At 36.3% G+C, this 144,179-nt stretch overlaps 4 protein-coding genes across 7 annotated transcripts; 2 read left to right on the top strand and 2 right to left on the bottom strand.

The window, feature by feature from the left end:
* Window positions 1-18,330: 18,330 nt before the first annotated feature.
* Window positions 18,331-20,431, bottom strand: LOC109010144 (scarecrow-like protein 32). The gene has a single exon (XM_018990864.2). The coding sequence runs from the start codon at window positions 20,085-20,087 to the stop codon at window positions 18,753-18,755; it is 1,335 nt and encodes a 444-aa protein (XP_018846409.1). The 5' UTR covers window positions 20,088-20,431; the 3' UTR covers window positions 18,331-18,752.
* A 19,007-nt stretch (window positions 20,432-39,438) lies between these two features.
* On the top strand, window positions 39,439-42,074 carry LOC109010145 (65-kDa microtubule-associated protein 8). Its single transcript, XM_035690109.1, has 7 exons — window positions 39,439-39,567; window positions 39,842-39,918; window positions 40,142-40,205; window positions 40,321-40,410; window positions 40,601-40,663; window positions 40,751-40,846; window positions 41,898-42,074. The coding sequence occupies exons 3-7, from the start codon at window positions 40,143-40,145 to the stop codon at window positions 42,072-42,074; spliced, it is 489 nt and encodes a 162-aa protein (XP_035546002.1). The 5' UTR covers window positions 39,439-39,567; window positions 39,842-39,918; window position 40,142.
* Window positions 42,075-67,844: 25,770 nt separating this feature from the next.
* On the bottom strand, window positions 67,845-133,846 carry LOC109010137. Of its 4 annotated transcripts, none has more exons than XM_035692764.1 (3): window positions 133,697-133,829; window positions 68,562-70,190; window positions 67,845-68,478 (listed from the first exon to the last, which is right to left on the bottom strand). In XM_035692764.1, the coding sequence occupies exons 2-3, from the start codon at window positions 70,174-70,176 to the stop codon at window positions 68,066-68,068; spliced, it is 2,028 nt and encodes a 675-aa protein (XP_035548657.1). In that variant the 5' UTR covers window positions 70,177-70,190; window positions 133,697-133,829; the 3' UTR covers window positions 67,845-68,065. The 4 variants fall into 4 exon arrangements, with proteins under 4 accessions (XP_035548657.1, XP_035548653.1, XP_035548648.1 ...); XM_035692760.1 differs by lacking the exon at window positions 133,697-133,829 and adding an exon at window positions 70,484-70,693; XM_035692755.1 differs by lacking the exons at window positions 67,845-68,478; window positions 68,562-70,190 and adding exons at window positions 131,150-131,640; window positions 131,727-133,439 and having other exon boundaries at window positions 133,697-133,846.
* Window positions 127,153-127,997, top strand: LOC109010154. The gene is made up of 2 exons (XM_018990876.2): window positions 127,153-127,500; window positions 127,772-127,997. Exons 1-2 carry the CDS (start codon window positions 127,154-127,156, stop codon window positions 127,827-127,829), a joined length of 405 nt encoding a protein of 134 aa, XP_018846421.1. The 5' UTR covers window position 127,153; the 3' UTR covers window positions 127,830-127,997.
* Window positions 133,847-144,179: the final 10,333 nt, after the last annotated feature.

Here is a 144,179-nt window from a genome sequence, read left to right as displayed (position 1 = left end):
CATACGCGGTTGATTACATCCCCTGCAACATTTGACCTCCACGCTCGCATCATACGCGGTCTAGTGCATCTCTCGTGACATTCGAGCTCCGCACTCGCATCATATGAGGTTGAGTACATCTCCCACAACATTCGAGCTCCACGCTTGCATCATACGCGATAGAGTACATCTCCCACAACATTCGCATGCTCGAATCATACTCAGTTGATACATCTCCCGCCGCATTCGAGCTCCGCACTCCCATCATATGCAGTCGAGTACATCTCCTGCGACATTCGAGCTCCGCACTTAAATCATACGCGGTTGGGTACATCTCTCAATGCATTCAACCAAAAAAACTTACATAATTTCTAGCCCACAAATGTGCTAAAAACTCACGAGGTTCTATGGAGGGATAATATTCACATAGCCCATAATTGGGCCCAGCCCACTAAGCAACCACTAGAGACAAAAGGAAGACAAGAGGGAGACTAAAGGGACATGAGAACTATAAGTGTCAGAGGGTCATAGGAAGAAGGGAAAAAGTTCATGCAATGGAGACCTGCCATCGCATGGCAGGCTGGCATGTGCAATAAGGGGTTAGACAACATATAAAAGCAGATGCCCATACAACATCAAAGTATGATTTTTTGGCTTCTCACACCGATTGAACTCTCCCTCAATCAAGTCATCTTCTTCTTCAACAGCCTCTCGAGGAAGACAGCGCCTCCAACAAGAAGACCTCTAACCTTCTCTATACAGTGAGATATGAGGAACCATGAGTGACTATAAATATATATATATATATTATTGTGGAGACTCCTCTCCCCAAACCCCCATGGATGTAGGCTTGTTGTCGAACCAAGTAAATCTTGGTTCACCGCCATAGATATACGAACTAACACCGTATGGCCGTACCAGATCATTGTTGGGGGCTTCAAATAATATCTATCGTAGCACTGTCAGCGTAGAGTTGCCCAGGCCCTCAAACACGACGTCAACAGATTAGCACCTTCATCACACGGTCCCAGTCCACCATAAATAGGATGGGCACTACCAGAGAGCCACTAATACATTTTTGGATCAGTTTTAAACAATGTACCTTGTGTTAATTTAAATAACGTTGGCTATCTAATCATGTGCGTTTTGGAAGTAGCATAAAGTGTAAAACACACACGCACACTCACTCTGTTCGTTTTACCGACGAGTGAGTGAATCCAATGTTACATGTGAAACATATGTTTATCTCTAGAAAACCCACCTGTATGGGCGAAGGCAATTGGTGGCCGAAAATGATAAAGTGGGCAACAAAATATAACCCAAAAATAAAAGACCAAATCTAGACAAGACGTGACCTCTGCTAGCCACTAGTGGCGATGGCTAGGGTTTCAATGTGTGTGTGTGTGTGTGTGAGTGTGTGTGTGTGAGAGAGAGAGAGAGAGAGAGATTGCGACGGGTGGCTGTAACACCCCATACTAGGAGGGTCAAGGAGTTAGTTCCTGTCACTTAAAATCACATTCCACAATACAGGGTTAACTCCAAAGTTTCGATCACATAAAACTCATTGATTCATCCAAAATATACGTTCCTCTACAAGAACATTAATGAACTACTCCAATATAATTAACCAAGAACACCACAAAGTCTTAATGAAAACATCAATATCCCAAAATAACACTTAAAAAAATGACTGGTTACTTGAATAAAGTCTCCTTATAGACTCTTGGAACATTTGGCACTTATTCCACTACGCTCAACAAATCTCGTCCATGCTTTCTATTCCTTATCCCTTACCGAAACACCCAAATCATCTGAAAAATAGTGGAGATAATTGGGTGAGTTATTAACAACTCAGTAAGTATCGAGCCTATACTAGTGTTTAAACATGAGCTAGTTACAAAATGCAGAAACATACAATTCTCAAAATATGGCAGTGGTATTTTTAGAAACTTTTCATTTCAATAATAATATATAACAAACCATAGACACAAGCATAACTGAAACATTATCAAAAACAGAAGTACAGGCCATATTTACCCTGTGGCAGGGTTGTACATTATCACCAAAATGATTGCACTCAGAACAGAGACTACTATTATATCCCATGGTGGGGCTGAAGCTCACTATTATGTCCCGTGACAATACCAGAGGCAACTATTATATCTCGTGGCAAGGCCATAAATTAGAGTAGAACAAAATCTTATGCCTCAGGACTTTCATATGCAATATCATTTCATAGCAGAGTACTGAACAGATATAGACCATATTCATATCATCATATATAAAACTCTCTGATTTTCATATTTGCTCATGACCAAATTTTTTTTTTCTTATTCAGATATAATGAGTTATGCAGAAAAAAATGACCGAGGTTGTTTTCAAATGTTTCATAACAAAAATATGCACATTTTTTATAAAATCAACCTCAATCCTTGTAGGCAAAGTCTAGCATAGGAATACCTAAATTAGAAAAATATTTCCTCAAACATTAATGTTCCACACAAGCACATAAACCTAACTAACAGAATTTCCACAAGCCTAACAATTGCATTGTACGAGCCCGTGAACAGTTAAGCTCATAAACAACCCACAAATCGTATCGAACAATCAACCAACCCCCACTTACTCCCAATATGTCAATCTAACATAAATAGCCCAATATCCCGACTTGTCCAAGAAAAACAACCCACAATCCCAACTTGTCCAACACAAATAGCCTATAATCACAACATGTCCAACACAAACAACCCACAACTTGCTACTCCTAACACATTGGAACACCAACCTAGATTTTTCGTCCATCCTTAGCTCACAACTTCACAAACATGGGCCTATCTGAACATCAACCAGACATAAAATCTCTTAATCTACAATTTCCTGCAAACAAATAGAGACAATCCCAACTTTCAGTAGGAACCAATTGTACAATGCACATAAATTACAGTGTGATTACAAGGCTAACACTCAAGGGTACCTTACCCAAAACTCATTGCGATGGATCTGTTGAATTCAAGAGTGAGGTGGTGTTGTCTAGAGACGTTTGAGGTGCTCATGGTGGCAGGGCAGTGTGTTGGCTTTGGCGGCCTTCGTTGGTCATCTAGGGAACTAATATCAAAATGGGGAGATCAACATACAATTAGAGAGAGAGAGAGAGAGAGAGAGAGAGAGAGAGAGAGAGATATTAATAAAGAGTTAGATAGAGATAGAGAGATATTAACAGAGACTTGAAGAGAGAGCAAAGAGAGAAAGAAACGGCAAGAGAGTGAAGGAGATAGAGTAACTTGCTGGTATTGAAAATCAGAGGTACTGACATTGGATGTTCCATGGTGAGCGAAGGTGTAGGGTAGAGAAAGAGGAGAGTGTTGCGCTAAGGACATAGAGACTTGGTGTAGTGAAGCTTCACAATGTTGGCGATCAGAATTGTGGAGAGCGACGCTGGATGAATTGAGATGAACGATATGGAGATGGGCACGATGGTGAGTGGCAATCATAGAGAAAAGAGGTAGCAACTAAGAAAGGGAAATGATAGAGGAAGAGTGGGGCGTTGAGGGAGGTTCATGCGAAAGGCCTTGGCTATGGGAAAAAAAGGGAAAAAGAAAAGAAAAGAAAAAAAAAATTAGGGTTTATGAGGGCTTGGGCTTGGGTGTTAAGGTGGGGAAAAACATGGGGTGAAACAAATTTTATACAAAAATCGGGTACCAGGTTTAAAACCTGGTACACGAGTGTCACACCCATACTTAGCCCAGGTAGGGGACTAGTTGGGTGATGCAGTTTTCAGCTTGGGTTGTACTTGGACTGAAAATCGCAATCGCCAATTACCCGAGTTTTGAATTGGGCGAGGATAAATATTCCCTTGAGTACTTTGGGAAAGAATCATCCTCACCTTTATTTTGACTCATACATCGATCAGAGATGGTCGATGCCACAAAATCCATTTTGGATTAGTACTTTCTCTTTTCTTTTGCTAGGATATGTTACATTAACATTTTTTTAGGTGTTCATGAACTTGAATAGACTAAGGTTCGTCTAAGCTTTCACCTCAATTATAGATCAACAAGGCAGTGGGATAGCCAATGGCCTGATCTTTAAAATTGGAGCTGATGGTGCTAGTGCTTCTTTTGAATATGTTCAAAGTCTCCCCATAAACTTGATTCATTTAAAACAACTTGAAAAGGCTAGCCTGTCCACCTTTCAACTTCAAGATCTTGTTGTGTCCTTTTTAGTTAAATCTTGTGTTTTCATTAAAGTTTGTAAAGATATAGTGCATATAGTAGCTTTTACAAGGCCAGCTTTTGGAGTTTTGTAACCACTATGGGCTTTGCATGTTTTATTTATGTTATTTTGTTGTTAAAAGGGAATGTTATCAATAAAATTGGAACTACCCTCTCCCTTTTAATAATAATAAAAAAAAACTAAGATTTTGATTTCTTTTTCTTTGTTTTTTTTTTTGGTATTTTTTTAAACAAGCAAATCTTGTAGAAGAAGACAAGTAGAGGAAGTTTTAGATTTAGAAAATTATAAAGAGAAGGATGCGATTAATTTATAGCTCTGCTAGGGCTTGTTACAGTTCATGATTTCTTGGCCCTTCCTATACAAGAGGCCCTCCAGTAACCCTGTTGTCGGCTGGATGGCTTCTTTTGGGGGTCAGTTAGGTGGAGAGGATGGGGGTGCTTTGATTCGTACGGTGGAGGGGGTGTATGGGTTAGATAGACGGTCCTTTGTGGAAGCTCTGAAGCGTCCCCACCCCAGCCTAAGTATCGGTTGCCTCTACGTAAACCGGAGATAATTCAAGGTAAGTTGGGTTTTGTATTCACAGATGTCGAAATGGAAAGGGTTGCGGACGACCTGAAATTTGTGCTGGCCTTGAAATTCACTTCGAGCTGGCCATCTATTGACGTATTGAGGTTGAAAATTATTAAAACCTGGGGTTTCTCAGAGGTTCCTATGGTGAGCTTCATGGATGATCACCATGTCTTGTTGCATCTGGCTCATGCGTGGGCAAGAGAAGGGAGAGTTGTGGCGGGTTGCTCCTTTCGGTTGTTCAATTGGACGGTGGATTTCGACACTACTAAGGAACAGTCTATTTCGCCACAATGGATTTTCCTGTAGGATCCTCCACTCCATCTCTATTGGGTGGAATGCCTCCAAAGCTTTGCTTCTAGATTTGGGAGATATTTGGGCACTGATAATGCTACTCTAGAGTGTCTTGTTCTGTTTGAATTTACGTCCTTAGACAGTGCACCTAGTGATAGAGGGCAGCAGGTGAGTATTGAATATGCGGCTCCTCTTAGGGTCATTGAGGAACGTGGTAAGGTTTCAAGGGGTTGTGAAGGGCGGATTGTGGTGGCTATAGTTGAAGATGGGGAAGTTGGCGATCACATTGTAACAGGCTAGTGGCCTTGGAGGAGCAGCTTGTGGATGGCTCGGCAATGAGTCCTTCAGCTCTTGCGCTAGGGGTAGATCGAGATAAGGAGGAGAGGAATAGATTTGAGGCCCTATCAGTTGGAAACAGATTTGAGGTCCTGTCGGATGGCATCGATAACTTGGAGTTGGATAAGGGAAAAAACTTTGATTCTGATCCTAGTACTCGCTTGGATGCACAGGGAGCCAAAACACTAAGAGAAGGTATGGTCCTAGGTCCCAAAGGGCGAAAGCCCTTCCCCAAAAATTAATTTATGATTAACAAGTTCTTGGTTTGGAATGTTCATGGCCTAGGGACCTCCAAAAGGAGGCTAAGGAAGTTAGTGCGAAAATATTGTATTTCGATTCTGAGTATTTCTAAACCGTTCCAGGCTGTAGATAAGTTGGGCGTTATCTCTTGACTTTCCTTTCGTTTATTCTAATGCTGATCTGGGAGGAAAGGTTTGGGTTTGTTGGAAAGATGGGATTGATATGGAGGTTGTGGGTGTTTCGAATCAGTGTGCCACTGCTCTGTTTTCTTATTCAAATGGGTCCATCCTTGCTTCTTTTGTCTATGCAAAGTGTGCTTAGATGGAAAGAAGGGCGTTAAGGAACCATCTGTGTGGCGTGTCTTGTGTAGGCATCCCTTGGGTCGTAATGTGTGACTTTAACATCATTCGATCGAATGATGAAAGGGTTTGGGGTAATCCGAGATTGAGATCCTCTATGGAGGAGTTTAATAATTGTATTCATTATTGTAGTTTAATTGATTGGAGAATGGAGGGGAAACAACTTTCTTGGTGCAATGGACAACTTGATCTGGCTCAGAGCTGGGCTAAACTTGATAAGGTGCTTGCTAATAATGGTCGTATCTAAATTTGGAGGTGCTATTGCTCGGTTTTTTAATAGAAGAACCTCGGACCATTCACTGATACTCTTGCAGCTGGTTAAGGAATTTAAGAGATACGACCCTGCACCGTTTTGATTTTAGAACATGTGGATAGCTCATGATGATTTTCTCTCTACGGTGACAAGGTCTTGGGGATGAGAGTATCGCTGCTGGGAGTGGCTTTCATACTCTTGCTAGAAAACTGCAAAGATTAAAGGTAGCTCTCTGAGTTTGGAATAAGGAGGTTTTTGGGTGAGCAAATGGACATATCCATGTTCTTGAGGAGAGAGTAGAGGTACTAGAGGACTCGCTACAACATGAATTCTCAACCTAAGTGGATGCGGACCTGGTTCATACTAAATTTGGATTTGACTTATGGATAAAAAGGGAAGAGATGAGATTGGCGCTGCAGGCAAAGAAGAAGTGGCTCAATGAAGGGGATCAGAATTCTAAGTTCTTCCATTCTGTCATTGCACAACGTCGAAAGCAAGCATGTGTTAAAAGGATGAGTCTTCGAAACATTTTTACTCTAGATTCCCATGAAATGGTTCATGAAGGGGCCGTAGCATACTTTGAGCAGCTCTTGTGTAATGTGCCGCCCAGAGAGGACCCTATTCGACCGACTGTGAGTGATATTGAGATTGGTTTTCTCAATGCAGTTCCACAAGAACAGGATGTGTATGATGTCTTGAAATCTATTGATGTTAACAACAGTCCTGGACCTGACGGTTTTGGATCCCTTTTTATACTTATTGTTGGAATCTTATCAAGAAGGATGTCATGGATGTTGTCCTCGATTTTTTTCAAGGTATGGAGATGCCTAGATTTTATACCTCGACTTTCATTGTGTTGATTCCCAAAGTTAAAGATCCCTCATAATTTGATAAATCCTAGCCTATTAGCTTGTGTAATGTTGTTTGCAAAGCTTTTTCAAAGATGCTTGTTAATAGACTCTCTCGAGTGATTGAGAGATTTATTTCCCCGGAGCAAGGTGTCTTTGTTAAAGGGAGGAGTATTTTTCAGAATATTTCTCTGATGCAGGAAATGATAAAAAACCTTCACAAAAAAGTGAGGGGAGGGAACGTGATGATAAAAATTTATATGAGCAAGGCATATGATAGAGTAAATTGGGATTTTTTGTTGGATGTGCTAAGAACTTTTGGTATTTCAGAGATTTGTTGCAAGCTGACTTTTAACTATATTGCTACTCCGTGGTTCTTAGTGATGATGAATGGGACCTTTAGAGGATTTTTTAAATCCAAAAGAGGTATTCGCCAAGGTGACCCTTTGTCGCCGTATTTGTTTATTATTATGGAGGAAGTCTTTTCCAGGTTGATCAGCTCTAAGGTTGGGGAAGGTAGAATTGAGTTGTATTCTCATCCAATTAATGCTCCGGTGGTTTTGCATTTATTATATGCGGATGATGTTGTAGTGTTTCCAAACGCTTCTAGAGGGTCAATTCGAGAATTGTTGAAGGTTATTACAGAATATGAGGCTTGGTCTGGGCAATGTGTTAGCTTTGATAAATCGGCCATTTATTTTTCAAAGCACGTGTCTCGATGCAGAGTTAGAGGAATTTTGGAAGATACTGGATTTTCCAAAGGAACTTTTCCATTTACCTACTTGGGTGTGCCTATGGTAGATGGACGTCTATGGGTATCCCATTTTGATCCCGTGGTAGAGAAAGTCTCTAAGAAACTGGCAGGCTGGAAGCTGTGAGTTCTATCCTAGGGAGGACGTCTAATTTTACTGAGGCATGTTTTGTTGAGCATGCCTATTCATTTGCATTCTATTTGTCATATGCCGAAAGCTATTTTGTCCAAGCTAAACAAATTGTTTTCCTCTTTCTTTCGGGGTGAGACACATAGTAAGGCGAATCAGAAATGGAAGTCTTGAAAGAGTTTATGCGCACCGGGTGAGGAAGGGGGTGGGTATAGGAGTTCAAGACTTGGCTGAGGTTCAAAGTGCTCTCTTTGTGAAGTTTGCTTGGCTGTTCCTTACCCAGAATTCTCTATGTGCAAGGTATTTCAGGGCTAAATGTGATAAACATGGGATTGTGGCTGAAGCTGGAAGGGCTTGTTCTGGGTCTATATTATGGAAGAAAGTGGCAGAAAAATTCCCAATGTTGGTCCATAATTCAAGGTGGAAGGTTAGACAGGGCAATATATCTTTTTGGTATGATAAATTCATGGAATGTGGACCGTTATGTGAAATGGTGGAAAGTATTAATGAACCGAATCTGCGTGTGAAGTATTTGGTGATTAATAATATTTGGGATGTTTACAAGATGAATCATTTAATTGGTGAGAACTTGACTAGAGAGGTTGTTAATTCTGTAGGCAGTTTGCAACAAGCTCAAGATACTATGATATGGTTGCCAGATAAAAATGGGTTGTTCTCCTCCAAGTCGACATGGGACATCATTTGAGTTAAATTCTAGAAATTGGACTGGTCTTGTTAGATTTGGAACAAGTGGATCCCAAAAAATGTTGCTATTTGTATCTTGAAAGCAGCTTTTAATTGTCTTCCAGTGGATGCCCAAATTAGAAAATGTGGTATCCCCTTGGTATCATGTTGTAATTGTTGTCATGGGCATGAGGAAGATCTGGAACATGTGATTAACAAGGGTGAGTTTGTGATGGAGGTGTGGAAGAGAGTATATGCAGAACTGGGCATTCATTTCACTGCTCTACAAGGGTGGAAGGAAATAGCTCAAGTGCTATTTAATTGAGCTTCTCGGCACTCCCAGATGGGGATACTGTATTCAGTGATCCCTGTTGTGGTTAGATGGCAATTCTGGAGGCTGTGCTGCAAGGCTAGAATGGAAGGTACTTCTGAATCATTTTCTTTGGTTGTTGGAAATATCGTGTATGGCTAAATCATATTGCAAATAACATGAATAAAGTCAAGCGGTTTTCATGTGTGGATAGAGTTTTGCTTTCCAAGTTGGGTGTAAAAATCGTGGAACCAAAAACTTGTAGTGCTTGAGTTGTGAAGTGGGTTAGACCTCCAAGGAGAAGATTAAAGCTTAACCTTGATGGTAGTAGCTTAGGGAACCCGAGACTTGGTGGTGGAGGGGAATTCTTCGTGACTGCAGTGGTAAACTGATTGTTTCTTATTCTAAGTCATTTGGTGTTTGTTCTAACAATGAAGTGAAGTTTCGCGTGGTATTGGAGGGCATTATTACGTGCAAGGAGTTGGGTTTATTTTCTATTGATATTGAATGTGATTCTTTGGTGGTGGTTAATTGGATACTAGATAAAGCTTGTACAGTTTGGTACCTTTGGGATTTTTGGGACAAGTTGATGATTTTACTTGAGGATTTTGATTACAATATTAGTCATTATTTTAGAGAAAGTAATCAAATTGGTTAGGGAGGCGCCTCAGTAAGGCTGTGAGGCTGTGAGGCCAGAGGGTTGTATAGGTTGGACTGGGCGGGTTTGGCTAACATTCATTTGTCTTGAAGTTTTTTGGCTCATAGGCTTTTTTTGTTCTTTTAATGGATGGGCTTTTTGTGCTTGGTTGGTTTGTATTTGGGTGGTCTTTTTTTGTACACTCCCAGATGCTTAGCTTGTAAATCACGGTTTTCCACCGCCATAAGTGAGGACTATTAATATACTTAGGACGGGGCCACTTCTTGGGGCTCCCAACTTAAAGATAACTAGAGGAAGGTAAGCTCTATTTAGTACATTACCATATGGCCATATGAGTCTTGTCCCTCAGCATTGTCATTCATGAAGACTCAACAATGCCCTGATCAGGCCATCATTAGAAATCCAAATCCTCAAAGAAGTAAAAAGTTCAAAATTTTCAGCTAAGTTACTTTTGAACATTTTATGCTCTTCTATTTACTTATTTATTGTTCTCTAATCAATTTTTTAGAACATGATACATGACCGATCTCTTGAATCCTTTTGTTGCTTTGCATGGAGATTCATACGTATGTCAAATATCATTATGTACTTAGAACCTTGGAGCGAGTTAAATTATGGACTCTATATTCTCGATAATGGTTTCATAGGATTTATTCGGCTATATATGTACTACACAACCCAAGCCCAAGAAGAGAGACCTAGCTCGCCCACTTGAATTTCAATGGTATAATTTCTATAGGCTTTAGGAACCTTATGAAAACTCCTTAAGTTTTCACAAATGGACCAATCGCGTAGGTTTTGGTCTATTAGCATAGATATTGTTGCCACTTACTATGGGGTCAAAAAATGCGATTTTATTTATTTTAGGTATTTAGAAATGTGAGAATGAGTTATGATCTATGCCATTGGACTCATTTGATTATTTAGAATTTTATAGCGCAATAAACTCATTTTCAGTTTTCGAATGAAAAACTTGTTTGAAAACGCGTTTTGATTATTTCGACACACTTCGGGGTTGAATTTCGGTAAACAATTTGAACTATTAGGTTAGTATATATATTTAAGATTTTACAATGCAAAGTTTATTTTCACTTTTTTCAAAGTGAATAGTAACCTCGATAGTAGCACCAAGTGCAGTATTGTTAGAATCACAGTGTAGAATGTCCAAATTAGGTTAGAGAAGTTTTGTTTGGACACTTAGAAAGATCTTAGCTACACTTGGTGAATAGTAATTGATACTTGGCACCAAGAGGAGCTATGAGATGGAATGTGAAAGAAATCAAAGTGTGAGATCATGCCACCTAAGCAAAACTCTGTTCCATCCAATCAGCCATATGCCAAACCAAAGAAGGTTTTAACTCTGGTGAAACCCTAAATACTAATAATTCAATTGAAACCTCAAAAACTTGGTTGAAACCAAAATCCTAAATCATTTCCCTAAACCCCAAACTTGACTCCAAACCCTAAATGGATCCAATTTGTAGCATTATGTTTAATCCCTTGATTAAATCACTTCCACTTGTCATTTTTATCCCTCAAATTCATGTTATGATATCATTATTCAACCATTTAGATCTTAAAAATTAGATTTGGGCTCGATAGCATCTCAAACCCTAACCAAATCCTCTTTAAATGCCAAAATGAAGCTCATTCAGTTAACGACCATTAGGCTCATGAATTTTGGCCACCTTGGCAAAGTTTTTTGATGAAGTTTCCACCCACCCAAGGCTCATCCAATGCTCAAGACAGCCCTCAAATAATCCTTGATGGGAAAGAAAAGGCCACCTCACCATAACCACCTACACGGCACCTCAAGGCAGCCCATACCATGGGAAATTTGACCATTATTTTGGCCAAGACTTCCATCAATCAAGTGTCACTTAAGACCTCCCTTCACCCTTCAGTCCGTGTAATAAGAGCGCAGACCATCCCCTTTCTCACTTCATCTCTTTTCTCACACATTTTCTAGAGAGGATCTTAGAAGCTCTATTGGAAAGTTTCTGAGCTTTTTTGCCTGTAGTTTTCCAAACCCTTGTAATTATTTTCTCACGATGATTCCTTATTAAAAGTTGCTCCTATTTGATTCTTAGATTTCATGGTCTTTTTTTTAGTCAAATGTTGTTTAAACCATGGAAAGGTCATTCTGGGCGATAAACTGGATAGTGTGATGTAGTCCGGAGTTTTTGACCAATCTAATGGACAAATCTTGGTCCGAAATTTTTATAGAGTGTTGATAACATGTTTATATGAATTTTTGTTAATGATTAGTTGCATGATAACAGCTTTTGATGATATATTTTCTCAAATATAGAAACTTAGAATCTGGAAGGAGTAAAACAGTTCTATTTTGTGAAAGCTTGGATCTTTTGTGGTTTAATCTTACTCCAATGATTTTGATATTTTTATTTGATGATCCTAAGCCTTTTAGCTACATGCTAGGATGCTGGTTTTAAGATTTTAGGTGTTTGTTCGTTAAGTTATGGTTTTTAGGTGATTGTTCGTTTAGGTGTTTGCAAGAGACTACTATTTGATGATTACGACTAGATCCATGTTTTGATTTATTTTTAGACATTAAATCTTAAATTTAATACTTGGATATGCTTTAGGACATATTTTTAAATCATATGATGTTGTTATTTTGTGGTTTCTATCATGGCATGTCTCGGATCAAGAGGATTGATCAAAACCAAAGTTGAGAAAATTTTATTTTGATGAAGTGTTGGAGCCGAGTGCTTCAAGTTGGATTTTTGTGACATTTTGTGATGTGTATTTGATGATTCAAAGAGTTTTAGTTATTAGGAGTGTGTTATGGACATGTTAGAAGAAGGTTTTCAATTTTTGGAGTTCTTGGTGATGTTTTAAAAAGACTCAAAACCTTAAGATTCAAGGGTTTGTGTTTTAGTTAAAAAGTTTGGATCTTTTTACTAAAAAGTTTTGTTGTTTTGTTAAGTGGATTTTTGTTGGTTGTGTTAAGCACACTTCTAAGTATAGGATGTGGAGATCTATGTTGCAATATTTTGGTTGAAGTATGAGTATTGAAGTTGGATAAAATTGCAACAAAAATCAAAGAGAAAAGGCCTAAGTGTGTTTCGGTCATAGTGTGTTTTTCATGGTTATAATTTTTTTTTAATTTCTATTTAGATATTTGAGCTTAGAACAAAATTTACATTAAAAATGTAAATTTTGATAATTTTTGAAGTTAGGATGTGAAATCCTTAAATTATGGGTAAAATGGACATTTTTCCACATGTGCATGGTAAAATGTTAATTTTACTCTAAGTTAACATTTTTCATGTTACTAAATTATTAGTGACAAAATTTCTAACATTTAGAATCTCTACCTACAGTTTTCGTGTTTCGTGCTTTTTATCGTAAATGCGACAATCACTGTATGTTAGCTTCTAACTTACTGTCATATTACTATGTATTTGTGATGGGTAAATGAACTACTATTTATGTACTTATGTTATCATGTGTACCATGTTATGCCATGTCACTACATGTATTACTATTACACATATTATATTCTATCATGAAATATTTATTTGTCACATAATATACTCTGTCACATAATGTTATCTGTTACATGATATGCCATATCACGTAATGTTATCTACTACACATAATGCCATGTCACATAATGTTTGTCTGTTGCACATTATGTCATATTACATATTGTTTGTCTGTTTCATGTTACGTCATGTCATACATCTCACGTACATGTCACATTACATTACGTCATGTCATCTATCATTTCATTTCATGTCACATTTTGTCTCGAGTTCAGAGTGTGTCTCACAATCATCATTTTCTTAGTTAGCTATGTCTGGGATACTCGTGACGTAATCACTACGATTGTCCGAGTATCTCCATTTATAATTCACGTAAGGTACTTCCGACGTAATCATTTTGATTATTATAATACCTTTACTTAAATGCTCTTGACATAATCATTCTGATTGTTAAAATATTACTAGGTACTCCTGATGTAATTATTTTGATTGTTAGGGTATCTCATTTAAAATACTCATGGCATAATCATTTTGATTGTCTGAGTATTTCTGACAAAATATGTTGGGCGAAATTATTCTAATTGTTCAATATTCTTGACGAAACAACTGGCGAAATCATTTTGATTGTCAGAATTCATTTCAGTTCATGGTCCAGTTCACGTTCATTTCATGTTTCAGCTCACGTTAAGTTCATGTTCAGTTTTAGTTCAAATTAGTTCATGTTCACGTTCAAGTTTAAGTTCATACTCAAGTTTAGTTTATGGAACAAGATTCAAAGTTCATGTATTTCATGTTCAAGCACATGTTATTCAGGCTCAAGTTCATGATCAAGTCAGTTCATGCTCAAGTTCACGTCATGTCAAGTTCAATTTCAGTTCAGTTCAAGTCATGTTAGTTCATGCTTATTTATGATTATGATTATGCATTCATGCCTTTACTGCCACGCATGGATTTGTATATTATATGTTAAGTTTCATGTTAACTTGCTGAGATTTGTACTTAAATCTCACTGTAGTAGTCTCAACTACCATCCCCTCAAATGGTAGGCAATGTGTCAGGATCAAGAGGTGCACTAGAGGTTGACCGACTAGAGACGTCGATTAGAAGACGATGACACGACGTGAAGCTCATAGCCTCAATGCTCCAATTTATCGTTAGTATTATGGCATCCTTGACTGAGTTGTATGAGCTATTCAATGGATTAGCCTTATAGTTGATTTAGTTCCCGCTTGTACTTGAGGTGCTCGGTCTTTCATTACTCTTGGAGCTTAGTCTCCAGTACTCTTAAGATTACAGACCTTTTAGACTTATGCTATAATCTTGAACGTCTATCATATTCAGCTTGTAAATTATGTTTCCATATTTTGGGATATATCTTATTGGTGCATAGAATTGCATAGGAAAAAAAAATTATCCGCTGTGAATATTGCATATTGTTAGATGCATATTACGTGCATTGCATCTTTAACTAACATGAACGGGAGAATGTAACCTTATATTGTATGTCTAGATGCTTCAGATGTCTGTCAAATCCCAAACAAAAATTTGGGAGTGTCACACTTGTTTTGGTATCAAAAACCAAAAGTGGATGCGAAACACATGGTTAATTTTGTCAGAAAGGGCCTTTCCTCCTTATTTCTTACTCTAGCTAGACACTCCTTCTCTCTTTCTCCCCCTACATCTTTTGCTCCCCACCTTAGCTCTGCCACCTGCTTCTCTTGGTTTTCGATGTCAGTAAGCATTCCCTCTCTCTCTCTCTTCCTCTCATGCTTCCTCTCTCTCTAGCTCTATGTCCATCTCCCTGTTCGGATATTAGTCCCCCCTTTCACATATTAGAAATGTAATCACAACAAGAAGTCAACACATAGGGAGCAGACCCTCCACATGACCTGTTGGCAGTGCATGAATGATAAAGTTAAAAAGTCCATGGTTCAAGGACCAATTGTTGGGTGTGCAGTTGGCATCATCACTAGGATCACAACTAGCAAACTATTTGTAATAAAGATAATATTCGTTCTTCTGTAGCATACCCAATGATTAAGCACCACCTTAAATAGCCATAATAGAGCGAGGGAATATTGATTATCAATGTGGGCTTCACTCAAACAGCTTATTAATCATACAAATGGTTTGCCTAAAACCCAAAACAGTCCCTGCTGAAGAACAAAGATGAAAAGTGCATGCATGCACGTGTCTTGAACCCAAAACTATACAACCACACATACTTATTACATCTTCTCTTATAAGATTCAATAATTCCTCTCATATGTGAAGATAAATATAACACCCACTTCTTCCAATCCTTAATTTAAAAACAAAAAACAAAAAAAAAACAAAAAAAAGAAAAGAAAAGAAAAACCACGTAGATGTTGATATGGGATCCATATTTAAGCCACCAGAGAAGAAGCTAGTAATTTTTTTGTATGATAAATATTTCCAACTTCTTCCAATCCTTAATAAAAAAGCCACATAGATGTTAATAACGTCTTCCAATCCTCAGTTTGTGCAATGTAGCTTATAAGATAATGGCCAAAGTGATGGCTAATAGATTGAAGGGTGTATTAAATGATATTATTTCCCCTAATCAAAGTGCCTTCATACCTGGGAGGTTAATCACTGACAACATTATTGTAGCATGAGGTCTTACAGACTATGAAAGTGAGGAAAGAAGGAAAAGTGGGGATTATGGTTATTAAGCTTGATATGTCAAAAGCTTATGATAGCATTGAATGGTCTTCTTTGCAAGCAGTTATGGAAAAAATGGGTTTCTGTAATAAGTGGATAGAGCTAACCATGAAGTGTGTGTCAATTGTTTTCCATTAAGTTCTTGTTAATGGGAAACCAGGTGGGAAAATAAAGCCCTCAAAAGGTTTGAGGTAAGAGGACCTTTTGTCTCCCTATTTGTTCATCCTATGTGCTGAGAGGATTAGTTCTTTGTTTAACAACTCAGATCTAAAGGGAGAGACAAGGGGAGTGACTGTTTCAAGAGGTGGGACTCAGGTAAACCATTTACTTTTGCTGATGATTGCATACTCTTTGGTAGAGCTAAGGTAGAGGAATGGGTTAAAATCCAAGGATTGCTATGGCAATATGAAAAAGCATCTGGTTAGTTTTTAAACAAGGAGAAAACAACTGTTTTTTTCAGCTCCAACTTAAGAGAGGAAGACAAGAGGATAATGGAGGGAGGTGGAGTAGTGATGAAAAGAAATTATGAGAAATATCTCGGGCTGCCTGCAGTTGTAGGGAATTCAAAGTACAATGCTTTTAGAGGCATAAAGGAGAGAGTGTGGAAAAAGATTAACAATTGGAAAACTCTTTTCTGTCTGCTGTAGGGAAAGAGGTTTTAATCAAAGCTATGCCCACCTACACAATGAGTGTGTTTCAACTTCGAAAGCAATTGTGTAAGGAGCTTAATGTTATGCTTGGTAGGTTTTGGTGGGGTAATCATTAAAAAAAGTATTTCAAATACAAGTCATTTCTAGAAGCAAGTTTGGGTCACAAACCCTCATATTTGTGGAAAAGTGTGTGGAATGTAGTGAGTCTTTTGAGGGAGGGACTGAGATGGAAGGTTGGGAATGGGGAAAAAATTAAAATTTGGGGTCAAAGATGGCTTGCAACACCCTCATCCTTTTCAATACAGTCTCTAGGTTCTATTTTGGATAATGAAGCAAGGGTATGTAAGCTGATGCAATGTAGAGAGGAGTGAAATGTACCACTGATTCGAAGAACTTCTAGTAAAGAGTTGGCTGATCAGATTTGCAATATACCATTAAGCAGCATGGAGGTGGATGATAAAATGATTTGGGGACCATAAAAAAAAGGGTTTGTTTTTCTGTCAGGAGTGCATACCATTTGGAGATTGAAAGGAAGCAGGCCAATAAAGGTGAGAATTCATGGGCATTAGGAGAGGGATAAAGGCTGGGAAAGCATATGGAAATTGAATGTTCTAGGGAAAGTTAAGCTTTTTCTTTGGAAAGCTATCAATGAGTTCCTAGCTACTAGGAAAAATCTTTTTTGAAGAAAATAACAGACAACCCTATTGCCCCATTTGTAAAAGAGATGAGGAGACAATTATGCATGTGGTTTGGCAATGCCCTGTAGCTTGTGATGTGTGGTCAAAGTCTTTGAGTATAATGCAGAAGATGAAGAGCAAAGAGTCTGATCTGCTAGCCCTATGGAAAAAGCTCATAGAAAAGCTGAATGAAGCAAAACTAGAGGAGGTAGCAGTTGTGATGAGGTCCTATGGTTGAGAAGAAATGAGAGCATTTTCGAAGCTGAGAAGAAATGAGAGCGCATTTTTGAAGACAAGTTCAAATCTCCAAGCCAAGTAATCAGAATTGCTAAACATGATCTAACAGAATATCAATAGGCACAACAGATTGATAAGGCAAGTTTGAGAATGAATGATGGGAGCTATAGGAGAACTATGAGGTGGGAAAAACTAAGATCAGGCTTTGTAAAAGCCAACTAGGATGCAACAGTAGATAAGAAGGAAAGGAAGGTGGGCATAGGGGTAGTAATTCAAGATGAAGATGGGGAAATGTTAGTTGCTGTGGAGGGACAGAAGTATGATGTTGATCAACCTATTGTTGCTAAAGCTCATGCTCTGTGGAAGGCACTAGACGTATGTAGAGATCTAAGGTTTGAAAAGGTATTGTTTGAGGGTGATGCTCAAGTGGTTGTCAAAGCTGTTAACAATGCAAGTGAAGATTTATCATTCTATGGAAGTTTTATTGAAGGCATGAAACAATTACTAAAGCATAGGATAGATTGGATGGTATAGTATACTCATAGAAAAAACAATGAGGAAGCACATACCTTAGCCAAGGAAAGTTTATCTTTACAGTCTGAATTGATTTGGATAGAAGATATACTTGATTGCATTCGAAGAATTGTAGAGAGAGAGAGTTATTGTAATGACTAATCAAAGTGATCAATGAAGATAGTTTTATTTAAAAAAAAAACCAGTTTTTAACATCAAGATCAGAACCCAAAAAATAACCAGCGCAAGGTTCTGAGTTCGCAAAACCAGATTGAACTCGCTTAATTGGATACTATGGAGAAGACAGAATCGAATTATAAAGTTCATCGAAATAGCTGCCCAATTTAGAAATTGTTGCATGTGTAGAATTAGGTTGCTGAAAACAACTGAATGTGATTATGAAAGGGCCATGGGTAGTAGGTTACTAATTTGATCTTCAATATTGGAAGAATTAGAACGTGCACATTTTCTGCTACGAAAAAAAAAAAGGGAACCTGCAGAAATGGGAAATTAAACAAAGTGATGGAGATTTTGTCTGATCTTACAACGACAATTAAATGTACTATTATCTCTTCGCCTTTCATGTGACCATTACTAGAGCTCCAGTACTACAAAATGAGTGTGAAAGGTTATTCTGATGATCAAAACGCTTGGTGATTTTTATTTTGTCTTATCCTCATTTTGCAGCCTTTTGCTGAAGAGATAAAAGCAACTTGTTTTGTCACTGTTCGGACCACGTCTGAAGAAAACCCCAATTCTCCCATCGATCCCAAGATACGTCCAATTCACCCCATTTGTGTGACAATTTTGAGACACTTTTTTAAGTCCACACCCTTTTAATCCTCCAAACCATTTGGGACCCAAGCAGTGGCAAAAACTGAGTTATGGCCCTTCCATGTGAGAACCAACATATCTTCTTCCTTCTTCATGCCCCATCCACTTGCATGTTCATCAAGCAAAGCCCTGACTTCCTTAACAGTCTCTTCGCAGAACGGAATGTTCAAATAACCGGCGTTCTTCCATCTCTGAGACAATTTAATTCCAGACTCTAACCTCTCTATTCTTTGAAACCCTTCAAAACTGATAATGTTTTCAATTTTATGGCCAATATCCGATTCATATTCTATCCTTTGGCTACTATCTTTCGGCAGAAAAGTCTCCAAGGCATCATAGGGTATCCATAGGTAATTAAAGCAAGTGGTAATTCTTGATGTCAGGCTTGATGCACTCAGATCTGAATCTTCATCTACCACCACTATAATTTGAGGGTTAAGACCTTTAACTAGATTAATGAAAGTGTCTCGCAATGAAGCACCGTGAGGACTCCCCTTTGGCTCATCAGACAAATAGCGCAGCCAGTGTTGGCAGTTTATTACCAGAGCTTCATCTTCTCTAAGATTTAGCATGGAAGGATTATTCAAGTGGCTCAAAATTGATTCGAAGTGAAAGCTAGCTGATTCTTTACACATAATTTCACCTAGTGCAGTTGAAGGTGAGTTGTCGAAGACATGGAATTCAAATGGAACATCCCTATACTTTGCGAAATTTCCCAAACGAAGGCCAACTTCTTCGGTTGATATATTAAGCAAGGGAGGGACTGGAGGCCTGCTAGAGGGAACTGTGATTCGAAGCGATGGAGGGCCTTCTGGCCTTTTGGCTAGTGCGTCTATGAGAGTAGGCCACTGCATACAATGTGTGATGCTAAAATCTAAGATGTGAACTCTTGGGAACCCTTGAATTGCCTTTAAAATGGCACTATTTGATGCACAAAATCCAAACCTGTGCCAAGGGATTAGATCAACGTACCCGGCAAGCTCGGTCACGGACATCAACCTTTTTGGAATCGTACTGCTTCCATCAAAATTCATCGTGGTGGGGTAAACCCTAGAGGCCCTTGAGATTAGTGCTCGCAAAAACCAAGAAGTGAGCCTCTGGTTAGGATCACCAACCGAAGAAGCGACATTATTTAGCACCCACATAACTTGCTGAGCCAAAGTAACATCGTTGGTCTCCAACGCACTCGCACAGTGAATCAAAAGCTTCTCTAAACATGCTCCGTCGAGGCTTCCGAGACACCCATTAAGCGCTCCTGAAAGAGGACTCTGATGGGTGTCGAAGAGAGTAGGGCTCTGTAGAGAAACAGACGTGTTTCCTTTGAGTTCAGCCTTCATGGCTTTGACAATTTATAAAGAAAAGGGACAGGAATTGAGAGAGGAATTTAGGAAAAAGCTAGGGTTTTGTTTCCAGGACGTGCATGGTGGTCTGGGAAGTTCAGGGAATAGAAAGCGGAATCATGCGCTCATCATCTCACAAGCGTCCCGCACATATTAATGGTGGATGGGATTGAAGAGATCTAGGAATTTGTCTAAATATTGCAGATGTTGGGAGATATTGGAAATCTATATCATGTATGTCTTCTCATGTGTGTTTGGGCGATGAGAAAAAGAGAGGTAAGTCCTAGTTTATCTTCTAGCTACTTGAACCATATATATACTGGAGAAAAGTCACTGTTGAATGATTAATATCAAGATGAGATGAAGCCAAAAATACAGTTAATGAACCTTGAGTTCGTACTAACTTTACAACAATTCCTGGAGTTATCAAATAAGTATATATTTTTTTTAGAAATATTTTTCTTTTTCGGAGGTTGTTGGAAGGGATGCAGTATCAATCTTTGACTAATACGAAGGGAAATTGCACTTTGCCGATTGCAAAATTCAAAGGATAATCCAACCTTTGGATTACAAACATTAATAATCATGTATGCATGTGAAAAAAAAAAAAAAAGTTAACGAAAACGTTAACCCAGCTGATCATCGAGTTTGATCTGCACGGATACCGACTCAAGACAGCTTGTTTTACAAATATACCTCATGTTTGTTACCTGTTAAATTATTATCATTAAGAATCCATCACTGGTTAATTTTGCAAGGATATAGTTCTTGATCTAAGCTAATTTGGCATATTGCTAATTACGTCTGAGCATCAAATTTACTATATTACTGATTCTGGCAACTTTATGGAACAGAGGATAATGAGTAGGCCAGGAAAGCTGTCTTAGCCGGCCATACTTTTGTCGAATTTGTGCACATGAAATGCTGTTTGAGACAAAACACAAACATTATTACTTCAAGTAATCCAGTCCTTTCATGGTGGCTACTCTTCATTCCCATATATCCTTCCACGTACGTGATTGGTCGCTTGTGCCATGTGCTGCCACAACAAAAGACAAACTAGACATCTTTCCCACAAGGACGGAATAGCTTATTTCACCAAAATGTGTTAAATAAAAGACCACAGAATATTTGCAAATTTCAAATCTTGTCTCCTTTCATCCCTATCTTCCAACTCAAACATTGGTTGGCGAATATAAAATGGAATATTGTCATGCAAGTTGCATCAGGATGGGAAAATAGAATAGGCTAGCTAGGGTACTATTATTGAATAAGTACTAGGGTTATAATATTATTTCACTTAATTGGCTTACGTACTAAGAATTGTGGTTGGTGGATGTGCATGAGTACTCTTTTTCTGAAATTCTTACAGGCCGGGCCATCTTGGCATGACAAATTGCATTAATCGACGCCTGCAAATTAATGGCGACAGGAAGAGATCGATATGGAGGTAAAGCTGGCAATGACCGATTGTAGTTTGAGGTCCGTTGCGTGGCGATTGGGGTTCTTTAGATGCATGGATGCATGGGTGTCAACTACTTGACCTAAAACTTCGTTAAAGTATGTCATTAATGATCGGGTTTTTTCCTAAAGCTAGCATTAATTTTTCAGAATATTAGGATTTCGTAGGTAGACTGATGATTTGCCAGGATGCTCGCCTCTTGTTATGCATGCATGTAATAAATATTAAGATTTAAATAAATTCAGAACTTTAATTAATTAAGAGATACAGTTCCAATAAAAAATGGATTTATATATACCCTCATATGTACTACATGCTATTAAAATAAGCTCTTTAATTAGAGTACTGATTATTAATTTTTCATTGAACTTAGTACTCATCAAGAAGGGACAAAAACAAATAAAGAAACGAAATTCATGGCAATTACGTAGATCGATCAATTCTTCTTGCAATGATTAATTAATCCCTAAGAAATTAAGAATATAACTAGAGGAAATAAAAGGTAATTATACCTTTAGAGCATTAGCATTGGCTTAGCCAAATGCCAATGTAGCCATAAATTTAGCTAATATCATCACTATTTGAGCCACATTGAATTAGTCAAACTAAATTCATCCATCATATATATGAGCTACAGTAAATCTATCCCACAAGTCATATATGACTGATACTGTAGCAGAATCAAACGTATTTTTTATTATAATTTCCTCAGACACCCTACTTCAACTGTTTCTTTCCCGCGCCTCCTTCACATTCTCTCCCTTGTGCTTTTTCTCTCCACCTCCTCCCTGTCGTTAGGTCAACCCCATTACCAGCTTCTCTCCATCGCCAGCTCCTCTCTGTCGCCAGTGAGATTTCTGTCATCTTCTCCATTCTCTCAAAATTTCTTCCTCCTGGGGCCAATTTGTTCTTCACATATTGAGGAAAATTTCTCCTCCAAGTCGCAAAATTTCTTCTCCACACCTTGTTCTTCACAGCTCGTTCTTGGTCATTTTCTTGTGATCGTGCCTCCATCACCGATGCAACTCCTCCATCCACTCACATTGGCAATGCTTGAACTCGCCATCATCCACACTACCATCTTTGTTTCACCATTTTGCCATTTTCATAAATTCATTCAGCTTTATTGCATCTTGGCTTCATTTATCTCCTCTTCTTTATACAAAGCTCTTCAATCAGTGCTACACCACTTCCAATCGCCACACAGAGCTCCTCTATCAAGGGTAAGAATTAAGACCTTATATCAATTCAGATTTATATTACTAGTTTGTGACTTTAAGTGAGATTTGGGTTGATTTCTCATATGCTTTTCTTTTGGGTTTTTGTTTTTTGGTTTGTGCTTATTTGAAGCTGGATAGATTTTAGAGATTTTAGCTAGGTTCTTTTTAATGGATTGATTTTAGGGCTGTTATTTACATATCTCGGTGTGAGGATGAAGAGGTGCAAAGAAAGGTTGGTGAAGCTTTGGAATATTTTTTTTTTTTTTTTATCTGAGGATGAGGCTAAATGAAAGCAACATACTGAAAAAGAAATAGTTGTAGAGAATGGAAAATGTTGTCCAGTTTTTGTTCCTGTAATCTCTTTTGAACCTTGTGAAGTTGTTGGTCCAAGTGAGCATGAGAGGAAGAGAAACTTCGGTATTATAAATTTGTGGTTCAAGTGCTGAAACTTTATTTTGTTGTTTGTTTGGTTATAATCGATTAAGATGCTGTTAAACTTGTTATATGTGTTGTTTGGCAAATATGTGTAGTTGTTGTTGTTTGGACATTTAGGCTCCGTTTTAAACTCAACTCAGTCTAATTTTAAGTTAAATCTAACATTCAAACACTCAACTCTTTTTCTTTCTTTCTTTCCTCCATTATTGTTAAAAACCCTCACTTCTGGCTAAGGAATACATTATACAATCCTTTGCTCCAACCAGCTTATTTCCAAAAGTCAGAAACACTATAGACCAATAAAACCCAAAAAAATGTGTAACTTATGACTAAACTCCCCTACAAAATCACCTCAAGGATCTGATGAAACCAAAACTTTAAACCTGTCTTAAGTATGGCAAACCAAATATGTCCATTCATAAAATTCCTTTAAGCTTCACTAAAAGCTCTTCAAGTGAGAACCAAGTTTTATTGTAGCCGCTACCACCCAGACAAGGCAATCAACTGCAACATTGGCTTCACTAAATACATGCTGAATCTCAAAATTAAGGACCAAAATTAGACTTTATATTTTCTCCCAAAAGTCCTTCAAATACCATAAGCTGCACCTACCCCCCCTCAACTAGGTTATAACCAATACCGAGTCCATCTCAACTACAACATTACTAAATCTCAGCTCCTTACACTTACGAAGGCCAAGCAATAAAGCCATCAATTCAGCTTTATTGTAAGATCCCATACCAGTACTAGTAGCAAAAGCAAATTGCAAAATTCCCTTCTCATTCCACATTACTCCACATGCACCTGACTCTCCTGGGTTCCTTATACTGCTGCCATCAACATTCAATTTAAACCAACTCAAGCTCGATTTTTTCCAAGTAACTGCAAGGAATTTCTTCTAACGAGGAGGCAAACCGGAACCTGCAACATAGTAAGCACAACAATAGCCCTCCGATCTAATCTAGAGGTAGCCTTCAATTTAATACCCACCAAACTTATCCAGTGTTTAACAGATCACCAAATAGAAGCAATGGACTCTCTTCGACCTTCCATACGAGCCAAACAACGCCAACACCACAAACTCCATGTAATGATAACTAGTATCAAACCAATTAAATTACCCACATGTGAAGTATTCTTTGTACGTCTGAACCACGCCTCCACCAACTCTCTCCATGATCTGTTAACAACATAAAGGATGCCCAAAATGTTAGAACACAACTTCCATATAGCAACTGTTGTTCTCCCCCCATAAAGCACACGGTTTAAATCCTCAAATGCCCCCTCCTCACAACACTCACATTTCGATACCAAAAAATACAAATTCTCCTTATACGATCATCTACACTTAGACTCTGTGAAAGAGCTCTCCACATAGTAACCAAAAATTTCTTTGGCAAAGCAGGATGCCATATCCACTTTGACCATTGTCGTTTTGGAGCTACTACACAGACCAAATTCCAAGCACTATGAGTTGTGAAATTTTCATCCGAATTACCCAGCCAAATCAATATATCTGAGCCTTCTTTAGTGCCTCCTATAGTAGACAAAATTATGTCAGTAAGCTCCCGACCCACAAGCTGTACTGAGAGGTCAATATCCCAACTGTTATGCACCATACACTGCTTAATACTGAACTTTGGACTTGCAACAATATCTTGTTGATCACAAAGTGGTCCTGACTCCAACCACTTATCCCTCCAAAAAGAGATATGTCGTTCTTTTACAAGCCATTTGGAGTGATTGAGCACTACAAGAACCGAATCCATGACCCCCCCTCCAAAACCGGTTTCCTTTCCTAGGATTAACAATGAAATATGTTATGCTTTCACACTCTTCTAGGGTTTCCCCATGTAGAGAATTTTTCCCTGTCATTGTACAAGTTTTTCATTGTGGAAGGTTCTTTGTGATGTACGAGAGGTAATGAGGGAGGAGAGTTTGGAAAAGATGTATAAGAAACTTTCTCTTAGAGAGAAGGAGAGTGAGGAGGTTCATGTTGAATTATATAAACTGCAAGATGCAATTCTCTATGGTGGTAAGTGTTTGTTGGTTAAGCTTCTCACAAAGCGTCATTACAATCGGGAGGCTTTTAAACAGACGATGAAGAAAGCATGGAGGCCAATCAAGAATATTAAGTTCAGAGAATTGAGCCCTGTGATTATGTTGATAGAGTTTGAAGATGAATGTGATAAGGATCGAGTTATTAGAGATGGTCCGTGGTCGTTTGATAAACAACTGGTGCTGATAAAGGAAGTCGAAGGCCATAAACAAGTCCATAAGATCCAGCTCACTAAGGCTTTGTTCTTGGTGCGTTTCCATGATTTGCCTTTGATTGCTCGAAATAAATATATTAGCCATCTGATTGGGAACAAGGTTGGTTTGGTTAAAGAAGTTGATATTGAAAGGGAGAAATGGTGTGGGAGGAGTTTATGCGCATATGGATCAATATTGATGTAACGAAACCTCTTTTATGAGGTAAGATGTTTAACTTGGGCTCTGGTGATCTTTTTGGATTAGGTTCTCCTATGAAAGACTATCCAATTTTTGTTATTGATGTGGTCTTTTAAATCATGGTCATTTGGATTGTGATCAATGGCAATGTGATCAAACCAACTTTGAACACAATGGTTTTCCATATGGCGGTTGGCTACGAGTAGGAAATCAAGAAACAAGACGATGGAATCGTTAGGACATGCAAAGTGAGAGTGAAGGCCGTAATCCGGTGACTATTCCGACGTCAGATGCTGATGCAGTTAACACTGCCAATGGTAATGGAGGAAATCACGGAGTCGATTCAGATGAGGTAATTATGAAAGTAGTTATGGAGAAGATTCAGGTTCCAAACGTAACAAAGGAATCTCTCCAAAACAAGCAGAAGTTGAATTCCATCAATATAGCAGCGTCTGCGAATGAAACAGGGGCTTCTTTTTCGTAGGAATTGATGGAGGCTGATGACAATGTGGACCTGCAAGACTTTTTTAGTTGAATTAGTGGAGGGGGAGAAGGGTCATAGTGCTGGGCCAAAAGAGTTAATTAGTCCAGGAGGAGGGCCCACGAAAGAGGCCTGATGTCTCAGAGGGGCATAAGTGGATATGTCTATCAAGAATCAACAAACAAAATCATCCCCTTTCAGAAAACCACCAATGGTCGAACTCTATTTGAAAATGAAAGGAGAAGATTGATAATGAAGAGGCTACAAGTAGATTGCTCAAGAGAAGGATCACGACAACGGCTCCAGAGAATGTTTCGGAGAAATCACAACAGTTCATATCTGCAGTGGCTGGCTCCCAGCACTGCCGAAAGCCATGAAATGCCTCAGTTGGAATGCTAGTGGGCTTGGAAACCCACAAGGCATTCGTACCCTTCGTGATCTAATAAAAAAGGAAGCTCCCAACATTCTGTTTCTTCAAGAAACACGACTGAAGGTACGTGAATTTGATGTCTGTAAATTTAAGCTTGGGTTGGAAATTGCTTGGCGGTGGATTGTGATGGTAGAAGTGGGGGAATTGCGATGTTATGGGGGAGGGATATGAATCTATCAATTTTGAGTTACTCAAAATTTCATATTGATGCGAGCATTATGGAGGAGGGGAGTAAAACAGTGAAGTATTTCATTACTAGTATTTATGAACTCCATAATTCTAACCTCAGATATCAAACCTGGGATTTAATTCGATCACTATGCAGAAGGGAGGATGAGGCGTGGATGGTTTTTGGGGATTTTAATGAAATTCTTTATCGGCATCAAAAAGTGGGGTGGGAGAGAAAGGTCTGAGAGACAAATGGTGGATTTTAAAAATGTGGTCAATGACTGTTTACTCAGAGACATTGGTTTTTGGGGTCCGAAATTCACTTGGTGTAATGGGAGGGAGGCAAATTCAAGTATTAGTGAACGTCTTGATAGATTTTTTAGTAATTCTCAATGGTGGAATTTGTTCTCACAAGCTAGAGTTGTACATGGTGGAGCTGCCTATTCTGACCATATCCCAATTTGGTTGGAATCAGAAGTAGTTCATATTGAGAGGAGATGGGAGAGACTTTTCAGATTCAAGGCCATGTGGATTGGTTAATTGTGATAAAATTGTTGAAGACACATGGAAAGAGGGCACTCGCAGAAATAACATGGAAGAGGTGATGTCAAGGATTTCTGATTGTGGAAAGAGGTTACAAGCTTGGAACAGAACTTATTTTGGGAATGTTCAGAGGAATTTGCAAAGAGCTATGAATCGTCTAAGACAGTTACAAGAAAGTGATCCTATGGGGGTTAGAAGAGAAGAACAAAAAGTTGTAAGGGAGGAAGTACATAAGTGGCTAGAACGTGATGAGGTAATGTGGAGGCAGAGATCCAAGGCATTATGGCTAAGGGATGGGACCAAAACTCCAAATTTTTCCATACAAAAGCATCTCATGGAAAGAAGAAAAATTAGATTGGAAAAATTCAGAATGAGGATGTGGTTTAGCAGGAAGGGGAGCTGAGGGATAAGTTGATAATTGATTATTTTCAGAACTTATTCACATCATCAACTTAAAGAAGTGCTAGTGATTTTTTGGGTGCCCTGGCAGGGAAGGTGACTAGTTATTTGAATGCTAATTTATCCAAGATATACACATAGGCTAAGGTTTTTTAGGCCTTGAAGCAAATGGATCCAACAAAAGCCCCAGAACTAGATGGTACGGCCCCTTTGTTTTTTCAAAGCTATTGGCCTTGTGTTGGAAAACCTGTCTCTAATGTAGTTCTTGATATTTTGAATACTAGTAGTTTCCCTCCATCTTTGAATCATACTTTTATTGCATTAATTCCGAAGAAAAAGAATCCTGTGAAAGTAGTAGATTTTAGACCAATTAGCCTATGCAATGTGGTTTATAAATTGATATCAAAAGTCATTACTAATAAACTTAAGAAGGTGCTACCTCATATTATTTCAGATTCTTAATGTGCCTTTGGTCCTGGTAGACTAATCATAGACAATGTACTAGTGGCTTATGAGCTAGTCCATTATCTGAAGATGAAGAAGCAAGGTAAAAAAGGCTACATGTCTCTCAAACTAGACATGAGTAAAGCATACGAACAAGTTGAGTGGAGCTTTTTTAAAGAAGTTATGAGTATTATGGGGTTTGATTTGAAGTTGATTGACTTGATTATGGGCTATATTCAGACCGCCTCCTTCTCGGTATTGGTTAATGGTGAACCAAGAGGTTACATTGTCCCAAGTAGAGGAATTAGACTAGGAGACCCATTGTCCATTTATCTATTCTTGTTGTGCACTAAGGGGCTTATCTCTTTATTAAAGGAGGCTGCTTTTAAACATGATATTTTAGGGATCAAAATCTGCAAAAGTACTCCTTTTATTAATCACCTACTCTTCGCATATGATAGTGTAATCTTTTGCAAGGCTGATAAGGGGGAAAATATGAAGATACAAGCACTGTTGGCAAGATATGAGCAGGCCCCTGGTCAGAAAATTATATGGACAAAACTTCCACGATTTTTAGTGGAAATGTATCTGTTGACAAGAAAAAGGAGTTGTTGTAGCCATGGGATGTAAATGGGGTCCAACAGTATGAGAAGTATTTAGGACTACCTCATGTTGTGTGTAGATCTAAAACAAAGGCCTTCACTGAAATAAAGCAAAGGGTATGGCAGAAGCTTCAAAGCTGGAAGGAAAATCTGCTCTCACAAGGTGGGAGAGAAATTCTGATCAAAGTAGTGGCCCTTTCAATTCCTACATACTCAATGAGCTGCTTTCTTTTACCTATTGGTCTATGCTCAGCACTAGAAGCCATGATGGCAAAGTTTTGATGGGGATAGAGGAAGGAAGAATTCATTGGATAAGTTGTCAAAAAAGGTGTGACTAGAAGAGGAAAGGGGGACTTGGTTTCAAAGACTTGCGTATATGCAATTTGGCTTTGTTAGCCAAGCAAGGATGGAGGGTCATGCATGATACAGATTCATTGCTTCATAGAGTGTTCAAGGCAAAATATTTTCCTAATGAAGTTTTTTTGAAGGCTGGTCTAGGCTAAAAACCATCTTTTGCATGGCGAGGTATTTGGGACGCAAAGAAACTGTTGGAACAGGGTTGTATATGGAGGATAGGGAATGGTAAAACAACAAAGCTATGGAAGGACCCTTGGATCCCAGGTCACCAATCTTTGATGCAAGAAGACATTTGTGTTATGGATGAATTCCAAGAAGCTCATGTGGAAAGATTGATAGATTCTATTACTCGAGGATGGCAAGTGGATCAGCTTAGAGCTCTATTCAATCCAAGTCTGGTTACTAATATCCTGAAAGTACTGATTTGTTCTATTGAGCAACCTGATAAGATGATATGGTCCCAAGAAAAAAATGGCAAGTTTAGTGTAAGAAGCTGCTATAGATTTTTTAAAGAGAATATAAGGGATGGTGGAGGTGAACGTTCGAATGCAAGACAACAGCAAGTTCTTTGGAAGGCTTTGTGGAAAATGAAAGTTCCAAATGAAATAAAGGTTTTTGCATAGAGGGCCTACATAGAGGGATTACCATCAAAACAATGAAATATGTTGATCTCTCACATAATTTGCCTTAAAAAAACTCGCCCACAATGAACTACCAATCAACAACTTTCAAGCAAATTTGAGGTGCAAAGATTTTTGGACGACAAACATACTTCGCAAACCAACACCACCCTCATTGGTTGGCTTACAAAGCATGTTCCAAGACACCCACTTGCACTTAGACTTATCATCCACTGAGCCCTAGAAACAAATGCTAAAAAACCTGTTCATGGAGTATAAAACAGATTTTAGAGCTTGAATTACTGCCAACAAATGGACAAGCATACTACTATATAGACATGTTGTAAAAGAATCAGCCTAGCTCCTGAAGACAAAAATTTCATCTTCCATCCTTCTATTTTCTGTCAAATATGATGCATCAATTCTTCCAAATAAATTCCTTTCATCCGACAAGTTATAATAGGAACCCCAAGATACTTTACTAGAAATTTACCTTCCGTAAAACCTGTCAAGCGTAAGAGTTCATGTCGCCAATGAGCCGAGATCTTTGTCAAGAAGTATAACGAAGACTTAGTCTCATTCACCGCCTGTCCTGACTAGCTTGCATATAGACTAAGAGTATCCTTAATTGCCTTAACTGAACTTTTCCCTCCATTTGCAAAAATCACCATGTCATCCGCATACAGAAGATGCAAAATTAAAGGGCCACCTCTAGGATGAGAAAAAAAATCATTCTCTCCTGTCTCAAACCTGCTATTTAGAAGCCAAGTGAAAACATCTTCCACCATAATGAATAATTAAGGTGAAAGTGGATCCCCTTAACAAAGACCCCTCCTTTAAAGAAATCTTTAGTCGTCTCATTCATAACAACCGAATACCATTGAGTAGCAACACATTGATAAATCAGATTGCATACCTCATCCGAAAATGCAAATGCCCTTAGAATGTGAAATAAAAACTCCCAATCAATGGTATCATAAGTTTTAGCCATGTCTATCTTCATGATAATATTCCCACCTCTAACTAACTTGTTGATATCATGAACCAACTCTTGAGTAAGGCTTATATTGTCAAATATAGTTCTCCCAGGAAGAAAAACACCTTGTTCCAAGGAGATAACAAGACTCAAAACCAACGTCAATTGACCAGCCATAAGCTTAGAGCAAATTTTATAGACCACGGAACAAAGGCTGATCGGCCTAAACTTATCAAAGGATAAATGATTCAATACTTTGGGGATTAATACTATGAACGAAGAGGTATAAACTTAGGAAGGGGAGAACCCTAAAAGAACTCACACACAGCCTCCATCAAATCCTTCTTGACCAACTCCCAGCAATGTCTAAAAACACCTGAGCCAAATCCATCCAGACCTAGCCTACTATCCACCGGAATAGAGAATAAAGCGGCCTTGATCTCCTACTCAGAAGGACACCTGCAAAGATCGTAATTTTCAACTTCCAAAACCTCAACCTGCACTAAATGTGAAAGGTCAGGAAGATTGCTTCTTGGTCTTGCTTGAAGGAAATTCTCAAAATAACCAACTGCCACATCATGTATCTCTTCCGGAGAAGACAGAACCTGGCCATCATTAAGGTGCATATCAAGCACTGCATTATGCCTCCTAGCCTACACCGTAGGAAAAAAAAATTACCTCGCCATGATCAATCCAAGTTTGCTTGACTTGTTGAGCAATGTGGGTCTCCTCCCTTTTTAACCAAGAAGATAACTCAATTTTAAACGCCAAGACATCATTCTCGACCTCCTCCAAAAAACCTTCTTGAAGCCTTGCTTCTCCTTCCTCTACTCTTGCCTCCAACCTTTTAATATGCTCACCTATCCACCCAAAACCCTCCTTATTCCAACTCCGAAGAACAACTTTGAGTCTTTTTAATTTATAGGCAAAGCTTCCAAAGACCAGAACCACTTATTTCCTCCTACCAAGAACTTCCAAAGACCTGAACCACTTATTTCCTCCTGCCAAGAATTTGAAACACACCTCCAAAAATCCTCATGAGAAGTCCACATTTGTTGGAATTTAAAAGAGCTCGAGCCATACCTCAAGGAAATCTCAGACAATCCAAGAATCATGGGAGCGTAATATGATGACCTCTGGCCTAAATAAGTGAGTGATCCAGATGGAAAAAGATCCAAGCATTAGTTACAAAAACATCTATTCAACCAAGCCCAACTATGCGCCCTCCCACTGAGAGGAACTTATTGCCATTGCAATAAGAGAACTTATTGCCACTGAAAGGAGCCTCAATCAAAACCCCAGCATCAATAAAATTGCAGAAATCCTCCCTTGCACAAGGCAACCTCGGATTGCCTCCCCGTCTCTCACAGCTATATTCTCGAATAATGTTAAAATCACCGAGTATCACCCACGACAAATCAATATCGCCGAAAGATAAAACATCCATCCAAAGTTGCCGACGTTCCAAACACAAACATTTGGCATAAATAGTAGAAACCACCACATGAATTGATTAGAACTTCCAAGCACACTAACCTGCACATCCTTTACCCAGAAAATCCACAACATTACGTCTTGAACACCATTAGAACAACAATTATCAAAACCTGAAGACCCAAAACCTCACAACAGGGAGGAGGTGGAGAGAAATAGCACAAGAGATCAGAGGTCACCTTTACCGTTTCTTCATTGGAAATGTTAAAAAACTCAAGGGATGGTGTTAAAAATGTCCTCTCAGCCCATGCCTTTCTCACACAACACACTCCCTAGAGTCCTCTCCTTCTACCACCACTAGAAAAAGAGCTACAATATTGCTTTTATTTGTTATGTTTTGTTATCGATCAATCACAGACCCCCTTCAATTGTAATGTTTCTTAATTAGCCTGTTTCACGATCAGTCCTCCAAAGTTTGTGGCTTTTCATAAGCTTATTTTTTAGTTAGGATACTTCTTTTAAGAACTATTAAGGCTGTTAATTTGAGCTTAGAATCTTGATGTTGAAGTTCAGATTTTGGACTATTGCACTTTTTTTTTTTCTTTTTCCTCGACACTAAAGGTGCTTTTGGAGAGAGAGTGAGACATAGAGAGGAGAAAGAGAGTTCGTAGGCTATAGTAAACAGTCTCGTTTCATTGCCGACAGTAGGGCTGTGTAAAATTTTGAAATTTTTGACTCCGCTAGACATTTGCTCCGATTCCGACTCCGTCGGAGTCGAAGTGTGGAGTGGCTCCGAATAGGAAGTCAGAGTCGGAATCGGAGCTCCGAGGAGCTTTGACTCCAACTCCGATTTAATGTGGAACGGCATCATTTCATCGTACAAGGGGTCCAAAATGCAGGACTTCCCTTCCCTTCTCCCTTCTCCCTTCTTCCTTCTTCCTCCTTCCTCCTTCCTCCTTCTCTCTCAAGTCTCACGTTTGAAAGGCTTAACCAGTGAACTTGCACCTCGCCACCTCGTTTCCTCTCTGTTGCCTCCGTGACTTTGCTCCTCCGTAGTGTGCGACTTCAGTCCGAGCTTCAAACTATGGTGAGAACCCGATTTCGAGCCCTAAAATTAAATTGCTTGATTTAATTTTATGTATTTCGTTACTCGTAGCATGCACATCTGGGTATTTTGTTGTGATTGAAATGAATTTGTTTTGTAAATTTGCAGTAAGGAAATGTGTTTGATAAAATGTGTAATGTGTTTGTAAGTTGTGTTGTATGCATGCAATATATTTGATAAAATGTGTAAGAGATGTTTCTATGAAATTAGACGTATTCTCCTTAAAACAATATATTGTATGCATGCAATATTGCAATGTGTTTAATCTGAAAGTATCAAGAATAACTGAAAGTATCATATTGTTATATATTATGTATAGAAAATAATGACAAGCTGGGAATATAATTGATTAATTGAGACCTTGAGCTCGTGACAGTCCATATATGCAATATAATAATAATTAATAATAATGTGTACTTAATGCTATATCTACATGGATGGGGATCATGGTTGGTGGATTATGCATGCTAGCTTGCTCATTAATTAGCTAGGTAAGGAATATGAGTGTAGGTTGACCCCATCCTAATCCTAGACCCTTTGAATACCAAGTTGATTTCCCATGATCTCTTAATATTAAATGTTTTTGGGGTTTTGTAAAATATATGATCAATGATTCGAGACATGATTACTAAAACAATGGACTCACAAGTTTGTTGGTGCAATGTTATTTTTTTTCTTTTGAATATATTAGTATTTTTTTTCTTTTAACTTTATATATAAGTTTAAAATTTGAGCTTGAATTATTAGAAAACATAGTCAGTGTTTATATGTATATATGCACAGAATGAGAGAGAGAGAAGCATTAATTCATGAACCACGTATAACTACTCAATTTAACTTTCTTTGAGTAGGAATGTTGTCTATCATGAATTTACCTAATCAGCAGAAAGCAAATGAGCTAGACACAAGTACTACTCTTTAGTGGGTTTCACTTTCACTACCGAATCTAAGTGTCTAAAAGGGAGATGAAGTGATGGACCACCTAAACAAGCCACACACATCACACAAAACAGCACAAATCATCATAGTTTAAAAATAATCCAAAACCAATAAAGATCAGTGCTAGCAGAAAGGGACATCCTTCCATAAAGCTCGATTTAACAATCCCTAGCTAATTGTCGATGACTAAGAGTCTGAGACGGACACCCCTTGAGAGTTGGGATAGAGTTGAGAAAACCCTCTTTCATGGTAAGAATCAAATTCTACTTTTACCGTGTTCAATTTTTTATTATCAATTTTCTTCATTTATTGATTGTAACTTCTATCTTCATTTCAGGCATAACCAATGGACCAAAAAACATTTGAGTGAAATCTGTATTTAATATTTATGTAGTTATATTTCAAGGCTAAATCAATATTGTTATTACGTTATAAATGAAACTGTTATAACTTATGGCTATATGATTAGAGGTCGGAACTCTGACCTCCGTTCGAAGTCAGACTCTGACTCCAGTTCAGACTCGGAGAAACAATTTGGCTCGGACTCCTGTCAAAAATGACAACTCCGACTCTGTCGATGTTAGAGCTCAGCCCTAGCCAACGGTGGTTTTTGGGCGTAGAGGGCAAATGGATCTCAGCTTTGTAATTTTGAATCTCAGCTTGTGCTAGAAGTTGGAATTAACAAAGAAGAAATAAAATACAAGCCATGAGGACTGAGCAGTAAATAAAATGTAAACAAAACGTAAGGTATCATTACCCGGAAAGGATTAAAATGGGAGACGTTTCCGTCATGATTTGACCCATCATCTTTCTTGGACATTTCTTTTTACTCATTTTTCACTGAAAAGCCGTGGGTTTTGCTGCACATTAAAAAGAAATGTCGCAGTCAGTTTTCCGAGCATATATATATTCTCCAAAATCTTGTGATATAGACTATACATAATCCCTCGAAGATAAGACGAAGTTGTTTCCATGTTCGTGCTAGCTAGAGCCGCTGAGAAAAAAAAAAAAGCTAGCTAAAGATCAATTGTCAGGTCCATGATCATAGATCGTACAATCATACGTCGGAGTTTTCGTGCAAAGGTAAACATATATGCATGCATGCTACCTCAACGTACATCTTTATAATATATAGGCCATTAGTGCATGGATTAAGTAAATGTACGCCCTCTGTTTATGTCTGAGGTTGGACATAACGTGTGTGTATATATATATAAGATATATATATAATACACAATGAAACAGGCTAGCTCCAAAAGCGCCTATGGCAGCTTTGTCTTGATCTACGCTTTGCATGCAGGCCCAGTACTGGATATTCTAGCTAGTACGTACGTACCTCTCTGATCGATCTAGCTACGTACGTAGGAAAGTAACCTTACATGTGGCCATTAATTATATGGAAAACACTATTCCTACATAAAATTTCTACCGAAATCTTCTACCAATTTTTTTTTTAATTTTTTTTATTTAATAATTAAGTAAATATTTTTAAATAAATATATAATTTTTTTACTTTAAAAGAATTTCTATATAGTTTAAAAAATAATGAAAAAAAATTAAAAAAATTAAAAACAAAAATATTTGAGTGTTCAGTAGAGAATTTCAATACGTAGCAACGTCCTAATTATATTTGGAATATGGATGACTTTATTACATCACCCAGAGCCTGAATTGTTTGGTAAATTCCACAACGTGAGTTGCTAAGGCCCGTTTGTTTTCAGAAATGAGATGAGATGAGATGAGATGAGTTGAGATTAAAATTAAAAAATTGAATAAAATATTGTTAAAATATATTTTTTAATATTATTATTGTTTTGGAGATTTGAAAAAGTTGAATTGTTTATTTTATTTTATGTGAGAATTTGAAAAAGTTATAATGATGAGGTGAGATGAGATGAGATGTTTTTGAAAAACAAACAAGGCGCGGAATGAGTAGTACTACGGGTCAGTTACTGTAGGAATGTATACTTTGCACACCTACGTGACAGTACTGTTTGTAAAAAAATTTTCTTTTTTTTTTTTAAAAAAATACCTGAAAATCAAAACTTGTGTTTTCATCTTCTCCAATTCATTCGAATTTGCCCGGCGCAAAAAATTCCTCCCTCGCCCGCGTCGACGCCGCCTCTCTGAGCAACCCTCCCTCTGCCCATCCTTTGATTACGCAGTAGCTAAGGTAAGCAGAGACCGATTTATTCTCTGCTCTCTCCTCTTCCTCCCTAACTTCTTGTTTGTATTTCTCTCTTTACACGCATCTATGCATTTACATTTTACAGGGTTTGGACATCTGATTGAAAGAAACCCAAATGGGTATCCAAATTAAGCCAAAGGCTATGTTTCCTTTCTTATTTTGATTTATTTTGGGGTTCCAATTAGATACAGTGACTGCTTTTTTTTGGGACTGTTAATTTGTTGATGACTTGTATTTATAGTTTGGTATAATGGGTCAGCTGAAGACTGTGTCTTTGATTTAGAAAGGATTTGTTAACTTAATCCTTAATCTTCTTGCATACAGATATGAGGGTACTTGGATACCACTACCTTTATCTTTAATCAACTTCTATATGTTGAGGTTTACCTATGTACGTAAAATTCTAGTTGAAAAGATGGGCCCATGTAGAGGCTTTTCTAACCCAAAGCCAGCTAGCTTGCAATTGAATTTAGGGTTTTATCAAATATATGTTTGATTATCTTCATCAACTTACTTAATAGTAAATATGGTTGCCTTAAGAATATTGATTATTCCCCATCACATGCTAGTAGCTAATCTTCTCTTTCAGTCATAATTCATTTCAAAACGTAATATATGTTTTGTAAGTGGCTCATTCGGTGTTCAGGTATTTTTCTATTTTTGAAGTCAGCATGTTTTTTGTTTGTAATTTGCTTTTGTTAATGAGTTTTTATGAGCATGAACATTGCTGTTGTAGGATATTGGGGGACTCTGCATCTCAGGTCTCTGTTGGTGCTTTCTTGCTTTAACCAATCTGATATACCAAGCAAGACTGAGGATTTTTATATTAACTGGGAAAAGATTGAAAAGAAGCACTTTCACATTCAATCGGGTAAAAAAATTGGTGAAGGTATTGTGCCTTTGGACTTACGAAACCTCATAATTTCCTTGTTTAATGCTTTTAATTTTAGCCAATCGTGTAACTGAACTCATCTTGAACCATGAGATTCTATTTTATCTATGCTGGTTTAGATAATGATCTTTTGATATGTATTTTTTTTTACATTATGATGAATATCCTTTCTTTTTTTCTTTGCATCAATATCATGAATTATTGTCTAGCCCACATACTACTCTTTCAGATTATTACCAAGTGATGTACCTTTCTTGAAACTTCTATCTTTCAATGTCAGAAATAGGAATGGTGGTATGCAGGCTTGGTCTTTGTATTAACTGTTTAAGTTGCTCATTTAGAGTTAGGCCGCAGCCAATATTGGGAAAAGAACTCTTTGCACCCCCCAACCACCCGACATTTTATATTTTGCACTCCAAACTACCAAAACTGACACTGCAACTTTTTGGAAGTTAGAGGCTGCAATGTGTTGGTTTTCGTAATTTCAGGAGCAAAGTGTACAAGTTTTATTTTTTTAATAAGTAATGCAAAGTGTACAAGTATGAATAAAGAATAAAACAGTGAGTGCAGCAGCAAATGGCATCCCCCCGGGAAAAAAAAAAAAAAAAAAACCAATGGCACTCTTGCTGACTAGAGGACTCATCATTAGCACCAAAAAGTCCTACACATAACAAAAGGGCCAACAGCAACTACAAAACCAAAAGCTTAGGCCGTACTCCGCAATACAAGCAAAAACTATAAGCCCAAATATACAGAGGCTAAAAGTTGGAAGATAAACAGACTTACCTTCAGAAATGATATCAAACATATGAAGATCTTTCTTACATTGTCCTTCATGAATAGCTAGCCATAGGATAGAGGAATGCCTAGAAATTGCTTTGCTGAACCACAACCCAAAATGATTATGGTGATTTCACTCAATCAGTGAGTTTAAAAGAAACGGGTGCAAGTGTGCTGGTTTACATTTGCTTAAATCTACTTTCAAAACATCACCTAATCACACATCAAAACGTCATTGCTTTTACCGCAACCTCCAATCTCTAGCTAATACTAGATATGCATTATCCAGAAACAACTCCATTAATTGTTTGAGTCCCATTAATTGGACTCGTTAAAAGGAAGTGTTAACCACCAAGAAGTTTCCTTTTCTATTTTTATCCTCTCTATGTTTTTCTCAGATTGCCTCAAAGATCTCATAAGATTAATTGTTTGAGTCCCATCGTGATCGCCATTTCTTACTTCTTTATATATATATATATATATATATCTATTATCTATTATATAAGTGCCTATCAGACGGTTGTAGACGGAAATTCTTGTTTTCCGTTAAGTGCCTATCAAACGGCGTTAAGTTCACGTTAAAGCAGCAATCCGCGTTCTTTTTGGTCCCAGTCGAAAATGGGCTCTCTCAAACCAGACCAACTCTATCTCTAGAACCTCGCTCCGAAACTCGCTCCTCTGAATCCAGTTGGGGAGAATGGGAGCTTCACCTCCTTCTTCCTCTTCCTCTCCTCCCTCTCCTCGCCGGCCCTTCGTCTTCACTGGTTTGGTTTGATTTGATTTTTTTTTCAGGTTTTTGGCTGAATAAAGGGGGTAGCCGTTTTGAGCTTCTCCGGTGACCATCGTTAGACATGCGCACCACCGGGAGAAGCCTCACCCTCCGATCTTGCTGTCGACCGGATTGGGAGCCAATTGAAGCGGCGCGTTGTGCCGACGCACAGTTTAAAGGAAACACATGGGATTCTCAAACCACGGCGATTCATCTTCCGTCGACGCCATGTGCGGCAGCTCAGGGCCCAGCGACTCTGGCAACGTCTTGACCGGCCGAACGGCTCCTTTCTAGTGTGGCGCGTGTCATGCACGCACCACCGTTGATTTCCATATTTTTTCGATTATGTTTGGTACTGTTGTTTGGTGGTGTTTGTTTGTTTGGTTTTTGTAATTTTTTTTTCGTTTGATGTGAAACTTGATGCCTTTCCAATTTCTTGGGTTGAGGTTTCATTTACAGTTTGTTTGCACAATGATTGGGATATGTTAGTTGGATATTTTTGTTTGCATATCATGTTTCTCGTGCAAAGCGTGAACTTTATTGTAAGAGAATTGGTCTAATTGATCATTCCCTTAGCACAGATTAGTGAGTTTGTGTAGTGGGTGTACACTTTATTTGCGTAACGGATTTATTGATTTGTAGATGGGCTCCACAGAGTGTCAAGTTCACCAGCCATTAACGACCTTGATTCCACCCATAAGCCATTTTTGCAGTCTTTTGCTCTCTCCTCTGAACCATACATATTGTCTCTACTCGCCATGGTTGCTCTTCCTCTATCCCAGGTAATCCTCACTGACATTTGATTGATTTTGTTGTCCTTCGTTCTAGGGTTTGCAATGGTTCAGATTGATTGAGCCGGAGTTTCTCTTCTAATTTTAATTTTGTTTAATCTAAGGCTAAATATAGATACCCTTATATGGGTTTCCGGAGTTTTTTAAATCAAGGTGCTGGAAATGGGTTTTCAGTAGGGCGATTGTCATTATGTGGGTCTGGTTGTGTGCGACTTTATGGGGGATTTTGGTTGAATTGATTGATTGGAGGGTTTAATGTTTGCAGATAGGAATTCTGGGCGGTTGGCCGGCCCGAATTTGGAGAATGGCGGAGTAGCCAACCCAAAAAATCTTTGCGTAAAGGTACCTTTTTTTAGGGAAAATATTTGAATGGCTGTTTCGGTCACCTCTTAATCGATAGAAATTTGCACTTTCCTGTTTATAGTTATCGGTTTTATGAATAAATATAGTTATTAGTTTTGCTTCTTTCATAATCTTGCTTAACCGTGCCTGTTTATAGATAGAGTGATGAATTTATCTTTAGAGAAATGATTGTTCCTCGAATCTTTTTGTGTACTTGTTACAGCATGACTGTCAAGAGATGTCCGGATAATCCAATGCTTGGTCGTTGTGAGATTTTAGATGGGATGGTAAATGAATCACTGTACCGTTTATGCCTTTGATTTTCTGTGGATTGACTTTGATGTTCTATAAATTGTATTGACTTTGAACTAAATCTTCATATTGTGCTATATGTCTTTGCAGCCTGGTAAATACGTGTGGCAAACTTATGAAGAAGTATATGAATTGGTAATTAAAGTGGAAAATGCTATGCGAAGTTGTGGTTTTGGGGAAGTCTATATTCTATTATCTATTATACGAAAGGTAATTAAATATGCATGTGTAGGTGGAGGTTTCCAAAACATGTATTATGTGAAGTTGTGGTTTTCGTATTCTTTTGCCATGTTAATCTTTCCTCGTAGTTAATAACCTTTTTGGTAGATGTTTGTTCACCTAAAAATTTTATTGTTGAGGCAGATTTCAGATTATGAGAGATATCATACCGCAGAATGATAAAAAACGAGACAAGGCTTCGTTCTTGTTGGAGGTATGCCTAATGACAATGTTCGTTTTTTATGATTTGGAAATTAGTTCTAATGACTCATAATTGACTATTTTTCATATTTATTTGCAGGTTATCGAGTACATTCAGTTTTTACAGGATAAATTAAATATGTACGAAGGACAATACCATGGGTGGAGTTCAGAGCCAAAAACATTGATACCATGGGTAAGATATTGATGGTAGACATGTGTATGTCTGTTTTTTTCACTTTAACCAGTTAATTGTTTTGGACTATTATTTGCTTTTGCATGGCATTCTTAGTTTGTCTTCAGTTTGGAGCTTTGTATTTTTGGGCTCTGTGAATATAAGTTAAATGGGTTGATTGCAGTAGCCTGTACAACATGGTTATGTGTATCACATATATATTGAAGATTATGCTTGCTTGACCTGTGCCAAGCACATGTTTTCCACATGGTCCTTTGTCTGTAGAGGTTGCAACAGAAAATTAGATAGTGTGCTCCTTTGGTACATGAAAATGACCAGAGAGGCCACTAGGCTGATGTTTTGTTTCACACTAGGGTATGTTTGAATAAGAAACTCGAAAAAGTTTGAAATTTGGCCTTTTCCAGCCCCCAAGCATTTGGAGGGCAGATGGACCCTAACTCTAGACACAACCCTGCCACTAAAACGTGTTGGTGTACCAAAGTCCATGTAAGGTAGAATGCATCCTTTATTTTTATAAATTAAAAAGAAGAAAAACTGATATGATGGGATTTATCGTGTTTTGATGGGAAGGATGCGATGTGCAAATTGTATGTATATTATGTTTTTCATTTTGTTTCTCACAACATTGTTTACAAGTGTTTCTTGCATCCAGATATAGTTGCTGAATTTATCTATTTCTTTGGGATGAGGACCTTCTGGTTGAGAGTTTTGACCCAAAATAGTATGGATTGTGGTTACTTTTATGGAATGATCTTCCCATTCTATTATGATGGTGTTTAATCCTATGGTTAGTTAGCACTTTATGATCATTCAAAATCTCAAATTAGAAGCTGCAAATTGTATGTAAATAACTCTAGAATTTTGAATCTTGTGCTGTTTGAATTTTCTGTAAATTTATTTGTCTATTTGTCTATACCGATCCTGCATTTATATTCTGTTGGCTTGACTCTTCTTGTTTTATGTTTATTGTACTTGATCTTAAAAACATGTTTTTTGAGGTAGAAACTGTAATAGACTTTCTATATGGTTGCCCTCACAAATATCTTCACAGGTAATGTGGATCTGTCTTATCTTCTTTCAAATATATATGGAAGAACAGATTGCGAAAGCCAAAGATCAAGCTCAAAGCAGGAAGGATATCGTGGACAAGGTAGAGAAGTGGAGATATGCAACCGAGGAGGAGAAGTGGCTGGAAGAATATGAAAGGGTAAAATGTCTTGAAATTTAGTTTTTCTATTAAATGCCAAACCCTTTTCTCAAGAGTAAGGATGATATCTTGCTGCTAACTGCTACTATTGTTGGATAATCTATTGACTTTTATGAGTAAAGAATGCAAAATTTTCTGCAAGCATTCCAATTTTTTTTCTTTTTTTCATTTTAGCTTTTTATACCATGTTCAGTTTATGTTAATGACTGACTTTTATTTAGAACTTACTTTTTTTATCCCGCTTTACCATAAGATACTACAACTGTTTTTAATTATGAAAAATAGATAGAGTGATGAATTTATCTTTAGAGAAATGATTGTTCCTCGAATCTTTTACAAATAACCATTTGATAAAACTAGACAAATGTACTTTGCACATTGCTCCCGCCTAGTATATATATAAAGGATCTTAGAAGATTATGGGCCCAGTTTAAGCCAACACCAAGGCTCGTAATAGGATGAGCTCCAAGTGAAATACATAAAGGAAATAATTTCTACTAGGAAAAAAAAAAGATGTAGAATCAGACAAGTTAGATCATTTTTTGCATGCTCAGAACTTCTATTTTTTTTTAAAAAGCTCCACGATAAAAAGTAACGTGGTAGGATTTATCTTCCAGACATGTAAAGTCATTTTAGACTCGGGAAAAGAGATTTAATTGATTGGAGGGGAAGTAGAAATAGATTTTCCTTCTCTTCATTCCAAAATTGAGGTACGAGAAAATAAATTGTAACAGGCACAATTTATGGTCGTTTCTAGACCAACTTCTTAAAAGAAAGACAACAACATAGTTCAAAAAGTCTAGATAAATAAAAATACATGCTTGCACCAGACGAACGTCAAATGCTGGTCGATTAGCAGGATCTTCTGCCAATTTCAGTAGTCTTTTATGAGTCAGCACATCCTCCGCCCTCTCCACATTCACATCCAATGCAAAACTATGACGTCAACAATTAGGTAGCTCAAAAAAGTTAGCCCTAAAAACACATTGTGATTGAGTAACAATGTTTCATACCTTGAAAATGATGGTTTCAAAAACTAATAGCCCTAATGCTCTCTTTGGTACCATAAAAATGTTGAGAACGAAAGAATAGCGCAAGAACTAAAATGAAATATCAAATAAGGAACGATGAAACGCATCCAAAAAAGAGTGTTTGGTTGCATGATTCTCTACTCTTTTACTGACTGATAATACGCTCATAAGAAATTTCACTAAAAGAAAATATACAAGGGCAAACAAAGAATACCTGAAACTTAAGGGCAGGTTTGGAGGTAGGATGACATACAAAATTCTCATCTAATCTCATCTCATCATTACACATTTTTCAAATCTCTATACAAAATATAATAAGCAATTCAATTTTTTCAAATTCCAAAGCAATAATAATATTAAAACATAATATTTTAAACTTTCAAACAAAACAAAAAACTCTCATCTCACCCCCTTAAGAGAAAAAAAGTAACTCGGAATCTATCTCAGAAGTAAGATCCTAATTATATTTTCTTTACCATTATTCTTGTAAAAAAGAATATTATATTATTTACCCTTTCCTATTGTTTCTCAGCAACAAGCGAGCAATATAAACAACTAAATGAAATTAAACAATGTGGTGATGTGGTGTGCTTAAAAACAGTAACTTAGAAATATGCTCGCAATGCAGAGGAGTTATGGGCTTCGGGGGTGAGAAGTGAGAACCAAAGTCAAAATCGCAGCAGAAATCGCTCTAGCATGACAGAGAAAAAAGAGAAATGTATGCCATGAGAGGCAACATCGAAAACATCTACAGTCCCGCACTATTAGTTTCTACCAAGTACATATGCTAAAATCTCTAGAATCACATATTATTTATGCCGAACCAGAGAGAGAAAAAAAAATATCATGTATGTCCAAACCCTAGAATCATAGATAAAAATGATAAACATACAACACTTTAGATAATATTATATACAACAATGTTTTAAAGGAAGAGATATTTTTGTAAAATATCTTATAAAACTAACGTCATTTTGCACAAATACCCTTATTTTATAACATGTGTTATGAAAAATATTTTGTAAAATATTTTGTGTTTATCACTACTCAATCACAGATTATTTACCCTCCCGCAGATCTGAAAACCCTTGAACTCTTTTTTGATTTCTTATAAGGTTTAGTGCTAGAAAAGCAGGAATATATGAGTACTAGCTAGATATATATTATCTAGGGTACTAGATTTATGCCCTATAAGATAATATTAATTCCTGTCACATTATGAAAACAACCCGTGCCACGTGAAGCGTACGTGCATGCACTACTGACGTGAGGCGTTTTTCTCATTTGATTTTAGACATAAAATTATAGGCTAAGCATAGTGATTTCCACCCATACCAACGAATTGGGATAAAAACAAAATCAAAAATTCATACTAATGTTTATATGCCTTCGTCATTGAAGATATAAATGGAAAGAAAAAGCCAGAAAGTAATAATAGAATTAGTAGTTGAAGTTTTTAAAGAGCTTTTAAATTTTTAATCATAGTTTTGAATTTAGTTTGGTTCCGACCGGAATTCTCTATTTTGGTATAGTACTCGGTACATGCATTACATATGACATTCCGTTTCATTCCACAACTCGACTCGTTCCAGTCAATTTCGGACTGTTCTAATGGAAATTTTATATATATATTCTTTTTAACGTTTAGATGGCATTTTTATAAATCTCAAATCTAATTAATGTCATTCATGTAATTTTAAAATCTAAATGGGATTTATATAATTTAAATTTTTTTGTAACTTCAAATATGTCCTATTATTCTTTCTTTTAAATCTCATTATTTTTAATAATTTCTCAGCTCTTTATTATTATTATTATTATTATTATTAGTTTCTCAATTCAAGTTTGTGTTCTTTTTAATATTATCTTTCGACACCAATATCTTTATTTTTTTTAATATTTTCAACATATATTCATTTTAGAAATCTTCAATTTTTTCATATATATACACATACAAATACATATATAATACACACTAGTTATATATACATGTATTTATTTTATTAATTATCAATATATATATATAACTAATGTTGAAACAGTACACTGGAATGCACTAGTATCAAAATATTCTGTTCTAATACTACTTAAACTGGAATTATCACTAAAACATAAATTAAAACATTACTTTTAATTAGTATGATTATGGGCGCAGATCCACACAGATCAAGGTTCCCTTTAATTTTTGTTCGAATTTTGAGAGTCTCATGTAAGAAATATAGACATATAAAGTGGTTGTACAACTTTTATTGCTACTCGAATAATAAATATTTTAGACAACATTAAATAAGTAATAAATACTGTAAAATCCATATATATTGACTCTTTTTTACTTGAAACGTTTAAGCTCGAACAATAAATAACCTGAGATTCTTGTTGTCCCCAACACGTACGTATTGATAGTTCCGGAAAATTTAAGAGAGTGCTTATAAAGGTCATGATGTTGATTTAAAGAGGCCCACTCACAATCCAATTCTACTTTAAAACGGGGCCTGACCAAGTTGCTTCTGATTTTTCATGAGTTACATGAGCCCACCCAATCAATAACGAAATCCCCAATTAACAGTAAGATCGGCCCAATTCACCTAAGGAATTATAATTGAATAAAATTGCGTATACGATCGATGTGACATCATGTGAATGATGGATTAATGTAGAATCGAATTTACTATTCTGTCTTTGAAATAATTAATTTGATACTATTATTTAATCATCCCAAGTAATCGGTGCTAAAGAATAGTGGTAAGGATAATGGTGTAACTTTACAAATGGAACCACTACCTTAGAATTATTATTATAAGGTAAGCATTTGTCAAGGCAATTATGGTAATTGACCGTTTGACTTTATTTTTTGTTAACGGGATAAGATCAGTAGTCCACCATTTTCTTTTGTCAACCAAAACATTGATCTCGAGTCTCGATTTCAAGACTCTCTTTTTATTTTTGTCGACGGGTAATTGGAGATACCACTTACCTATAACAGTAATGATTGGTTTCAAATATTTTCATGATATTTAAAGACTACTTTTGGAAGAAATGGAATTAAAGATTACTAGAATGTACAAGTCTCGTATATCCAAAAAGTGCATGGCATTTTAAAATATATTTTCAAATATTTTCATGAGTAAATCTGATATCTATATGAGAAAATTATATTTTTAATGGTGAATCTCACTTTCTTTTCAAGAAAATGCATGGCATTTACATATCGTAAGAGTATATCCAGTATTGCTCGACATTAAATTGGTGAAACCCAAATTTTTTTTTTTTTTTTTTTTTGTTGGTTTTGGTTTAAAAGGTACTAGATCAGGATCATTTGAACAATTCTTATAAAACTTCTTACTTTTTTTTTCTCTTTTAAAACAAAAATAACCATGCTTTTCTATATATGTATCCTATAATACAAAGTTATGTATCCTTACTAGGCCACTTTCTATCCAAACTGTTTCCTCATTTATAGTAAAAGAAAATCTAGCAAGGTTATGAGCTACTTTATTTCATTTCCTATAAGTATTGTACCACCCAATCTGGTCTATTGTGAAGAGTCCCTTTTTTATGTCTTCTAACAGCTGTCCATACCACTCCCAATTGGTCTTTTTACTATTTACAGCATTTACAATTGCCAATGCATCACCCTTAAAGACCACCCTTATAAGATTCGACGTAACTCAGCACACAATTTCAATACTCTCCATAATGCATGGAGCTCAGCAATAGTAGGACTATTAACCATTCCCTTAAGACTGCATAAAGACAACACTTCACCTTGTACATCTCTGATAACAACTGCAATCCCCATCCTTGTCTCTTTGGAATTTAGAGTTGCATCACAATTAGCTTTCACAAAGCTTTCTCCTGGTGCCTTCCATCTAGCTACCCTTCTTGCTACTGCATTGACCTCTTACTCCCTTTCAGGATGGATTTGAGCTTGTTGGAACTCTACTAAGCTTTCTTATGCATGTCCCCTCATCCAAATTTTTCTCATAACTATTGTCACCAAAACCCATTCCTCCCGAGACGGCTTCAAAATCAAATTTTCTCATACCTCATCTAACTCCATCTCACTACTAGACCATTTCTGTAAAGGACTTTCTCCCTCTGCCCATACATATGTGGCACCTATACAGCTCCATATAGCATGGCAAGTGGATTCCTCTTCTCTCTCACAAACAAGACAGTAAGGATCTTCCACTACCTTCCTTCGAGCCAGGTTCTTTCTTGTTGGTAAACAATCATTAAGGGTTTTCCATAAGAACATTTTCACCACACCAGGAACATTCAGGTTCCATAGCTACTTCCAAACCTCGGTTATCTCTCTTAAGGACTCCCCTCTCCTTCTTTTCTTCCTTCTCACATCCAGATGGTAGGCACTTTTAACATTAAAAATCCCACTCTTTGTTGGAGCCCAGATCTGCTTGTCTTGTAATCCAATTAAACTGATAGGAAGGCTACACATGATCTCGGCCTCCTCTTCATTCAAAGTTCTTCTAACCAATCTTCTTTCCAAACACCACAATTTGCCTCGATTAGTTCCTTCATTTTTGCATCTGCAGTCAAAGTTTTTATTGGAGATTGAATACAGAAAGAGAAGGATCTTGGAATCCACTTGTCTCCCCATATCCTTGTATAATTTCCATTACCAACTCTCCAAACAAATTCCTCCGTTAGTAAGTCTAAAGAACCTCCATAAACTTCTCCACATCATCGAGAGTCCATAGCCCAACTTAGTATTGAGAAGCTTAGAATTTCTAAAATATTTATCTTTCAGCACCAAAGCTGCAATGGAATTTGGAGTTGTCAACACTCTCTAATACTGCTTAACTAACAAAACATTCTTAAAACTCTCTAGCTCTCTAAACCCCTACCCCGCAGCTTTAGACATCTCCATCTTAGTCCAGCTTCTCTAATGGATCTTTCTGTCATTATGTTTATGCCCCCACCAGAACTTGGTCATAATAGATGCTATCTACTTTCATAACTTCTTAGATAATTTGAAAACATTCATATGGTAATTTGGGTTGGCCTGAATGACTGCTTTCAACAAAATTATCTTCCTCAAGTAAGACAAAAATTAGTTTTTTCCAATTATTAATCTTCTACCACACCTTATCTTTAATACATCTAAAGGTATTATATCGAGATCTCCCTACAATTATAGAAAATTCCAAGTACTTCTCACAATTATTTTGCACCCTTGCCCCTATGTCCTTCACTATCATGTTTTTCACAGAAGCTATAGCGTTTGGGTTGAAAAACATATTAGTTTTTTGTTTACTCAAACTCTAGCCCAAATCTTTTTTATAAAGATCTATCTTTTTTCCACTCAACACAACCGGCTTTTCCAAAAGCTATACAGTCATCAGCAAAGAAGAGATGGGTAATTTTAGTCCCTCCCCTAGAAATAGACACACCCCTCAATTTTGCCCTTACCTCAGCCTGATTAATTAAAGAATTTAACCCTTCAACACATATGAGAGATAAGTAGGGAGACAAAGGATTTCCCTGACTTAATCCCCTTGTAGGAAAAATCCTATCACCAGGTTTACCATTAATCAAAACAGCATATGAAACAGAAGTGACACACTCTATAATCAAGTTTACCCATCTGCCACCAAAACCGAACTTTCTCATCACTGCCTCAAGATCAGGTCACTTCACTCTATCGTATGCTTTTGATATGTCCATTTTTAAAGCCATGCTACCCACTTTATCCCTCTACCTCATTTTCATAGAATGAAGAACTTCATAAGCAGCAATTATATTGTCAGAAATAAATCTCCCTGGAACAAAAGCACTTTGACTTTTGGAGATAATATCATTAAGTACTAATTTCAGTCTATTGGCAAGGGTCTTAGCTATAATCTTGTACAACGAGATAATATCATTAAGTACTAATTTCAGTCTATTGGCAATGGTCTTAGCTATAATCTTGTACAACACATTGCACAAGCTTATTGGCCTGTAGTCACTAACTGTAAAGCTACAAAAGTATGGTTCAGAGATTGTTCCATACCTCCACCATTAAGAAACTTTAGAGCTACAACACACACATCATCCCCATTTGTATTCCAAAAGGTTTGAAAAAAGCAAGCCCCAAAACCATCAAGCCCTAGGGATTTCAGAGGACCAATCAGCTTCTTAGCTTGCGCCACTTCCCTTCTCATAAAGTCCCTCTATAAGGATTCATTCATAGTTCTTGTCACACCCACATCCAAAGCTTCTAGACATGTTTCAATCACTCTACTGGATGCTGCTGTTGTAGACTCTCACTACTATGCCAATTCCTCTTTGCCCTCTCCACGATTTTATATTCTCCTGTTCCAGCAAAAACTCATACATCTTCCTACAATTTTTTAAGCTCCATAGTATTATGAGGCCCTTCGACTTCTTGCACTTCTTTTATTCTTACAAGCAACTACTCAATCTGCTTTACACGATCCCCATCCTTCCTCTTAAACCAACCCACCAAGGTTCCAGTACATGACTTCAAAAGATATTAGACCCTCACCACAGGATCAAGTAGTAGATCCTTCTCAGACCATCTTTGCCTCATCATTTGTTCACACCCTTCCTCTCTAATCCAACTGGCTTTGAATTTAAAAGGGAATGTCCTTCTTCTCTACCTATAGTTAAAACCAACCATGGATAATAGAATTGGTGTATGGTCTGAACATCTAGCTCAGAGCCCCTCCACCCTTACCTCCTTAAAAATTGATCTCCAAACATTATTAACCAAACACCTATCCAACATCTCCTTTGTAAAAGTATGGTTAATGTGCTTGTTACTCCACGTGAAAGAACAATCATTGCACCCCAAGATCAAACAAGTTATTCGCCTCCAACACATCTCGAAACTGACTCATTTGGGCCTCAACCCTCTATCTTCCCCCCGCCTTATCAGATTGATATAAATTTTCATTAAAGTCTCCTGCCACACACCATGCTGCCTGATTCTTGGGTTTTAAACTATCTAGTAATTCCCATGAATACTTCCTCTTCCCAATATCAGGGTGCCTATAAAAACCTGTAAAGAACCACTCACTTCTAGCCCCTTCATCCTTAATCAAGGCATTAATATGCCATTGAGAGTAATTCAAAAGTTCCACTTCACTCTCATTTTTTTAAAACCGTGCTAGACCCCCTCTCCTACCCAAAGGATCAACCACAAAGCAACCATCCATCCTCAATCTCCTTTTCAAACCCTCCAGCCTACCTACCTTTACCAAAGTTTCAATCAATAAAACTAGTTTGGGCTGCTTTTCCTTTAGCATAAGGGAAAGCCGCCCCACTTTCTTTTCTAGCTTTTTTCTTAGCACCACCCAACATGTTCTCCCCTCCTCCTTATCATAAACTCGCTTAGACAAAGATAAAGGGGAAATCAACACACCTGTTTCGGTTCTTCCTCGAGCTCTTATCTTCCAACTGCACTTCCTTCCCCCCTTGTACCTTACCTGGTTGATGGAGCTCGCATTTGAATCATCTCCAGTGATCAAAATGGCCTGGGCTAGGCTTTGCATGACACCTGTTTGAATGGTACAAAGAATATTGCATGGGCTTTGGGTCTCTTGGTCCAGGCCTACTTCCTTAGCTCTCTGGGAAAGCCAATTTTCTTGTCGTTCTTCATCCACCCATTCTTCCCCCGCTCCCACATTGTCCCTCCCCCTCCTCACCTCCTCCCTCAACCCCCAATCCCCATTATCTCTCTAAAACACCCATTCATTCTCCTCCATCCCTGAGTGCGCCTTCAAAGGGCTACATTGACCAGTGTTACCCTTCTTTTGGCTATGTTCTCCCTTCTCTCAGTCTATCTCCAATTTACAACTGTCGCTCTCAACCATGAGTCGTACTAAGGATCCCCTCCATTACACTAAATTATTCCAAGCTCCCCACCTATGCACCCCTGCTTAGAAGTTATAAAACTTCTAACTTGAGAGATGGGAATTACGTATATTTTACATGTTGAAAGTATTAAATATTTTTTACATACTATGTACCCTAAACTACAAGAATTGGTTCACTGAATCCTTCAACTTACTAGGACAAACAACTATAATATCCCATCAGATTTTGAACATTAAATTGGATACAAAAATAGGTGGTGATGTGTTAACGTCCTGACAGTTGAATATTAAAGATTTCTACATATTAGAACTTTTTAGAGGCGGTACAAATTGGATGTGATGGGAATATGGAATTTACACCCCAAATTAGATGATAACATGTATGTCGTCTAACGTAATTACGATAGAATCAATTTCATCTTATAAAATTTATAGGCAACTCTCCAATTCCCTCCAATTGGAGAGAGAAACTGAGGGGGGAAAGCCACATGCACATATTTGAGCTCACCACATTGCACTTCCCTCCAATTCCTGTAAAAATTAAATAAGGAACAAAATAAAATGAAAACATGTAGAACAGACTTGTTAATAGGAAAAAAAAAAACTTTGTTATCCGCTTGAGATGAGAGAGAGAGAGAGAGAAAGAGAGAGAGAGACTAAGGAATTTGAGAGTGAGGGGGAGAAATGGAGATCTAAGTGGAGAGAGAGAGAGAGAGAGAGAGAGAGAGAGGCTTTGGCGAAAGAAAAAGAGCAACTAGAATTATATGAGTTCAACTCAGTTCAATCTAATAATTTTAAACTAAGTCTAACATTCAAATACTTAACTGTCAAATTATTAAATTCATCTCAACTCAAACATTTTATCACGTGCGTGGAACCCATAACCTTTTTCAATTCAACACTTCTTTGCACGTGGGACTCATAAGCTTTTTCAACTTCTCATAAATATATCAAAACTTATCTTAACAACCAAACACATTTAAACTCATTTTAGGTGGACCCCACAAAACTCACTCTACCATCTCAAATCACTATTATTCATAAAGAACTCAATTCAGCTCAACATCCAAACATAACCTTAGAGTATACAACTTCTGCTCACTCTCTTTCATGAGAAAATTAAGAAAAATCTGGAATCTAGATGAAAAAATCAATTTTTACATAATAAATCTCACTTTTTTTAAAATGAATGCACAACTCATAGTCTTGCACACCTTAATAATACTCATCTCATATATATAGATGCAACAGAAATTCACTCGATATTGTTGAAAAGTAGGGATGTAAGATTTTTTTTTTTGAGAAAATATATTTGTAACCGTGAATTGTGCAATCGTCTCGTAATCGTTTTGAAAAAAGTTAATAAAACATAGGGTCCTCATGAAAAAAATTAATTTTTTAATTGTGGATCCTATTATTTTTCAAAGCGATTACACGATGATTGCATACTTCACGATTGTATGTAGAATTACTCTCTTTCTTTTGGACTGAAAAAGCCGACGGGACCAGTTTATTATACTTAATTATATACTTAATTAGTTAAACATATACTTACTTAGAAAATTTAGATTATATCGTTCGCTTAAATTTTTTGATTATTTTATATAATTTTTTTTCAAATGTTCGAAATAAAAGTAAAAAAAAAAAAAAAAGAAAAAAACCAGACCGAAACACCCAATAAGACTAACCGGACGGAATCAAAGCAGTCTGGTCCGGTCAAAAGGCCTTATGCCCTCTTCACACACAAGAAATTGCTAACTGATCACTTCTCGCAGTAGTACTTTAAATTAGTCTGGGAAACATTCTCAAAGATAATTACTTTATATTGAATGAGGAAGCCAACACCAACGCCTATGTGTTGCTCTCCTTGCCTTCCTCCTGGCGCAATAAGCGGACTGCAGGTCCCAGGTCCGCGTCTGCTAAGCATTGGAGGCCAGCGCTTTCAATGATATATGAGGACAAAGTCGACGAAAACAGAGAACGGGTTTCGGGGAAATAAATTTTCATGTAAATCTAGATCGCTGCCCATTGCTCGCTCTCTCACTCACAGAGACGAGTTCAGGTACGTACGTGTGTTTAGGATTCCTGCAGTGTTTTGGGTTGTTAAGGTTGCGTGTAAATATAATGTTACGACAAAATCATTGAACTAAACTTAAAGAAAAGAAGGGTACTATGTAGTAATTGTTTGTTAGATTTTGTTTTTCGTTCCCCAGCGAATTGACTTTGGAAGGGATCGGACAGTATTTGTTGAAATCCCTGCCCAAGCAAGCAATCCACAATGGCTGCTTGCTGCTTAACCCTCAACGCCCAACTATCTGTTGAATATAACAATAAATGCATTCATACATATAGACGATACTAATTCTCGCCTATAAATTGAAGCTTCATGCGAAAGCTTCAGATACACTTAAGGAGAAAAGAAAAGAGAGAGAGAGCCGAGAGAGCTATGAGAGAAAAGAATAGAGTTGAGTTAAGTGGAGTGTAATCTTCCTCCTCTGTAATATTTTCTTGTGTTTCACTATTTATTAGTGAAGCTCTTTTCTGTGGATGTAGGCAGTTGCCGAACCATGTTAAATTCTTAGTATCACTGAGCGCGTGAGTGTACTCTTTTATTACCACTTTTATCCCTTCCACTGTATTGATTTCCCCAACAAGTAGTATCAGAGCGTTTGTTGGAATGAGTTTTTTTACAGAAAACTCGATTTTAGTTTGTAGCTCAGTTTTCAAATTTGAGCATACCACTGTGTTCGTCTTATCCAGACAAGAAAAGCGGTGAAAACCAGAGGCCGAACGGACGCTGCACGCTCCCCCACGCACCATCTAAAGATCGGAGAGTGAGACCCACTCTCGACACGCCTCACACGCCCCCAGGAGAGTATAGAGCGCGTCAATCCCACGCTCGTCACACGCCGCACGCGCCACAGAGAAGCCCCTGCGCGTGAAGTTCACGCGCCTGACGTGCATCTGACTCCAGGAAGCACGTGTGTTACACGCACCTACGCGTTCCACGTCCACCAGAGGAGTTTCTGCACGTGACGTACACGCGCCTACTCATTTTGTTCGCGCCATGCTCTGCACGCACGACAGAGTTCCTGTTTTGGTTCTTTTGCTCATTCTTTATGCTATCTGAGTCTGATTTTGACGAAACAAGACCCGTTTCCAACAAAATCAAGCGTTCCAGACACAACAGTACTGTCCGTTTTACGATATTCCACCTCAAAGATCCTGTACTTGCATTTTGTATTTAGAACAGTCTAAATCCATGGAGGATTCAGCATCAGGTGCCATGATAAAGCTGATTGCCTCAAACTACAGTCTTTGGAGACCTCAAATGGAGGATCTCTTGAACTGTAAAGATCTGTTTGACCCTTTGGAAGATGAAGGAAAAAAGCCAGATGAAGTTATGGATCAAGTGTGGAAAAAGATGCACAAGAAGACTATTGGTCAGATCAGGCAATGGATTGACCATAGTGTTTTTCACCACGTGGCCCAGGAGACGGATGCATATAACCTCTGGAAAAAGTTAGAGGATATGTATCAGGCTAAAACTGCTCGAAACAAGGCCCTCTTGATGAGACGGCTTGTTAACTTGAAGTTGAAAAGCGATACCTCTGTTGCCGAGCATACTAACGAGTTTCAAAACCTAGTTAACCAGCTCGGGTCCGTCAACCTGAATCTTGGCGATGAAGAACAAGCCCTGCTACTTCTCAGTTCATTACCAGACAGTTGGGAGACGCTGGTGGTCTCCTTAAGTAACTCTACTCCAGATGGCAAACTTACCATGACGATGGTTAAGGATGCCCTGTTTAATGAGGAGGCCATTAGAAAAGAGACAAGCATGAATCAAACTCATGTCCTTGTCACCAAGAGTAGAGAAAGGCCTCAAGGTAAATGATAGAGGGAGAAGTGGAGGCAGAAATAGAGGGAAGCCTCAACCACGTGGAAGGTCCAGCAGTAGTAGGAACCAGCAGACGGGTAACATGAAGTGTTACCATTGTGGCAAAGAAGGCCACATGAGGAAACACTGCCGCAAGTTTTTAAGGGAGTAAAGTCAAAGCAGTATGCTGAAGAAAGAAGATGGTGAAACCCTTGTCACTCTTTCGGGAGATGTGGCAATACTCTCCACCAGTGACGAGACGTGTCTGCACGTTGCAAGCCGTGATGTTGAGTGGGTGGTAGACACAACAGCATCATACCATGCCACTTCCCATAGTGAATTTTTCACTACGTACAAAGTATGAGACTTTGGTATGGTAAGGATGGGGAATGCCAGTTCCTCGAAGATCGTGGGAGTTGGCGAAGTGTAGATAAAAATCAACGTTGGTTGCACCATGGTGTTGAAAGATGTTTGACACATTCCTGACCTTCGGCTCAACCTGATTTCCGGGACAGCCCTTGATCGACAGGGCTATGACAGCTACTTCAGCAAAGGCACTTGGAAGTTGTCACAAGGTGCCATGGTTGTCGCCCGAGGACATATTTGCAGTACGTTGTACAAGACCCATGTGAAGATCGATTCTGATAGCCTCAATGCAGTGGAAGACGAGGCATCACCGAATCTATGGCACAAGAGACTCAGACACATGGGTGAGAAAGGGTTGGATATGCTTGCAAAGAAGGCACTTATCAAAGTTGCCAAAGGAACAACGTTAAACCCTTGTGAGTACTGTTTGTTTGGCAAACAATGCAGAGTCTCGTTTAAATCCTCTACGAAGAGAAGATCAGAGTCGTTGAGTCTGGTACACTCTGATGTATGTGGTCCCATGGAAGAAGAGTCATTGGGAGGTAACAGATATTTCGTGACATTCATTGATGATGCTTCACGAAAAGTCTGGGTATATGTTTTGAAGTCAAAGGATCAGGTCTTCGAGCACTTCAAGAATTTCCACACCCTAGTGGAAAGAGAGACGGGAAAGAAGTTGAAGTGCCTGCAAACGGACAATGGAGGAGAATATGTCTCCAAAAGGTTCGCTGCATACTGCGCTGATCGCGGTATTCGACATGAGAAGACGGTCCCATATACCCCTCAGCACAATGGTGTAGCCGAAAGAATGAACCGGACCATCATTGAAAGAACAAGATGCATGCTCAGTATGGCCAAGTTACCAAAGCCATTCTGGGGTGAAGCTGTTCTAGCTGCCTGTTACCTGATCAACAGATCACCTTCTGCACCATTGGAATTTGAAATTCCTGAGAAGGTTTGGTCTGGAAAAGATGTCTCTTACTCTCACCTGAGAGTGTTTGGGTGCAAAGCCTTTGCACACGTATCCAAGGAGCTGAGACAGAAGCTCGATGTCAAGTCAACTCCATGTATCTTTGTTGGATATGGAGATGAAGAATTCGGATACAAGTTATGGGATCCAGTGACAAAGAGAATTGTCAGAAGTAGAGACGTTGTGTTCCATGAAAACCAGAACATAGGAACTAAAGTTTCATCAAGAGAGCTTAGTTCCGATACTCCAAATCCTGCACCATTACAGTCCGCCACAGATAATGAGAATATGCAGGATCGAGATCCAGAAGCAGAAGAAGAAGCTCAGGGTGTCGAGCAGGGGGAGCAAGAATCCTCTCCACCAGTAGCTGGTGTACCACCACAAGGGTTAGATGGTGATGAACCTCCTTTGGTTGATGAACCAAAAAGATCGGCAAGAGGCTGCCTACTGATTCCGTCAAGGAGATATCCGGAATCAAACTATATTCTGCTTACTAATGAGGGGGAGCCAGAGAGCTTCCAGGAAATTCAAACGCATGCTGATAGAAGCCTATGGGTGCAAGCAATGCAAGAAGAGATGAGTTCTTTGCAGAAAAATTAGACCTATGAGTTGGTGAAACTTCCTGAAGGAAAGAAAGCCCTAAAGAACAAATGGGTGTTCAAGCTGAAGAAAGATGGCCAAGGAAAGCTGATGAAGCACAAGGCCAGATTGGTTGTCAAAGGATTCCAACAGAAGAAAGGAATCGACTTTGACGAGATATTTTCTCTGGTGGTGAAAATGATGTCGATCCGAGTCATACTCGGATTGGTAGCCAGCTTGAATTTGAAACTCGAACAGATGGATGTGAAGACAGCCTTTCTCCATGGAGATTTGGAGGAGGAGATCTACATGGAGCAACCAGAAGGGTTTGAAGCTCCAGGGAAAGATCACTTAGTCTGCAAGCTGAAGAAGAGTCTCTATGGCCTCAAGCAAGCGCCGAGGCAATGGTACAAGAAGTTCGACTCATTCATGATGAGTCATGGTTACAAGAGACTTGTTGCAGATCAATGTGTCTATGTTCGAAGGTTCCAGGATGACAAGTTTGTCATACTCCTTTTTTACGTTGATGATATGTTAATCGTTGGTGACGATAGGTCCATGATTAACAAACTAAAGAAGGAACTATCCAAGTCCTTTGACATGAAGGACTTAGGTCAAGCACAGCAAATTTTGGGTATGAATATTGTTCGTGATAGAAAAGTCAAAAGGGTGTGGCTATCACAACAAAAATATGTTGAATAGGTCATTAAACGTTTCAACATGGGAGATGCTAAGCCAGTCAAAACTCCACTTGCAAACCACTTCAAGTTGAGCAAGAGCTCGTGTCCTTCTTCAAAGAAAGAGATTGAAGAAATGGAAGCAGTCCCCTACTCTTCAGCAGTAGGAAGCCTGATGTATGCAATGGTTTGTACCAGACCAGATATTGCTCATGCTGTAGGCATGGTGAGCAGATTCCTTTCAAATCCAGGAAATGATCATTGGGAAGCAGTCAAGTGGATTCTCAGGTACCTGAAAGGTACATCGAATATGTGCTTGTGTTTTGGGGGAGCTAAACCAGTTTTGGAAGGCTATACAGATTCAGATATGGCAGGAGATCTGAATAGCAAGAAATCTACTTCAGGATTTCTCTTCACCTTTGCAGGAGGAGTTGTCTCTTGGCAGTCCAAACTGCAGAAATGTGTTGCTTTATCTACAACAGAGGCAGAGTACATTGCCGCAGCGGAAGCTGGGAAAGAGATATTGTGGATGAAGCGTTTTCTCCAAGAACTAGGGGTTAGTCAAGAAGACTACAAGGTACAATGTGATAGTCAAAGTGCTCTAGACTTGAGCAAGAATTCAATGTACCACTCCCGCACCAAGCATATTGACATCCGCTATCATTGGATACGCGAAGCAATGGAACAACAGCTGTTGAAGCTTGTGAAGATCCATATGAAAGAGAATCCAGCGGACATGCAGACGAAGGTGGTTACAAGTGAGAAGCTTGAGCTATGTAGAGACATAGCTGGGATGGATAGCATATAGGTAAATGGGCATGGAGGGGGAGAATTGTTGAAATCCCTGCCCAAGCAAGCAGTCCACAATGGCTGCTTGCTGCTTAACCCTCAACGCCCAACTACCTATTGAATGCAACAATAAATGCATTCATACATATAGACGATACTGATTCTCGCCTATAAATTGAAGCTCCATGTGAGAGCTTCAGATACACCTAAGGAGAAAAGAAAAGAGAGAGAGCCGAGAGAGTTCTGAGAGAAAAGAAGAGAGTTGAGTGGAGTGGAGTGTAATCGTCATCCTCTGTAATATTTTCTTGTGTTCCACTATTTATTAGTGAAGCTCTTTTCTGTAGATGTAGGCAGTTGCCGAACCACGTTAAATTCTTGGTGTCACTGAGCGCGTGAGTGTACTCTTTTATTACCACTTTTATCCCTTCCACTGTATTGATTTCCCCAACAGTATTTAGTTTTCCCTTGGCTTTTAAAGGGATCAGTATTTATGTTATGGTCTTGCTGAATTATCTGGAGATATGTTGATATGTTTGTTTCCAGGAACAACTCCATGCCGATTTTCTTTCCAGAAATCTCACCCACTCCGTTTATGTTCTGAGTTCGATTGGCGGTCCTTCTTTCTTTTTGTTTTGCTTTTATATTTATTTTCTGTATATTGGTATTGTGGATGGATTAATATAAAGCAAGAATATTTATAAATCCCGTTTTCTTGTGAATGGATTGCGCAGCATCATTCAAATATTTTTTGTGATACCCCATATGATATGAATAAGGGTAGGTGGTGTATGGAATCTCACATTTCTTAGAAAGGAGAAGTTCTTGCTTTTTATAAGGTTCCAATGGGGCTCCAATTGTACCATTGACTAGTCTTTTTAGAGTATAGGCCATGTGGTTTGGGTCTTCCATTGAGGCGTTAGAAATGGTATCAGAGACTATCCCAACAAAAAATGTGGGACTTGAGCCGTGACACCTATAATGGATAGGCCTGATGAGGACGTTGGGAATTTAAGAGGGGTAGATTGTGATACCCCATATGATATGGATAAGGGTAGATGGTGTATGGGATCCCACATTGTTTGGGAAGGAGAAGTTCTTGCTCTTTATAAGATTCCAATGGGGCTCCAATTGTATCATTGACTAGTCCTTTTGGAGTATAGGCCATGTGGTTTGGATCTTCCATTGGGGCGTTACATTTTTCATCCATTATTTCTCTGCAAGTTTAGTTTTTCTCTTCCTTTTTCGGAGCCCTGGGGAGTAGAAGACACTGTATCCCAACTCATGCCTTGTTTATGGGCATCTACGAAACGTCTTAGCCTAATACACAGGTTGGGATGATGTGCGCAATAATCTTGGATGCCACATAAACAGTGGTCTATATACGGATTGGAGTTATTCGACCATATTCCGGTATTTTTTTATATACACTTAAATTGATAGAAATATATAGATTTTATTATTTCTTGAAAATGTTAACACTCTTCCTCGTATGTGGACAATGTCTGATTTATTATTATTTTTATGGATGTAAAGCAATGTCTGATTTGCCACACCATGTATACGCAGTGTGTGATGAAACGCCTCTTTGTTGAATACCGACGTTGTCACTTAAATTCTGAATGTCTAATTACTGAATATTGCCAGGACACATTTATATATGCTTCCTTGACAAGTGTTACTTTCACTTATGTCTTCCTATGAAAGTATGTTACTTGATTTGGTAGTACTGTATTTCCTGTTGAAATGCATACTTATAATCAGTCATGAATCTAATTAAGCAGATTTATTATATTAAGGTTGATTATATATATATAGTTTTATCACAATGTAGCTTTAGATGGTGTTTAGGTTTGAAACTGTTAAGACTGCAAGATTTTCCACTTTGTAAAGTTTGTAAACTGCAATTTTTTTTAAGAACGTTTTCCTCCAAAATTCAGAAGACTTACATCTCGAAAAGAAAACAAAATGACTTTTTAAGTTAAAAAAAATTACGAAGTAAACCTTCAAAAGTCATCTAGCCATGAAAGCCTCGGATCTTCTATCCAGCGATCGACAATAGTATCATCAGTGAATATTTCAGGTAAAACAGCCATATAGTAATCGTCAACCAGTTCCTTCACATCCTTAAAAGCATCGTGATCTTCACCACCAAGTTCATCAAGAATGATCGGTTCCAACCCTAATGATTCAAAAACATTATCCCTACTCATGATCATTGTATTCACTTTTACTGACCAATCTTCATTGTCTTCATTATCTTCTGATCTCTAGATTTGCGGCACTTGATAACGCTTACAAATTGAAGTACTACAAGGTTGACTCAATATTCGAATTGCATATTTCCTTAATACCGGGGTATGTATTCCACAAAAGTCCCACCATATTCCTACACAATCCAGAAAGAGCAAACCAAAATATCATAATTAGAATCTACTTAAAATATTAATAAAAAAATATATATTATTGACTTACGAGGATGGCATCTTTTTAACATTGTCATTGCTTGAGCTGTAAATAACTTTGGCATTTTCATGTGGTATTGTTGAGAAATGCTTCCTTTTCCTCCGACTCGACCATATTTTCAAACACATAATCCATGCCTTCTTTCATATCAACATTGTACTTAAAATTGTCACTACACATATAACTTGGATTTAAAAAGGCAGCAGCTGCATGTATTGGTTTAAAAATCTCCTTTCGCATATCAATGAATTTTTCCCATATAACATCATAAAGGAAACAATCACAGTTACGACATTTGTCAATCCCATCTCTCACCCTTTCTATCATCTCGTTCAAGTATCCTATACTTGAGCCCTCGCGATTAACTAGGCATTGAGTCTGAAACAGTAAAAACCACACTTGTGCCATTGCTTTCACTCGACTCCAAAACTCTTTATGGCGGATAATGTAATCAATAAATTTTGCACATCTAAGATGTTTCGCTCTCTTCTGCTCATCAAGCAACTTCACCCGATCACTCGATGATGTTATCATAGAAAATTGCATGGCTTGCAGCTCATCTTCAACTTCTAAAACTGATTTGAGCATAAAAACAATGGATGCACAATCTTCTTTTGGTATTTTCTATTGGTTCAAAGGGGCTGCAAAACAGAAAATAATGAGAGAAAAGTTTGCTTCAAGGCGCGTTACGAATGTCTCTTTTCTTAAGACAATATTCGCCCCCACCATTAACGGTATGCACACGGCTTACAAGCGAATTTGCCTCCAAGATACAATGAAGCTCAGAACAAGTCTGTTTGTCTAACTGCGTTATGCACACACGAAATTAGACCCCGAATACCCTCAGATTTTGATATTCAACCAAGAGATTAGAAATTTGTTCTCTGCAGAATGAACAGATCCTAATAACATGTTTTGAAGAAATAAAATACTTTTGGGAGAGAGAGAATTTCGAAATTGCCTTCTGTCCTTCTATATTTTGTATTCCATCATAAAAATTCGTAGGCCATTGGGTTTATTTATAGAGGGCCAAAGGATGTGAATGAAAAGTTACAACTTTTCATTTTTCTAAACTCTGAACCGAACAGATATATTATTTGTGCCTGTTACCAAGTGACACAAACATTGGACTTAGTCCAACGGTTACCTTGATTGCTTGCCATCCATCTCGCACATGTTCGAAGCCTGTCAGGTGCGACTTTTGGCATTTTATTTGCCAAGAGTTGTGCCTTTGTGTGGCACCATGTCTCACGCGGGCTACAAGCAGGCGTAAATCAACAAAAATCCCTCCTTTGAAGGAGGCATGGCTCGAACCTAGTCCCATGGGTGAACCTTAGAAGCTCAATACCACTAAGCTAGTTATCTTCTAATGGCATTCCAATAGACCCAAAATGTTATAAGCCTATTTCATAGCTTATAAACTTTCTACAAATTCTCTATTTCCAAAATTATTCATAACTTCCAAATAAATCCCCAAAATATTATTAATAATAAATATTATATATTATTTTGAAAATATTTCCAACAATCCCCCACCATTTTCAAAATATATCCTGGTTAGAATAGGAAAACTTATACATAAATAAAGGTGTCTTTTGGACTTGAACCTTCACATAGTGAAAATACATCAAAGCTAACCAGAATGGCATAGTATACAATGCTTTGAACTAGCGATTCTATACGATTAGCCGAATATATCTCACATATAAATTTTCTTCTCTTTGGGTAGTTCATAAAAGCCGACACATGGATTGGCCTTGTGTCTATATCCTGGTTTCATGAGCGCTCTAGTGACAAAGCCTAATTCGCATAGGAGGCGGCACCACCCCCGACACTCATATAGGTAGACTTATCGAAAGTGCCCTGTAACTAAACACTTTAACATAACCTTGTTGTAAGTCTATTAAGAGCTTATTGCTCAGCCTCTCCTTTTTATTACAGTACCAAGCACTTCAAACCTTGGGATGATAAATTAGTTCGAGAACTAATTTTAATATCACAGTGCTTGCAAATCACGAACATATAATGTACTTTGCTCATTGAACTCAAGTCTTGATATGTTCAAGAGTTGAGTCGAGTTTCCATTATTGGTGATTTTATTGTTTTGGCTTTAAACCCATCCCTTTGATGTCCCACATCAAATCACTTGCAAGTTCTTTAGTTAATGGATATGCCAGTTCCAACAATATCTCGTTAAATAAATCGTAACTACTCCATTTGTGAGTAATTGCCTTAATATGCCTAAACTGGCCATTATATACATGGCTTAGGCTTAGGCCCGTGACAATATAGTCTGACTGTCACAATGCAAAGACATTGGTGGCATTATTTTTGTCAAATCTGAGATCTCTATTAATAATATCTTAGCCACTCTACCTCTTAGCTTCAAGAAGCCAATGCTACAAACTCAATCATCATGGCTGAGTAAGTTTTGCATGCTTGCTTCTTTGATCTCAGGAGATAACTCCTCCACCAAGGGTAAATATTCACCCACTGGTTGATTTGTGATCATCATGCTCAATTCCCAACTGGCATCTATATTACAACCAAAGGAAACCTCCTTCTATAACCGAAGGAAATCAGTTGTACTCAATACCGTAATCCATGATATTTCTCAAATACCATAAAATGCTTTGTACAACTATTCAATTAACTTGGTTCGTTGAATGCATTATATAACCATAACAATATATAGAAAAATATATATAGAAGTCACATTTTTTATTTGTTTGCATTCATATTCATAATGTGTTCTAAACAACAATGCCACAAATAATATAAATTGAGTAAAATATTAATTTAATTAATAATATCGAGTTTGAACATGCCTTCACTTAGATATCCCTTCCCCACAAAATTATCGTTTTTGGTCAGTACAAATTTATCTGACTCAAAAACCAATTTAAACCCAAACTTATTCAAAAGACTACCAGATACAAGATTTTTTCTAATTTCTTGTACATGATACACATCTTTGAGAGTAAGAACTTTTCCGGAGGTAAACTCAATTTTTATGGTCCCTTTGCCTCTAACTACGGCAGTGGATGAATTCCCCATGTAAAGAACATGGCCATCTTCCATTGGCTTGTACCTCTTGAATAGGTTCCTATCTTTACAGACATGCCTTGTTGCTCCTGAGTCAATCCACCAAGAGTTATCTCCTTCAAGAGTATCAGTCTCAGAAATCATGGTCTCATAATTCTCTGTAGAACCAGAGTCCTGTCTTTCCTTCCTTTACCATGTGCAGGTTGGAAGTCAAAGAGTCACGCTCTTCATTAATGTCTCTAAGCCTAATCTCTTATTCTATACGAAGATGTTGGCCTAAATCTTCTAGAGACATTTCCTCCCTTCTATGTTTCAAACTTCTTTTATAGTTTTTCCATGATTGAGGAAGTTTATCAATAATGGAGGAAACCGATATGGATTCATTCATTTTCATCTCATGTTGAGAGAATTGATTAAGAACATGCATAATCTCATTGAACTGTTCAACAACAGGCCTAGAATCTACCATGTTATAATTAAAAAATTTTGTAGCCAAAAATTTCTTACTGGTAGCATCTTCTAAAAGATACTTAGCCTCAAGTGCGTCCCATAGATCCTTGGCGGTTGCTTTGTTCTGGTATGCGTCAAACAATGTGTCAGACATTGCATTGCAGATGTGACCCTTGCAGATGTAGTCGTCTTGTTCCCACTTGATTCTTGCCTGACTTTGAGCGATTGTCTCGTCTTCATTTACAGATGGTCTAGGAGTGGTTAAAACATACACCACTTCTAGACTGCCAAAAGAAAGTGCAATTTATTTTGCCAGCCTCGAAAATTGGTTCCATCAAAACGTTCGAGTTTTACAAAATCTGAAGCAAACTCTCTCAAACTATTTGCCATTAAAAATCAAATATTGTCTTAAGATTGTTGGTTCAAAGGGGCTGCAAAACAGAAAATAGTGAGAGAAAAGTTTGCTTCAAGGCGCATTACGAATGTCGCTTTCTTTAAGACAATATTCGCCCCCACCATTAACGGTATGCACATGGGTTACAAGAGAATTTGCATCCAAGATACAATGAAGCCCAGAACAAGTCTGTTTGTCTAACTGCATTATGCACACACGAAATTAGACCCCGAATACCCTCAAATTTTGCTATTCAACCAAGATATTAGAAATCTGTTCTCTGCAGAATGAACAGATCCTAATAACAAGTTTTGAAGAAATGAAATACTTTTGGGAGAGAGAGAATTTCGAAATTGCTTACTTTCCCTCTATATTTTGTATTCCATCATAAAATTTCGTAGGCCATTAGGTCTATTTATAGAGAGCCAAAGGATGTGAATGAAAAGTTACAACTTTTCATTTTTCTGAAATCTGAACCGAACAGATATATTATCTGTGCCTGTTACCAAGTGACACAAACATTGGACTTAGTCCAACGGTTACCTTGATTGCTTGCCATCCATCTTGCACGGGTTCGAAACCCAACAGGTGCGACTTTTGGCATTTTATTTGCCAAGAGTTGTGCCTTTGTGTGGCACCATGTCTCACGCGGGCTGCAAGCAGGCGTAAATCAACAAAACTCCCTCTTTTGAAGGAGGCATGGCTCGATACCACTAAGCTAGTTATCTTCTAATGGCATTCCAATAGACCCAAAATGTTATAAGCCTATTTCATAGCTTATAAACTTTCTATAAATTCTCTATTTCTAAAATTATTCATAACTTCCAAATAAATTCCCAAAATATTATTAATAATAAATATTATATATATTATTTTGAAAATATTTCCAACATTTTCGTCCCTCTTCTAAATGACACATTGGAATGATGACAAGCGTATGAAAATATTAATCTCACAAGATCGACTACAGAATATAGTTTTGACCATGATCTCTTTCTACATGTTTTTGATTTATTAAATTAGATGAAAATGGTGCTCAAAGATTTGATCCTACATGTTCATCAGTGCATATAATGAAAATTCAAGGGTTTTCTTTTATGTTTCCTAGTTCTAAGTACTCAATATTGGGGGTTGGATAAACACTATTAAGTGTTATATAGCATTAATGGATATGAAAGAAGTCAGTTTATGTGGTCGTTTCATGCATGTAGGTGAAAAAAGATTGGAAATTAACACATAATATTATGACGAAAAGTGTTCCACAATGAATAATGAAACAATATTATTTTACATGACTTAATTGAGTGCAGTTTATTTTATTAAAACATAATTTATTTATTATTTCAGGTTAGTCACTAAATAATAAGATAAATTATGTGTTAATAAGATAAACATTATATTTTAGATGAAGTGTGAAAATGAAGCCCAGCCAACGTCTCTAGGCGAAGGGGAAAAAAAAGAATCAAAGCAGCCTTTGCGGTGAAATTCAAACTCGCTTGACGCTGAGCACATGAAAATTGGAAGACAGGTATTGCGACGATTCATGATTGCCGAAAAAAAGTTAAATAGGCTATTTTGGCTATTGCAGTGATGTAAAGAATCGATGCAATTGACCCTATTTTGGCGATTTGTCTGTTACGTAGTAAGTGGATATCGTAGTAGATATCAATACTGACGACCAACTAAATCGTTGCGGTTAGTTTTTGTGGCTACAAGGATAGCTTTTGCGGCGATTTATGGACATTGGAAATAAGTTCAAGTGCGACGAAAAGAACAATCGCTGAAAAAGATCACGCATACTTGCAGCAATTAATGGGCTATTTGCGGCCATAATTACTTATTGGAAAGATAGAATAGCGATGATAGTTCTACATTGCTAGAAAAAAGGAAGTCATTCTCGGCGATTTGTTAAGCTTTTGCAACAATAAATATCGTTGCAACTAGCATTTCTCAACAATTTAGTCAAAAACGGATCACATCATTTCCATCTATTTTTTGGATAATTGCGACGAAAGAAAATCGCTGGTAATATTGGTTTTTTCCGACGATTTTTATCTATCATTGAAATTGATTAGAAGTGAATACTTTATTTCGTCAAAACTGCAGTGAACTAAAAATCCTAAAAATGACCAAATGTAGCGATTATATGGGATTTTTACAATGATTTTGAGCACTGAAAAATGCCTGATTTCTTGTAGTGAGATCAAGAAATTGATCCTAAAATCCGTTTTTTTTTCTTTTTTTCTATTACTTTTGCACTGTAGTTATTGTATTGAAGTGTTTGTTGGGGACCCTCACCCCCTCCTCATTTATCATCTTTTCATTTTTTAATGAAATTTGCCTGCCTAGAAAAAATAAAAATAAAAAAGAAAAGAGAGAGATCTAAAATCTCAAAATGGAATCCGTTATGAGACCCCATCTGAATTTTGACAACCAAACCTCTTTGATCTATGTGAAAGGGCAAATCCAACAATAAACGTGAAGATTAAACCCATTCTAATGGGCGACTTATCCATGTAATTTATCGTCATTAATTGCATATGTTCGAATGAGATATTTCCATGCTTTGTGTTATTTTTTGAGAATCGGCATCTTTTAAAAGCAAATCCGTGGAGATTTATCATTTGGATATTGAGATGAAATAAAATAAGATAAAAAAATATATTAATAGTAATAAAATAATTTGAATTAGATGTTTTATGAGATTTTGAGAAATTAAATAAGAAATTAAATAAAAAATTTAAAATTTAAAATATTATTATAATTTAATTTTTTAATATTATTTTTGTTTTGAGATTTGAAAATTTTGAATTATTTTTTGTGTTTTGTTTGGAAGTTTAGAAAAGTTATAATGATTAGATGAAAAAATTAAAAATTGGAAACTAAAAGTATTTGTTTTTTAATAATATTTGGATGATTAAGAGATTTCTCATCTTATCTCAAGATCTAAACCAATCCAATTTGATACATAATACCTTAATTTCTTGTTGCTTATGGAAACATTGTTGGACGTGAAATCGTGCTTTCATTCGGGTTAGATTTCTTTCTTGAATATTTATGGGATTGCTTATTTTTTAAGATTATTATTTTGAGCTTTGGTCACGTAAAATGAGTAAAGTCACACTTTTTTAGGAACAAAATGTTTCGTATTTAAAAAATATCTGGATGGGAAGTGAAAACAAATTGAAAAATGATTTGTGCAGGCCTAGAACTTGTAAGTCCGGATCCTATGCAGTTTCTTTTAATGGATTCCACCATACATTAAAAAAAATAAAAATAAAAAAGTTAAAATAACTTCACTATTATATAAAGTAATTAACTTCATGAAACTTGCATTTCCTAAACTTATATCTAGAATTAGTAGTTCGGTTTATGTCTTTACATGCTAATGTCCTTTCAATTAGGATATTTGGCTCGAATGGTTCAAACCAGTGCACTTGAAAAGTTCTTTTAGGGTACGTTTTCCTCCAAAATTCATAAGACTTACATCTCGAAAAGAAAACAAAATGACTTTTAAGTAGTTAAATAAATTATATGGAATAAGGAAAGCCATCTAGCCATATTGAAAGACTCTGATCTTCTATCACACGATCGACAAGAGTATCGTCAGTGAATAGACATAAAACTCTCATGTAGTAGTCGTCAACCAGTTCCTCCACATCCTTAAAAGCATCGTGATCTTCACCGCCAAGTTCATCAAGAATGATCGGTTCCAACCCTAATGATTTAAAATCATTATCCCTGCTCATGATCATTGTATTCACTTTTACTGACCAATCTTCATTATCTTCATCATCTTCTGAGTCTTCATTATCTTCTGATCTCCAGATTTGCGGCACTTGATAACGCTTAAAAATTGAAGTACTACAAGGTTGACTCAATATTCGAATTGCATATTTCCTTAATACCGGGGTATGTATTCCACAATAGTCCCACCATATTCCTACACAATCCAGAAAGAGCAAACCAAAATATCATGATTAGAATCTACTGAAAATATCATTAAAAAAAAAATTATTGACTTACGAGGATGGCATGTTTTTAACGTTGTCATGGCTTGAGCTGTGAATAACTTTGGCATTTTCATGCGGTATTGTTGTACTTGCTTGGTAAATGCTTCCTTTTCCTCTGACTCGACCATATTTTCAAACACATAATTTATGCCATCTATCATTTCAACATTTTCCTTAAAATTATCACTACACATATAAGCTGGATTTAAAAAGGCAGCAGCTGCATGTATTGGATGAATAATCTCCTTTCGCATATCACTGAATCTTACCCATATAAGATCATAAAGGAAACAATCATAGTTACGACTTTTGTCAATCCCATCGCTCACCCTTTCTATCATCTCATACAAGTATCCTATACTTGAGTCCTCGCGATTAACCAGGCATTGAGTCTGAAACAGTAAAAACCACACTTCTGCCACTGCTTTCACTCGACTCCAAAACTCTTTACGGCGGATAATGTAATCAATAAATTTTGCACATCTAAGATGTTCCGCTCTCGTCTGCTCATCAAGCAACTTCACCCGATCACTCGACAATGTTATCATATAAAATTGCACAGCTTTCAGTTCATCTTCAACTTCTAAAACTGATTTCAACATAAAAATAATGGATGCATGATCTTCTTTCGGTCTTTTCCTCCCTCTTCTAAATGACACATTGGAATGATGATAAGTGTATGAAAGTATTAATCTCACAAGACCAATTAAAGAATGCAGTTTCGACCGATCTTCCATAATAAAACAGAAAAAGTCAATAACATCAGCAGCACAATGATTCACGCAAATCCAAGGATGGTTCTCAAAAACCATATTCCTAATTGTGGAGATGTTGCTGGCAATGCATATAAGTTGTACAATGTGTCTGGGGCCAAGTAACTCAATTGCCGAAGATAAGGCTTCTTGAATACCTTCTATTGGCACATAATTACATGAATTCAAGCATACCACATCTCCTTGTGAATAAGCAAAGATATCCACACGGTCACCACGATCACTCCAAATGTTGACCATCAAGGTACAACCGCGTGCTTGAAATGAATCATTTTTCATAAAATTCTTAACATATTCTTTAGCTTTCATTTCCACATCTGGCAACAACTCCTTCCGAAGAGTAAAAGGACTTGGTGGTTGATAACCGGGTCCATATTCAACAATACTATTCACAAAATCCTTGAAAATGGGAGAGCCAACGACCTCAGGATCAATGTCATTTAAGAAGAACAACTTAGCCAATTGTTCGTTACATGCATTTGGGGCACGTGATGACGAAGCTGGCCGAGTTGAAAGATTATCAGTACCCTCTCTAACGTTATTGCTATCGTTTTCCGTATATAGATTTGGGCCACGAGACGGTACTAAAAGAATTGAGTGATTTTCATCCTCCACCAGTGATGATTTATGAGCTTTCTTATTGGGAGTACTGTCGAGTACTACTTTTCTCACTTCCAACTGAATATGACGTGGCACTTTTTCACAAACTTTAATATCGTGGCACTTACGTCCAGACAAATGCCATTTCATCCTAGAAATACCTCCCGGAAATTCACGCTCACAAAAATTACAGCAAAAACGACCATTTTTCAAATCCTTTGCATACTTCCAAAATGGGTCTTTTGGTCGAACCATGTTTAATTTTTATCCTATAGTAAAGAGTCACATAAAGTTAATATAAGTGATCTGATGGAGGTGTACTACTCAATTGATTCAAATTAACAAGAAAATTAAGCATAAAAGGAAATCAATGATCATGAGTAAGATAGATAGAGAACAAATCATCTGATCATCACATATCTTCATGGCCGCAAACGGTACTTGAGAAAAGAAAACATAAGAATTATAATCATCATATATATATATAAATTCTTAGTTAGAGAGAGAGAGAGAGAGAGAGAGGGAGAGAGAGAGAGAGAGAGAGAGAGAGAGGGTACCGTACCAAGCTAATGGAAATCTACGTTGCCTTGTGAAATTCTCTCGCGCCCCGCAGAAATTAATGGAAGTGGTGAAGCTGTGGAAGCAGATGATCTAAGGTCTTCTCTCCTCTTGATGCCAAGACTCTCCGAATTCCAAATCTGCCTCAAAAATCAACCTTTGCTAGTCTTTCTAACAATGGGCACCCTGAAGTCAAGTCCACACCCACCCACTTTGATTCCTGTCCCACTATTTTTTGTTGTTTACTCTCTCTCTCTCTCTCTCTCTCTAAGAATTTATATATATTTGTGATGACGATAAATCTAATGTTTTCTAGAGATTTATGAAAAATACTAAAATATTCATTATACAAAAATGCATTTTTGGAGTACTTCCTTGGGTGGGAATGATGCCTCTCTTAAATCCCTCTCATACTCTCTATCGAGCTATATATATTACTCTGTTTTACCTATCAAAAACTGTATTGCTGTATTTAAAAAAATAAAAATAAAAATGAATTTAATTTATCAATATTTACTTTTCTAATTTGAATTTCAAATCTCACATTTTAAAATTTTTATCATTTTTACCTTCAAATTTTATGAAATGAATCTTACAATATGGAAAATACTAATTAGCCCCTTGAATTTGCCATTGGGTTTGATGGCCGCCGGTGCATTTTTTGTTTTCAAATATTTAAAAATTCTGCGACGTGTAGCAATATTATCCCTACAATATTTCTCAGCCTCGAATGCCAAGGGGATATTTTCACAGGTAGTGATAGGATTACTCTGCGACGTGTATTTCAAGTTTGATAAACATGACCCAAAGAAAGGAAAATTTGATAAAATTGTTGGATCTCGCAAACAAATAATTGGAGTCTTAGCAAAATAAGAGGAGTCGCACAAAAGGAAATGAACTTAAGAAAAATAAGCCCCGCCATTAGGGTTGTAAAAAAAATGGAAATTGGTTGAACCAATCGAATTGGACTGAAGCAATTGGTTCAGTCCGGTCTGGTACCAATTCTTAATAATCGAAATTGGACCAAAACTGGTTTGGTACCATTTTCATATCTTGAACCATATCCTGTGGTGGTCGTCGGCTCCCTCACTAAGCTCCACGCTCGCTCCTAATGCAATTGAACCATCTCCCGCAATCAATGCTCTTCATTACTTAGCAATTATCACAAACAAATAGAAAACTAGAGACTAGTTCCCAGAATTCATTTTTTTTACAGTTTCCACAGACTATCTCTATCGCGATGGACTTGAAGATTCTCATGGCGTTCTTGTTGAGCAAATCAAGCTTAAATATTGCGGACATTTATTGAGAGTAAATTTATTAGGCCCATTATAACATTCTAGACCCAATCCATTGGGTAGCCCTTAGCAAAAGTAAGAAGGAAGAGATGGAGGAAAAGACAAAGAAAATGCTAGTAGACGAAAGCAAGTTAGACATGCAAACGAGAAGGTGAGGTGACATAAAGCTGTCATTCCGCAGCACTCCCAATGGCCAAGATAAAAAAGGATATGAGGGAGATAAAGAGAGGACTTCTGAGCGAATACCACTAGAGGACAAAGATATCATCATATTCAACCTCACAAAGAGAGCTCCAGAGATATTATCTTCACCTAGCAAAGGGGGTCTCCGTCTTCCATTGTACATAGAAAAATGAGAGAACATGAGCAAGTGTAAAATATACCTATTATAGTCAATTTTCCCTTCAAGCGTCCTATAGACGTAGGCCTTGTGCCAAATTACTTAAATCCGTGTATCTCCATTTGTATTCACATTTTCTATATTTCTCTATTTACTGCTATGAATATACATATTGTGGGCTTCCAACCACTTTGTCAAGGCCCAAATCACCTTCATGGGTCGGGGATGACTCTTTTTGCCGTTTTGGTCTATTGGGTGATTTTATGTTTCAACAAATGACGTCATCTGTGGAATCATCTTATTCTCTATGCTGAAAGTGAGAGAATTATGATTTTTTGGCTAGCGAGATCATCTCCAAATGAGTAGGTAAATTTCCTCTCAGATAAATGTTTCCTTTCAAATAAATATTTCTTTTCAAATAAATATTTCCTTTTAGATAAATGTTCTCAACTTTCCATCTCTTATTTTTTAAACTGCTGCAAAAAAGAGAGAATAACATTGATTTTTAATCGACCCCTTGAGAATTGTTGATTTTGATTGTTTGGGGAATAATTTGATGGAAAAAAAAAATGATAACTTGAACCTGCAAAATGAGAATCTTGCACGTTATTTTAGTTGGATTAATTTTTTTTATGGGTATATTAGTTGGATTATTTGAATAGTCATTGTTGGAAGTTTCATTACCGTTTAGCCTAATAACACTATATAAAGAGCTCCAGCCCAACATGAAATCTATTGGGCAGAGCCGGAATACTCTGGACCCAAACCACGTTACCTAAAACACGGCCCAAAGGATCATTTGCCATTGAAAAGCACCACAGGCATAACTATAACGAAACTATAAGAAGCCTGAACAAAGCTACTACATGTTTGGGTATAAGAATTTCTAAAAACACAATAAATTTTCCAAATGTTTTTTCTTATGTTTACTATATAAAAAAAAAATTCAATTCTCTTAAAAAGTGTAAAATTTTTGTTATGAATAATAGGGAGTTGAGATAATAGAGTGAGTTTTGTAGAGCCCATCTAAGATGGGTTTAAATGTTAGACTCAGTTTAAAATTAGACTGAACTGATCTGATTAGTTTAAGTTCCAAACGGGATCTAAGGATTTGGATAGTGAGTTGAGATGAGTTGAGATAAAAATTGAAAGTTGAATAAAATATTATTATAATGATATTTTTTTAATATAATTATTGTTTTAAGATTTGAAAAAGTTAAATTCTTTATTATATTTTGTGTGAAAAATTAGAAAAGTTGTAATGATAAGATAGAATGAGATGAAACACTTTTTGCATCCAAATGGGATAACTTATTCACAATTTATATACCATTTTTAATATAATAATAATTTTTTTATATATATTAAAACCAATCAAATCAAAAGAAAAAATCAAAATAAAATTTAGAATAATATTATTTTATTACCTAATTGTAAGCAAATTGTTACAATTTCTCTTTGAGGAGAGAGAGGTATGATTTTCAAGTCCCCTAAAATATTTAGCTCAAAGTTGAGCGCCAAATGAACCCCGCCAATTGAAATGACGACAACGCCACCACCCCCTCCCCCCTACTCTTCATATCATACCCAAAACTCCCTACTCTACCTTTAATTTTCTGCGTATATTATTATATCCTAACCTTATCATTTCAAGACAAAGCAACAAAATGGTCTGTATGTATTAATCTTTGGGGATTGAAATATAGTAACCTCTTTCGGATTGAAAATCCAATTTATAATGTGGTCTATAAACTACTTAAATTAATATATTATCCCTAAAATTATAGTTTTGAATTACATTTAATGAAAAAAATTATTAAATGTTTCGATTATATAAACGAACATGTAAAATCAATTGAATTGTAAATAAATTTATTGAATTCATTTAGTCAATTTATATTTTATTTACTAATACTTTTATCAGATAATAATGTATATAATTTTTTTAGTATGTAAGTATCACTTATTTCTTTTTTTAAAAAAATGAATAAATCTAACATTCATTAAAAAAAAAAAAAAAGTTTCATTTTAACAATGAAAAATGTTATCAATTTATTTTTTAAATAGATTGTACGAAATATGTAGACTTTAAAATTATTTCTAACATTCCTCGCAATAAATTTTAGGGCCAAAAATGGAAAATCATAAAAGAAATCCAAGAAGCTTATAAAATTAAAATAATAATAATAATAATAATAATAATAATAACACGAAGATTTCATCTTCCAGACCAAGGAAGAACACAACGAGAACGAAACAAAAGATATTGCGCAGCGGGAGAAAGAGATATATGTTGTATCTATACACAAACAAGAATAGAGAGGAACATTCATATATTCTCAGAAATATTGAAAATTTGAGCTCCCGCTTTCTCGGCCTTCCTCGATTTGTGCCCTTAAGGTTTTCCTTCACCCGCTGTTGGATTCGCCACTCTCGAGAGTTTTCTCGATCTGTTTTGTCACTTCCCCAATTTTCTTGGTAAATTTCTCCTGATTTCTCTTTCTCTCTTCTCAATTTGTTTTCCTCTTTTTGTGGAATTCAAACCCTAGGGTTTTTGTGACAAGAGTGTATTTGATTTAAGGTTTCATGCTTATTTGTGTTCAAACGTGTGTTTTTCTTTTCAACCGAAACCCTGCATTTCGGCTCTTTTGATTTATGGGTTGCCTTATCTTTGTGCAATTTTTTGAGAATAAGGTTTTGACTTAGAGCGACTATTCAGTAATCTCAAAAGCGAATTGTAGCATGAGCATCAATAGCCCCGGAGTAAGGGAGAATTAGGGTTTTCAAGATTCCGGCCGAAGTGGATTTGGGGGATTTCCATGGGCGATGGAGGCGTCGTATGCATGCCTTTGCAGCAGCATCATCATATGGAGATTATTATTTTGAGCTTCGTTCACGTAAAATAAGTAAAGTCACACATTTTTAGGAACAAAATGTTTCGTATATAAAAAATATCTAGATGGAAAGGGAAAATAAATTGAAAAATGATTTGTACTGCACAGCTTCTTTTATTGGATTCCACCATAATAATAATAAAAGTTAACTTTTTTTTTTTTTTCGTGTGATCTACTATTTTACAAAAAGGCTACATGTAGGGATGTTCATCCGGGTTCCAACCCGGGAACTTGGGTATACCCGGACCGGAAATCGGGTTTCAAACCCGGGCCGGAACTCAGACCGGATAAGACCCGAGCCGGAATCCGGGTGAATCCGGATTTTTCAAAGCCCGGATTTCTTTTTTTTTTTTTTTTAACAAAGCTTTTTTTTATTATTAATTAGACTTCAAAAAACCAATATCTCTTTCAGTCTTACTTCTTAATACAAGATAAGCCTATAAACAATTAATTAACTTTTTAACTAAATACATGTATAAATAAATAAAAAAAAACAATATTCATCATGTAAAATGCATGCAACATACAAGATGCAATCAATTACATATTACATTGTTTGAACTAATTTGCTAAAATATTACAAAATATATACATTACTTTAATCAAACTCTAATACACAACAAATTGTTTGCAAAAATATCAAAAAATTTCCCAGCAATTAGCTCTTCTTCCAACAATCACAGCATAATGGTTTTGACAAGCTCTATTGACTGAATCAAAAACTTGTATTTGATGTTGTTGCACGCCATATGGGAAATGAGCATTTGTTACAACCTGTACAAACTAGAAGCAATATAATAAGTGAACATAAACCTGAACTAAAGATGATACAATTTCCCATATCAATAATTTTTCATCAATACTAAGACATTCTAAATCGTTGATATTCCTCGAGCATAATGGACCAAAAACGTGCACTTTTACAAAAATATGAATTAGTAGGCGAATGAGAACATACCCAGAAAGAAACTTAAATAGAATATAATTAAACAGAAAATAAAAACTTTTTGAGTTCAAAAACAGGGAGTGGGGATGCTTAAAATGTCAAAAAGAGATAGACCCAGAATAGAAATTCTAAGGGAGGGAACATGAAGACGAGGAATACTACCTCTTCGTAACTCCTATGCATAAGGAGCAGCGATCTTTACAAAGGAAAATTTTGGATCAAGGATGTATCCTATACCTATAAGCAAAGACTTCTATAGTCAGGAAAGAGCAGAGACCTCAAGTTAGTTGTGAGATTTCTTTGCTTGAAAGAAGCATTATAAAGCATTATAAATTAGCCACAATTCTAAACATATTTTTCTTTTGAAAGGCCCAGTTTCAGTGTCAGGAGAGGGGGGGGAAAACCAGAGCAAAAGCTGAATATGGTCGGTACACAACGAAGAAACAGACCTAGTTTTGATTGAAGTGGAAAGCTCCAAATCCAGCTCAAGAAGCCCTAATTTTGTACTTCAAATTGTATTTAAGCTCAGCTTCAGCAAATTTAATAACGTTTTTCCCTCGGAAACAAACAAGAACCAAAAGCTACACATAAGGACTACAGATTAAAGAAACCGAACTGAATTAACTATATGCACAAGGACAAAAAATATAAAATATGCATAACAAATATTTATAAGAAAGAAAAAGAATCCAAAAACATATGGTTCAGTATTTGAACGCCACAGTCAACCGTCAACGTCCCTCAGGTCACGCATGAGTCCATGACAGCCTTTGATGACATCATTAATCGATGGAATGGCATCTCCCCATTTCAACCATGCTATGATTTAGAACTTTTTTTTTTCCCTAATCAGACATCTATTTTGAAATAAATAGGATATAAGTGGATCAATGTATAATAAGAAATCCCACTTAAACCACTATAATATTTAGAAAAAAGTTTTCATTTTTTTAAGAAAAAAAACGATACACCAATTTCTTGATAACTCTCACTTATGACGAAGAAATACCTTATATAAGAGTGAATTTGGTGGTTACATTCATAATTCTAAAACCAAACTCCTAAAAATTATGCGAAAACGATTAAAAACAATAAAATATTTAGAATAAGAATTTATAAAAAAAAAATTAATTAATATCTTAAGTTGGAAATATTTACACGATCCAAATTAAAGAAAAAAAATGATGAATGAATTGTTGAACTCATATTTCTCGAGATCGTATTGTAATATGTGAAGATACATTATATTAAGCACTAGGATAAGCACTATAACATATTAAGACATCCATAATCCCATTCTTATCTCTGATGATAAGGGTTATATGGTTGTACAGTTGGTAATCAAATCCTTGCTTACCTCCCCAATTGCAGCCAAAGTCTGTTGTTGATCTGGTTTCTGACCTAACGAATTATCTAAGAAAAACTGCACAGATCTCCTAACCTAGGAATAGAACAAACAAGCTAAATTCTAAGATGGATCATACCAATTTCTTTGAATAACCTGCACGGTTGGTGCCTGTCAGTTTAAGCCAAGGAGATTAGAAAAACTATCAAAAACCACTATCAGGAACAAAGTTTGGCTTTGTTTTCTTTCAGATTACTCCATTCAAACATTCACATCAAAATAAACCCAAAATCAACGGAGAGAATAAAAATCCAGTTGCAAAAAGTAAGCCAAAAATGAAAAAATAGCAGATCTAGCAAAATAATAGCATATAACATATCCAAATAAATAAATAAAACCCCACGTTTAAAAACAAACCCAAAACAGATTCTAAACCTTTCCCACATGCTTACACATCTAAAACACTATCAAAAAACACAGATTTGAAAGTGTAAAGCATGGGTTTCGGGGATATTTCCCAAAAAAGGAAATACGAACATTCAGTTTGTCAAGAAGAACTAAAACATAGACAATATTTCACAACCCAAATCGAAATAATAGCACCAACATAGAGAGTATGTGAAATGGAGAAAAACTAACCTTGGTTATAGAAGTCGACGACGAAGCGAAAAAGTAGAAGACGACGGCCACGAGTTAGGGTTTCAGCACGAGAGAGAAAGAGAGAGAGAAGAAGACGACAAAGCCAAAAGCGAGAAACTCGAAGAAAACAGAGAGAGAGAGAGAGAGAGAGAGAGAGAGATGGGACAGATGAAAGCTAAACCTAAGAAAGAAGATGAATTGCGAAGATGAACTCGAAGAGAAGACTCGAAGAGAGAGGTGTGTCGGCTGAAAGCTAAACCTAAGAAAGAGATGAACGGGCAACTGGTACTCGACGAAGCCTTTTGTTTTTAGGTATAAATGCGGGTACCGGATTGGAAATTCGGAACCGCTTTAAGTCACCCGCATCTGGACCGTATAGGTCCGGATTTCGGCCCGGATCAAATCCTGGCCGGAACCCAAAACCGGAAAGCGGGTATCCGAGTTTCGGACCGGGCCGGAAAAAAATCGGGCCCGGATGAACAATCTGAACTACATGAAACTTGCATTTCCTAAACTTATATCTAGTATTAGTAGTTCGGTTTATGTCTTTACATGCTAATGCCTTTTCAATTAGGATATTTTGCTCCAATGGTTCAAACCAGTGCACTTGTAAAGTTTTTTTAGGGTACGCTTTCCTCCAAAAGTATAATACTTACATCTCAAAAAAGAAAATAAAATGACTTTTAAGTAGTTAAATAAAACAAGCATGCAGAAGGAAAGTTATCTAGCCATGAAAGCATCCGATCTTCTATCATGCGATCGACAACAGTATCGTAAGTGAATCAATGTAAAACAATCAAGTAGTATACGTCAACCAGTTCCTCCACATTTTTAAAGCATCGTGATCTTCATCACCAAGTTTATCAAGAATGATCGGTTCCAACCCTAATGATTCAGAATAATTATTTCTGCTCATGATCATTGTATTCACTTTTTCTGACCAATCTTCTGATCTCCAATCACCAGTTTCCGGCAGTTGATAATGCTTATAAATTGAAGTACTACAAGGTTGACTCAATATTCGAATTGCATATTTCCTTAATACCGGGATATATATGTATTCCACAAAAGTCCAACCATATTCCTACACAATCCAGAAAGAGCAAACCAAAATATCCTAATTAGAATCTACTGAAAATATTATTAAAAAAAAATTATTGACTTGCAAGGATGGCATGTTTTTCCTTAAAATTGTCACTATACATATAAGTTGGATTTAAAAAGGCAGCAGCTGCATGTATTTCATGAATAATCTTCCTTCACATACTACTGAATATTTCCAACGTAAAATCATGAAGGAAACAATCATGGTTACGACTTTTGTCAATCCCATCTCTCATCCTTTCTATCATCTCATACAAGTATCCTACACTTGAGTCCTTGCGATTAACCAGGCATCGAGTCTGAAACATTATAAACAACACTTGTGCCACTGCTTTCACTCGACTCCAAAACTCTTTATGAAGAATAATGTAATCAATAAATTTTGCACATCTAAGATGTTCCGCTACCTTCTGCTCATCAAGCAACTTCACCCGATCACTCGACAATGTTATCATAGAAAATTGCACGGCTCGCAGTTCATCTTCAACTTCTAAAACTGATTTGAGCATAAAAATAATGGATGCATAATATTCTTTCGGTCTTTTCATCCCTCTGCTAAATGACACATTGGAATAATGATAAGGGTATGAAAGTATTAATCTCACAAGTTTAATTACAGAATCCAGTTTCGGCCAATCCAATATTCTAAAAGGGAAGTCGTCAATAACAACAGCAGCACAATGATTCACGCAAATCCAATGATGGTTCTCAAAAACCATATTCCTAATTGTGGAGAAGTCATTATTTAAATAATGACGATCCTCGTAATCATAGTATATAAGTTGTACGACGCGGTTGGGGTACTCAAGTAACTCAATTGCAAAAGATATGGCTTCTTGAATACCTTGTCTTGACCCATAATTACATTATTTCAAGCATACCACACCTCTTTGCGAATAAGCAAAGATATCCACACGGTTGTTACAGTCTTCATTGAAATCATTATAATCTTCCCAAATGTTGACCATCAAGGTACAAAATGCTTAAAATGAATCATTTATGATGAAATTCTCAACATATTATTTAGCTTTCATTTCCACATCTGGCATCAACTCAATCCCGAGAGTAAAAAGACTTGGTGGTTGATAACCGGGTCCATATTCAACAATACTCTTCACAAAGACTTGGTGTATTGATAAAAATAACAAATCACATAGTGTGTGGTGTAATGATTGATAAGTAGAATTTTTCATATAGAATTATTAATTGTTCGACACAAAACAATGTTAAAGTTTGGAGCATGTTTGGATATTTATAAGTATCTCAAAATTTTATAAATATTAGTGAAATGGTTTAAGTAAAATTTTTTTATTAAATCTTAGAATATGAGAGAAAAAAAAATTGAATAAAAATATTTTTTAAAATAAGTATATTATATTGAAGTTTGTGAAAGTAAATAAATGAATATTATTTTTTAATATTATTTTTATTTTGAAGTTTATAAAAATTGTATTGATTTTTATATTTGATAATATTTAGATGAAAATTTTGAGATTTTGAAATTGAAAATTATTTTTTCTTTTAAGTAATATATGAGAATGAAGTTTAGAAAATTTTCTAAAATTTTAGGAATTCTCATTTGCCAAACAAATAATTGGAGTTAAGCAAAATAAGGGGAGTCACACAATGACACTGAAACTGGCTAGCTCCAAAAGCGCCTAGGGCAGCTTTGTCTTGATCTACACCTTGCATGCAAGCCCAGTAGGCCCAGTACTGGTTATTCTAGCTAGTACTTACGTATCTCTCCGATCGATCTAGCTTCGTACGTAGGAAAGTAACCTTACATGTGGTCATTAATTATAGTTGTACAGTCATTTAAAAAATAGAGTAGGATCTATTATTAAAAAATTAATTTCTTTTCACGTGGATCTTATATTTATTTATTTTTTTCAAAATAACTATATGATACTTACACACTCACGACTGTATATATTAGTTCTCTTAATTATATATGGATTACTTTATTACATCACCCAGAACCTGAATTGTTGGGTAAATTTCACAACGTGTGTTGCTAATAAGAATACTAGCCACTTCATTGGCCATTCCAAGAAAACGACCCCATTTAAGTTATGCCTTTTTCCAAATATATAAGAACAAGTCCCAAAACCCTTGAACTCTTTTTCGTTTTCTTATGAGGTTTAGTGCTAATAAAGCAGGAATCATCATAAGAAAATTATCTATTTATAGTCAGTTATTTCTTATAAAAATATTTATTTCTTATTAAAATGAATTTATTTTTATCGTAAATAGTCATTTTTATCATAAATAATCCGTCACAAATGTTTATTTTTCTTATAATAAATATATAAGTACTAGCTACATATATATATATATATATATATTATCTAGGGTAGATTTATGCCCTATAAGATAATATTAATTCATGTCACATTATACAGCCCTCTCTCTCTCTCTCTCTATCTAAAACACTCTCACTTCTCTCTAAACTCCCAAACACTAGATCCGGCTGAAGGGGGTGGGAGCTTCGGCTCCTTCCCAAGCTCCCACCCCTCTCCCTCCTTCCTTCCCCCCCTCCATTCTCCTCTGTCTGTTTTTCTTTTCCTGTGTAGTATTTTGGTTTTTGTTTTTGTGTTTTTTCAGGTCAAATAAGGGAGGATCGTTGTTTGAGACTTTCCGACGGCCATTAGCTAACACGCGCCCCACCTGGATGCTGCCCAGCCGTCGATCTTCACATCCACTAAACATGGCACCAACCGGAGTGGAGAGCAGCCCACACGCGTGGGGGGAAGTTTCAGAGCTCGTCGGTGTGTGGCCATCACGTGCCACCGAGGAGCCTTCTGCCGACGCAACACTCGGCTTTTCTAGGACCTCTGACTCTGGGACTTCAAAGATCGACCGTTGACTTTCCTTTCAGACCATTGACGCCGTTTTGTGTTCTATCCCTCTATTTTTCTTAGTGTTTTTGTTCCTTTTCTTCTTTTTTGACCCAAGTGAGGTGTTGAGCCACTAGATCGAACGCAATCTAAGACAAGAGCTAGTCGAGAGTGGCGGGCGATGCTATGGCGTATGGTCATACTGCCGGCTTACGCAGTGGAGGCTGATGTCCACGCGAGAGCTGGGTGTTCGTGCCGCCTAGGCTTGTGAAGCCAATGCTTGTAATGGGCGTGCCGTCTAGGCTCATACCGGTGCTTGTGGCTCTTTGGTTCTGTTGTTTTTGTTGTGTTTTGTATTGTAGTTTTTGTTGTTTAGTTTTTAATAAAGAATAAATAGGCTATTGGACTTGGTGTCCATACCAAGTCCAACAGCAGTAGTGTCTCGTACTCCTCCTCCTAGGGAGGATAAAAGGGGCTATTCAATTATGTTTTTACAGAGCGCTTTCTTTGTTATGAGAAAGTTATTGAGAAATTAAGACAATGTCTACCACAATGTGTGCGGGGATGCCCCAGAGCATATGCGTAATTTGACTTATAGTTTAGATTTTTCCTGTATTGATAAGTCACAGTTATAATTTCAGTTCATCGAATGAAATGAAATTTGTTTCCATAAAAAAATAAAAAATAAAAATTCCTGTCACATTATGAAAACAACATGTGCCACGTGAAGCGTACGTGCACATGCACTACTGACGTAAAGTGTTTTTCCTATTTGATTTTAGACATAAAATGGGCTAAGCATAGTGATTTCCACCCATTCGAATGAATTGGGATAAAAACAAAAATTCATACTAATGTTTATATGCCTTTTTCATTGAAGATATAACTGGAGAGAAATAGCTAGAAAGTAATTGTTTGGGACTAAATTGACTGGGTCAAATCCTTTGGAAACTTATCACTAAGGGAAGAGATAAAGCCAATAATAGATAAGGCAGGAAAGAGATAAGACAAGGAAGTTGGCTCAGACTCCTAAAAGGAAAAGATATCACAAGTCAAGTTGGATTCTATCACTCTAAGGAAATAACCTCTATATAAGGAGCAGCACCCCCACAAATCGGACGGACTCTGGACAGGTTCTCTATAGGCTCTCCAGGCACTCTCCACCAATTCTCTATAGGGACTCGTTTGAGACTAAATTTAACTATTGTATTGAGTGATATGTGAGGCCATGAGACATTGTAAAATCATCACCTAATATAGTGGATTTTGCCCCCAACAACCCGAGGACGTAGACTTTTATGCCAAATCACATAAATTCATGTGTCTCTCTTTTATTTACTTTTTATTCGCTTATTGATTATTTATGTTATGGATGAACGCGACAAGCACCGTATCGAAACCCAAATCACCAATGTGGGTCGGGGATGACTCTTTCTTCATTTTTGGTTTGTTGTGCAATTTTTGGCATTAACAGTTGGCACCGTCTATGTGATCGACTTTTTCTCTATACCGGAATTGGGAGAAGGATATTCTCCAACTCACATGATCATCTACAAAAGTTCAAATTCCTAGGTTTGTGAAATCGTCTCCAAAAAAAAAATAAACAGATATATTTATATATATATATATATATTTATTATATGCTGCCCGCACACCCCATCACAATGTGAATTCTACACTTACAAGATCGTCATCGAAACATTAGATAAGATCTCCTCAACTTTGTTATTTTTCTTGTTGTTTACATTTTAACACTCCACCAAAAGACTCGCCTTTTCCATAGCCATCACAGTGTTCCTCATCGTCCCCTCATTGCCCAATGCACAGTGTGTTCCTCGCCAGTTGTTCTCCCACACGGTGTTGCTCACCCACAAAGTTCAACATGCCAATTGCTTAACCACGGGGTACTCCTCGCCAGTTACACAATGCATAGAGTGTTCCTCGCTAGTTGCTCTCCCACATGATGTTGCTCACCAAGCTCGCCCACAAAGTTCTGCTCTCCAATTGCCGACCACATGAGGTATTTCTTGTCAGTTGCACACCACGTAGAGGGCCCCTCGCCATACACATTATTTTACATTCCATTCGAATGAATTGTACTTAGCGATAGTCCGAGCAAGATAACCATTGTTTGCAAATCTCAAAATTGTAATTTGTATTACACTTACCTATTTTATTTTTTGTGAGAACTTCTTAGGACATGGTGCAACCAAAAGTCGACTTACACACTCGCAGTGCAAACGAACTGGAGTGAGGGTCAAAAGACCACACGATCCTCTCTAGAGATCACCATCGAATGGGCATGGAGGTCAAAAGATCACACGACCCTCTCCAGAGATCGCCATCGAACGGTTGCTAACCTCAAACTTGTGAGTTGGATTATTTAATCTAACCTATTTGGCTTTTATTTTTATACAAGGAGAGCTCTAGCACTCGCCACAGAGTACGATTGCATTTTATCTCCTACTACAACGAAGTAGTTGAGTTCAGCTTTAACATCAACGCAGTAGAGGCATCCTCCCGCCGCACTTTCCTCGCCAAGGCTACAAGGTCGAGCATCTCTCCCGTTACGCCACTTGACAAGAGTTATGCGGTCGAGGGCATCTCCCGATACACTCCACTCTCCAAGGTTACGCGGTCGAGGGCATCTCCTGCTACACCTATTCGCCAAGGTTATGCGCTACGCCTATCGCCAAGAATTGAGCGGTCGAGCATCTCTTCTGCCTTTCTCCAATCGCTAAGGTTATGCGGTCGAGCATCACTCCCACCACACTTTCTCGCCAAAAAGTAAGCGGTCGAGCATCACTCCCACCACACTTTCTCGCCAAGAAATGAGCGGTCAAGCATCTATCCCGCCTTTCTCTAATCGGTAAGGTTACGCGATCGAGCATTACTTCCGTCACACCTATTCTCCAAGTCTATACAGTCGAGCACCTCTCACATTGCACTCATAGCCAAGAGTTACGCAGTCGAGGGCATCTCCCGCTACACTCACATCTGAGTGTCTCCACTTGCTACAACCGCCGTCAGAGGGTTACCTTCGGGAACGAGCCTCCAAGCTCTATAACCGCCTCGAGCAGGAATCATTCGGGAACGACTCAACGGGCTCAACAACTGCGTAAGATGGATCTAGGGGGTCAATGGGCACCCTGACTACTTAAGCGCGTGTTACTACAAATAAACTCTTACATCCACATCAAAATGGAAAAACACCAACAAAAAATATAGCATGGGGCAAAATCCACTGAGGCCATCAAAAATCCAAAAAGGATCACTGAGCACAGAAATATACGCACTCTACTAACGATAAACATTCACATACAATCACTACACAAACGTTTTTACAAACAAACTTCACAAGGGCTCCCTCGAAGTTCCTTACTACAAATTTTACAAATTCTTCTTGAAGACCACTCATGGAGATCTCGATTGCATAACACTGAAAAACTACGAACCAATTACCAGAATTTCTTTTTCTGCAGGTTACCTCCACCACAGTTGACTTGAAGATTCTCAGGGCCTTCTTAATAAACAAGTTGACCTTAAGAATCGAGGGCATCTGTTAGAGACTAAATTGACTGGGTCAAACCCTCTGGAGACCTATCACTAAGGGAAGAGATAAAGCCAAGAGATAAGACAGGAAGGAGATAAGGCAAAAAAGTTGGCTCAGATTCCTAAAAGAAAAGATATCACAAGTCAAGTTGAACTCTATCACTCCAAGAAAATAACCTCTATATAAGGGGCAGTTCCCCCACAAATCGGACGGACTCTAGACAGGTTCTCTACAAGCTCTCCAGACACTCTCCACCAATTCTCTAGATGGACTCACCTGAAACTAAATTCTCCTATTGTATTGAGTGATATGTGAAGTCATAAGATATTGTAAAATCATCACCTGATATAGTGAATTTTACCCCAACAACCCATAGACGTAGGCTTTTATGCCAAACCACGTAAATTCCTTTATCTCTCTTTTATTTACTTTTATTCGCTTATTTATTATTATGTTATGAATGAACGCGATGATCACCGTATCAAAGCCTAAATCACCAATTTTTGGCATTAACAATAATTATAGAATTAGGCCAGGCTCGTTTGAGAAGTGAGATAAGATGAAAATTTTGTGAATAGTAATGAAATAATTTGCGTTGAGTATTTTTTGGATTTTGAAAAGTGAGAGATAAAAAGTTGAATAAAAAATATTATAAAGTTAAAACATTGGTAGAATATAATTTTATAATATTAGTTTTGTTTGGAGATTTAAAAATGTTGAATTATTTTTTATTTTTTTTGAAAGTTTGGTTCTTTCCATATAATTTTATAATATAAACGGTAGAATTGTTTTTTTTTTATTTCCATTTCCTTCGAAAATTCGACTCGTTCCAGTCGAAATTGTTCTAATGGCAATTTTATAATTTTTTTTTTATGTTAAGATGGCATTTTTATAAATATCAACTCTAAATATCATCCATGTAATTTTAAAATCTAAATGGGATTTATATAATTTAATTTTTTTTGTAACTTTAAATATGTCCCCATATTCTTTCTTTTAAATCTCATTACTTTTGATAATTTCTAGGCTCTTTATTATTATTATTTTTTTATTATTTTTTGTTTTTATGTCTCAATTCAAGTTTGTGTTCTTTTAAATATTATCTTTGGACAACAATATCTCTACTTTTTTTAATGTTTTCAATGTTCATTCATTTTTAAAATCTTCAATTTTTCCTTATATATATACACATATAAATACATATACGATACACACTAGTTATATATACATATATTTATTTTATTAATTATCAATATATATAATATATATAACTAATCTCGAAACTGTACACCGGAATGCATCAGTATCGAAATATTCTGCTCTAATACTTAAACTGGAATTATCACTAAAACGTAAATTAAAACATTACTTTTTAATTAGTATGATTATGTGCACAGACTCACACAAATCAATGTTCTCTTAAGTTTTTGTTCGAATTTTGAGAGTCTCATGTGAGAAATATAGACATATAAAGTGGTTCTACCATATTTATTGCTACTCGAATAAATATTTTAGACAACATTAAATAAGTAATAAATACTGTAAAATCCATATATATTGACTCTTTTTTACTTGAAACGTTGAAGTTCGAACAATAAAGGCACAGTGCTTATATTTAAGAGAGTGCTTATAAAAATTTAAGAGATTATTCATGATGTTCATTTAAAGAGGCCCACTCAGTATCCAATTCTACTTTAAAACGGCCAGACCGATTTGCTTCTGATTTTTCATGAGTTACATAAGCCCCAAATCATATCGAAATCCCCAATTAACATTAAGATCGGCCCAATCCATCATGTGAATGATGGATTAATGTAGAAACGAATTTACTATTCTGTCACTGAAATAATTAATTTGATACTATTATTTAATCATCCCAAGTAATCAGTGCTAAAGAATAGTGGTAAGGATAATGGTGTAACTTTACCGATGGGACCAGTATTTTAGAATTATTACAAGGTAAGCAGTTATCAAGGCAATTATGGTAATTGACCGTTTGACTTTATTTTCTGTCAACGGGATAAGATCAGTAGTCTACCATTTTCTTTGTCAACCAAAACATTGATCTCGAGTCTCGATTTCAAGACTCTCTTTTCATTTTTTGTCGACGGGTAATTAAAGATACCACTTACCTATAACAGTTAATGATTGGTTTCAAAAATTTTCATGATATTTGAAGACTACTTTTGGAAGAGATCGAATTGAAGATTATTAGAATGTATAAGTCTCGTGTATTCTTTTTTTAAAAAATGAGTAAATTTGATATTCATATGAAAAAATTATATTTTTAATAATGAATCACTTTTTTTTTTTTTTTTAAGTGTACGGTATTTACATATCCTGAGAGTATATCCAGCATTGCTCGACATTAAATTGGTGAAACCCAAATATTTTTTTTGTTGGTTTTGGTTTAAAAGGTTCTAGATCAGGATCATTTGAACAATTCTTATAAAACTTCTAACTTTTTTCTTTTTTTAAAAAAAAAAAAAAAACCATGATTTATATATATGTACCAAAATCCCCACTGGGCCACTTTCTATCCAAACTATTTCCTCATTTATAGTAAAAGAAAATCTGGCAAAGTTATGAGCTACTTTATTACATTTCCTACAAGTATGTTCTACCACCCAATCTGGTCTATTGTGAAGAGTCCCTTTTTTATGTCTTCTATCAGTCGTCCATACCACTCCCAATTGGTCTCTTTACTATTTACAGCCTTAACAACTGCCAATGCATCACCCTTATAAGATTCAACTCAGCACACAATTTCAACGCTCTCCATAATACATGGAGCTCAGCAATAGTAGGACTATTAACCATTCCTTAGGACTGCATAAAGACAACAAAACTTCATCTTGTGCATCTCTGATAACAATTGCAATCCCCATCCTTGCCTCTTTGGAATTTAGAGCTGCAACTCAATTAGCTTTCACAAAGCTTTCTCCTTGTGCCTTCCATCTAGCTCCCCTTCTTGCTACTGCATTGACCTCTTACTCCCTTTCAGGATGGATTTGGGCTTGTTGGAACTCCACTAAGCTTTCTTTTGCCTGTTTGAAAATCACCTTAGGGCCAATGAACTTCTAAAAAAACAAAAGCATTTCCCCTCATCCAAATTTTTCTCATAACTATTGCCACCAACACCATTTCCTCCCGAGACAACTTCAAAATCACATTTTCTCATACCTCATATAACTCCATCTCACTATTAGACCATTTCTGTAAAGGACTTGCTTCCTTTGCTCATACATATGTGGCACTAATACAGCTCCATAGAGCATGGCAAGTGGATTCCTCTTCTCTCTCACAAACAAGACAGCAAGTGTCTTCCACTACCTTCCTTCAAGCCAGGTTCTTTTCCTTGTTGGTAAACTTCGCAATTCAAGCCGCATATCACTGAATCTTCCATTTTAGATAATCTCGTTATTCTTTGGATAATTCCCTTTATGTTAATATTTATCTTTAGAAACTAAATCCAGATTTTAAGGCTAGATTGTAGCCACAATTATCATGTTTCCAGATTTGAATTTTGACATCTATTTAATCTCGTCTTGTGGGATGAATAAAGAGAGTCTTGAATCGACATCGAGAGTTTTGTTTTGAGTTTTAGAGAGTCTGAGTTTAGGTTTCGATAATTTAGAGTTTGTTATTTGAATTTCTTTCAAGGAGGCAGATTTGGGAGAGCAGAGGCGAGAGTCGCATGCTTCATCAACTGATTCCAACGAAGAACACCCGTTTTATTCACTACAAAAAAATAGGCATTTTTCATCGCTCAAAATCTTCGCAAATACTCTCAATAATCGATTCATTTGATCAATTTAGGCGATTTTTAATTTGTTGCATTTTCGATGAAATTAAAGTGTCATTTCTAACCAACTTCAGCGATACGCAAAAATCGTCTCAAAAAGATACTATTTCCGACAATTTTAGTCTGTCGTAAATGTATAAAAAATCGCCGAAAATGTCGTTTCCATTTACAATTAAATCGTTGAGAAAAGTCAATTGCGGCGATATTTATCGATGCAAAACTTAATAAATCGTTGCAAATGACTATATCTTTTTTCCAGCGATTATAAATTATTGTCGCCGCTATATATTCTCAAAGGGTTATCCCCACCGAAATAGAGTATTTGTGGCGATTTGTGATCGCTGCAAATAAGTTAAATGGACAAAAAATTTATTTTTGGCCAATTGTACTTGCCGGAAATGTATTTTCACAAAATAAAAAAAATGCACAGAAACAAAGATGAACTGCAATAATAGAGACCCTTATATATAATATATGTATATATAACTGTAAGATATAATTAATTCACCTAAATAGTGCGGCAACCCCTCACATTGACTGCTATTTTAATACTACATACATACACACACACATATATATATATATATATATATATTTATATGCATATCAATGAAATGAGAGATTTTGCTGGAAAATGATATAAGCTACCTATTTATTATTTATAAGCAAAAGCCAAGTTTTAAGGTAGGAATTATTAAAGTTGAAACAAAAAGTCCTCAACCAATTTTCAAAGCAATTTTTTTCCTTAAGTAATCACTATACATAGTATGATTCCAAAGAGTATGAAGCTCATGGGCTTGATTATAGTCTTTTTGTGAAATATATATATATATATATATATATATATATATATATATAATCATGAATGCCTTCTGCAGTTAAGTCTTCTACCTTTCTAAATCCAATCTATAGTTATGTTAAATTTGTTTTTTAAGCAATTATGTTGAATATCATACCTTACTTAAAAAAAAAAAAAAAAAAAAGCCAGAGCAAAAAAAAACATTTTCCAACATCAAATTTTCTGAGGATATAAACAACAATTCTCGCAAGTGCCTATAACCATCTTCCATTTATTGGACTTCGAGCTTCTGTACCAGTGCTAGATTAGATCAACTAACATACCTTATCCAGAAGTATTTCCAGAAATTGTTTTGGACGTAAAATAATATTCTTAAAATTAATTGTCGTTGTCTGCAAAATGAGAAGAAAAAAATGTCTTGGACTGTCAGGTGATTTAATTGAGCAACAATTTGAGGCATAAGATTTAATGGGAAACTGAAACAGTTATGGTTATACACCAATTTTAAAGGTTTTCATTTCAGATTACAGTAGAACCAAGGAACAGGCAGAAGTGCAAGGATCCTAAAGAGACCTAACACTTCATGAGAGGTGCAAGGATCCTGTGATATACAGCCTCCTACCACACTTCCTCGACATAAATATTGTATAGGAATTATGCAAAAGAAGGGTTTGCATCATCCTTTTCAGATAAACTACTCAAAAAATGATAGCTTCTTAGTTGTCATGTATATTGTGCAAGACTGTAGAGTAAGCTATCAGCAATTAACATTAGTGCAAAATACATGTTACCTCAGAAACTTGACAGTTGCTTACATACCCCACTTCCAAGGTTGAGGCTCCAATACAAGAATGCCACCCTGCTTAAGAAAAGAACATTTTCTGAATAGATGGTTCAATAGACCTTACATGACAAGGTGGAAGTACCATAAAATCAGAATTACCCTCGGATAAAGCCCCATCAATAATTCAAAGAAAAAAATGTGCATAATAAGAAAATATAAATAACAATTACCGGATGAAGCAATCTCCAAATCTTTGAAAATAATGTAATCTATCCTTCATCACCCCAATTAAGATGAATCCATTTTGTTACACTCAAACTGCAATGCAGGACAAAAGCATTTCACCAAACAAGCAGACATTAAGGTTAAGCAAAAACATGAACAAAAAATGAGAGCTTATAATAGCACTAAAAAGTTTTACCATGTTTCCCATCCCCCACCAGCCCACCCCCTTCTTTTTCTTGAATAAAAGACAGCTTGAACTACTGACGAGATAATTATTCCTGTCTTGTGTCCAGTTTTCAGTCTTTAGGATAGGTTTATGGATTAAAATAGGCCAAAGCGTTTAGAAAAAAAATAATATGAAATAAAATAAAACAAAATGCAGCTACACTCGAACAACTCATGAATATGTTTAGCCAAAACAGGAACTTTGCAAAATGTTACATGGAATACTGAGGCAGATACATCACTGCCTTAAGCCAGTGACAAACTTTTCACAAGCTTCAGAATGCAAAAAGCATATTCAACATGGTTGTTTCACATTTTCACCAACAGATTCTCGAAAACAAAATTAGGTTACTACCTACTGATCTGCAGCTTGCTTATGCCAAATAAGCAGAATTCACGTTTAAGCTGCCGGTTGGGGTTCAGGCAAGCCAAGGCTCAAAGCATAAACGCTTAGAATCTGGCCTTTTTGTTTCCTTTATTATCGGGCAGTAAAAACCACTGTCATTGTACATGAGTTTGTTAAGGACCCGGCTTATTGCTTTCCATTTTCCTGCTTTAATTCTTTAGCTAGGCTACTAATTAATGGCAGCTCGCTAGCATAGTTGGCTACATCATAGCAAAATCAAAATTTTTCAAATAAAAAAAAGGAATGATAACTAGCTAGCTTGGTGGCTCGTACTTTAAACCAGATGTGCGAGAATTATGCAAGTAATATAATAGTATGTTATTCTCCTAGCTATTAGAGGAACTTACAATAACAGTCGTCACTAAAGCTTTCACTTCGCCCCTATGTGCCATGGTCAACTCCACAAATCTATTAGAGATTCTGTCTGTAAATCTTAGCCTCCCATTGTCAGCCAACAAAACTACAAAAATTTATATAAGATTACACTAATTACAGGCATTTAGCTTTTATTGCAAAAGAATGCAATGAAGCTACAGAATCATCAGTATAATTTTTAAGCTCAACCACACAATGAGAACACCAACACTACCCTTTTCCCATTGTAACAACAACAATTGTTGCTACTAATATTGGATATGATACTCAAGAAGCAGCAGAAAATCCAAATTATCATAGCATAATGGATATGCAAAAGAAATTGTGAAACGGGGCCTAAAACTCATTTACCTCCCATTGAAAATATCAAATTCATTTTCTAGTTAATACGAGGCTTTGGATGCTATATATTTGACCCCACATGCCAACAATGAATTTATCATCTCCTAAGAGTTTAAATTTTTTGGATTTTAAATTTTTTAGATATAAGTATGATTTAACTCAAAGAATGAAATTATATCATGAGTTTTTCGGAATTAATTTCAAATCATGCATTCTCTCTACTGGTTTTACCCCTTTGAAGTCCTTAAGCCAGTGCATTGCCTTCGTGCTTGCTCTCATTTATTTTCTACCCGATCCTCACTGGTTATTTTAAATGTTTCATATGATGCCATTTGTACTAACTGTAGATAGCAAAGCTCCTCTGTTGTTATAACAATATACTTAATGAAAAGAATGCTCTGGATCATGATAGTTTATCTCTCATGGTTGCTGATGGAAATACTGCTTTCCAGACAAACAAACACCATCAATAGCACCCACCAAGAATGAAGATCACAGCTTGGAGAGACTACGGGTACGTTTGGACAGTGAGAATACTTGAGAAGTGTTGAGAATGTTTGTGAAGAGTTATGAGTAGAGATTGGAGTGAGTTTGTGGGTCCCATTGACAGTATTTTGAGTTGTTTAGATGTGTGAAGTATGTTGAGTTGTTGACTTTTAGGTAGGTAGTTGAAAAATGTGTGGGTCCCATAAATATTATAGTGGTTTTATTTTTAGTAATAAATATTATAATAATTTTATTATAGTGATTTTTTAATATTAATAAATATTGTAGTGATTTTATTTTATTTTTATATATAATAATGGTAAATAATATTATAATGATTTTATTTTTAATTTATATATAATAGTGATAAATATTATAATCATTTTATTTATATATATAATATTGATAAATATTATAGTAATGTTATTTTTTATTTATATATTATAGTGATTTTATTTTTTATTTATATATTTTAGTGATTTTATTTTTTATTTATATATAATAGAGATAAATATTATAATGATTTTATTTTTTATTTATATTTAATAGTGATAAATATTATAGTGATTTTATTTTTTATTTATATATTATAGTGATTTTATTTTTTATTTATATATTATAATATTTTATTTTTTATTTATATATTATAGCGATTTTATTTTTTATTTATATATAATAGTGATAAATATTTTTTATTTATATATTATAGTGATTTTATTTTATTTATATTTAATAGTTATAAATATTATAGTGATTTTATTTTTTATTTATATATAATAGTGATAAGTATTATAGAATGTTTGTGAATATTTTTTTTTTTTTTTTTTTTAAAAGAAGAGCCGAAAGTCACATGTCCAATTGTGACTCCGTCCCAAATTTTATTGATTAACCCTCACTTGTGGCGGAGGAAAACCGTGGTTACAACCCGAGGCCTGGGGGCTACAAATATTATAATAAAACCAAAACCCAAGCCTAAAAAAACCAAATAAACTCAACCACTATACAAAAGCCTCCAAAAAAACCTTCAAAATAACAACCTCTCAAAAACCAGCTCACATAGCTTTCTATCAACTGCTTCGGATTCTACGTAAGTAAGGAAGACCCCCTCTATCCAGCCTAATGTTACCTCTAATAGAAGGAGGCAACTCAGGAAGAGACAACCATGATCCCGTAATACCATTAGCACCCATTTTAGCTAAACCATCTGCAGCCGAATTACATTCTCTATAACAGTGAACAAATGAAACATTAATCCCAGCTAGACGACTCTGAATTTCATCCCAATAGTCTTCCATATACCATAAGCCACATCTCTGATTCTTCAACCAATTTAGTACTATCAAGGAATCTAGTTCAATCTCCACAAATAAAAAACCCATCAAGCCAATATATCGAAGCCCATGAAGTAAACCCATCAGCTCAGAATAATTGTTCGAATGATGCCCCATTACTATAGCAAACCCACAAACCAGATTACCTTTCTCATCTCGAATAATTCCTCCAGCACCTGAAGGGTCCGGATTACCTAGAGAACAACCATCAACATTCAGCTTTACCCAACATTGCTTAGGCTGTTTCCACCTAACCGGGATGACAATCTCTTTCCTCATGACATTTACTAGGCGTGCGCTCAATACACAAATTAAGATGGATGATATAGAGCAGCAGAGTGAGAATATTTTTCATACTAGATGCCACATCAACAACAAGGTATGTAGTATGATCATTGATTTGAGGAGTTGTATTAATTTGGCTAGCACTACTTTAGTTGAGAAATTGAATTTACGTACCTTGAAACACCCTAGACCGTACATGTTGCAGTGGTGGAGTGATTGTGGGGAGGTTAGGGTAAATAAGCAAGTGCTAGTTTCTTTTTCAATTGGAAATTACCAGGATATGGTCCTTTGTGATGTAGTGCCTATGCATGCTGGTCATATTTTGTTGGGGAAGCCATGGCAGTATGATAGGAAGGTGATCCATGATGGGTTAAGGAACATGTACAGTTTTGAAAATGATGGAAAAACAATCAAACTTGCTCCTTTAACTCCAACACATGTCCATGGGGACCAATTGAAATTGAAAAGTGAGGTTGCTCAAAAAAGAAAGAGTGAAAATGAGAGTGATCAAAAAAGAAAAAGTGAAAAGGAGATTGAGCAAACAAGCAAGAGTGAAGTTGAGATTGAGAAGAAAATAAATAGTGAGACCGAAATGAAGAAAGAGAGAAAAATGAGAGAGAAAAAAGAATAGGATGAGACTAAGACCTCAAGCAAAAGAGAGAATGAGTTGAAAAATAATTGTGAGGTCGAGAGTACAAAAAAAGATGAAGAAAAAGAGAGTGACAGAAAAAAAGAGAGTGAAAAGAAAAAAGAGTGTGAAAGGGAAAAAGAGAGTGAAAAAGAAAAAGAGAGTGGAAAGAAAAGAGAGTATGAAGAAAGTGAGAGAAAAACAAAGAGAAAAGTGAGTTTTTATACTAAGGCGAGTCTTAATCCTAACGAACTTGACGTATGTTTGCCTAGTATTGTTGTCTCTTTGTTGCAGGGATATGAGGTCGTGTTTCCAAATGGTGTATTTAGTGGATTGCCACCTATTAGGGAGATAGAGCACTACATTGATTTTGTGCCAGGTGCGACAATTCCTAACCGACTTTTCTTGGAAAAACATGAGTCATTGACACACTTAAAGGGACAAGGTAAGTTGTTGACTAGAATGCATGCTAAGCGGGAGGATTGTATTGAGACTTTTTCTCATGTATTCAAATACACACAAGGTATGAAAAATTTTGTGGTTGATGCTTTGGCAATAAGGTATGTCCTTGTCTTCATTTTAGATGCAAAATTGTTGAGACTTGAATATGATGAGGAATTGCATGCTAATAATGATGACTTTGCTAGTGTGTATGGGACATGTGAGAAAACATCTTTTGATAAGTTCTATAAACTAGATTGGTACTTGTTTAGAAAGAATATATTTTGTGTGCCTACTAGTTTTATGCATAAGTTGCTTGTGTGTGATGAACATGCTGGTTTGTTGGGTAACCTTGGTGTAAGGAAGACTTTTGTTGTATTGCATGACTGTTTGTGGGAATATCATTTTCCATTCAAAGACGTGTTGCACGAACGTTTGTGGGAGTATCATTTGCGTTTCATTGAGTTTGCATATAATTGGAGTGGTCATTCTGATGAAAATAAGATTTCAGACATGTTGCATGAACGTTTACGGGAGTATCATTTGCCATTCATTGACTTCTTGCATGATCGTTTGCAGGAGTCTCATTTGCCATTCAATGAGTTAGCATATTGGAGTAGTCATTTTGGTTCGAGGAAGACTTTAGATGTGCTTCATGAATATTTGTGGGAGTATTGTTTGCCATTCATTGAGATTACATATAATTGGAGTGTTCATGCTACTACTAAATTTTCAACAATTGAAATTGTTTGTATAATTAATCCATTTCCTCCTTCAGATTTAAAGTCTTTTCTAGTTGATGATAGAAGTAGCTTGGATAGACTATTCCAAATTCTTGAACAAATTAATGAAAATGCATATGTAAGGGATCTTCCAGGTAAGTATCATGTTTGTACTGTTTTCAATGTTACTAACCACTTTCCCTTTGATCCAGGTGGAGATTCGAGGTCGAATCCTTTTGAGAAGAGGGGGAATGATGGGAACCAAGATAGGCCTAGTCTTAAAGATCATTTGCAACTTCCAGATGGGCCAAGAAGATCAAGGAAACAATGCAAGGATTGATCCAATCCACTTGGGACGAGTTTAGCAAGAGCCCAACATTCAAGATGGGGCTTGAAGGATGAAGATCCGGTTTTGATTCGTTTGATCAGCTATGGAAGAGGGCAACGACAAGACTTAAAGGCTTTGGGCTCTTGAAGGGTTTCAAATTACTTAATTTATTTAAAGAACTTATTTTATTAGTTTAGAATAATTGAGTTTATTATGGGAAGCACTTAAGAGGGCCTATGCAAGGGCATGTTGGGAAAGTTATTATTTTATTGAACTGGGGTTAGGGTTACTGTAGCCGAGTTACTGTAGTGCGGCACTGTAGCTGCGACACTGTTCATCCAGGGACACTTTTGGAAGATGGGGGTTTATTTTGACTAGGATTTAATTAGGTTTTACTTTAAATACTCTATGTAGCCTCATTCTAATCATTTTCATGAAGATTATGAAATTTGATGAATTTATTCATTGTGAGTTGAGTTTTACTCCTCTTGTTCTTAATTGAACTTTTGAACTTATCAAAGGAAAATCACAACCTTTGTGGCATTCCTCCTTTGTAATCTGGGTTCTTGAGACGGGTTCTTCAACGGGTCTAGATTTTAATATAATCTAGGTTCTTGAAACGAGTTCTCATCGGGTCTAGATTCTCCATCCTTGACTTGATTTTGGCTTTCTTGGGAAGTTTTCAAATTGACTGTGGGTTCAAGGGATTCCATTCCCACGGGTTCATATCATTTTGACTTTCTTGGGAAGTTTGTGAATAGTTATGAGTAGAGATTGAAGTGGGTTTGTGGGTTCCATTGAGAGTATTTTAAGTTGTTTGGCATGTGAAGTATTTTCAAAAGTACGAGAGTACTTGGAAAGTGTTGAGAATACTTTGGTAGCCAAACATAGCATACAAGTCAGTCAATATAAAAATTGAAACAAAATCCTAACTTCATGTTCATAACCCAGATCCATTAAAGTAGCAATCCAGTTCTAATTACCTCCATCACAAAGCACCTCACAACTCTAAGCCACCAACACAAACAACAAAGACACAATAATCTTCTTTATTACGCACTCTTACAGCACAAAATAGAGAGACAAGAGAGAGAGAGAGGCGGTGGAGGAGAGATGACCTGCGGCGAGGACGAAGAGCATGGTGCGTTTGGTGGTGGAGCAGGATCAAGGAGGCGTAGAGATGAGAGAGAGACCAAGAGGTGCTCGACGCCATGGAGTGGTTCCTGAGAGATGTAGCAGAGAAAGAAACAGAGAGACTTTTGCCCTCAGGCTGCTGGGCTATGCATGGAGGAGAAGGGAGACTCCGACGGAGGACTGGCGATGGCGTCGAGGTGTGAGTGGTGGAGAACGGCGCCCCTAGCGGCAGCAATTTCCAAAAAAATCTGAGAAAGAGAGGTGATGTCAGATTCGGGTAAACGAAAATTTTCGACGTGGGGGTCGGGAGAGAAGGAGGGGGTGGCCGTCGTGGTGAGGTGGTGGTGGGGTCGTTAGCGACTGGCTGTGCGCGGTGGCTTGGGTTGAGGGAGAAAAGGGATTTGGGAGACAGAGGGGGAAGGGGGATGGAGGGAAAAGAAGAAGGTAATTTTATTATCTTTTGCGGCGATATTAACTCACCGCTAAAGCTACATTTATCGCCGCAAAAAGAACTGTTCACTCACGACGATATAACAATTGTTGTAACTACTCACTCCCAGCAATTAAATATTTGCTGAAAATAGTCTTCTACAAGTTTTTCATAAATTCTGTAAAAGCCTATTTCGGGAGCTTTTATTCACCAAAAATAACATTTAATTCACCGTAAAAATATTCTATTGTGGCGATTTTCGTACTCGTCGCAAATAAAATTTGCTACAGTCATAGATTTCATTTGTGATGACAAAAATTCGTCGCAACAAGTTCAAAAGTCGCTGCAAATAAGTAAATAGTGAATTTGCTATCAACATTTCCATTTCATTGCGTCGGATTTCAGCGGCAATCCAAAACTCGCCGCAAATAATGACTATTTGCGACAATTTTTTTGCGGCGATCCTAAAATCGCTGGAAAATGCCTGATTTATTGTAGTGATATTTTTTTTTCTTTTTAATTTCATTATGAGCTAATTTTTTTTTCTAGAACTTTGATGTAACATAGCATTGAACATACAGTTTATATTTCAACTTATTTTATTTTTAATATTTCCATGATTGAGTGTTTGATCTTTGTTCTTAATGCTTGCAATTTTCTAGCTAACTATTGTTCGATCTATTGAATTATAGTGAGACCAAGAGGTGATTTGTGATTAAAGTTATAGGATTAAACACCATTAGTTGAGCGAAAGTAGAGATACTTTATCGCGACTAGTGTGATTTCCAAGAAAAATAAAAAAAACTTAATGAGTATTCAATTAGTTAAATTCATATAAAGATATGGAGTTATTAGTTGGAGATATTTTTGGTATTGTTTGAAAGAAAATATTGAATAGTTAAGGGATTTTTATCATCAACTTGGTATAATTGGAATTTTATAACAAGAAATAATAAATTATGTGGGATTTGCTAGGTGAAGTCAAACACTCTAGATTTATTCTTATTATCTTTAAAAAATCTTAATTTTAATGTTTTTGTCTTCAGTTTAATTTAGATAATCCATTCTTCAAATTTTGGTTTTTCAAATAGTAATTAATTTAGTCAATTTCAATATTCAATAGCATAATTATTCCATGTGGGTTCGATATCAGTTTTGTTTAAAACAGTTTACTACTTGTTACAATTCTGTGCACTTGCAGATATATTTTTATGCGAACAAGTTTTTGGCATTGTTGCCAGAGAATAGTTATTTGTTATTGATATTGATACCAGCTAGATTTTTACTACTTTGGATTTTATTTTATTAAAAAAAAAAGAGAGAACAAGGCGTACAATAAAGAGAAGAAAAAGAGGTCACCGAGATTGAAAGAACCTTACGTCGGATCAATAAAGAGAAGAAGAAAGAGGTCGCCGCCACCAAATTTAATCTGGCTGACCAGAAGTACAAGGCATTCAGAGATTATGTTATTACCACAATGGCGGCGCAAATGGGTAAGATGAACCATAATGCTATTCAAACTAATGTTGTTTGTGATGATTGCGCAGGAAATCATTCAAGTGTAGACTGCAGAGTGGGAAATCCTTTTGTCCAACAGAGTCATGAACAAGCTCATTACGTGTCCAATTGCCAATGTCAAAATAATCCCTATTCAAACACGTTCAATCACGGATGGAGAAATCACCCTAATTTTTCATGGAGCAATAACCAAGTGCCGGCTAGACCACCTCAACAGTTTCCACAGCAAGAGAAGAAACCGACACTTGAGGAGGATATGTTTATGCAGTACATGCAAAAAACTGATATGGCAATGCAAAAGGCTGATATGGTGATCCAAAACAACTCGGCTTCAATCCACAATCTTAAGGCACAAATTGGCAGCTCTCAAACATGCTTATCGAGAGGACAACAAGGACTTTACCAAGCAACACTACGACCAATCAAAAGGAACATGTCAAAGCCATAACATTGAGAAGTGGGCGGACATATGACTAGTCGATAAATACCAAGCAAGATGAAGAAGCTGCCGAAAATGTGGAGTCCGAAAAGAAGGAAACTGAGGACGAGGTGAAAGAAACCGATCGCAAGGTGACCAACCAGCAAGCTGAGAAGACTAGAGAGAATAAAGGGGCTGCAAAATCCAAGAAATCCAGGGACTTTACTTCTAAAACTTATTCTCCTTCAATTTATGATCCACCAATTCCTTTTCCGCAAAAATTAAGAAGAAATAAAATTGATAATTAGTTCTCTCTATAGTTGGCGACCGATGAGAGCAGTGCAACTGTACAAAAGAAGCTGCCACCTAAGGAACTAGGTCTTGGAGAAGCAAAGCTGACCACCATCTCTCTACAGTTGGCGACCGAGGAGAGCAGTGCAATTGTACAAAAGAAGTTGTCGCCTAACGAACTAGGTCTTGGAGAAGCAAAGCCGACCACCATCTCTCTATAGTTGGCGGACAGGTCCATTAAATACCCGAGAGGACTCATTGATGATGTATTGGTGAAAGTTGATAAGTTCATATTCCCGACTGACTTAATTGTACTCGATATGAAGGAGGACAAGGAGATCCCATTGATACTGGGCCGACCTTTGCTTGCGACAGGGAGAACTTTAATTGATGTCCAGAATGGGAAACTCATTTTGAGGGTTGGCAAGGAGCAAGTCAGTTATGACGTATTTAAATCTATGGAATTCCCTTCCAAGGTACATTCTTGTTTTCAAATAAGTGACCAAAACGTGGTCATGGTTGACGAGACTTGAGCTGAATTCCCAAATCTACCACGTAAGGAACCACCCAAGTTTGAACTTAAACCACTTCCATCAAATTTAAGGAACGAAGAGGCCTAGGAGATCTCCAAGGGGTACACGACTCTATCTTCAAGGAAAATATTCAATTGGAAGACCAGAAAATAAAAAATCATGGGAGCATCTCTTACATTCTCTCATTCTTTGCTTTAGTTTTTCTTTCTTGCTCCCATTAAAGACAATGTGATATTTAAGTTTGGGGGAAAGTATATTATTTTATTAAATAATAATAATAATAATAATAATAATGATAAAAATGGTATGGTTTGATGAATAAAAAAACCTATGATAAGAATATGATTGAAATTGATTATAATTTTTAGGAAAAATTCTCATTGCTTAAGTCTAGTTGTTAATTCTTTACTTGATCTTACTTAATTTGGTATTTCCTATGTTCAATAAATACCTCTTATAATCGTTAATTGTTTTTTGTACTTAGAGAAATTTTATGTGAATTTTGTGAATTTGTTTGGTCTCAACTTTAGAACTTTTTTGATTACACTCAATGCGAGATCCTACACAGAATATTACTAGAGAAATGATTAAGGCATTCTTTGGATCGATTAAACTTTTCAAGCTTACCTGTTCATTATCTTTATCTCTAGTCGCCTTTTTGAGCTTTATTGAAATATATTTTGGTCTTATATTTTTCTTTCTTGTAAACCTCATATTCCCTACCCTATTTGAGCTTAAACAGTGATATCCTTACCTTTCAAAAGAATTAAGTTTATACAAAATCACATACTCACAAGAGCATGAAAGACAAGAGAGGTAGAAGGTTTACAAGTAAAGTAATTATAGCAATATTATCAAAATCATAAGTTTAGGAGTGTGAAAAGTCAACTCGTCTACTGTGTGGCAAACAAGAAAAGGCCGATGAGAGTCATCCACAAAGGCAGTCGAAAAGGTAGGGAATATTTCCAAAAAAAATACGATCTACCGAATAGAGGGGTAAAGAGAGAGATATTTGAAAGTGCAATAAAAAGAGGTATGTTGAGAGATTTACAATGATTGAGAAGAGATGTTTGTGTTAGAAGTGAGAATGCTCTATTTATTATGTTGATGTTCAAACTTAAGTTTTCTTGCTTTGCTTGAATATTACATTTTCTTTGTAGCCCTCACTCTAGCCTTATATTACAAGCTTAATAAAGACCTATTGATCTCTAGTGATAGTTTCTGTTCTACATTAGTGAAGAGTGATTTGAAAAGCAAGCTTATGGAGTTTTTAGAGATCCATTATTTATTTACTTGTTTGTATAAAACTATCCAGTGAGCTAATGATGAAGTGAGAATGATGGGTTTGCATAAAAGTGTCATTTTCCCTTCAATACTGTTGATTTTGTTTTATTTCTATATATTTTTATTTATTTTCTTGGATTTGAATGAATGAGAAGATTTCATGCAAAATAAGAGTGTTTTGGTACAAAATAAGAGACTATGGATCCAAACCGATGAGAGGCAGCCAAATCTGAAGAGAGCCGATGAGATTTGAGTGAGAAGCCTTGTCCTGTGGGCAACAAAGAGATTTCTCTCACCCAAATGCGAGAAGACTTACCTCTCGGTAGGCGAGGAGACTTGCGATTAGAAGGCGCAACCAGAAGGTGCGAAGACTTGATGACAAGGCTCTAGGCGGTTAGATTGGGTGACTAGTCTAAACAACCAACTTAAAAGACCAACCAAAACGCAATCATGGACAACAACTAAAAAATGTGAGATGAGTCTTTCATCCCGATCGGGAAACTTTCCACTCGGTAGGTGTGGAGAGGGCTGTGTGGTCTTTGTGACCTCCACGCCAGTTATATTCAACGCACACGACATCTACTCGGTTGGATAATTTCTCCCGACCGGGATCAATCTGTTGCTGACCACCAAATCCGAGTTCCGCAATCAATTTGCTAGCGACCAAATTCTCACAAACTCCGCAAGTCAAGCCGCATATCACTGAATTTTTTATTTTAGATAATCTCATTATTCTTGGGATAATTCCTTTTATGTTAACATTTATCTTTAGAAACTATTTTTCAGATCTTTAGGCTAAATTGTAGTCGCAGTTATCTTGTTTCAGATTTGAACATCGACATCTATTTAATCCCGTATTGTGTGATAAATAGAGAGAGATCTGAATCAAGGTTGAAAGTTTTTTTTTTTTTTTTTTTTAAGTTTTAGAGAGTCCGAGTTTAGGTTTTGATAGTTCAGAGTTTAGTAATTGAGTTTCTTTGAAAGAAGCAGATTTGGGGGAGTAGAGGTGAGAGTCGCATGTTTCATCAACTGACTCCAACGAAGAACACCAGTTTTGTTGTTTTTATTTTTAATTTCATTATGAACTAATTCTATTTTCTAGAGTTTTGATGTAGCCTAGTATCGAACAAACAGTTTATATTCCAAGTTATTTTATTTTCAATATTTTCATGATTAAGTATTTATTCCTTGTTCTTAATGCTTGCAATTTTCTAACTAACTATTATTCGATCTATTGAATCACAGTGAGACCGAGAGGTGATTTGTGATTAAAGCTCTAAAATTAAACACCATTAATTGAGCGAAAGTATAGATACTTTACCGTGACTAGTGTGATTTTCAAGAAAAAATCAAAAAACTTAATGAGTCTCCAATTAGTTAAATTCACATATAGATATGGAGTTATTAGTTGGATATATTTTTGGTATTGTTCGAGAGAAAATATTGAATAGTTAAGGGACTTTTATAATCAACTTGGGATAATTGGAATTCTATAATAAGGAAGAATAAATTGTTTGGGATTTTCTAAGTGAAATCAAACGTTCTAGATTTATTATTATTATCTTAAAAATCTTAATTTTAATGTTTTTGTCTACAATTTAATTTAGATAATCCATTCTTCAAGTTTCGGTTTTCCAAATAGTAATTAATTTAGTCAATTTCAATACTCAATAGCATAATTATTCCATGTGGGTTCAATATCCGTTTTCTTTAAAACACTTTACTACTTGTTATGATTCTGTGCACTTGCAGTGATATCTTTTGCAAACACTTTGCACGACACCTGTTTGAATGGCATAAAGACTACTGCATGGGCTTTGGGTCTTTTGGTCTAGGCCTACTTCCTTAACTCTCTGGGAAAGCCAATTTTCCTCTCATTCTTCATCCACCCGTTCTTCCCCTTCTCCCACATTGTCTCTCCCCTTCCTCAGCTCCTCCCTCAACCCCCAATCCCCATTATCTCTCCAAAACACCCATTCATTCTCCTCCATCCCCGAGCGCACCTTAGAAGGGTTACACTGACCAGTGTTACCCCTCTATTGGCTATGTTCTCCCTTCTCTCAATCCATCTCCGATTTACAACTATCGCTCTCAACCACGAGTCGTACTAAGGATCCCCTCCATTACACTGAGTTATTCCAAGCTCCCCACCCGTGCACCCTTGCTTAGAAGTTATAAAACTTCTAACTTGAGAGATTGGAATTAAGTATAGTTTACATGTTGAAAGTGTTAAATATTTTTTACTTACTCTGTACCCTAAACTTCACGAATTGGTACATTGAATCCTTCAACTTACTATGACAAATAACTATCAATATCCCATCAATTTTGGAACATTAAAATGGATGCAAAAATAGGTGGTGATGTGTTACCGTCCTAACAGTCGAATCTTAAAGATTTCTAAAAATTAGAACATTTTAGAGGGACTACAAATCTAATGTGGTGGGAATATGAAATTTACACCCCAAATTAGATGATAGCACGTATGTCGTCTAACATAATTACGATAGAATCAATTTTATCTTATAAAATTTATAGGCAACTCTCCAATTCCCTCCAATTGGAGACAGAAGCTGAGGGGGGAAAGCCACATGCACATATTTGAGCTCACCACATTGCCCTTCCCTCCAATTCCTGCAAAAATTAAATAAGGGACAAAATAAAATGAAAACATGCATAACAGACTTGTTAAGAGGAAAAAAAGACTTTGTTACGTGCTTGAGATGTGAGAGAGAGAGAGAGAGAGAGAGAGAGAGAGAGGCTTCGGCAAAAGAAAAAGAGCAACTGAGGGGGAGAGAGCGTTCAGGAGGATTCTACCGTAAATAATATAGATCACTTATGTGTCGGCTTCTTATTGAAAGGTGTAAAAGCAAACTTCTCACCACATCCATTTTTAAGATTCTCTCAACTTTTTGATAGTTTAAAATTGCATTGTATCAATTATAGTACCTCGGGTACAAAATGAAAAATTCCTATTAGAATATTACCATACGTATTATAAAAATGAAAAATTATATTTGTAGTCATAGAGTGCGCTAACGATGCACATTCATTTAAAAAAAAAAAAAGTGAGTAAATATGAGATCCATATAAAAAAATTAATTTTTTAATGGTGGACTTTACTCTTTTTTCTAAAGGAGTGCGTGGTACTTGTACAACCCATGACTGTATCTAACATTGCCCTTCAGGAACAATTGAGAACAACAAAGATGTAGCTCTCAAATTCTATATCCCTCCTTCTCTCTTCTCAATCTCCTTTTCTATTTTATTTTATTTTCTACAATCCCCAATAGTCTGATATTGAAGCAAAGTGCATTAATTTATTGGCCTGTGATATGTAATGCAATAAAAAAATAAAATTAGATTTGGAATACAAAAGTTTCTTTCTAGTTAAAAGAAAATAATCTAGTAGTTATATAGTGTTTGTCAAACAATATGATGATTTGTGTTGCTTATACTTTTTTTTTTTTTGATAGAAACACAACTTCATTGGAGATTACAATTACAAACAATCATCAAGCCAAATAGCTTGAGAAAGGAAATCTGGAATACAATCCCGCTACATTTCTATACTATTAACCTTCCATGCATAATGGGCAAGTTGGTGCTTATACTTTAAAGTTTTAAGTATGTCATATTGGAAAAACACACATTTATCAGACCGATTCTACATATTGCCTCTGGCTTCAAGTCTTGCAAAATCCTCACAACCAATTCAGAGTTAACGGCTTTGAAGCAACTCAAAAGTAAGATCAGAGGGAGAAGTTTTGGCTTCCTTGTGTGCAAGATACAACTATTTGCTGCCACCCTATGTAGCCGATCGAAGCTTATGTTTTGGGAAGAGCCATGGAGTTATGTGATGATCTCATTTCTCAAGGGTGATCTTTGAAGGAGATGCCAAAGCAATCATGCAAGCACTACAACAAATGTCTTTTGGGATGAAAAGTTTCATCCCAAACGACTGAAATTTCATCCCAAAATATATTTTGGGACGAAAACAAAAGTCTCAAGGTCGTCTCAGTAAAACTGTCCCGAAAGGTATTTTGGGATGAAAATCACAAATTCATCCCAAAAAATATCTTTTGGGACAAAATTTAGTAGGACTGTTCGATCACATATTAAACGATTTTTTTTTTCTCTGGGACGATTGAAATTCGTCTCGGAAAGTCATTCGAACAACGGAAATAACGTTCGAACAATATGTCTGTTCGAATGGATACTTCATGGCCGATTGATCGATACCAATCCATTTGACCAAATTCACATGAAGAAACGTTCGAACAAACAAATTGATGATCGAACGTAAATTAAGCCTTTTGAACCTGTTTGAGACGGAAATAGTGAATTGCATGTTCGAACGCGGCACAACTTTTTTACCGTTCGAACTCTAACTTGAGAGGTTCGAACAATTGTGTCCGATGTATTTATGTTCGAACGTTTGATGAGAGTTCGAACAGTTAGTTTTTTCATGGATAATACTAATTTAAAATCAAATAGATATTTATATTTCAAAAATAAATTACAAATTGTTCAATATAAATAAAACTAATCTAATAAGTCATAACTAAATAAATAAAATACTAATAATACTAATAATGTTATCAGTACATATATAATTGTTCAATATGCAAAACACTTCTAACGAAAATCAATTGCTTGGAGGCCTTATTTGTTGCGTAAGCATCTATATTTGAAGCTGCATCTGTCTTTGTTGATCTTGCATTAGGAATTGCATCTCTATTTGTTAATCTTCTTGTTGTTTTATGCGCATCTCCATATCTGCTTGTTTCATCAATTGAGCCTCTAACTCATGCTGTTTTGCAATCAATTCTTCGATCCTAGAATTTACATTTATTAACGCAATAGCAGTTGATAAAGAGTTTGAAGGCTTTACACAGCGACCCAAACGCCTCAAATATCCTGAACGTTGACCCATAACTTGTGTAAAATGCAACTCCCCGTCCCTGTGCGTCCGAAGAGTTAACTCATGTTAACTAAAATCGTCTCCTAGGGCTGTGCAAAATTTCAAAATTTCTGACTCCGCCCGACATCCGCTCTGATTCTGACTCTGACGGATTCGGAGTCATCGGAATTCAGAGTCGGAATTCAGAATAGCTCCGAATAGATAATCGGAGTCGAAGTAGGAGTCAGACTTTGATTTTTTTAACTAAAATCGATAATCATGTTAACTAGGGCTGTAAAACGACGTTGTTTTGAACATTGGCTCGATCGAGATGTCGAGCGCAAGTCTAGTGAACCTCTCTGGAAGAGTTCTGCTTGAGCGCCACATCGAGCGCACTTCGAGCGAACCTCTCTGCATGAGTTTCGCTCGAGCGCTGAGTCGAGCGCACATCGAGCGAATCGCTCTGGAAGAGTTCTGCTCGAGCGCCACGTCGAGCGCACTTCGAGCGAACCTCTCTGTATGGGTTCCGCTCGAGCGCTGACTCGAGTGCACTTCAAACGAACCTATCTGTATGGAGTTCTGCTCAGAAGTCGGAGTTCCGATCGGAGGTCGGAGCTCTGACCTCCTATTGGAGTCTGACTCCGACTCCCGTTTGGAGTCAAAGTCGGTTGGACAATTTAACTCCGACTCTAGTCGGAGTCGGAGGTCGGAAAAGACAACTCCGACTCTGTTGAAGTCGGAGCACATCCCTATTGTCTCCAATAACACTTCAAAAATAACCAGAGTCTCCATAACATAATAACATATTTGTTCAACACAATTATCCATATTCCTACATAAGGACACAACAAAAGTACCTCGACAATATACATTAACATTTTCATAAATACTTAGAAATATCCATGACTGAAACTACTAAAACAACATAAAATATCAACACTACCAAACAAACTCTCCAAAAATATCCTTGTACCCTCAGGCACTCAATCTTCTATGATCAACCAAAACTTGCTAGCACTCCCTATTCCTAACTTTCAGCGGATGCATCAAAATTATCTGAAAAATATTATGGAGATAAGTGGTGAGTTATCAACCTCAGTAAGCAGAAAATATATACTAGTATGCAAACATAAGCATTTACATAGTTCAGAATGCAGAACAAAATATTTTTATTTTCAAAATGTAGAATCAGAATATGTTATCAAAAATATCAGAGCGAAAGTTCATAAATATCCATAATCAAAATCCCTTTGGCACAGCATAACTGAAACATCATATAAGAACATAATTTCATGTTTAACCCCCGTGGTAGGATTTTTCAAACCCCGGAGGCCAACCAAGCAGAAATAGAATGTGAATCTTCTCCTTATTATTCTCGGAGCCCCGAGTGTGCACATAGGAAAGACCATGAATAAAACCACATTGTTTTCAAAATAGGTGCACCAGGAACAAAAAATTTTGTACCAACCCAAACAGAGGCCACAGTTTTACATCCATGGTAAGGTCATAACAGAAATAAAATGTCATGCCATAGGTTTCAGAAATCACATCATAACATATTAGAGTACAGAACATCTTCAGAACAGAATCAGATCACAAAATATAATTTATGCACAAAATTTCATATTCGCTCTCTTTTGCACAGTTCAGAAACAAAATGTCAAAACAGCTCATGTCTACAGCAGTCATGACCGAAAATACTTTCTTATTATACAGAATTTCATGAGTAACGCAGAACAAATAACTGAGGTTGTTTCCAAAATTTCTTTTCATAATAAAACATGCATATTTTCCAAAATCAACCTCAAATCATTTTATTTTATGCAAGATATAGCATAGGAACTCTTAGGGCTGGGCTCCGACTCCGACGGAGAGTGCTCGTTTCCTACCTCCGACTCCGACAAGAGTCGGAGCCAAATTATTCCTCCGACGCTGACTCCGAACTGGAGTCCGAGTCCGACTCCGATCGGAGGTTGGAGCTCCGACATAAGATCGGAGCTCCGACATGTCGCTCGAGCCAATGTTCAATATAACGTGCGCTCGACTTGCGCTCGACACCTCGCTCGAGCGCAAGTGTTCAATACAATGTAAAATTCAGGGTTTTGAGCGCCATGATTTGTTGGGACTATATTCAATACAACCAATTCACAAGAATCACAACTACTGGCTCCAATTCATAAGAGACGTGCTTGAATATATTGCTTGAATTAAATTTAAGGCTCAGAACCTTACTCTCACCGTAGGTGGAAGCTGAACAGAGGAGCAACAAGGAACGGCGGCACAGAGGAGCAACGACGAATGGCGGCACGCTGGCAAGAAAGACCTGAGACGTGAGGCGCGAGACGGCTTCGCTGGTTCAGTGAGACGCGAGAGAGAAGGTAGAAGGAAGAAGGAAGAAGAAGAAGGAAGAAGAAGGGGGGTGACGCGTTTTGGACCCCCCTTCTTAATATGAAACGACGCCGTTCCGGGTTTTTAAAAAAAAATTCAGAGTCGGAATCGGAGCTTCTTGGAGCTCCGACTCCGACTCCGAATAGATATTCGGAGCTACTCCGAATTCCGATGACGGAGCTCCGTTGGAGTTGGAGTCGGAGCGGAAGTCCGACGGAGTCAGAATTTTTAGAATTTTGCACACCCCTAGGAACCCTGCTTACCTGAACTTCTTATATTTTCAAAAAAATTTCACAACAGTGCTGAACGAATACTAACCGTCACCTATAAAATAGTCACATAACTTCCATAAATTTCTAATCCACGTATTTCGATATTTAAGCCTAAGATGCTAAAATAACTCATTTTAATTCCTCAAAAACCTAAATTCATGAAATCCAAAGATAAACACCTCCCAAATTCCAACTAAATCTCTAATTAAAGTATTAAACTCTAACTTATTTAATAAATTAGAACATAATAAAATTACAACATTATCACTTACTTTTGAAAGAAAACTTTACTTCAAATAAAATTAACTTACGTAGACATGGAAAACTTGGTATTTACAAATACATATTAAAACTTTAAAACACAAGAATGTAACTTGTAACTCAAAGGTAATAATGTAGTTTTATTTATTTAGTAGACAAACTATGCAATAGCTTCTGTAGTACTTATCATTTGAAAACATGATCAAAGGGCATAACGATAATAAGTCCTATGCTATTAGGTTACAGAATTACCCATATATAAATATATAACTCTTTAAGTCAACAAACATGAAAAACAAATGAATTGAAGTGTAGAGACATGGGCTTACAACTAAAATCGAGATATGCGTGGAAGGGCAAGGCACGACGGGCTGGGCGAGTGGAAGGTGGTTGTCCCGACGACAGTGCACTGAGAGAAAGATGAGAGAATGGAGAGAGAATAATCACAGCATGAGGAAGAAGTTACTACTGAGAGAGAGAGAGAGAGAGAGAGAGAGAGAGAGAGAGACGGAGGGGTGGCAGTGACTTACAGAGGCGTTAAAGGGAGCCTTTTGTCAGCGACACGGAGGAGCAGTGATAGCAGCTGGGCAACTTGGGTGGCACTCGGAGGGTCATGGTGGTTGAGAGGGCGTTGGTATGTGGTATTCCAACAGGGACGGTACTCTGTTTTTGGGAGCTAAAACAGGGGATAAACGGCTGGGTTTTCTGCGAGATGAGGGAGGGGTGGTGGCACCGGTGGCTTCTGCCGTGTGAGGGAAGTCTCGTCTTGGTGCTCGGAGCTGTTGGACAGAGGGCTATGGTGGTTGGCTTACGGAGGTCATGCTAGTAGAGAAAAGATGAACATGCATGAGGTTGGTGATGCTACGGTGCAAAGAATGGCGTTCGGTGCAATTTGTTTTGTTTGGCCTCGGGTGCTAGCTGGTTAACAACATGAAGAAATTGTTTCACCGATACAATCTAGTGGTGGCAACACTATAGGAAAGAACACCAACGTCTAACGCATACGTGTTGTATAAGAATTGTGACAGTTGCCGTAAATGTGAGGGATAGAGATGTGCATGGAGTGGTGAACATGGACTGCTGTAGTTTAAGGGGAATGAATAAAAATAGAAAGGTGGTACGTAGCCAAGTATTTGTTTTACTGAGAGCAAATTAGGCCAGGCGGTGGGAACTTTGCTTGTTTCCGAACACGTAGGGACGTGCATGGCAATTAGCATGCACTGAGTATTGTGGTGGCCTCATGTTCAAACATAAATCTCTCGTCCAACAATATCTTTTAATCATTGAGCCTAAAAAGAATTCATACATAAGCTCAAAAATATTTAATAGACTTGGTTGGACCTTTGTATTACATCCTCCCCCATTAAAAAAAATTTCGTCCTCGAAATTTGTTGCATCTAAAGTAAAGCCAAAAATACTTCTCCTTCATAATCCATGCCTAATTTAAGCTTCCATTATAACACAAGTTGATAGATTAATCCCAACTCAACTAACACATATGCTTTTAAGCAGAAAAGAACAAAGTAGTAGAGTACCTGTGATCATATCGTTATCATCCTCCGCATCTTCAAATGTCACTGCAAACACTCGGGCCAGTCCCATCCTACTTTGATTATTTCCTTAATTTGTTTGTTGGGAACCTGGAGGTGGGTTAGGCTTCTTGTTATCCGACAGAAGTAAAGGACATTCCTTGATAAAGTGTCTGGATTTCCACATCGAAAACACGTCCTCATTTCCTTTCTGCACTCTCCAGTGTGTTCACTATTACAAAATTTACAAAGGTTATTCGATTGATTTTCTTGCGTCTGCTTTTGACCTGAGCTGCTCCCTTCGTTTCTCTTTTTCCACAACCCTTGATCCATTCCTGAGGATCCTTGTGGAGTAGCTCTCTTTCTCTGTTCTTGCAATACGACACCTCTCTTAATATTTTGCTCCACCAACATTGCCTTGTGCACTAACTCTGAAAAACTCTAAATCTGCAAGACCATTACTCTTTCATAAATCTGGTAATTCAAACCTTCTTAAAATTTCCTAGCTTTCTTCTCTTCATCTGGAATCAAATATGAGGTGAAACGTGATAATTCTGCAAATGTTACAGCATACTGGTGTACAGTCATGGTCCCCTGTACCAAGTTGGTGAATTCTCGAACTTTGGCTTCCCTGTCCGCTTTAGGGAAGAAACGATCAAAGAAATTTTGCTTAAAGTGAGGCCAGCTAGTTACTCCTGTCTCTTTAGCTTCCCTAATGGCCTTCTAAGAATTCCACCATCTCTTCGCTTCCCCAGTCAATTTAAAGGCTGCGAATCGTACTTTTTGCTGATTAGTACACTCCAAGACACTAAATATCTCTTCCATGTCTCGAATCCAATCCTCCGTTGCGTTCGAATCACTTCTTCCATCAAATGTGGGATGGTGGGTACAATTAAATTGTTTGAAAGTGCAGCCTACTTCATTATTGTTGCGTTGACGACCTGGGGGATTCTGAACAAGATCATCTATTAATTGATGTGCTGCTGCTTGGAGTACTTCGGATGAACTCGTATTTGCTTCCCCTTCGTTGTGGGTTTCATGTAGATTCAAAATATTTCGTTCCCGACAACGAGGTGGCATCTTGAAAAATTTTGGACCTTTAATAATTATTTATGATATATAGAGTTCATATAAACATAATTAAATAGTGGTACCCATAAAACAATCATATAGTTTAAACCACAATGAATATGAATTCAGTTCATAAACCTATATAATCCTACACATCAAAATCATTCCTAAAGTCTGCAATTTCTAAAACCTCCAATAACAACAATATTATTCCTCATAGTCCGCTACACTATCACATCAAATCTGAAAATGATTTCTAAAAGTAAAACTCACATACTATAGTATGCACCACTAGTCCTCATATTCCAACGCCTTAAGACTGGAGTTTACTTCCTAAACCCATAGATATTCAAAACCTCACAAGTTATAGTGTGCAGAATCTCAAACCTAAAGCTCTGATACCAACTGTAACTCCCCATCCCCGTGGGTCCGGATAGTTAACTCATGTCAACTAAAATCGTCTCCAATAATACTTCTAAATATACATTAACATTTTCATTAATAAGGACACAACAAAAGTACCTCGATAATATACATTAACATTTTCATAAATACTTAGAAATATCCATGACTGAAACTACTAAAGCAACATAAAATATCAACACTACCAAACAGACTCTCCAAAAAAATCAGTGTACCCTCAGGCACTCAATCTTCTATGATCAACCAAAACTTGCTAGCACTCTCGATTCCTGACTTTCAGTTGATGCATCAAATTTATCTGAAAAATATTATGGAGATAAGGGGTGAGTTATCAACAACTCAGTAAGTAGAGAACATATACTAGTATGTAAACATAAGCATTTGTAGAGTTTAGAATGCAGAACAAAATATTTTTACTTTTAGAATATAGAATCAGAAGATGTTATCAAAAATATCAGAGCGAAAGTTCATAAATATCCATAATCAAAATCTCTTTGGCACAGCATAACTGAAGCATCATATCAGGACGAAATTTCATGTTTAGCCCCCGTGGTAAGGTTGTGCAAACCCCAGCGGCCAACCGAGCAGAAATAGAATGTGAATCTTCCCCTCATTATTCTCGGAGCCCTGAGTGTACACATAGGAAAGACCACGCATAAAACCATTTTGTTTCTAAAGACGGTGCACCAGAAACAAAAAAGTTTGTACCAACCCAAACAGAAGCCACCGTTTTACACCCGTGGTAAGGTCAGAACAAAAACAAAATGTCATGCCAGAGTTTTCAGAAATCACATCATATCATATCAGAGTACAGAACAGAATCAGATCACAAAAATATAATTTATGCACAAAAATTCATATTCGCTCTCTTTTGCACAATTCGAAAATAAAATGCCAAAATAACTCATGTCTACAGCAGTCATGACCGAAAATACTTTCTTCTTATACAGAATTTCATGAGTAATGCAGAACAAATAATTGCGGTTGTTTCCAAAATTTCTTTTCATAACAAAACATGCATATTTTCCAAAATCAACCTCAGATCATTTTATTTTATGCAAAATGTAACATAGGATCCCCTTTTACCTGAACTTCTTAACTTTTCAGAATTTTTCCACAACAGTGCTGAACGAATACATATTAAAACTTTCAAAACACAAGAATGTAACTTGTAACACAAAGGTAATAATGGAATTTTATTTATTTAGTAGACAAACTATGCAATAGCTTCTGTAGTACTTATCATCTGAAAACATGATCAAAGGGCATAACGGTAATAAGTCCTATGCTATTAGGTTACAGAATTACCCATATATAAATATATAAGTCTTTAAGTCAACAAACATGAAAAACAAATGAATTTAAGTGCAGAGGCATAGACTTACAACTAAAACCGAGATATGCGTGGAGGGGCAAGGCACGACGGGCTGGGCGAGTGGAAGGTGGCTGTCCTGACGTCAATGCACTGAAAGAAAGATGAGAGAATGGAGAGAGAGTAATCATGGCATGAGGAAGAAGTTAATACCGAGAGAGAGAGAGAGAGAGAGAGAGAGAGAGAGAGAGAGAGAGAGAGAGGGGTGGTAGTGACTTACAGAGGTGTTAAGGGGAGCCTTTCGCCAACAACAAGGAGGAGTAGTGATAGCAGCTGGGCAACTTGGGTGACACTCGGAGGGTCACAGTGGCTGAGAGGGTGTTGGTCTGTGGTATTCCAATAGGGACGGTACTCTGTTTTCGAGAGCTAAAATAGGGGATAAACAACTGGGTTTTCTGCGAGATGGGGGAGAGGTGGTGGCGCCGGTGGCTTCTGCCGTGTGAGGGAAGTCTCGTCCTGATGCTCGGAGCTGTTGGACAGAGGGTTATGGTGGTTGGTTTACGGAGGTCATGCCAGCAAAGAAAAAATTAACATGCTGAGGTTGGTTATGCTACGGTGCAGAGGATGGCGTTCGGTGCAATTTGTTTTGTTTGGCCTCTGGTGCTTGCTAGTTAACAACATGAAGAAATTGTTTCACTGATAAAATCTAGTGGTGGCAACACTATAGGAAAGAACACCAACGTCTAACACATACGTGTTGTATAAGAATTGTGACAGTTGCCGTAAATGTGAGGGATAGAGATGTGCATGGAGTGGTGAACGTGGACTGCTGTAGTTTAAGGGGAATAAAAAAAATAGAAATGTGGTACGTAGCCAAGTATTTGTTTTACTGAGAGTAAATTAGGTCAGGCGGTGGGAACTTTGCTTGTTTCCGAACACGTAAGGACGTGCCTGGCAATTAGCATGCACTAAGTATTGTGGTGGCCTCATGTTCAAACATAAATCTCTCATCCAACAATATCTTTCAATCATTAAGCCTAAAAAAATTCATACATAAGCTTAAAAATATTTAATAGACTTGGCTGGACCCTGGTATTACATAAAAAGTTCAACATCACTTGTTGATGAATTCAGATCTGATGCAGCTTCAGCATGGAGGGCAACCATTTTATCCTACACACAACATATAAAATTAATATTGACACAATAATTTAAATATGCTTAATTAAAACAAATTATAATACTTACATAATTCTCACGAGCATCGGGATAAGCCCACTCTCCATTACTATTAGTATGTGATACATCATATAATTTTGTCAGATCATAATTGGAGTCTGACTCTTTCTACAAGAGACATTGTTAAGATATAAAGTCAATATTAAAAACAAAGTATATAAAAAAAAAAAAAAAAATAGTACATTAGCAATTTCTGAGAGAGGCAATGGAAAGATCTTGAGCCTGCATGATGATGAATCTTCAACTTCGATCTATTTGTTTTGTTTAGAGAATTTTGCTCCTACATAGAGGTTGTAAAAATTAGTAAGTTAAAATTACAAATATGACACATAAAGAATTCATTTAATTTACCTTATATGATGGATCTTCAAACATGTCGTAAAATTTTTTCCAATCTTCAGGTCGGACATCCTGAAAAGGTTGTTGTTGTGCATCTTCCTTATTCTCGTACTTCTTGTAATGCTCGTGACACCTCGCCTTATACTTGCGGAATGCATTATACATCAGCTCTTCGACAGTCTTACGCTCCTCTCTCCAACCAAAATTTAGTTCGAAGTCTTCCTTGAAAAAGTATATACAGAAAGATATTATCATTTATAATATTAAATAATATCAATATAAATTTATTATTTAAATATTACGTACCAAACAACGCTTCTTTATAAGCTCTTTCACATCTTGCGGGACTTTATGCCATGAACTCGTAGCTAAAGGTGCATAAGTTCGTGTAAGAGCGCCCACATGCGATGCAAGCCAAGCTGCTTGTTGTCCCTCGACTCCAGTATATTCGTCAGGAATGTTAACCTTAGTCTTACCTACTTTATGATATTTATCCAATGTCACACCTCTAGCAGTGCCTCGTATGTGATGATATTGTATTGTTATCTCTATAAAACAATATTAGTTATTTACCTCGTATCAATTATCAATTATCTTAATTGAAAAAATGGGTATTAGGTATTTACCTTGTTCCGTAGAGTCAGTCTCTAATAGTGAGTCAAACGGAGAGGTAGGAACATGTGGAGATGAGATGCGAACTTCCTTCCTCTTTAGTAGCATAATTGTGAGATATTGTATAATGTGAACACAAAATCAGTCAATCATCTGTATTAGTTTCTTTTGTAGATTCACTCTCATCTTCTATAGATACTTCAGATGACTCAACACTTTGATCAACTGTCGCCTCAATTATTTCAGCCTCAATATCTTCCCTATGTAATGAGATCATGTCATACTGACTCAAATCTACAAATAAGTTAAGAGCAGGTTGACTCTCTTGGTATGCTTCTTGAGTAAATGGATCATCTTTTTCTTCATCTTGTCCCTTCGCCTCAGGGATAACGTCATAAATATTTTTAGGAGAAAACTTTTGTACTACTTGCCATTGATTTCCTAACTGAGGATTGTCTAAATAGAATACTTGATATGCTTGGGAAGCCAAAATAAATGATCATGTTCATACCATTTTTTTTATGTATTAATATTCAGAAAATATTCATTGTGACATTTTTTCCTCTGAGGATTGCTTAAATCTCAGCAATCACACTTAAATATATAAACCACAAGCTCCCCCATATATCTCATTCTAATTATATTTACGATAACTCAATAGAAATCAATATTGTCTCCATCATGACTCCTTTCGACAAGGACACCACTATTTTGTATTTTCCTATAAAGTTCTCAATCAATTGTGTGATACCTAATTCCTCGAGAAATACATGCAAAATATCGAGCAGTGCGTCTCGAGGGCCACGCACCAGTGCATATAGTTCGTCTGATATATCGTTCGAATTACTCGCATGTATTTGTACAGCCTACATATTAGATAAAGCATAAATATTCAACCATCAACAATCCAGTCTATTTTAAATATGTTAGTGCAAAATCGCATCTATATTAATGTCATTATCCGTTGTTCGAACCATTTCGGGAACTCCTGTTCATGTCTCTAGTCTATATCATTTACTCCCAATTCTTTGAGCACATTAATATGATCACTGAAATTAGAAATTACCAACAGTAAGTATATTCATATAATTGTTTAATAAGTAAATTCAATGACTAATTAACAATTAATTTGAACTTACTTCAAGTTCGAATGACGTTGGATACGGTTCTCCATGTAAGACCTAATCGGTATAACCTTGGTCAATACCTTTGACAAAAGGATGCTCTCTCACCAACTCTATCTTATGAGAACGTAAATTCTTGCAAAGTCAGTATAAACATCTAATACGACTGTCACTGCCAATTGTACAGGAAGCGAACTCTAAAAATTTCTGAACTCTTTTAACATATACGTTGTAATCCTCACCCAACCGATCTCTAACTCGCATCCAACTCTTATCCATATCTAATATCCTATTGCAAACAGTCACGTGCATCAACAAACAATCAATTATCTAACATATTGTGCAATTTCTTTATTTCATCGAATAGTTGGTCCTATCCCATTCAGGATTGTAAGATCATAATTGCCAACCTACCAACTATTATCTGTCACGTCTAACAAAATTTCGGCAGCATCTCCCCATATTTCTCCAAATATGCTCATTTAGTCGTGCACACAGACAAGTAATACATCGATACACCATTACCGACACTGCATATCCAGAGAACAATAAAGGATGACTCTACCAAAATCATAATATCGGATGCAACAGATATAGTTTGATAGTTTGCGAGAATGATCTTACAATCCCAAACTATCCACTCTGGACAATTCAAGAGTTATCAATCAACTGTTCAACAAGATTGCTAACTCTCGAACGGGTCTAAAGTTGATTTCAATTGCAAGTGGAATATACGATATTAAAACACAACAATAATAAAAAAAAATACGAGAATACAAGATGATACGAGAATAGAAGAGTTTAAGTTCATAATCTTATGTTTCTTATGTTTATTGTAATATCAATGGCATTAATATGAGTTTAAGTATTAACAATTCTTACGTTTATTATTTTTAAGTTATTTATAATTTAATTTTATTATTTTTTAAGTTAGTTGTAAGATAGTTTTTACAACTATTATCTTTTAAGCATTAATATGAGTTTAAGTATTTATAATTCTTATGTTTATTATTTTTAAGTTGTTTATATTACAACTTATGAGCACAACTGTTCGAACACTTAAATGACTTACGACATGCAGAAATGTTTTAAGTTCTCACTTACTGTTCGAAAGGAAATAAATGGAGGTCGAACACGAAAACTTTTCAGCGCGCCAGTTTTCCCGCCAGCAAAAGTTTTCGTCAAAGCGTTCGAACGATGACAAAAAACATTTGAATGGTAATCCATGAGTCATTAATTGGTGGGATATTTTTCCACCACTGCAATAAACCGTTCGAACGATTACAAAGGACATTCAAATGGTACTCCAGGAGTCATTAATTGACGGGATATTTTCATACCACTGCAATAAACCGTTCGAATGTTGACAAAGGACATTCGAACTGTAATCCAATAGTCATTAATTGACAGGATATTTTCCCACCATTGCAATAAATCATTTGAACGATTACAAATGACATTCGAACAGTACTCCAGGAGTCATTAATTGACGGGATATTTTCACACCACTGCAAGAAACCATTCAAATGTTGACAAAGGACATTCGAACGGTAATCCAATAGTCATTAATTGACTGGATATTTTCCCACCGTTGCAATAAATCGTTTGAACGATTACAAAGGACATTAGAACGGTACTCCAGGAGTCATTAATGGGAGGAATATTTTCCCACCACTACAATAAACCGTTCGAATAGTTTTTTCATAAGTTCAAATCAAATATAGGCTATAGCCTTTGAACAGTTTATGGATACCGTTTGAACACCTCACCTTAATGTTAAATATATTTATTCTCATCATTATACATATTAAATAACACCATAAGATCATATGTATTAGTAATATATACTATCATATATATAGTAATCTATACTATATATCATATATATAGTATCATATATATTATATTATAGTAAAGTATAGTATAAAAATGTAAGATGATATATATTAGTAATCTATACTATCATATATATAGTAATCTATACTATCATATATAGTAATTTATATTATATATCATATATATTATACTATACTAAAGTATAAATACTATCATATATAAGATCATATGTATTAGTAATATATACTCACATATATATAGCCTCAAATATACTAAGATCATATAGTAAAGTATAGAGAAATTTATAAGATCATATACATTAGTAATCATATATATATGATCTATATAACATATAGAGTAAAGTATGATGGAATATATACTCACATACGATCTGTATAGTATCATAAATAACATATATAGTAAAATGTAATAGAATATATAGTATGATATATATTAGTTAAGTATAAACTCATATATATAGTACTATATACTATCATATATATTATTATTATATATTATATGTTATCAAAGGCGTATATCCCAGGTAATAAATATAATTAATAATAGGCGGTAAAATCGGTCATATGCATGATTGCAGATAAGGCAGGCAATATAACCGACCATATGCATGAGGAAGTAAATAATATAGAAAAGAGATATGAAATAAACTTCTTCATTAAAAACATAATACTTACAAGGAGTCTAATTCTCAAAAGAGTTGAAAGCTGAAGACATAAGGGAAGAAAGATTGGAAGATTTACAAAGTGGGGAAGACTGGAGAGGTTTGGGCGAGAGAGGAAGGAATTTCAGATTAGAATTTTGAATGCCCTTCTTTCCTCATGAACCCCTTTATATAGACATTAGAACAGTACAAAACAGTAAGTCTAATAATACATGAACAGTACCAACCAACACTAAGGACAATAATAGTACCAGCCGACACTAAAAACAAGAATAGTACAGGACACGTGATCTTATATGTACAGAGACATTTGTTGTTTTACTGAAAAATAATTTGTCATGGATAATAATCTTCTGGAGAGATAATATTCCTGACAACTTCGTTTGTCATGCTAACTAATCGAGAGCAGTAATTCTGTTGGAGTTACATATTCTGAGGGTCATAATTTGTTAATTCAAGTTCAAACGGATCTTGAGAATCCATCAGATGTACTGGATAGGGTGAGTAATCTTGGGAAGGAGAGGCGGCTTGGTTACCCTGAAGTTGAGGGGCCTGATGAAAAGGAGAGGCCTGATGAGCTGGTGATAATGCGGATTGCTGTAGTGGAGGTAATCTGGCTAGATGTTGTGCTTCTTCTTCGTCATCACTGTCTGATACTTGTGACATTGCTTTAGCTAATTTTTTCAAATCCTTCTTATTGGTAATGGATGCTAATTATGCTTGAAATCTGCTTCGTTGGACTAGAACTTCTGGAGTTTTGGTAACTTTTGAAAACATCTTTAATACATGATCATAATTGTATTTTTCCCACCATTTGACGGAAACTTGGCGGGCTAGAAACGTAATGGTTTTGAGAGAGGGATGAGGTTTAATGACGTATTCACATTTTATAATCCTATTTAATTTGGTCTTGAGAAAAAAGAGCAGAAGTGGTGAACAATGGTTTAATAATGGTGGACTGTCGTTTTGTGAAATAAAATTTCGGAGACTTTCCTGAAGAGGAAGATGAAGGAGAAGAGGTTCGGGTCCGTAATATTCCCACCATAGTGAGAACCATTTCGGGAGTGTTTTGATTTCTTGTAATTTGTCAAAATGAAGGAACCAAGAGTGACGCAAGTTTTTATTTTGTTTGAGAAACATTTTTATCCATGCATGCTGGTAATCATAATAATCATAATAAGGAGGATCATAAGGATGAGAGAACTTTCTTGTTAAATAGGAATTTTTTTCCCCATTGTTCTAATGTTAGGACCTGTTTAATGGTGACTTTATGAAAAATAATAATTGGAGATGCAAGTAGAGAAAGTTGAGTTTGAAGAGAACAAGGAATTTCAGAGAGAATAATTGAGTCGGTATCTACTAATATGAATTCATAAAAATGCTGAGTTTTCTTAATATTTTGCGGAACATAATGCCAGTCTGGTAAAAAAAATGCATCAAGTAATTTATGGGGGTCAGACAGATGTTGAATTTCAAATTCAATAGGAAAGACTAGGTGCCAATGAGACTTGATGATAATAGGAGATGAAGAAGACTGAGATAATAATGGAGGATTGATAATTTGGGAAGGAGAAGAGGAAGAAGGAGAAACTGCTTTGGAATAGGTTGGTAATTTTGGAGAAGCTGATGATGAAAATGAATTGTAAGAGGGTCTAATGTTTTGCGGTAATGACCCCAATACCATATATGGTCTTGGAGTTGCAGAGAGACAAGGTGAAGGATAAGGAGGAGATGGTGGCCGTGCGTATGATGATTTGGACTTTACTTTTGACTTTGAAGATGACATGATTTTCCTTGTAAGAATTCTTGGGATAGAAAATCAGGAAGAGAATTAGACTCTCCTTTAATATGTTTAATATCAAAATAAAAAATACTTAATATAGCTTGTCATCTGGCAAATATTTGCTTAGCAGCCAGGTTTTTTACATCTCTAATCAAAACTTCATTGGCTGATTTACAATCTATTCTAAGTAAAAACTTTTGATTCAACAAATCATCTTGAAATTTGTGATTATAATAGGCGGTAAAGTATGATGGAATATATACTCACATACGATCTGTATAGTATCATAAATAACATATATAGTAAAATGTAATAGAATATATAGTATGATATATATTAGTTAAGTATAAACTCATATATATAGTACTATATACTATCATATATATTATTATTATATATTATATATAATACTTTGATAGTAAAGTATTATAATATATTACTATTATACTATAATAAAATATATATAAGTTATTATGTTTTCATTTAAAGTTACTATCATAATATATATATTATAATAAACTATAATATTACATATATATTATAGTATATATAATCTACTATAATAGTATATATATTAAACTAAATTATAGTATTATAAATACAATATACTATAATATACATTTTTACTAAATTTGAAACAAATACCGTTCGAACGGTAAATACTAACGTTCAAACAGTCATTTAAAATTGTTCGAATGGTTAAATATAAAGTTCGAACGATTCTGCACATATAAGTTATCGCGGGCAGAGCTTTCTCGAACGCCGCCATCCCCACCGTTTGAAAATGAGAGAAAACGTTTCAATGCCCATCAATTGCCGCCGTCTGCCGCCGTAATCACCACCTACGTCGAACACTTTTCCACCTCAAGTAAATGTATGCTCTTTTTAAGTTTTTTTACCGTTTATTTTTAGAGTTTTATCATTTTTTGGTTTTCTCTAGAAAAATTATATTTTTCCATCAATAGCACCGTAGAACACCACAAATCCACCGTAGGATGTTTAGAAATAAAGAGTAGTATGTGTTTTGTGGAAGAAACCAACGGAATCGATGTATTTTTAAGTGTTTTCATGGTCACTGAGTTGACTCAGCCAAAGGTGAGCTCGATCTGTTTTTCATTTGAATGAGTTCGAACGAGTTTAACCTTTCCGATCGAACACTTTTTTAGATGTTCAAACGGTTTGAACCAAACAAGTTGTTTTTCGTTCGACCACTTTTTTTTCGTTCGAACATTATAATTTACGTTCGACCGCTATATATTTCGTTCGAACCATTTACTTTGTAGTAGCTTATTAAATTATTTTCATTGTTTTATTAAATTGTTCTATCAATTAATTTATTAAATTGCTATTAGTATATAATTTTGTGAATCTTTTCTCATATTAGATTTTATCACTAATTTTGAATATATATTTTATTTTTTAAATTTCAGATTCATAATAATGTCTTATAGGGGCCGTTAACGTGGTAGATCAGGGGAACCTTCCATCTTAATAGTTCGAGAGTTGACTGTTTTATTTGAGCGGCAAGTAAAACTGTCTGATTTTGTGACTCTTATATGGGAGTGTCATTCCCGCCAATCAGTTTTCAATGATCATGGTTGGGCACCAATCTTATATCAGCGAAAAGAATGAATGGATCTCATTTCCTACATTGACATCTTTGCTGAGTTCTATAAAGAGCTCGGTCGTGCCAGCCCAACGATTGAGAGGTATATAGGATCTGTGTTAGACGAGCTCATGTTATATTTTCAGCAGACGGACTCGCTGCATATCTCAGTATTCCTAGGCTGGTCAATACCTATCCGAACTTGTTGATCATGAGGTCAGAGACTTGTTGTTGGTCCAGATGCTCCAGTGTACGATGGGACAAATAATATTAGGCAGACAGATTTATCTTCTTTCTTCAAGATCATGAATTTGATCATCGCTAACAATATTAACCATCGGCAGCACAAGACCGAGGTTGGCATGGATTGAGCGAAATTTATGATACGGATCGCTCATGGCATTCCGATCAATCTCATGGGGTATATATTTGAGAGGATCCGATCAGAGGCTTGGTACATTACGACAGATATACTGCCGTTTGGAATCCTGATCACTCGATTTTTTCTACATTACGGGGTCGTGCCAGAAGTTGTCAAGCGTGCACAGGAGCCGATGAGACCGATCAACAACACCACCCTGTCACGGAGCACGGGACACTCGAGATTTCATTTTCATGGACCTATTCCTGATAGGGCTGATATTCAGATAGATGCACAGCCGGGAGATACTGGAGTATCGGCTGGTGAGGCATCACGCACATCTATTCGCGAGGAGATGGCTGACATACTACGTGCTGAGATCGGCATACACACATCAGCGGTGATTGATGCAGTGCATATTGCCATGTCTGAGTTGTGTACAGAGATTACTGCTAGCGTCTCTGAGTTACGTACATAGATTAATGCCAGTAATGCAACTCAGGTCACGCTCAGTACTCGACTGACACAAGTAGAGACACGATTAGCTACAATCGAGGATGTGTGCAGAGACCTCGCATCATAGTAGTTTCTATTTTTTATTTATATTTTTTTGTTATAATTATGGACAGTATGTATGGTGTTTTGATAATTTGTTTTAGCTATAAATTAAATATTTTGTCTTTTCTGGAGTTATTATTAATTTATATTATGTGGTGTATGGCTGATAATATTTATTTAATTAAAAATTTTATTTAATATAAAAGAAATCATTAAAATATTTTTAAATTAATTACATAAAATTAATTTATGAATTCGTATATATCGAGGATATATACTAGAAACTTATTATTGGAAGACTTTTATGGAAACTTCACTTTACTTTTAGGCTGCGTTTGAATGTTAAGCTGAGCTGAGCTGAGTTAAGTTCTTTATAAATAGTAATGAGTTAAATAGTGAAGAGAATTATGTGGGACCCATCTAAGCTGAGTTTAAAGTGTGTTTAGATGTTAAGATGAGTTTAATTGAAAATGTTGTGGGTCCCATGTATAAAGATGTTTTAAGTTGAAAAAATGTTATGGATCCCATGTGTAAGAAAGTTTTGAGTTGAAATGAGTTTAATAATTTGAGAGTTGAGTGTTTGGATGTTAGACTCAATTTAAAATTAAACTGAACTCAATTGAGCTGAGCTCAGTAACCAAACGAAGCCTAGAGAAGCAAATGTGGTAGCTCATAAGTTAGCAAAACTTGCTTTTTCCTACGATGCTGAGCAGGTTTGGATGGAAGAGAGACCGGTGATCTCGATCTCTAAGTATGTAATGTTTGATAAATCTTGTAATGACTGGTTTTTGAATAAAATACACTACGCTGTTTCTTTCCAAAAATAAAAAAAAGTTGGGTAAGTTCGACCTCACGACATTTTGTCCCACATTTCAATCAACCTACATATATGCATTATTCTATTTTCCAATGTATGGTTGTAACTGGATCAGTTATAAAAAGGACTATATGATCTTACAATATTAATCTCCCCTAGTTCTAATTATTTGTGCAAATGCTCTTGCAATCTTCACTGTAGGAGGACTGTTTGGGCCTCCAAATATCGCCATATTCATTGGCTTTCCTCGAGAATTTTGTTTTCTTTTTAGCTTTCATTGTTTCAAAGAATTCAATGAACAAAGATCAAATTAAAAGCCACGCTAACATAATGCAACTTTGTGATACATGAGGCCGAGATGCATTGATATTTTCCTCAGTGGCGCGCCATTTAATTAATTGAAGATACCACTCATTTTTTTTCCTTTTATGTTCTTTTAATTTAGTCATTTCTTGTCATGTGTCATTTTGTTTGGCCTTAAATTCTATGAATGCAATGGACAAGGGACCCCAAAAAATATAATGGGTGCAAAGGATGGTGACACTTCGACACTAGTTTTGGATTCGGTGATGTGGTACTTTTGTTCAGATATATATTAATTGAAATGAATACCAGGAATCATTTGTGCCAAAAAGAAATGAAAAAACTAGTTAAAGCATTAACTGGAGTTGCTCATTTTGCCTATATGAATGCGAGTAACTGTGGATAGAGAGATATTTAGGTAAGCTGCTGAATTAATCTCGGTAGTTAGATCTAATTGCTATTTGTCATATTGTCACAAACCCAAAGGTTTAAGCTCATTGTAATATGCGATTCCATTGGCTTGATCATGATATTATGTTGTTATTAGTGTCTATTTCAAAACCATATCCGATCGATGATATTCTGTTACCTTTCAGTATGTTTAAAACCATATCCCACAACATTTTTCAATTCAACATTTATTTACACGTGGAACTTATAACTTTTTTCAACTTTTCATAAATACATCAAAATTCTTCTTAACATTTAAACACATTTAAATTTATCTTAGGTGGACCATACAAAATTCACTCTATCATCTCAAATTTAAAGAATTCAACTCAACTCAGCTCAACATCCAAACGCAGTTTTATAAGGTACAACTTCCGTTCACTCTCTTTCATGAGAAAATTAAGAAAAATCTAAAATCTATATGAAAAAACTAACTTTTATATAATAAATGTCGCTTTTTTCAAAATGATTGTACGAAGTTTACTCTTACACACCTTAAAGACTAAATGCAACAGAAATTCACTCATAGTGGTGACAAGTAGGGATGTAAGATTTTTCCTTTGGACCGAAAAAACCAACGGGACCAGTTATTGTGGATAAGGTTAATATTTATAAAAGAATCTTTATCCAATTAGTCAGACACTTATCATGCATGATTTAACCCACAAACATTTCTTTAAAGGATAGACCAGAAATATTTGACTAGAACAGACTCAACATGACTTGGGTTTTTCTAGGATATATAATACTTCCATGGTAATATTTTGACTATTATCACCATAACATTAATTATGTATATGATCCGTAAAATACCTTTAAGGTATAAGCCGAAGAATCGTTTCGTGACATCAACGGATAACAACAAATCCGACACTACTTCGGAAAGCAATATAGACACAACAAAACCTCTCCAAGAAACCCCACAAACCTAAATGTCAAAGATTCCTTTCCAAGTGAAACACTAACAACAAGATCACGCACACAAGTAATAAACCATATATATATATATATATATACATACATATATATATATATATATATATATATATATATGTATGTATGATCATCATTCTCTGCGAAGTCCCAAAACGTTTCCACCATCTTCACGGCGCAAAAACAATGAAGTTCTTCAGGTCTGCATGTTACCGTCCCAAAGGCACCCCTGCGCCGCCGCAGGAGGAAGCCAACACCAACGCCTATGTGTCGCTCACCTTACCTTCCTCCAGACGCAATAGGCGGACTGCAGGTCCCAGGTCCGCGTCTGCTAAGCATTGGAGGCCAGCGCTTTCGATGATATCCGAGGACAAAGTCGACGAAAACAGAGAACGGGTTTCGGGAAACAAATTTTCTTGTAAATCTAGATCGCTGCCCAATTCTCGCTCTCCCACTCACAGAGACGAGTTCAGGTACGTACGTGTGTTTAGGATTCTTGCAGTGTTTTGGGTTGTTAAGGTTGCGTGTAAATATAATGTTACGACAAAATCATTGAACTAAACTTAAAGAAAAGCAGGGTACTTTGTAGTAATTGTTTGTTAGATTTTGTTTTTCGTTCCCCAACGAATTGACTTTCGAAGGGATCGAACAGTTTTTAGTTTTCCCTTGGCTTTTAAAGGGATCAGTATTTATGTTAGGGTCTTGCTGAATTATCTGGTGATATGTTGATATGTTTGTTTCCAGGATCAACTCCATGCCGATCTTCTTTCCAGCAATCTCACCCACTCCGTTTATGTTCTGAGTTCGATTGGCGGTCCTTCTTTCTTTTTGTTTTGCTTTTATATTTATTTTCTGTATATTGGTATTGTGGATGGATTAATATAAAGCAAGAATATTTATAAATTCCGTTTTCTTGTGAATGGATTGTGCAGTATCATTCAAATATTTTTCATCCATTATTTCTCTGCAAGTTTAGTTTTTCTTTTCATTTTTCCGAGCCCTGGGGTGTAGCAGACACTTTAGATGTTCACACTTAAGATCTACGAAACGTCTTAGCCTAATACACTGGTTAGGATGATGTGCGCAATAATCCGGTCACTGGGTTCTTACGTGTTTTTTATGGTGAAAGGATGCGTCTCGGATGCCACATAAACAGAGGTCTACGGATTGGAGTTGTTCGACCATATTCCGGTATTTTTTTATTTGTTAATACCCTTCTTCCTCATATGTGGACAGCTTTTTTGTCAAAGAGTGGGTTAGATAAGTAAAATATTTATTTAAATAAGATAAAGTATACAATCAAAATTCGAATACAGGATAAGATCAACTGATATATTTTTATTATTTATTTTAAATGTTACGGAGTCAATATCGGCAATTCACAGTTCACTTGTGTGAAGTCAGCGGCACCAGCAGTACCGCTTTTGTTCACCTCTAGCTTGAAGCATCTGCTAGTGCGGGTTTTGGTTCTTCGATAGGCTTGCGCCCAACTGTCAGGTTCAGGTTGTCAATCTCACTGCTGCATATCATGATCATCTTGGTATTATTGCAACAATCGTCAACTCTTAGCTATCATGGTCGATTCAAATCCGTTGATCTTTGCTCTCATAATCTCTCCAATTATGAGCTGAAACCAAAGAAGAGCTAAAATTAACAAATGCCATCGAAATAAAGGGTATTGTTGATCTTATGGATGTGTTTCACAGTTTCTCACACTCGATCATTTGCAACTAAAAAATAAAGGGCTTGAGGGTTCGATGGGAAGCCTCTGATACCTAAGTCAATGAAGAGTAATATGATTTCTCCAATCAAATATTCAGTGAGATCATAATTGTATCTGAACTCTATAAATAGAACTTTGTGACTTCTTCAGATCATATTTGATAACTGTCCCACTTGTTATTTGAAATTCAAGTCTTAAGAATATTATGGCTTATCTTATTTCCAAATGAGCCGATAATCTTTTCATCCCAAAGTACTCGGGCATTTAGTGGTCTGGCTCCATCCAGATTAGACTCGTATGGGGTTAGACCTTGGATTCATTATCTTATTAGACTATGTTATTGTCCAAGCCCATGATAATATCCAGCAGCTCTTAGAAAAGGATTGAGCCCTTTTTAATTATTCCGCGAATTCTCGTCACGCACAACTTGATGGAACTTATAATTGTGATGGGTCTTGGATTCATTAACTTATTAGACCATGCCATAGCTCATGGCTCGAGTCCATGATAATACCCAACGGGCTCTTAGAAGAGGATTAAGCCCCGTTCAATTGATGTAGAAGCTCTTAAACTAGCCCATAATTAGCCGCTTCATGAATCTAGCGGAGAAAAATAAAGTTAAAAGAAGATTTTTTATAAGTTTTCATTATTTTGTTTTTGCAACGACATCCAATTACTGTAGCACAAAATTATTATTATCTTCTAACTCTGGAGTATTAGGTGCAGCAACAGAACATGAAAATCGTTGAAAATACTTGCATGCTTCACTCTCAAGTATCCCCAAGTCTTGTAGTTCCATTTGAAAAAAAGTGGATAAATTTAATATCCACTTAAAAATTTTTAAATGATAGATTACAACTTTTTAAAGGCAATGCACGGATTTTGCATGTCTTAAAATTATATCTAACATTATTCTTATAATATAAAAAACTCGATTAGATGTACTCATCGGCTATTGTCAGATTAATTCTAGAACATCTAACTGGCCCTTTGTGATCTTACAAATATGAGTGGCACTATAGCCACCACTCCGAGCTACCGTTTGGAGTTACCGTTATGGTTTTGGGATTTTTTTTTCTTTTTGTATTTTTTTAAATGTTTTTTTTTTACACATTTCAATATTTTTTAAAAAATAAAAAAAATCATAATACTATTAAAAAGTACTTACTTAATCATTAAATAAAAATAAATTAAAAAAATACAGCGATAAAAACAAGTAATAAAAACCATTGGTAAGAGTAGTAACATTTTACACATATATTATCGAAAGGACATTGCTGGGGACCGAAGTTTGTGATTGATGATTTGTATTCTTTTTTTTTAGATTTCAGTACTTTTTAATAAATTTTTTAAATATTAAAAAAAATTCAGAAATCCAAAAAAAATACAAAATAAAGTAATCCGAACACTTAATCGATCAAAATCATCGGTTTAAAAAGTATTATCCTTATCGAAAGTTAAAGATAAAGAAGGAAGACCGATCACCCGGTAAAATAGAACACATCACTCAATGATGAGATCTAAAATCTCAAAATGAAATCCGATATGAGACCCCATCTGAATTTTGGCAACTAAACCTATTTGATCTATTCTCTTTTCTTAATAGATTACTTATGCGGAAGGGCAAATCCAACAAAAACCAGACAATAAACGTGAAGATTAAACCCATTGATCTAAGGGCCGACTTATCCAAGTAATTTATCATCATTGCATTTGTTCGAATAAGATATTTTCATGCTCTGTGTTATTTTTTAAGAATCGGCATCTCTAAAAGCAAATTTGCAGAGACTTATTATTTGGATATTGAGATGAGATAATACAAGATAAAAAATTTATAAATAATAATAAAATAATTTGACTTAAGATATTTTATAGGATTTTGAGAAAGGAAAAAAATTGAATAAAAATATTATAAAGTTAAAATATTATTTTTTAATATTATTTTCATTTTGAGATTGGAAAAAGTTGAATTATTTTTTGTGTTTTATTTGGTATTTTAGTAAAATTATAATGATTAGATAAAAAAATTGAAGATTTGAAATTAAAAATATTTGTATTTAAATAATATTTGGATGATGAAGAGATTTCTCATCTTATCTCATGATCTAAACCAATCAAATTTGATACATAGCACGCTTAATTTCTTGGTGCTTATGGAAACATTGTTGGACGTGAAATCCTGTTTTTATTCCGGTTAGATTTCTTTCTTGAATATTTATGAAATTGCTTCCTTGACAAGTGTTACTTTTACTTATGTCTTCCTATGAAAGTATGTTACTTGATTTGGTAGTACTGTATTTCCTGTTGAAATGCATACTTATAATCAGTCATGAATCTAATTAAGCAGATTTATTATATTAATGTTGATTATATATAGGTTTATCACAACGTAGCTTTGAATGGTGTTTAGGTTTGAAACTGTTAAGACTCTACAATTCATAAGACTTAAATATAAGACATGAAAAGAAAACAAAATGACTTTTAAGTAGTTAAATACCATATAAGTAAGGAAAACTCGAAAAGTTATCTAGCCATGAAAGCCTCCAATCTTCTATCATGCGATCAACAATAGTATCGTCAGTGAATCGAGTTAAAACATGATCCATGTAGTATTTGTCAACCAGTTCCTCCACATCCTTAAGAGCATCGTCATCTTCACCGCCGCCAAGTTTATCAAGAATGATCGGTTCCAACCGTAATGATTCAGAATAATTATTCATGCTCATGATCATTGTATTCACTTGTACTGACCAATTATCTTCTGATCTCCAATCACCTTGCGGCACTTGATAACGCTTACAAACTGAAGTACTACAAGGTTGACACAATATTCCAATTGCATGTTTCCTTAATACCGGGGTATGTTTTCCACAATAGTCCCACCATATTCCTACACAATCGGCCAAAAAGAGTAAACCAAAATATCATAATTAGAATCTACAGAAAATATTATTAAAAAGAAAATTATTGACTTACGAGGATGGCATGTTTTTAACATTGTGATGGCTTGAGCTGTGAATAACTTTGGCATTTTCGTGCGGTATTGTTGTACTTCCTTGGTAAATGCTTCCTTTTCCTCTGACTCGACCATATTTTCAAACACATAATTTATGCCATCTATCATTTCAACATTTTCCTTAAAATTATCACTACACATATAAGCTGGATTTAAAAAGGCAGCAGCTGCATGTATTGGATGAATAATCTTCCTTCGCATATCAAAGAATCTTTCCCCTATAAAATCATAAAGGAAACAATCATAGTTACGACTTTTGTCAATCCCATCGCTCACCCTTTCTATCATCTCATACAAGTATCCTATACTTGAGTCCTCGCGATTAACCAGGCATCGAGTCTGAAACATTAAAAACAACACTTGTGCCACTGCTTTCACTCGACTCCAAAACTGTTTACGGCGGATAATGTAATCAATAAATTTTGCACATCTAAGATGTTCCGCTACATTCTGCTCATCAAGCAATTTCACCCGATCACTCGACAATGTTATCATAGAAAATTGCACGGCTTTCAGTTCATCTTCAACTTCTAAAACTGATTTGAACATAAAAATAATGGATGCATAATCTTCTTTCGGTCTTTTCTTCCCTCTTCTAAATGACATATTGGAATGATGATAAGTGTATGAAAGTATTAATCTCACAAGACCAATTAAAGAACGCAGTTTCGACCATGATCTCATTTCATAAAGGAAGTCCTTAATAACAACAACAGGACAATGATTCACGCAAATCCAAGGATGGTTCTCTAAAACCGTATTCCTAATTGTGGAGAACTCACAGTTTAAATAATGATGATCCTCGTAATCATTGTATATAAGTTGTACAATGTGGCTGGGGTCAAGGAACTCAATTGTAGAAGATATGGCTTCTTGAATACCTTCTCTTAACCCATAATTACATGATTTCAAGCATACCACACCTCTTTGCGAATAAACAAAGATATCCACACGGTTATTACGGTCTTCATTGAAATCATTATAATCTATCCAAATGTTGACCATCAAGGTACAATTTGCTTGAAATGAATCATTTATGAGATCCTCAACATATTTTTTAGCTTTCATTTCCACATTTGACATCAACTCAGTCCCGAGGGTAAAAGGACTTGGTGGTTGATAACCGGGTCCAAATTCAACAATACTCTTCACAAAGTCCTCGAAAATGGGAGAGACAACGGCCTTAGGATGAATACCAAAGAAGAAGCACAACTTAGCCAATTGTTCATCAAGTACTTCTTGACAGTACTTATCCTTTTTGTTACATGCATTTTGCGCACGTGATGACGAAGCTGGAGTGGAAAGATTATCACCCTCTCTAACGTTATTGTTATTTTGACCCACCAAAATGCTATCGTTTTCCGTATATAGATTTGGGCAACGAGATGGTACTGAAAGAATTGAGTGATTTTCATCCTCAACCAGAGATGATCTATCAGCTTTGATCTTATTGGGAGTGTCGAGTACTTTTCTCACTTCTAACTGAATATGTCGTGGCACTTGTTCACAAACTTTAATATCGTGGCACTTACGTCCAGACAAATGCCATTTTATCCTAGAAATACCTCCCGGAAATTGAAGATGACAAAAATTACAGGAAAAACGACCATTTTTCAAATCCTCTGCATACACCCAAAACTGGTCTTTTGGTCGAACCATGTTTAATTTTTATCCTATATTAAAGATCAGTGACATAAAGTTAATCAGTGATCAGATGGAGGTGTACTCAATTGATTCAAACAAGAAAATTAAGCATAAAAGGAAATCAATGATCATGAGTAAGATAGATAGAGAACAAATCATCTGATCTTCACACATCTTCATGGCCGCAAACAGTAGTAGTCAAAACGGTTGAGAAAAGAAAACATAAGATTTATAATCATCATAATTAATATATATAAATTCTCAGAGAGAGAGAGAGAGAGGGTACCGTACGAAGCTAATGGAAATTATCTACGTTGCCTTGTGAAGTTCTCTCGTGCCCCGCGGAATGGAAGTGGTGAAGCTGTGGAAGCGGATGATCTAAGGTCTTCTCTCCTCTGATGGCAAGACTCCGAATTCTAAATCTGCCTCAAAAATCAGCATTTGCTAGTCTTTGTAACAACGTGCACCTGAACTTTGAAGTCCACACCTGCCCAATTGTCAATTCAATACAAAAGGAATCTGGTGACGTTTGATCCCCCCCTCTCTCTCTCGGCAATTGCACTCCACTTGCGACCGAAAGCTGTTTGAATTCACTCTTTTCTTTTTTCTTTTTTCTTTTTTTCTCTAGAGATTTCTGAAAATTTCTAAAACATTCATTATACAAAAAATATGCATTTTTGGAGTTCCTTGGGTGGGAATGATTATATAAAAAATATGTATAGTTATATAAATAAAATTTTAAATATAAATAACAATTTTCTAATTTCAATATGTATGTTATGTACTGTGTGTCGTTGTTTACCTTTAAGTTTTACGAAAATACGAGTTAGCCCCTTGTATTTGCCATTGGGTTGGATTGTCGGTGAATTTTAATTTTTTTAATTTTTTTAAATATTTAAAAAATTACTATTAATAAAATTGTATATTTTTTTTTAAATATTTCAAAAAAAATAAACTAACGGTTAGCCCAATGATAAGAACTGTGCAACGTGTACCATTGTCCCTTCAATATTGATCAGCCTCGAATGCCAAAGGGCAAGGGGATATTTCCACTACCTACAGAAAGCAGCTTCTAGGATCAAGTCGCATGTGCAAAGTGATGGCTACTTTTTTTTTTTTTGAAAATGAATCCTCTGTATTCATTCATAGAATTATAACCTCATTACAAGATTTCGCCTTACAGATGATACTCCTAATACAATTAGGAATCTCTTCAATCCAAACTATTTCAGGATGTAAAAGTAAAGCTTCTTGAACTAAAACATGAGCTGCCTCATTTGCTTTCCTATCAACAAAGTTAACACTCCAGTTCTCTATAGCTTTTAACAACTTTTTTGCATCTTCAACTACCCCCCCCATAAGAGGAAAAATCCTCTTCCCCGTTATTGACAGCATTCACTATGACTTGAGCATCACCTTCGAATAAAACTCTGTTGAAATTGAGCTCTCTGCACACTTCTATGGCTTTCCAAAGTGCAAGACTTTCAGCTGTTGCAAAATCTGTCAAGAAATTTTGATGTTCTCTTGCAACAACCAAAATCTCCCCTTCCTCATCTCTAATAACCACCCCGAGCCCCACCTTTCTATCTTTTTTGGACACTACTGCATCCCAATTTGCTTTAACAAAGGACTCTCTTGGTCTACTCCACAGAACAACCCCCCTTTCTACTCTTGGAATTGGGATATGTCTTGCATTCTATTGAACCAATTAGAACACTCTTAACTCATCTCTAGCTACTTTTATCACTTGGCTTGGAATTTTAAAAACTCCATCAAAGATGAACTCATTTCTTCTTAACCAGATGTTCCTCATAACCATGGCTATCTCCTCTAAAACATCTTTGCTTACCTTCTCCATCAAACTGTCCCATAACTCTAATAAATCAGTTTCATTTGAACTCCACTTCTGTATAACATTGGTTGATTCTAACTAAACATCTGCTACTGCTGGACAGAACCAAATTGCATGCATCACTAATTCATCATCATTCTTGCAAATTGGGCATTTTGAACTTTCTGTTATTTTCCTCAGAGACAGGTTTTTTCTAGTTGCCAATAACTCCTTCGTACCTCTTCACATAAAAAGTTTGACCTTCCCTGGAATATTCAATCCCCATATTTCCTTCCATCAAGTATCCCCTTCTCTGCCCTTTGAACTTTCACCCTTCATTGCTTCTTTCCTATTCATTTGAATCCGGTATGCACTGTTGAGAGAAAATTGTCCCTTCTTAGTACCTCCCTAGATCATTTTATCTTTAGAAGTTAGCTTGCTAATTGGAATACTACAGATCTGCTCCACTTCTTCTTGGTAGAATATTCTTTCTATCAACTGCACATCCTATTTTCCTTCATAAATCAACTCATCGACTTTTGCTTCTTCATCTAGTATCGAGCAAGGAGATTGCACACAGTAAGATGAGGGTCTTTGAAGCCATTTCTGCCCCCATATCCTTATGCTACTCTCATTCCCAACTCTCCACCTTAAGCCTTCTTTTAACAACTTAAATGCTCCCCATACACTCCTCCATATAAATGAGGGTCTATATCCCAACTTAGCTTCAAGCAGAGTGACTGAACTGAAGTATTTTTCCTTGAAAATCTTGGCTGCCATACTCCCTAGATTCTGTAAGAACCTCCATCCTTGTTTGGCCAACAAAGCCACATTGAAGCTCTCGATCTCTGAATCCCAAACCTCCCCTCCCTTTTGATTTTCCAAGTTTTTCCCAACTGCACCAGTGAATTCTGCTACTATTAGACTGGTTGCCCCACTAGAAATTTGCCATTAGTGAGTTTAATTCCTTATGCAGATTCTTTGGGAGTTTAAACACACTCATAGTATATGTTGGGATTGCTTGTAATACTGCCTTGATCAAAACCTCCTTGCCTGCTGAAGACAGAAATGAGTTCTTCCAATTACTAATCTTCTTCCACACCCTTTCTTTTATACCTCTAAATGTATTGTACTTGGATTTCCCTACTACAGGGGGCAAACCCAAATATTTTTCATATCTGCCTTTCATAACCGAGCCTCCTAACTTCAAGATCTTCCTTTTTTCTTCAACCCTTGACTTAGAACTAAAAAAAAACTATTGTTTTCTCCTTGTTCAAAAACTGCCCAGATGCTTTTTCATACTTCAATAATAATTCTTGGATTTTTACCCACTCACCTACTAAAGCTCTTCGAAACAAAATGCAGTCATCTACAAAAAGTAAATGGTTTACACGAGTTCCACTTCTTGCTACAGTTACTCCTCTTGCGTTACCCTTCATGTCCGACTGATTTAGCACTACACTCAACACACAAAATGAAAAGTTATGGAGATAATGGGTCACCCTGTCTCAAACCTCTCATAGGATAGAACCTTGACTCAGGGCTTCCATTGATTAAAACAGAATAGCTCACAGTTGAAACACATTTCATAATGAGTTCAATCCATTTTCTGCAAAATCCCAACTTACCCATGACAGCCTCTAGGTAACACCATTCAATCCTATCATAAGTTTTAGACATATCTAATTTGATAGCCATATTACCTACTTTGCCTTTTTTCCTATCTTTCATAGAATGAAGCACCTCATATGCCACCATTATATTGTCAGTAATCAATCTTCCAGGAATAAAGGCACTTTGGTTGGGTGAAATTACTGCGTTCAGAAATTTTTTCAACCTATTTGCCAAGACTTTTGACATGATCTTATAAACAACATTACAAAGGCTTATAGGCCTATAGTCACTGGCCGCTTTTGGATCTTTAACCTTAGGAATGAGTGCAATAAAAGTATAATTCATAGAGGGAATCAGAGCATTACCATCGAGCCATGACAGGACAGCTTTGCACACTTCATCACCTACTACATGCCAATGCTTTCGATAAAAACATGGTTCAAATCCATCTGCACCAGGTGATTTCAATGGAGCCATTTGCTTAAGAGCTTCCTCAACCTCTCCTCTAGTAAAAGTTTTAGTCAGGCAATTGTTCATATCATCTGTCACACAAGGTACCTCAAGCAATCTTCAATATCCTCAACACTCGGGTCTAAGGAGGTGAAAAGATTTAGAAAATAATTGTTAAAAACGATTTCAACCTTCTCAGGATTGGTCTGCCTCATATTATAATCATAAAAAATTTGCTTAATCATATTCTTTTTCCTCATTTGGTTTGCACAACTATGGAAGAACTTAGCATTTCGATCCCCATGATTGTACCAATCCATCTTGGCCCTTTGCCTCCACTTCAAGTCCTCCATCTCAAGACAGGTCCCTATCTCCTCTTGAATTTTCTCTATCTCCACCATATTGTGACTCCCTTCATCTTCTTGTAATTTTTTAAGCATTTATATTTTTTCCTTTAGAAATCTCCCCTTATCTTGAACAATCTGCCTACTCCATCTTTGAAAGGCTCCTCTACTGTCATCCAGTAGCATTTGCAATGCCATGTCTGTGTCCCTTTCTGTTGTTCTCACTTGCCAAGCTCTTTTTATAACTTCCTCACAATCTTCCTCCAAGGACCATTTGGCCTCATATCTGAACAGCCTCTTCCTCTTCCATACATTGGTATTTTTCTGGTTCATGCATAATAAGATGGGTCTATGGTTTGAGCACCTAGCTGCAAGAACCTCCACCCACCCTTCCTTAAACATCCTTTTCCACCTTAGATTTGCTAATGCTTTATAAAGTCTCTCCTTGGTAAAGGTCTCATCCCCATGCTTATTGCTCAAAGTAAATTTATCACCCCTCCACCCCAAGTCAAACAGACCTCCCCTCTCCAAGTAAAGGTCTTCATTGCTTAGCACAAACAAATAGAAAACTAGAGACAAGTTCCTAGAATTCATTTTTTCTACAGTTTTCCACAAACTATCTCTATCACAGTGGATTTGAAGATTCTCATGGCGTTCTTGTTGAGCAAATCGAGCTTAAGAATTGCGGGCATCTATTGAGGGTAAATATATCAGGCCCATTATAGCATTCTAGACCCAATCCATTAGGTAGCTGATCAGTTTTTAATTTCGACTTCCAAGCGTAGAAGCTGTCAAAGTAATACAAGGATAAATCCCAAGATCGAATTCATAGGGACAATGGAAATTAAGCAAACATTCCATATTTGCAAGACAACATATTATCGTTTATGGTGACAAGAAATTTCGAAAGGATGAGAAAGCATTAAACTAAAAGATCTAGCAATGAACAAAAAAAGTAAGAAATGAGAAATAAATTTTAAAGGTTGACCACTAACTATATCGACACCAAAATGGGGGCTATTTACTAAGTAAGTGTGGACTAAATTAAGAGTGAAATTATTAACTGTTCTAGAAGTTCAAGCACAAGTAAAACTGAAAATAAATGTGAATCTATGTTTCTAAAATTACTAAGAACCAAGAGATTTAGAGGAAATGTATAGAAATTGACTTAAACTTGTAAGAAACAATAAAACAAACACTTGGGATGCAATTTTCGCCCACTGATTTGGTGATGGATTTACTTCTATTTTCATCTTCTCTCAACCATTCTCTCATTCCTAGAAATCATGGTCGGATAATATAGTAATGAACCACAATTTTTAGCCTAATAAAACTACTTGACAGAGTATATAGCAACTGTAAAATAGTGAAAGAAAACCATCAAAGTCTTGTTACTTGTTCAAGTATCAATTGTGTCTTTACGTCTACAACTGAGCTAAACTAAGAACAAAGAACTTCAATCCTTTCTATATGCAAATTGAAATATAATCCAATAAGTTAATCATCAAAATCACAATACATTAAAGAAAATCCAACCCCAAACACTCATGAGTTACTCCTTGAATGCCAAGCTAAAAATTTAGCCTATCATCTCTAGATTAGCAAAATGCCCAAAAAGATTAAATTCCAACATCTCTGGTTGCTCTCCAAACAAAAACTGCCCCAAAAAAATAATGCTCTAGAAGAATAATATGTTGAATACCAAAAAAAGCTGAAAACGAAAAAACTGCTCTAGATGCCGAAACGCTGAAGATGCCAAAAAAATGCTGAGAAAAAAATAAAAATCTGCCTACGTCTCAAAACAAAATCTACACTAAAGAAAAATTGGGCTCTTTCCTTTCCGTGCTAAGTCGCCCCTTCCGTGCCCGCTTACCCAGCGAAAAGAAAAATAGTAGAAAATTAATTTCCCCCGTCTCGTATTGCAATGCCAAAACTGACCCAGCTGAAACGAAGCCTCCTTTGTTACGCGTGACTCTGCTCTCCCCTTGCTGGCGTGTACACCCATGCCTCTTTTTGTTCCAGCCTATTGCACGTCTAGCTGCTTTCCGTGCGTTCCACTCTGCCACTAACCATTAGTTGGTTGTCTCACTCTCCATCCTTCATGACTTAGCACACTTCCTCTTCCAATAATACCCTCTGCTCTTATTCTTTCCAAAAATGCCTTGCACATATAAGTATGATACGAGTGTTTAATTATTTTAGAGGCAAATGTGAAACTTTTGTGTGCAAATTATTGGCATCGATTGATTTGAAGTCCGATACTAAAATTTGATGTGTAATTAAGTTGCTTAACTCTTATTTGATGAAACATATCATTCACTTAAACAACTTAATTATGCATTCCCAACACTTTATCAGTAGCCCTCAGCAGTAGTAAGAAGGAAGAGAGGAAGGAAAAGACAAAGAAAATGCTAGTGGATGAAAGCAAATTAGACACGCAAAGGAAAATGTGAGGTGACATAAAACTATCTTTCCTCAACATTCCCAAGGCCCAAGATAAAAAGAGGATACGAGGGAGAGAAAGGGGGGACTTCTGAGCGAATACCATTGGAGGAAAAATATATCATAATATTCAACCTCACAACAAGAGCTCGAGAGATATTATCTTCTCTTGTCAAAAGGGTCTCTGTCTTCTATTGTACATAGAGAAACGAGAGAACATGAGTAAGTGTAAAATACACATTGTAACAACCAGCTAAAAATTAACTGGTGAAACTTCTATTAACTTTAGGAACTTTGTGAAAACCTCATAAATTTTTACGAATTGACCAATCACACAAGTTTTAGTTTGTCAACATAGTCAGTGTTATCATTCATTAAGGTGCTAGAAATATGAGTTTAATTATTTGAGATAGTTTGAAGTGTCAGAATGTGTTTTGATCCGCGGCATTAGATTCAGTTGATTATTTAGGATTTTATGGTTCAATAACTCATTTTCATAATTTCGGACAAAACGCCTGTTCAAAATTGTGAAATTATTTTTAGGGGCACTTTGGGGTTGAATTTTAGTAAACGATTTTCACTATAGGTTAATATGAATATTTAGGATTTTTCAGTACTAAGCTTATTATGCATTTTTTAAGAGTGAATAGTAACCTCGATAAATGCACCAAGTGCAGTGTTTTCAGAATCACAGTGTGGAATGTCCAAATTAGGTTAGAGAAATTTTATTTAGACACTTGGCAAGATCTTAGCCATACATAGTGAATAGTATTAGACACTTGGCACAAAGAGGAACCATTAGATAGTTTTGTGAAGTAAGTTAAGGTGTGAGATCATGCCACCTAAGCAAAATTCTGTTTCATCTGATCAACCAAATTGCACCAAACCAAATAGGGTTTTAATCCTAGCGAAACCCTAAATGGTTGAAATCCAATTGAAACCCCAAAATCTTGATTGAAACCGAAACCCTAAACGGTTTCCCCAAACCCTAAAGTTGGTCTCTAAACCCTTTTTAATCCGATTTCTAGCATTGTGTTTAATCATTTAATTAAATCACTTCCGCATGCTATTAATTAATTAAATCATTGTTATGATATCATTACCCAACCTTTTAAACCTTAGAAATTTGATGGGGGCTAAGAAAATTTGGATTTGGGCTTGATAGCATCTCAAACCCTAACCAAAACCCCTTTAAACCCCAATTTGAAACCCACTTGGTTGAGGCCCACAAATTTGGCCACATTGGCAAATCTTCTTGAAGAATTTTCCTCCCCCACAAGGCAAACCATCCACTGTCATTGGCTACACCCAATAGTGCCTTGATGTGAAGGAGAAATCCACTCCATCAACCTCCATCTCTCACAGTTGTTGCCGGCAGTCGTTGCCCCTCACTAATCTCCACTTTATGTCAAATAGCCACCTCCAATCAAGGGTCATTCAAGCCCATAACTTCTCCCTCCAGGAGTCTAAAGTCATGCAAGATACATTTCACTCCATTTTATCACTTCTTCACCTTGTTATTAGAGAGAAACTCAAAAGAGCTCTCTCGGGCATATTTATGGGTCTTTTTTGCGTGGACATTTTAGACTTTTTGTAGGTATTTTCGCATGATGACTCCTTCATAACAGTTGTTCCTATTTGAATTTAGTTTCTGTATATATCTTATTAGTCTCATTACATGCTCATTTGATTGGTACAAAGCAGTTTTAACCATGGAAAGGTCATTCTGGTCATGAAACTGGAGAGTATGTTATGTTTTGAAAGTTTTGACCAAGCTAATGGACATATCTTAGTCCAAAAATTTTGTGTAGTGTTGTTATCATGTGTTTATAAATGTTCATTAAATTTTTATTGCATGACTAAAGCTTTTGACGATACATTTTCTTAGATCTAGAAACTTAAAAATTGGAAGAGAAAAAAAGGTGTTTGCTTTGTAAAAGTTTGAATATTTCGTGGTTTAATCTTATTCCAAAGGCTTTAATATTTTTATGTGATGATCATAAGCCTCTTATATACATGTTAGCATGTTAGTTTGAAGATATCTAGTATTATTTTTAAAGATATGATTTTCTATGCAAGAGGATTTTGGTTAGGCCTAAGATTTGATGTTTTTGGGTTAGATCCATGTTTTATTGAATTTTAGCCATGTGATTTTAAGTTTGATGTGATGTCTTTAGGACACATTTTTAAATTATGTGATATTTTAGTTTGAAGATCACATGTCTTTAAGCCATGGATCAAGAGATTAGTTAGTTGAGAGAAAATTTTATGTTTTGGACTAAGTTTAAAACCAAAAACTCCAAGTGTCCAAGTGTTGTTTTGTGATTTTTGGTATTTTTTTTTTTTTATGATTTAAAGCATGGTTGATCTTAGGATGATGTTATGAATATGTTAGAAGATTTTTTTGAAATTCTTAGAGATGTTTTTATTAAGGTCAAAACTTGTTATTTAAGGGTTTTTTTTTTGTTAAAAAGTTTGGGTCTTTTTACAAAACGTTTGATGTTGATGACTAGCTTTTTATTAATAGATATTTTAAGTGTGTTTTTAACTTAGGATACGAAATTTTTGTTACAAATTTTTTGTTTAATCATGAGTTTTGAAATTTGAAAGAATTACAACCAAAATCAAGAAAAATAGCCTATGTAGGTTTTGGCCATAGTGAGTTTTCCATAGTTGCAAATTGTTTTAAATTTTTCTGAGTTGATATTTGAGTTTAGGACAAAATTTATATGAGGTAGTAATTTTTGGAGTTAGGATGTGAAATCCTTAAGTTAGGGGTAAAATTGTCATTTTCCCACATGTAGATGGTAAAATGATAATTTTACTCTAAGTTGTTTCTTTACACATTTTTAATTGTTAGTAATTAAATTTCTAACTTTTAGAATACCCACTTACAGTTCCTCGTGTTTCACATTTTATTCTCGTAGAACGCAACTATCGAGGTAAGTTAGCTCCTAACTTACTATCAGTTTACTGTGTATGTTTGATAGGTAAGGGAACTACAGTTTATGTTCATATATTGTTACACATGTCATGTCATGCCATGTCATCACATGTTTATCTATTACACGAATTACTCTATCACGAAATACTTATCTGTTACACAATATATTTTGTCTCATGTTACTATCTATTGCAAGTATGTCATATTCCATATGCCATCTATTACATACATGTCATGTCACGTAATATTCACTGTCACATGTTATGTCATATTACGAAATATTGTTTGTTATATGTTATGTCATGTTATGAAATATTGTTTGTTACACATATATCAAGTTATGAAATGTTATCTGTTACATTTATATCTCAAAGTATGTCATGACTGTCGTCTTACGTTCACGTCACGTTCCGCTAGGTCAAGACTTCTATATTTTTGTATTCATGTTATTCCGTCTCGAATACAGTTTGTGTATCTCGAGAACAGTCTTATTAAGTTATTCATGTCAATCACGACCCTAAGCGCTAGGATAAGGTAATATCCTAGTGGAACTCCTTTGTTCACGCTGGAGTGTCTAAATAGGTGTAAAATTTCCTAGGTTGATGAAGTATAGTCAACAGGTTGTGAATGAAGCTTAACTAGCTAGTCACTAGAGCACGCTAGACACTAATGCCAATGGTGCCACACTTGATTTTATGTATGTCCACAGCAAGTGGGCCATAACAACTGTGGAGCATACACTACGTGAGACACAGCGATTGTGACACGTAGAATACGTGGGGCCACAGCAATTGTGAAGTACCTATTAATGCACTCACAGTTGGTATAGACACATGTGTTGTGATGCTGTAATCGACAAGGACACACGGCTTAAGGGGACTCGTGTAGCACCCATATGGTCACTTTATTAATTAACTCTATTGAATAAGATTCCATATATTTCACGTTCAAATCATGCTTCACGTTATATTATATTCAAGTTTACATTCATGTCAATCATGGTAACCCCATGAGATAAGAATACGCAATCATGGTAACCCCATGAAATAAGAACAGGCAATCATAGTAACCCCATTAGATAAGAATACGCAATCATAGTAATCCCATGAGATAAAATTAAACAATCATGGTAACCCCATGAGAT

This window comes from Juglans regia, chromosome 1 (assembly GCF_001411555.2).
Source record: "Juglans regia cultivar Chandler chromosome 1, Walnut 2.0, whole genome shotgun sequence".
NCBI lineage: Eukaryota > Viridiplantae > Streptophyta > Magnoliopsida > Fagales > Juglandaceae > Juglans > Juglans regia.
This window is presented reverse-complemented; position numbering and strand designations above follow the sequence as displayed.

Excerpts from the sequence above, each read along its gene's own strand:
- LOC109010144 (XM_018990864.2), bottom strand. The coding sequence starts at position 20,087 with ATGAAGGCTGAACTCAAAGGAAACACGTCTGTTTCTCTACAGAGCCCT.
- LOC109010145 (XM_035690109.1), top strand. The coding sequence starts at position 40,143 with ATGACTGTCAAGAGATGTCCGGATAATCCAATGCTTGGTCGTTGTGAG. Across the intron at positions 40,664-40,750 it reads AGGCTTCGTTCTTGTTGGAG|GTTATCGAGTACATTCAGTT; the intron begins GTATGCCTAATG and ends ATTTATTTGCAG. Across the intron at positions 40,847-41,897 it reads CAAAAACATTGATACCATGG|GTAATGTGGATCTGTCTTAT; the intron begins GTAAGATATTGA and ends ATATCTTCACAG.
- LOC109010154 (XM_018990876.2), top strand. The coding sequence starts at position 127,154 with ATGATCATCATTCTCTGCGAAGTCCCAAAACGTTTCCACCATCTTCAC. Across the intron at positions 127,501-127,771 it reads ACTCACAGAGACGAGTTCAG|GATCAACTCCATGCCGATCT; the intron begins GTACGTACGTGT and ends GTTTGTTTCCAG.
- LOC109010137 (XM_035692755.1), bottom strand. The coding sequence starts at position 133,425 with ATGGTTCGACCAAAAGACCAGTTTTGGGTGTATGCAGAGGATTTGAAA. Across the intron at positions 131,641-131,726 it reads GTTAAAAACATGCCATCCTC|GAATATGGTGGGACTATTGT; the intron begins GTAAGTCAATAA and ends CCGATTGTGTAG.